This window comes from Salvelinus fontinalis, chromosome 30 (genome assembly GCF_029448725.1).
Source record: "Salvelinus fontinalis isolate EN_2023a chromosome 30, ASM2944872v1, whole genome shotgun sequence".
NCBI classification, from domain to species: Eukaryota; Metazoa; Chordata; class Actinopteri; order Salmoniformes; family Salmonidae; genus Salvelinus; species Salvelinus fontinalis.
Genome location: NC_074694.1, coordinates 10420769 through 10564947, shown reverse-complemented (window position 1 = coordinate 10564947; position 144179 = coordinate 10420769). Strand labels below are relative to the sequence as shown.

Genomic DNA, 144179 nt, shown 5'->3' with positions numbered 1-144179 from the left:
GCTTTCGGACCATGCGGACGCCTCCAAGCTGTCAGGTAGGAGGTTTGGAATGTTTATCTGACCGGACAAAAAAAAATATATAGATACAATTCAAGTTATATGAGATCAAATCCAGACAGGAACTATTATTTTAGCAGCTGACTTAAATTATACATTTAAATTATACATATAAATTATACATTTAAATTATACATATAAATTATACATTTATATATTATACATTTAAATGATACATTTATGAATTATACATTTAAATGATACATTTATAAATGATACATATAAATTATACATTTATAAATGATACATTCATGAATTATACATTTATAAATTATACATTTAAACTATACATTCAATAAGGTTGACAGATGTAGTATATAAAAAAGGCAATTTTAGGAAGCCTATAAAGAGGCTGAAAAAACCTCCACAAATGATTTACAGGACACTTGGAGGAAATTATTCCTAAATGCAAAAGACTATTCCATTTTTTTCTCAAAGTAAGAAAAGCTATTTAAGCATTGACTACATTTTAGTTTCCCAAAATGCACTCAACAATTTACTGGATAAAAAAAAAAAGAATGATATAGTGATATCGGATCATTCTCCGGTGTCATGTTTAATTTCACCAATAGAAAATACACTTAAGTGACAACATTTGGAGAATCAAAAGAACTCATCTTCTGGATCCGTAATGTCTTAAATAAATAAACGAAAAAATGAAAACCTTTACCATTACAAACGTAGACGTAGACAGAGAAAAGCCGACTTGGGACGCCTTTAAGGCATACGTTAGGGGGGGTGATAATCTCATACTTGGCAAACGTTTCATCTGATTTAGAAATTAAAATGAAAGAAAAAGACAAGGAAATCCCTATCTTAGAAAAAGGCCATCAAAAAAATATTTACAAGATAAAGAATAAAATAAAATTGATGGCTTTCTTTTGAAGAGAGCCAACAACTACAGCATGCTAATTAATGGTAAATAAACCTGGGAAATATCTCACAGCCGTCACAAAACGAATACACACTGAACCAGTTATAATCTTCAAAGATAAAGATAGAAAAGTGGTCATTCAGAAACAACGCGACTAATTACCATTTCAAAAAGCTTCTGTGAAAATGTTTATCAATCAGAATGAAACGACAATTGGACGGATCCTACAGCCTTCTTAGACTCAACAACTCTGAAGCAACTATCAGCAGACAGAAAATGATCACTAAAAACAGAGATCACCCAAGAAGAAATATTAGATCCTGTTAAAACATTTGCATGGAGAAAAACCCAAGGAATGGATGGCTTGCCCATAGAATACATACCTCACTCAATTCAGTAGTTCCTAGTTCCATGCATCAAACGGGTATTTCACTTATATTAAAACCAGAAAAATCTGGAAGGTCCCCTGCTGAATATAGACCCATAAGTTTAATAAATTGTGACATTAAATAAAAACAAAGCTTATAAGCAATAGAATGGCAAGAGTCCTACCAGACTTGACACATATCAATCAAACCGGATTTATTACAAATAGACACAAACAAATATAAGAACATGTTTCAGTTTAATACAATACGCAAAAAAAAAATAAGATATTGATTTATCAATAATGGCTGTTGATGCCGAAAATTCTTTTGACTGTCTTGAATGGCCTTTTCTATTCAACACTTTGGAAGCGTTCAACTTTCCAGCTGAGTTAATACATTATATAGACATGTTGCATGAATGTCCTAAAGCAAAAATATACACAAATAATACATTATCTGATGAAATTGCTTTAGACAGGTGCACAAGACAGGAATGTGCCCTTTCCCCCTTCTGTTTGCACTGGCAATTGAACCGCTTGCAGAAAGAATTAGACAGGACCCAAACGTAACAGCTATCAGTATTGGTAAACATTAATTTAAACTACACATATTTGCAGATGATATCCGGATATACCTGACCAATATTGAAAACTCAATGCCCCCTTCGCTAAAAATATTTTTTTAGAATATAAAAAAAATCTCAGGATATAAAATGTACGTGGAAATAATAAACCAAATAATGGCAATAGGGGAAGAAAATGTGTTTTACTAATTCTCTACAGCAATCCTTTAAGTCGACCACAGAAAATACTAAATACTTAGGATGCTTAATAAGTGACAACAAACAACAAATATATAACGATAACTTTATTCTATTACTCCACCATATGAAAGCAGAACTAATTACATTTTATAATCTACCTCATAAATCTTACAGGTAGAATAAAACTCTTTAGAAGGGCATGGCTGCCAAAGTTTTTGTATTTATTTTCGGGGATACCAATCACCCCACTGAAGAATATTTCCAGTTATAGCAAACTTTATGGGGGCATATTAAAATGCATATAATAAAAAGGAAAGTTTTACATCAACCTACTGTAAGTCTGAGGTTGGTTTTAACCTTCCAGGCTTGGAACTGTATCAACTTGCCACCCAGGACTTTTACTTGCCAGATATAGTTAAATACACTAAAGAGGAACAATGGGTACATACAGTGCTTTCGGGAAAGTATTCAGACCCCTTAACTTTTTCCACATTTTGTTACGTTACAGCATTGTTCTAAAATTGATCTTATACATTTTTTCCCCTCACCAATCTACACACAATACCCCATAATGACAAAGTGAAAACAGGTTTTTAGCCATTTTTGCAAATGTATTCCAAATAAAAACAGAAATACCTTATTTACATAAGTATTCAGTCCCTTTGCTATGAGACTCAGAGAAATTGAGCTCAGGTGAATCCTGTTTCCATTGATCATCCTTGAGATGTTTCTACAACTTGATTGGAGTCCACCTGTGGTAAATTCAATTGATTGGACATGATTTAGAAAGGCCCACACCTGTCTATATAAGGTCCCACAGTTGACAGTGCATGTCAGAGCAAAAACCAAGCCAGGAGGTCGAATAAGTTATCTGTAGAGCTCAGACAGGATTGTGTCACAGATCTGGGGAAGGGTACCAAAACATTTCTGAAGCATTGAAGGTCCCCAAGAACACAGTGGCCTCCATAATTCTTAAATGGAAGAAGTTTGGAACCACCAAGACCCTTCTAGAGCTGGCTGCCCGGCCAAACTGAGCAATCGGGGGAGAAGGGCCTTGGTCAAGGAGGTAACCAAGAACCCGATGTTCACTCTGAAAGAGCTCCAGAGTTCCTCTGTGGAGATGGGAGAACCTTCCAGAAGAACAACCAACTCTGCAGCACTCCACCAATCAGGCCTTTATGGTAGAGTGGCCAGACAAAAGCCACTCCTCAGTAAAAGGCACATGAAGGCCTGTGGGGATGTTTTTCAGAGGCAGGCACTGGGAGATTAGTTTGGATCGAAGGAAAGATTAACAGAGCAAAATACAGAGAGATCCTTGATAAAAACCTGCCCCAGAGTCCCCAGGAACTCAGACTGGGGCGAAGTTTAAAAAACAAAATGGAAGAAAATGAAAAGTATTCTACAAGAACCAATATCACTTCCTAAAAACACAACCCTATGGAACAATCCTTGGTTAACTTTTCAGAAATCCCCCATAAATGTATCCACATGGAAAACTAAAGGCATAGAAACTATAAATGACTTGTTAACAGGAAATAAATGTATTTCCATGACATAATTAACAAGTAAATTGGACTGACCAATGTAGATAGTTTCAAATACATGCAACTTAAAAGTTACATATCACGAAATGTTGATTTGAAATCTTTTTTGACATCAGAGCAACCTGGAGGGAATCTTACTTGAGTTAGAAAATGATGTTCATATGATAGGTAAGATGTACAAAACCTCGCAGAGAGCCTATCCAACTGACAATCTCTTAGAAAATAATATAAACTATTGGAACCAAGACTTTAAAAGAACTGATGTTGGCACAAGATGGGAGTGAAAGCTGGAGCATAACTAACAAAAATTACAGTTAACAAAAATGTATGCAGTACAAACTAATGTATAGAATGTATAATGTATAAAAAGAGACACATTTCACAAATTCTACAGCACAATGGCAGAGTCAAAATGAATAATGACTCAATCCATGCTTCCTGGGAATGCTATAAAGTCCGGAAGTTCTGGGCGGAGCTAGAAAATTGGCTGTGAGAAGTATTATACTGTGATCTTACTTTTAATCCATCTGTCTGCATATTTCAAGACATGGTGTATGGGGGTATAGTGAGATACCCAATGGGTTGAATGTTTCTCTACTCTCATCTAGAAAAAACGTATACTGAAAACATGGAAATCAATCAATCCGCCATTATTAACACAATGGAAAAATGGAATGATTTAGTATTTAAATAATGAAAATGCTTGGGCTACAAAGAGAAACAAAATGGTGCAGTTTCAGGCCATGTGTGTCACGGATCCCTGCAGAACTTTCATTACACACACCTGGCCCCCGATTCCCAGTCATTAGGACTTGTATAAGTGAGCCCTTGGTTTACCATTGTCCTGTTGATTATTGTTACAATGTCCGTTGGTGCGTGTGAGTACCTGTGCTGTGTGTTTTGGGCTTTCGTGCCATTGTGGATTGCGCAGATGATTACGGGTCTCGTCCCGTGTGTTAATCATTGTGCCCTTGTGTTATTTATTCGAGGTTCTCCTCGCTCTTTTGGTTGGGTTTCAACCCTGTGTTTTGTATCGTGTTTGTTTGGTTTTCGTCCCGTGCAGCACGCTGTAATTTGGGTCAAACAAACAACAACTATTACATATTCCTGCACCTCTCTCCCGACCCATTTATACCAACGTGACAATGTGGCGGAGGGTGATGGGGTGTGTGCTAGTGGGCCTGGGCAGGTGTGATGTAGTTGTTTGAATGTCTATGCTTTTGTATTGTTTATATAAATATATATATTTTTTTTTAAAACATCTAATGTTATATATATTGTCTGTCATCCCAGAATAAAAGACTTGCATGAGCTCCAGTAGCATCATATCCAACCCTGCTGATTGGTTGCCTTGGTTAGGAGTCAGAACTAGAATGGTACACCTGCACTCATTTCCATCATCCGTCCATAAATGCTTTACAGTGATTGAATGCAGGTTGGGTCGTTGTAATTCAATAGGGACAATCAATTCAATGAGGGTGGCTTCTATATTGTGACAGATTGTAGTTAGTCATTCTATCAGATATCTATGAGACGTCTCTAATGGCACCCTGTTCCCATAGGGCTCTCGTCAAAACGAGTGCCCTACATAGGGAATAGGATAGCATGTGGGACACAACTCTAAACTAAAACTTCTGTTTCTGGTTGACCTCTGACCCCCCCTTGCCATGTCAGTGGTCCTGATGCTGTTTGCCGCCTTCAGTCTCCTGATGCATCTCTTCAAGATGGGTTACTATGTCATGATGAAGGAGTGTAAGCCGGTTGCTAAAGTCCTTGCCCCCTTCATCGAGGCTCCCTTTCTTGGCCTACAGGTAGTCATCAATCATTGGCTTTTGTTTGGACTATTTTCAATGCATTTTCATTTGATTGAACCTTTATTTAAAGCAGGTTAGTCATATCTCTTTGGTAATAGAGACCTGTATTGAACCTATATTCTAAACTGGTATTGACTTGGACAATGTAATTTCCTTAACATTTGAATGAATGTCTTTTCGTAGACCTATTTGCTCTGGGCTCACTCCAAAGACTGTATTCACAAGCACAAGATCATTACCAGGTGCATGCCTCTCAATTTCATTTACAAAAACATTTACCATCATCTTGTTGTTATTGGAGAGAACTATGGTATTTGCATTGACTAAAGGAACCAATAGGGACCTATACATTACAAAGCAAACAGGTAATAATGGGATTGCTGGTGTTTGTGAATGCTTGAACCCCTTTGTTGCTTATTGTGTGATTTTATGTGTTTATTTGTAGCTTATTGTTATGCAATTTTATGTGTTTATTTCAGAGTGAATCATCCATACATCTCATTTCATATTGTTATGTAATACATTTGAACTGTGATATGTGTGTGTGTTTCTGCTGCCACGCCAGGTCTGGGCTGATGGTTACTCTGAGCGCAGATCTGTTGCTGTGGCTGAACGCGGTGACAGAAGACACCGTTCATCTGGAGATAGAGATGGAGAAGGAGGACGGCCGCGCCACATATCGCAGCGCAGATAGCTCTGACTCAGGTATATACCGTAGTACATCCTTACACAACTAAAACACATTTATGTACGTTTTATCACAATGAAAGTAGGTAAACTGTGCTTGCCCACTAGTCAGACAATTTGGATGACCTACAACTGAATTATAAAGATGTTAACAATATCGAATGTTATTACTACTGTATACTATGAAGAAATGATTCATCAACCTGTCTGATTTCCTTTCAGCAGGGCTGAGAAATGCAACGTTATGCAAGTGCAGTGCAGACACAGTGTGCCTGTTCTTCAGGAAGGGTTATGAAGTCCTGTATCCCTTCAACATGGAGTACTACTTGATGGCAGGCTGCATGCTTTATGTGATGTGGAAGAATGTGGGCAGGCGTATGAGCCCTGGGTCAATACCCCACCATGCCCAGAAGATTACCCTACGCATCGTCCACGAAGGTGGGATCCTATTCGGGCCGTTGTTCGGGGGTCTGGTCCTTATAGCTGGGGTGGTTGTGTTCATCCTGTATCAAGTTTGGGTGAACCGAGGCCAGCACCGACACACTGCGTTTCTGATATTCTACGGCTACCATCTAGCTGTGATGCCCATCATGTCCCTCTGCTCCCTGGCTGGCCTGTTGGTCCATAAGCTGGAGAGGAGGGCAGATGAGAGGGGAAATAACCCCACGCGTAGCCTGGATGTGGCCCTCCTGGTTGGGGCAGCCCTGGGCCAGCTTGCCCTGTCCTATTTCTCGCTGGTGGCTGCTCTGGCTGTGGGGCCTAGCGGACCACTGGGAAGCCTGGACCTTTCCTACTCCCTCCTCAGCCTGTTGGAGCTCCTGCTGCAGAATGTCTTCATCATCAATGGCCTCCACCGACACCCCAACCTGGCCCTCACCAAGGGGGAAGGAAAGGAGCGGAGCAGCATACTCATGGCAAGTCACTCTTCTTCTTCTTCTTCAATTTCATGGTTCAAGTAATGTTGACGACTCCAATTCCCTCTGGCCAAGGCTGATTTTCCTACTAAATTGCTTTAATTAAAATATGAGAACAACAAATATGTATTCATCCAGCCATCTTTACTTCATAACTTTCAGTGCCCTGAGATAGCACCACACTGTATCATTACAATCTGAAGTATAGTCACACTTTTATCTATAGTAATACATTGACAATGTGACCCCTCTCATGTGCCAAAGCAGAAGAGGAAGAACATGGAGAATACAAATGACAGGAATAAAGTAGAAGGAGCGATGTCTCTATTGGAGAGGGGAAAGGCAGTGACAGCACCACCTGGTGGCCAAGTCAAGGAAGGACAACAGACCTGGTACAAAAGAGTCACACAGGAGATCTGTGCCTTCCTCATTCTCTCCAATATCATGGTGAGTGACGCCAAGGCTATTACGTCTGTGATCTTGTAATATCATGTTACACAGTATTTACCTAGCCTGGTGGCAGATCTGTTGGTGCTTGCTCTTATGCTTTGTCCTTGGAGCACATACAGATCTGGGATCAGGCTAGTATTCACACCCTATCCCTTTTCCAATGTAATGTCATTTAATTTGTCCCCCTATCTTTTCTCTCTCCCTTCTCCTCAGCTGTGGATGATCCCAGCGTTTGGAGCCCACCCCCAGTTTGAGAACGGCCTGGGGAAGCAGTTCTTTGGCTTCTCTGCCTGGTTTGTCCTTGTCAACCTGGTTCAGCCTCTGGGAGTCTTCTACAGGATGCACTCTGTGGGGGCCCTGATGGAGCTCCTCATCACTGGCTGAGCTCCTATCCTCTCCCCCACCCCCCTCCCCCGTTCTCTTCTCTGCCTGGTTTATCTTGGTCAACCTGGTTCAGCCTCTGGGAGTCTTCTACAGGGGGGCCCTGATGGAGCCCCTCATCACTGCCTGAGGGATAGGAACCACAACACTGACAAACTGCTCCCCTCTGGGACATAAGGCCACAATGAGCTCCCTCCACCTTTTCATATCCTTGGGTGAAATGTTGTGCCGACTGACTACTAGTGACTAGCTAAATATCACATTTCTGTAAAGATGAGACATGTAAACATTTCTCTGTTGACATTAAAAACATGTGTACTTTGATTCGTAATACATTATTTATTACATGTGATATGTTTCCGGTACTTTGAAAATATTGACATAATGAAATCAGACACAGAATACAACAGCATTTGCCTGCAGTTCAAAAGCCAATACATACATTCCAGAGATATCACTTCTTGTCTCAGTTAGTCAGTTCACGGAGGTCCCGGTCAGTCCCCAGGTCTGTCAGTCAGTTCACGGAGGTCCCGGTCAGTCCCCAGGTCTGTCAGTCAGTTCACGGAGGACCCGGTCAGTCCCCAGGTCTCAGTCAGTCAGTTCACGGAGGTCCCGGTCAGTCCCCAGGTCTCAGTCAGTCAGTTCACGGAGGTCCCGGTCAGTCCCCAGGTCAGTTAGTCAGTTCACGGAGGTCCCGGTCAGTCCCCAGGTCTCAGTCAGTTCAGAGTTCCCGGTCAGTCCCCAAGTCTCAGTCAGTCAGTTCAGAGGTCTCAGTCAGTTCACGGAGGTCCCGGTCAGTCCCCAGGTCTCTGTCAGTCAGTTCACGGAGGTCCCGGTCAGTCCCCAGGTCTCAGTCAGTTCAGAGTTCCCGGTCAGTCCCCAGGTCTCAGTCAGTCAGTTCACAGAGGTCCCGGTTAGTCCCCAGGTCTCAGTCAGTCAGTCCCCAGGTCTCAGTCAGTCAGTTCACGGAGGTCCCGGTCAGTCCCCAGGTCTCAGTCAGTCAGTCCCCAGGTCTCAGTCAGTCAGTTCAGAGGTCCCGGTCAGTCCCCAGGTCTCAGTCAGTCAGTTCACGGAGGTCCCGGTCAGTCCCCAGGTCTCAGTCAGTCAGTCCCCAGGTCTCAGTCAGTCAGTTCAGAGGTCCCGGTCAGTCCCCAGGTCTCAGTCAGTCAGTTCACGGAGGTCCCGGTCAGTCCCCAGGTCTCAGTCAGTCAGTCCCCAGGTCTCAGTCAGTCAGTTCAGAGGTCCCGGTCAGTCCCCAGGTCTCAGTCAGTCAGTTCAGAGGTCCCGGTCAGTCCCCAGGTCTCAGTCAGTCAGTCAGTTCAGAGGTCCCGGTCAGTCCCCAGGTCTCAGTCAGTCAGTCCCCAGGTCTCAGTCAGTCAGTTCAGAGGTCCCGGTCAGTCCCCAGGTCTCTCTCTAGTCTCTCTCAGTCAATCTCTATTTCACACTCTTCCAAAATGAAAAGGAACTTTACTGTGATAAAAAGGGATACCAAAAAAATTTAACTTTCCGTAAAAACATTTCAAGAATAGAAACTGAAAATAATAAGTACAATAAATCTTAATCTAAAACAAACATTTAAACAATCTTAAGTAACATATACACTATCGTTCAAAAGTTTGGGGACACGTAGAAATGTCCTTGTTTTTAAGAGAAAAGCACATTCTTTGTCCATTTAAATAAGATCAGTTTGATCAGAAATATAGTGTAGACATTGTTAATGTTGTAAATGACTATTGAAATTGGAAACGGCTGATTTTGAATGGAATATTTACATAGGCGTACAGAGGTCCATTATCAGCAACCATCACTCCTGTGTTCCAATGGAACTTTGTGTTAGTTTATCATTTTTAAAAAGGCTAATTGATCATTAGAAAACCCTTTTGCAATTATGTTAGCACAGCTGAAATCTGTTGTCCTGATTAAAAAAGCAATAAATAAAACTGACCTTTAGACTAGTTGAGTATCTGGAGCATCAGCATTTGTGGGTTCGATTACAGGCTCAAAATGGCCAGAAACAAAGAACTTTCTTCTGAAACTCGTCAGTCTATTCCTGTTCTGAGAAATTAAGGCTATTCCATGCGAGAAATTGCCAAGAAACTGAAGATCTCGTACAACGCAGTGTACTACTCCCTTCACAGAACAGAGCAAACTGGCTCTGTTCTCTGGCTCTGCTGCTCTTTTAAACGGTATTGTTGGATAGGGGCCTGTAAGTAAGCATTTCACTGTAAGGTCTACACCTGTTATATTCGATGCATGTAACTAATACCATTTGATGCTCCAGATACTCCCAATACTTAGTCTAACGAACGACAGTTTTATTGCTTTTTTAAATCAGACCAACCGTTTTCAGCTGTGCTAACATAATTGCAAAATGGTTTTCTAATGATCAATTAGCCTTTTTAAAAATGATAAACTTGGATTAGCTAACACAACGTGCCATTGGAACACAGGATTGATGGTTGCTGATAATGGGCCTCTGTACGCCTATGTAGATATTCCATTAAAAAAATCAGCCGTTTCCAGCTACAATAGTCATTTACAACATTAACAATGTCTACACTGTATTTCTGATCAATCTGATGTTATTTTAAATGGACAAAAAAAAGAGGTTATTTTTATTTTTTAAACAAGGACATTTCTAAGTGACCCCAAACTTATGTACGGAGGTGTACATACAGTAGTGTCTACATGTATTTGTTTGGCAAAAAAATAAAAAATACACATCAAGTTAAATGAAGGAATATACCCTTGGAAAGCTGCCAATACATGACTAGAAGAGGGTTAATATGGCAGATCTTCTGGCAGTTGTAGTAGCAGACAGCTTGTAGGAAAAGTGGTTTAGTGACAGTGGTTTGTTACATGTTCTACGTGTTGGCACTTCGCAATAAACAAAATAGAGAAAACAAACAGTGTAAATTCCTGTTTTCTAGAACAGGTGTGTCTGGTGAAAATCCTCAACCTCCTCTTCCACACTTCTGTTCAGGTTTGAAAATGGCAGTTGGTGATAGAGCGGTTGGTGGTTCCGAGGGCGAACCAGCCAGTCCAGAGAGACGTTTTCTGCTTCCCAAATGGCGTTCTACCCCCTATGTAGTGCACTACTTTTTACAGGGGCCCATAGGGCTCGTCAAAAGTAGTGCACTATGAACAGGATAGGGTGCCATTTGGGTCGCAATCGTAGAGACCTGTTCACCAGCTCCACTTAGATCCTCTGAATCTCAAACAGTCTGACGTCAGTGTCATACCAGATCGGGGGATCCACATTACTACGGTAACAACAAGAGTCATTGTTAATAAAGATAAGATTTGAGTGACCATGACAACCACCACCTGTACTTCATGGAATAAGTGACTCTGTCAGTTGGTGTGGCTGACCAACAGCTGGGGGCCCGTTTCCTAGACCTGGCTGGGGGCCCGGTTCCTAGACCTGGCTGGGGGCCCGGTTCCTAGACCTGGCTGGGGGCCTGTTCCAGAAAGCTGGATCAATAAGTTAGCCAGATGACTAAAATTGCTTGAAATATCTTTATATTTCTCAAAATGGAGTTAATGTACACTGCTCAAAAAAATAAAGGGAACACTTAAACAACACAATGTAACTCCAAGTCAATCACACTTCTGTGAAATCAAACTGTCCACTTAGGAAGCAACACTGATTGACAATAAATTTCACATGCTGTTGTGCAAATGGAATAGACAGAAAGTGGAAATTATAGGCAATTAGCAAGACACCCCCAAAAAAAGAGTGTTTCAGCAGGTGGTGACCACAGACCACTTCTCAGTTCCTATGCTTCCTGGCTGATGTTTTGGTCACTTTTGAATGCTGGCGGTGCTCTCACTCTAGTGGTAGCATGAGACAAAGTCTACAACCCATACAAGTGGCTCAGGTAGTGCAGTTCATCCAGGATGGCACATCAATGCGAGCTGTGGCAAAAAGGTTTGCTGTGTCTGTCAGCGTAGTGTCCAGAGCATGGAGGCGCTACCAGGAGACAGGCCAGTACATCAGGAGACGTGGAGGAGGCCGTAGGAGGGCAACAACCCAGCAGCAGGATCGCTACCTCCGCCTTTGTGCAAGGAGGTGCACTGCCAGCGCCCTGCAAAATGACCTCCAGCAGGCCACAAATGTGCATGTGTCAGCATATGGTCTCACAAGGGGTCTGAGGATCTCATCTCGGTACCTATTGGCAGTCAGGCTACCTCTGGCGAGCACATGGAGGGCTGTGCGGCCCCACAAAGAAATGCCACCCCACACCATGACTGACCCATCGCCAAACCGGTCATGCTGGAGGATGTTGCAGGCAGCAGAACGTTCTCCACGGCGTCTCCAGACTCTGTCACGTCTGTCACATGTGCTCATGTGCTCAGTGTGAACCTGCTTTCATCTGTGAAGAGCACAGGGCGCCAGTGGCGAATTTGCCAATCTTGGTGTTCTCTGGCAAATGCCAAACGTCCTGCACGGTGTTGGGCTGTAAGCACAACCCCCACCTGTGGACGTCGGGCCCTCATACCACCCTCATGGAGTCTGTTTCTGACCGTTTGAGCAGACACATGCACATTTGTGGCCTGCTGGAGGTCATTTTGCAGGGCGCTGGCAGTGCACCTCCTTGCACAAAGGCGGAGGTAGCGGTCCTGCTGCTGGGTTGTTGCCCTCCTACGGCCTCCTCCACGTCTACTGATGTACTGGCCTGTCTCCTGGTAGCACCTCCATGCTCTGGACACTACGCTGACAGACACAGCAAACCTTTTTGCCACAGCTCGCATTGATGTGCCATCCTGGATGAACTGCACTACCTGAGCCACTTGTGTGGGTTGTAGACTCCGTCTCATGCTACCACTAGAGTGAGAGCACCGCCAGCATTCAAAAGTGACCAAAACATCAGCCAGGAAGCATAGGAACTGAGAAGTGGTCTGTGGTCACCACCTGCTGAATCACTCTTTTTTGGGGGGTGTCTTGCTAATTGCCTATAATTTCCACCTTTTGTCTATTCCATTTGCACAACAGCATGTGAAATTTATTGTCAATCAGTGTTGCTTCCTAAGAGGACAGTTTGATTTCACAGAAGTGTGACTGACTTGGAGTTACATTGTGTTGTTTAAGTGTTCCCTTTATTTTTTTGAGCAGTGTATAACAACCAATACAACGCTAGCTTTCTTACATTAACCAGCATATCAAGTTATATTTATCAAAATCAGCTGACCAATTTAATAATCCTGCTTTCAAGAATACCCCACTCCTCTAATGTAATTACTCCTAAATATGTGTTAACTCAGTCTGAACTCTATAGTGGCTTGTCTTATTTATTTTGTATACGGATTAGGCCTTTTCAGTGGTGTAAAGTTTTTAAGTAAAAATGCTTGAAAGTACTACTTAAGTAGTTTTTTGGGGGGTATCTGTACTCTACTATTTATATTTTTGACTACTTTTACTTCACTACATTCCTAAAGAAAATAAATGTCCTTTCTACTCCATACATTTTCCCTGTGAATGCTTAGCAGGACAGGAAAATGGTCCAATTCACACACTTATCAAGAGAACACAAGAGAACACATGGTCATCCCTTCTGCCTCTGATCTGGAGGACTCACGAAACACAAATGCATCGTTTGTAAATGATGTCGGAGTGTTGGCTATCCATACATTTTTTAAAACAAGAAAATGGTGCCACCTGCTTTGCTTAATAGAAGGATTTTTTTTAAACTTTTGATAGTTAAGTATACTTGAGCAATTACATGTACTTTTGATACTTAAGTATATTTAGAACCAAATACTTTGACGTTTACTCAAGTAGTATTTTACTGGGTGACTTTCACTTTTACCTAAGTAGCTTTCTATTAAGGTATCTATACTTTTACTCAAGTATGCCAATTGGGTACTTTGCGACTATTGACATTATCACCATCATTAACCATTGTAAATATCTTAATGTTTCCCTTTTCATTTGGCCCATGTTGCTTACCGTAGGTAGATTACTCCCCACATGTATGTGCGGAACCACATGGCGGTGCCCGCGTTGGCCTGGTACTTCCTGATTAAGATGGGGTGAGGTACAGGCAGCAGGCCCACCAGGGTCCCATGCTGCAGGAACTTCAGGATCTCTGACTCGTCGGTCAGACCCCTGGAGGAGATAAACATGTCACTTAACTTACTTTAGTACATTTAGTTTTACAGGGACGGTGCGCATTAAAATCAACATTAATGTAAAAGGTGCCAGTTTTAGCCAGCCGGCTAATTTTCCTTGGGCAGGTAATATCCATAAATGTAGTCTCTCTCATCTATGCTAATCTAATTCTAGTGAATTCTATTGATCACTGTGTTCTGATCACTTCTGGGTTCCACAATCAAGAAAGATCACAATCCTATTGATACTGTCAGTCATAGACACATCTATTTCTAAGCTCTCAGTTTTCGGGAACACTTAGGGTTCCACAACCAAAATCACGAAATATAACCTCTCCATTTCCCTTAGGATCCTCGTCTCTTACTTGTCTATGCAGATCTTCTCCACCTGAGGAACCAGAACTTGTAGCAGCCTCATGATAGTCTGGAGAGGAAGCTTACTCTTCCAGGATTGGACCTAGTAGAGAACAGTACAGAGAAGGGAGACGAGGTCATGACCTATTAGGAGGGAGGGATCTTACCAATGATGTACATACCACAGCTGTGAATGTACTGTATTATTGAGGGGGAGGGAGGGAGACATGGCTGGATGGAGGGAGGGATGGAGACATGGCTGGATAGAGGGAGGGAGGGAGGGATGGAGACATGGCTGGATAGAGGGAGACATGGCTGGATGGAGGGAGGGATGGAGACATGGCTGGATAGAGGGAGGGAGGGATGGATGGATGGAGACATGGCTGGATAGAGGGAGACATGGCTGGATGGAGGGAGGGATGGAGACATGGCTGGATAGAGGGAGACATGGCTGGATGGAGGGAGGGAGGGAGGGATGGATGGAGACATGGCTGGATAGAGGGAGACATGGCTGGATGGAGGGAGGGATGGAGACATGGCTGGATAGAGGGAGGGAGGGATGGCTGGATGGAAACATGGCTGGATAGAGGGAGACATGGCTGGATGGAGGGAGGGATGGAGACATGGCTGGATAGAGGGACGGAGGGATGGATGGAGACATGGCTGGATAGAGGGAGACATGGCTGGATGGAGGGAGGGATGGAGACATGGCTGGATGGAGGGAGGGAGGGAGGGATGGAGACATGGCTGGATAGAGGGAGACATGGCTGGATGGAGGGAGGGATGGAGACATGGCTGGATAGAGGGAGGGAGGGATGGAGACATGGCTGGATAGAGGGAGACATGGCTGGATGGAGGGAGGGAGACATGGCTGAATGATGGAGGGAGGGAGGGCTCTTACCCAGTCTGGAGTGGGGTTCCAGTTCATAGCTGATGATGATACACTGGACAAACGACTTCTGGCCAGCTCTGACTCTGGTTGAAAGGCCTCCTTGATAGGAAGAAAAGGAACCATTAGTCACTAGGCTCAATCTTAATGTCACTGAGCAGTAACATACTGTATATCTCTCTGACAAGTTATTTTGTCCTGTATATAACTTCACTCTAAATGATTCCCACAAGACTTGCTTTCCAGTGAGCTGCGTTCATATGTCTCCACATTCAGAGCTCTTACCTCGTTATCTCTCCCCGAGTTGGACTCTGTGTCGCTGGCTCCAGCTATACCACTGGTGTCAGCGGCAGAGGACTGCGGAGAGTGGGTGTGTTGGGGAGAGTGGGTGTGTTGGGGAGAGTGGGCGTGTTGGGGAGAGTGGGCGTTTTGGTCAGTGGTCATGTGCTGAAGACAGACCATGGTGCCATCCTCAGAGACCTGAGCCTTCTCTGTCAGCTTGTCAATAGCTACAGGGACAAAACATCAACAAAGACCCTTAGGGAACGGTTCAATGGTTTCTAACAATGAAAGAAAACGAATTATTTTGGTACGGCTTAAAAGAAACTAATTGCTGTTTTTCTTATAAAAGGGGTGAGAGAATTGCAGAAGTTATGTGACGAAACAGAGCAGTAGGTTATAAGTTAGTGATAGCTGAGTGGAAACCCGGCAAGCCCAGTTAATAGAATTGAATAGAATTAAATATAAAAACCTTAACATACCATAGGGAAATGTGCTTTGCAAAATACAGGCATGCATGGAGAGCTCCAGAAGAAGAGGGGTACCTGGTATGGCCACGAGACTGGCTTTGAGTGTCCCTGGCTCAGCTGGGACGGCCGGTCGGGACCCCTCCATGGAGACGGTCTCCTGGGAGTTGATACGGGAGATAACGGCTGTGGTAGTCTTCTTCCTCTTCTTCATCTGCAGGGCCTTGTTGGAAGAATGGAAAATACGATTATTCAGCAAAGCAACTGAACCAAGTGATTACTGACCCACTTTACATGTTTTGTGACCAACTGTTTTCTCAAGTCAGATTTATTTAAATTTTATTTTATTTTATTTCACTCACAACACACTACATCAACTTTTTGTTTTTAACTGGGGGAAAATATTATGGGGGAAAATATTGACCGTTGGCTTAAAGCCTCCTTTTACTGTTTTCTGCAAGAGGATAGAGTTCTACGTTGGTACGGCAACTGCATTGCCCACAACCGCAGGGCTCTCCAGAGGGCGGTCTGCACAAAGCATCACCGGGGGCACACTACCTGCCCTCCAGGAGTCCTACAGCACCCGATGTCACAGGAAGGCCAAAAAGATTATCAAGCGCTACAACCACCTGAGCCACTGCCTGTTTACCCCGTTATCATCCAGAAGGCGAGGTCAGTACAGGTGCATCAAAGCGGGGACCGAGAGACTGAAAAACAGCTTCTATCTCAAGGCCATCAGACTGTTAAATAGCCATCATTAGTACAGAAAGGCTGCTGCCTACATGCAGACTTGAAATCATTGGCCACTTTAATAAAAATGGAACACTAGTCACTTTAATAATGTTTACACATCTTGCATTACGTTACCCATATCATAAGTAAATACTGTATTTTATACTATATCTTAGTCTATGCCGCTCTGACATTGCACGTCCATATATTTATATATTCTTAATTCCATTCCTTTACTTAGATTTGTGTATATTGGGTATATGTTGTGAAATTGTTAGATATTACTGCACTGTTGAAACTAGAAGCACAAGCATTTCGCTACACCCGCAATAACATCTGCTACCCACGTGTATGTGACCAATAACATCTGCTACCCACGTGTATGTGACCAATAATATCTGCTACCCATGTGTATGTGACCAATAACATCTTCTGAACACGTGTATGTAACCAATAACATCTTCTGAAAACGTGTATGTGACCAATAACATCTGCTAAACACGTGTATGTGACCAATAACATCTGCTAAACACGTGTACGTGACCAATAACATCTGCTAACCACGTGTACGTGACCAATAACATCTGCTACCCACGTGTATGTAACCAATAACATCTGCTAAACACGTGTATGTGACCAATAACATCTGCTAACCGTGTGTATGTGACCAATAACATCTGCTAACCGTGTGTATGTGACCAATAACATCTGTTAAACAGGTGTATGTGACCAATAAAATGTGATTGGATTTGATTTAGAAAGCACCTCTCTGTACCTTGTGGATGGTGGCTGGGTCAGAGGACAGATTGGCCAGCTGGTGGAAGATGTTACGCTTACGGATAATGGCGTACACCAGGTTACAGTTACCTGCGTGGAGAAGGACAGTTACTGGGCAGGTTTATCGTGTCAAAGTTTAAAAAGAGAGATACTCCCGAAAGAAGTAGGGAAAATGAGCTTTTAAATAGTGTCAGTCTGGCAGGTTGTGTTCTGGTCATTTCGCTGCAGTCATGTTGATGCAATCCCATTGTCCACCAAGAGAGGGCACCGTTCCCATACTGCCCAGTCAATGCTAGGTCTAATGTCTTTGGAGGAGTCGGAGCCAGCCTCTCGACCACAACCATTCTAGATTTGCTTTACTACTGTGTGATGTCTGACAACATGAGACTAGAGCCTGGGTCCCAGATCACTTTGTGCCATCTTGACGACTCCTTGTCACTTATTGTCATGTCTGACAAGAAAGCACAATCAGATCTGGGACCTGAGCTAACTAGAGCCAGGTTTTACCATCAAACTGATACTGGATGAGGTTGTTGAAGACCTCCAGCAGGAAGAAGACAAGATGGTGGTTCTGGGAGGCAGAGAAGAGGAACCAGTTGGTGGAGAAGGCTTCCAGGAGGTGGAGCAGCTTGTTAGCTGCCACCATGGACAGACTCTTCAGGTAAGGAGACACTGTGGAGGAGAAACAGAAGTTAGTTGGTTAACTGCCACCATGGACAGACTCTTCAGGTAAGGGAGACACTGTGGAGGATGGTGGTGTACTGGTGTCAATAACCTGCAATATCCAGATGCAGCCAACAGGTGGCGACCATTTCAATGACAGTTAGACACTCACCCAGAGATTGAAATAGAATAGTAGTATTATATTGTATCTCTGAGCACTCACCGTTCACTACGATAGTGAGCAGGCAGTCAAAGAGGGGCTGCAGGCGTTGATGTCCACTAGTGATGATCTTGTGGAAGATCTAGACAATCACATATGAAGACTGCCATGAGGCAGATGATCCACCAGCGTACAGACAGTTATGTTCATACTGTATATCATACTATGATCAGTTTGTTTCTGCACGCCGGTAAACAACGACCTTCATCAGAGCATGCTACTGTATCCTCCCATCCTCCCTCCCTCCCTCCTTCCCTCCCATCCATCTATCCTCACTCCCTCCCTCCCTCCCTGCCATAATTGTTTTGTGCCTCTGCCGTTGGTAACCAACGATCTTCATCAGAGCATGCTACTGTATCTTCCCCTCCCCTACCCTCCTTCCCTCCCATCCATCTATCCTCCCTCCCATCCATCCATCTATCCTCCCTCCCATCCATCCATCCATCCATCCATCCATCCTCCCTCCCATCCATCCATCCATCCATCCTCCCTCCCTCCCATCCATCCATCCATCCATCCATCCATCCTCCCTCCCTCCCATCCATCCATCCTCCCTCCCTCCCTCCCTCCCTCCCTCCCTCCCTCCCTCCCTCCCTCCCTCCCTCCCTCCCTCCCTCCCATCCCTCGGCATCCAGGGAAGCATTGAGACGTGGCTCAGACAGCTCTACTCACCACTATGAGCAGATCAGCATGTGTTCCAGTGAACACAGGGATGTCCATGGGGACTCGTACAGAGTAGGGCTTATTCAGACGCACACCAAAGTTCCTCTCTCCACTCAGCAGCAGCACGATAAACACACCGATGTGTACCAGGCCCACACGAGCTGCACACAGAGTACATATAAGAAGAAGAAACACACACACACAGAGTACATATAAGAAGAAGAAACACACACACACACACAGAGTACATATAAGAAGAAGAAACACACACAGAGTACATATAAGAAGAAGAAACACACACACAGAGTACATATAAGAAGAAGAAACACACACACAGAGTACATATAAGAAGAAGAAACACACACACACACACAGAGTACATATAAGAAGAAGAAACACACACACACACACAGAGTACATATAAGAAGAAGAAACACACACACACACAGAGTACATATAAGAAGAAGAAACACACACACACACACAGAGTACATATAAGAAGAAGAAACACACACACACACACACACTGCTCTGTGTGACTCACACTGGTCAGCCCGTGCATCATTCAGGTAAAACAGGATGGGCACCAGGACATCCAGAACATCACTGCTCTTCAACACGAAGAACAGGAACTTCTGAAACACATAAATAGCAAGTTTGTAGGATAAACGAGATCAACAAAAAGGCACTGACATAGTGACCTTCAATATTATATGAATATTCTCGCTTGTACTTTGTGGAAACAGTTAGGAACATCAATACTGTACTTAAAAATGTCAGACCCCCAGAGGTCAGACACAGACAATAGACAATACTTGTCAAAGTTTAAAAAAAAGACCATTATCACAATCTTTTTAAAAACGTGTTCTCTAGAGAAGCTGCAAATGTCACTCAGGTGATGAAAACATAAAATCTGTATTTGGGAGGTAAATCATTAAAACATAAAATCTGTATTTGGGAGGTAAATCATTAAAACATAAAATCTGTATTTGGGAGGTAAACACTCATAGGCATCTCCTCAGTGCATTCCCCATCAGAGAGAGAGGAGGATGTAATCAATGTGCGACGCGTCGGGGCGTGTACGAAGCACACAGATGAACAGATGGCACAGTGCTGAGGGCAGAAGGGTAGAGCAATGTGATGCAGGAAGTGTTGAGGTGGATAGGTGTGATATGCCACATTATTCTACAGACGAGCCTCTCAGCGTTCTACGGACGAGCCTCTCAGCGTTCTACGGACGAGCCTCTCAGCGTTCTACGGACGAGCCTCTCAGCGTTCTACGGACGAGCCTCTCAGCGTTCTACGGACGAGCCTCTCAGCGTTCTACGGACGAGCCTCTCAGCGTTCTACGGACGAGCCTCTCAGCGTTCTACGGACGAGCCTCTCAGCGTTCTACGGACGAGCCTCTCAGCGTTCTACGGACGAGCCTCTCAGCGTTCTACGGACGAGCCTCTCAGCGTTCTACGGACGAGCCTCTCAGCGTTCTACGGACGACCCTCTCAGCGTTCTACGGACGACCCTCTCAGCGTTCTACGGACGACCCTCTCAGCGTTCTACGGACGACCCTCTCAGCGTTCTACAGACGAGCCTCTCAGCGTTCTACAGACGAGCCTCTCAGCGTTCTACAGACGAGCCTCTCAGCGTTCTACAGACGAGCCTCTCAGCGTTCTATGTGAGCTCGATTGTATACACCTGTCAGCAACGGGTGTGGCTGAAATAGCTGAATCCGCTAATTTCAAGGGGTGTCCACATACTTTTGTATATATTGTGTATGTAAAATTTGTTTAGATTTAGAATGGCCCATTATCAAATGGGCAAGAACGGGGGAGGGGGGAAAAAAGAATTTTTCTCTGTTTGACTGGAATAGCGAATGTAGGCCGTTGTCATGACGTTGCCCTGTTGGTGAGGTTTATGACCCCCATAAATACCTTTTCCCCCTTTTCTCGCTCTACTCTACATAATGGACTCTTGGAAACCCCTTTGTTAACATAGAGCGAGTGTGGTAACCTCAAAAGGTTGGGAACGGAATAATATTTCGGTAATCCAACCAGTTGAAAGTATCCGTTGGTACTTTATTAAAGAATATGATGTCAGCTCAGTTGTTGTCTGGGACATATCTGATGACATGACAAACTGTATCTTGGAAAGTATACACATTCTAGTCATCGGATTCACATGGAATTGTAGTGCAATTGAAATGCTTAAATATGAAACTATTTGTGAAAAGATGAAATTAAATTTAGGTTTAAAATGAGAATTGTTTTCATAAGTAAAATATGCTCACTCAGTGGTCACGCCCAAGTGAACCAATTCACGGCGGACTAAGCCAACCTCAGCGTGAGCTCTGGTTGCGAATGGTTGAACGACTACAACCTAACGAAATTGACATTGTGTTCCCTAGGACGTGAGGACTGATGTCCATACGTTTAAAAGGGCGAATTTCAACATAGAGGTGACGATCGCCACGCTGGAAGGATGAATTTCGACGATACCAGCGAGAATATAGCAAGAGCTTATAGTATGGCAACTTGGTATGAACTTTGAACTCTTATTCACTAAAGAAGTGATACATCCTAGACGTTGAGTTATCAGCAGCAGCTGTAAACGTGCGTGGCCTAGGAAAGGACGGACAATCTCTTCAGAACGACAGGGTACTACAACGTATCCGTTCTACCACATGACGACAGACTACAACGTATCCGCCCAGAAATATTCTTCAAAGGACAAGGGAGATCTCTGCTGGGCAACCCAGCCTTCCATCTTCGACAAATCTATCAAAGCGCAGCTCAGAGTAAATATATTTCTTGCATTTTCCTTTTCCCGAATGGGCGGTTATTTAGAATGCATAAGATTCTGTATTTACGATAACGTAGCTTCATAAGGTCCGATAGAGACCCAATCCTTTAGTCCCTCAGTCTTCTCGCTCTTTCATTCAAACCCAACCCCCTTTCTTTGTGTAACCAGCCATCATATCGGTTTCGTCCACTAGGGACTTTTTCTTTTATGACATAATTAGTCATCAATGTATGATCCATCCTGTGTATATGTCATTCTGTGTGATTATTTAGTTATTTAGTAAATAAATAATTAAACAATTTTGTATTGCTGATTCAACTTGTTAGTCAGGGTTCGTGAAGATAACCAAGAATTTTACGATGTTCAGATGAGACTGAATAAGGTGACGATTAATAATTGACTGCTATTGATATAAAAGGTTACCAGGTCTTTAAGAGTTTATTCGGAAGACAACCGCTCTATAAACATTCTTCCGTGGTGCCGACTTCCTAGTTAATTACATTTCCCTAATTAGTTTAAATCAGGTAATATTAATTACAGAGAATAGATTTGATAAAATAGCATGTCATATCATTTAATCCATAGTAAAGACACAACACCGCTTTCCTGTTGGTTCATTTTTTCAAATCATGCCAGGTAAGCTACTCCGGTTATTTCACTCCAAGCATCCATCAACCACTGTTTGAGGAGCATGCAGCCTCTTCCTACTCGACAGGTGATATTCCACCCAAACTCTGGCCATGGCCCTCCAACCTTGTTCCTGCAGCTAACTAGTGGTTCATTTGGGGAAATGAAGTGAAATCTGTTTGGGAACATTGATAGTTTTCACAACAAAACATATTCAATTAAACCGGTGACAGCCCATCTCTCTGTGTGCTCGAGAAAGGAATGAAGGAGAGAGAGGAGGAGATGGAAACTCACTGTAGTGAGATATTCTGTAGCTAAAGGTAATGTGCCAGCCTATATGAAAATAGAAGCTATTAAAGGCTATTCAAAATCAAATACAAATTCATAATTGTAGGCAAACTCTGTAAGCTACAATGCACAATCAATGAACAAAAAGCATGGCCTAAGGCTATATGTTCTCTCCCAGACTCAGGGATATACATTTTGGAGTGCATCATAACGTAACCAGTCTATCCAGTATACTTAGTAATACAGTCTACACTCAAGGGCGATTACTAGAATTAGTTACATTTTGGAGTACAGCCTCGAAGAATCACATACCAAAGACATCTTAAAATCAGACATCTTTAACCTGTTGAGGCTGGGGGCGCTGTTGTCACTATTTATGCTAATCGTGTAATTTTTGAAACGGCTTCCCACAAAATTCTTGATCGTACAATATGCATATTATTATTATTATTGGATAGAAAACAGTCTATAGTTTCTATAGGAGTTGAAATTTTGTCTCTAAGTGGAACAGAACCCATTCTACAGCAATTTCCCTGACATGGAGTCAGATTTCAGAAATGTTGGACCCTGATCTGGAGTCAGTTAAAAGGCCACAGTTATTGCTATGAGTATACGGACACTGCTTACGTCTTCCCCTGGATGCCTTTACGTGATGACGATTTGAATGGGGTCGATTGCGCGTTCACAGGCACTACAAATTAAAAAACCCTGTAGCTAGTCACTCTTTTCTTGCTGCGTCATGCGCCTGGAGGACATCGACCTGCTATTTTTCCAAGCGTTAGTTTAGCCTGTTATATTTCTCTGGTCATGTTTTTACTCGTTATAGGAGTTAAAAACATCATAAGGTAGTTAATTTAAAGCGTTTTATAGCAATTTATATCCGTTTAGTGCGATTTTGGGACATTTATTTCTGAAACGCTGTGAATCGCTGGGCACGTTTCCAGTTCATCCCGAACGCAGTTGGCATTTCCACATGGCAAGAGGACAGCTTTCCACCAAAAGACGATTAGACCCAAGAAAGGATCCTTTGCCCAAGATACTGATGGAAGAACAGCTCAAAGTAGGACATTTTTATTATGATAAATCGTGTTTCTGTCGAAAAATGTTAGTGGCTTAGGACGCCATGTTTTTTGACGTAGCTTCGCTTGGCGCAAACTGTATTGAAAAGTAAGGATAATTTAAAAAAATGTAATTCCGCGATTGTATTAAGAATTAAATTGTCTATCAATCGATGTCCACCCTATATTTTTTAGTCACGTTTATGAGTATTTATGTATAAGAGTAGATCACTGTCTAATATGGCGCACAGACATTTTCTCACCAGCTGGGCTACATTTCACATTGTCTAACCATGATTTTGGTGGCTAAATATGCACATTTTCGAACAAACTGTATATGTATGTTGTAATGTGATGTTACAGGGGTGTCATCTGAAGAATTCTGAGAAGGTTAGTGAAAAAAATAATATATTTTGGCGATGTTGACGTTATCGCTCTCTTTGGCTAGAATCAATGCTGGGCTGCTATGTGCTATGTGCTATGCTAATATAACGATTTATTGTGTTTTCGCTGTAAGACACTTAGAAAATCTGAAATATTGTCTGTATTCACAGGATCTGTGTCTTTCGATTAGTGTATGCTGTGTATTTTTACGAAATGTTTGATGATTAGTAAGTAGGTAAACACGTTGCTCTATGTAGTTATTCTAGTCCATTTGTGACGGTGGGTGCAATTGTAACCTATGCCATCTACCTGAAATATGCACATTTTTCTAACAAAACCTATCCCATACCATAAATATGTTATCAGACTGTCATCTGATGAGTTTTTTTCTTGGTTAGGGGCTATAAATATCTTAGTTTAGCCGAATTGGTGATAGCTACTGGTGTTGGTGGACAAATAAAAGATGGTGGATTATGCTAATGTGTTTTTAGGTAATAGATTTACATCTTTACATATTGTGTCTTCCCTGTAAAACATTTTAAAAATCGGACATGTTGGCTGGATTCACAAGATCTGTGTCTTTCATTAGCTGTATTGGACTTTAATGTGTGAAAGTTAAATATTTTAAAAATAGATATTTTTTGAATTTCGCAGCTCTGCCTTTTCAGTGGGGGTGGGGGGGAGTGCCGCTAGCGGCACCCTCAGCCTAGACAGGTTAACCAAAGACATCTTTAACCAAAGATGTGTTTGATGTGATTTCCGATTGCATTCATGTCCGAGTGGTTAGAGGGACAATAGAGCCCTGAGTAGCAGGCCATTAGGACCTGATGGAGGGACAATAGAGCCCTGAGTACAAGGCTATTAGAACCTGATGGAGGGACAATAGAGCCCTGAGTAGCAGGTCATTAGGACCTGATGGAGGGACAATAGAGCCCTGAGTACCAGGTCATTAGGACCTGATGGAGGGACAATAGAGCCCTGAGTACCAGGTCATTAGGACCTGATGGAGGGACAATAGAGCCCTGAGTACCAGGTCATTAGGACCTGATGGAGGGACAATAGAGCCCTGAGTACCAGGTCATTAGGACCTGATGGAGGGACAATAGAGCCCTGAGTACCAGGCCATTAGAAACATGGTCATCAGTGAGTTGGGTACTACCAACATGAGTGCATAAGAGGAGATTACCGTTAGTGGAATTTTACTTCAGTCATGAAACATGACTGCCGGCGCGGAGGTAATACGGTCACCGTGACTGCCGGCGCGGAGGTAATACGGTCACCGTGACTGCCGGCAGGGAGGTAATACGGTCGCCGTGACTGCCGGTACGGAGGTAATACGGTCGCCGTGACTGCCGGTACGGAGGTAATACGGTCGCCGTGACTGCCGGTACGGAGGTAATACGGTCGCCGTGACTGCCGGTACGGAGGTAATACGGTCACCGTGACTGCCGGTACGGAGGTAATACGGTCACCGTGACTGCCGGTACGGAGGTAATACGGTCACCGTGACTGCCGGTACGGAGGTAATACGGTCACCGTGACTGCCGGTACGGAGGTAATACGGTCACCGTGACTGCCGGTACGGAGGTAATACGGTCACCGTGACTGCCGGTACGGAGGTAATACGGTCACCGTGACTGCCGGTACGGAGGTAATACGGTCACCGTGACTGCCGGTACGGAGGTAATACGGTCACCGTGACTGCCGGTACGGAGGTAATACGGTCACCGTGACTGCCGGTACGGAGGTAATGTTGGTCACCGTGACTGCCGGCGCGGAGGTAATACGGTCACCGGGACATTACAACGGAACGACTTGATTAGTGTAGTGTTAGCTGGCTACACAGTTGTCTTTGCTTTCTTTGATTTGTTTGATCTTAGCTAGCTACTTAGCTGGCTACATAGCCGTCTTTGTATCAAAGATAATTGTGTAGTTATCGAGGTTCGCTGAGGTTCGCTAGCCAGGTATTCTCGTCCTAACGTAACGTAACGTAACGTAGTCAACCCTGCTAGCTAGCCAGCTAGCCACCGATTAGCAGCACTGTAGAAACGATTACATTACGACGGAACGACTTGATTTGTGTAGTGTTAGCTAGCTACATAGTTTTCTTTGCTATCTTTGTATCTAAGATAATTGTGTAGCTTTGAGTAATTATCGGTTAGCTAGCCAGCTATTTTCGCCTGCCGCGCTGCCGTCCTCCTACCTAGCCAACACTGCTAGCTAACACTGCTAGCTAGCCAACTTCTACCGAATAGCAGCACTGTAGAAACTTACATTACAACGGAACGACTTGATTAGCGTAGTGTTAGCTAGTTGTCTTTGCTGTCCTTGTATCCATGATAATTGTGTAGTTTAGAGAAATTTTGAGAAATTGTCGAGGTTACCTAGCCAGCTTCACTTTCAACAACGCAGCCACCGCTAGCCAGGCTACTTCACCAGCCAGCAGTACTATATCATTTTAGTCAATAAGATCTTTTATTTAATTTTTTTTTGCAACGTAAGCTTAACTTTCTGAACATTCGAGACGTGTAGTCCACTTGTCATTCTAATCTCCTTTGCATTAGCGTAGCCTCTTCTGTAGCCTGTCAACTATGTGTCTGTCTATCCCTGTTCTCTCCTCTCTGCACAGACCATACAAACGCTTCACACCGCGTGGCCGCGCCCACCCTAACCTGGTGGTCCCAGCCCGCACGACCCACGTGGAGTTCCAGGTCTCCGGTAGCCTCTGGAACTGCCGATCTGCGGCCAACAAGGCAGAGCTCATCTCAGCCCATGCGTCCCTCCAGTCCCTCGACTTCTTGGCACTGACGGAAACATGGCTCACCACAGATAACACTGCTACTCCTACTGCTCTCTCTTCGTCTGCCCACGTGTTCTCGCACACCCCGAGAGCTTCTGGTCAGCGGGGTGGTGGCACCGGGATCCTCATCTCTCCCAAGTGGTCATTCTCTCTTTCTCCCCTTACACATCTGTCTATCGCCTCCTTTGAATTCCATGCTGTCACAGTTACCAGCCCTTTCAAGCTTAACATCCTTATCATTTATCGCCCTCCAGGTTCCCTTGGAGAGTTTATCAATGAGCTTGATGCCTTGATAAGCTCCTTTCCTGAGGACGGCTCACCTCTCACAGTTCTGGGTGACTTTAACCTCCCCATGTCTACCTTTGACTCATTCCTCTCTGCCTCCTTTCCACTCCTCTCCTCTTTTGACCTCACCCTCTCACCTTCCCCCCCTACTCACAAGGCAGGCAATACGCTTGACCTCATCTTTACTAGATGCTGTTCTTCCACTAACCTCATTGCAACTCCCCTCCAAGTCTCCGACCACTACCTTGTATCCTTTTCCCTCTCGCTCTCATCCAACACTTCCCACACTGCCCCTACTCGGATGGTATCGCGCCGTCCCAACCTTCGCTCTCTCTCCCCCGCTACTCTCTCCTCTTCCATCCTATCATCTCTTCCCTCTGCCCAAACCTTCTCCAACCTATCTCCTGATTCTGCCTCCTCAACCCTCCTCTCCTCCCTTTCTGCATCCTTTGACTCTCTATGTCCCCTATCCTCCAGGCCGGCTCGGTCCTCCCCTCCCGCTCCGTGGCTCGACGACTCATTGCGAGCTCACAGAACAGGGCTCCGGGCAGCCGAGCGGAAATGGAGGAAAACTCGCCTCCCTGCGGACCTGGCATCCTTTCACTCCCTCCTCTCTACATTTTCCTCTTCTGTCTCTGCTGCTAAAGCCACTTTCTACCACTCTAAATTCCAAGCATCTGCCTCTAACCCTAGGAAGCTCTTTGCCACCTTCTCCTCCCTCCTGAATCCTCCTCCCCCCCCCCCCCCCTCCTCCCTCTCTGCAGACGACTTCGTCAACCATTTCGAAAAGAAGGTCGACGACATCCGATCCTCGTTTGCTAAGTCAAACGACACCGCTGGTTCTGCTCACACTGCCCTACCCTGTGCTCTGACCTCTTTCTCCCCTCTCTCTCCAGATGAAATCTCGCGTCTTGTGACGGCCGGCCGCCCAACAACCTGCCCGCTTGACCCTATCCCCTCCTCTCTTCTCCAGACCATTTCCGGAGACCTTCTCCCTTACCTCACCTCGCTCATCAACTCATCCTTGACCGCTGGCTACGTCCCTTCCGTCTTCAAGAGAGCGAGAGTTGCACCCCTTCTGAAAAAACCTACACTCGATCCCTCCGATGTCAACAACTACAGACCAGTATCCCTTCTTTCTTTTCTCTCCAAAACTCTTGAACGTGCCGTCCTTGGCCAGCTCTCCTGCTATCTCTCTCAGAATGACCTTCTTGATCCAAATCAGTCAGGTTTCAAGACTAGTCACTCAACTGAGACTGCTCTTCTCTGTATCACGGAGGCGCTCCGCACTGCTAAAGCTAACTCTCTCTCCTCTGCTCTCATCCTTCTAGACCTATCGGCTGCCTTCGATACTGTGAACCATCAGATCCTCCTCTCCACCCTCTCCGAGTTGGGCATCTCCGGCGCGGCCCACGCTTGGATTGCGTCCTACCTGACAGGTCGCTCCTACCAGGTGGCGTGGCGAGAATCTGTCTCCTCACCACGCGCTCTCACCACTGGTGTCCCCCAGGGCTCTGTTCTAGGCCCTCTCCTATTCTCGCTATACACCAAGTCACTTGGCTCTGTCATAACCTCACATGGTCTCTCCTATCATTGCTATGCAGACGACACACAATTAATCTTCTCCTTTCCCCCTTCTGATGACCAGTGTGGATGACGGATCACCACCTCAAGCTGAACCTCGGCAAGACGGAGCTGCTCTTCCTCCCGGGGAAGGACTGCCCGTTCCATGATCTCGCCATCACGGTTGACAACTGCATTGTGTCCTCCTCCCAGAGCGCTAAGAACCTTGGCGTGATCCTGGACAACACCCTGTCGTTCTCAACTAACATCAAGGCAGTGGCCCGTTCCTGTAGGTTCATGCTCTACAACATCCGCAGAGTACGACCCTGCCTCACACAGGAAGCGGCGCAGGTCCTAATCCAGGCACTTGTCATCTTCCGTCTGGATTACTGCAACTCGCTGTTGGCTGGGCTCCCTGCCTGTGCCATTAAACCCCTACAACTCATCCAGAACGCCGCAGCCCGTCTGGTGTTCAACCTTCCCAAGTTCTCTCACGTCACCCCGCTCCTCCGCTCTCTCCACTGGCTTCCAGTTGAAGCTCGCATCCGCTACAAGACCATGGTGCTTGCCTACGGAGCTGTGAGGGGAACGGCACCTCAGTACCTTCAGGCTCTGATCAGGCCCTACACCCAAACAAGGGCACTGCGTTCATCCACCTCTGGCCTGCTCGCCTCCCTACCACTGAGGAAGTACAGTTCCCGCTCAGCCCAGTCAAAACTGTTCGCTGCTCTGGCACCCCAATGGTGGAACAAACTCCCTCACGACGCCAGGACAGCGGAGTCAATCACCACCTTCCGGAGACACCTGAAACCCCACCTCTTCAAGGAATACCTAGGATAGGATAAAGCAATCCTTCTGCCCCCCCCCCCCCCCCCCCCCCCCCCCCCCTTAAAAGATTTAGATGCACTATTGTAAAGTGGCTGTTCCACTGGATGTCATAAGGTGAATGCACCAATTTGTAAGTCGCTCTGGATAAGAGCGTCTGCTAAATGACTTAAATGTAAATGTAAATGACTGCCGGCACGGAGGTAATACGGTCACCGGGACTGCCGGCACGGAGGTAATACGGTCACCGGGACTGCCGGCACGGAGGTAATACGGTCACCGGGACTGCCGGCGCGGAGGTAATACGGTCACCGTGACTGCCGGCGCGGAGGTAATACGGTCACCGTGACTGCCGGCACGGAGGTAATACGGTCACCGTGACTGCCGGTACGGAGGTAATACGGTCACCGTGACTGCCGTGGCGGAGGTAATACGGTCACCGTGACTCCCGGCGCGGAGGTAATACGGTCACCGTGACTGCCGGCGCGGAGGTAATACGGTCACCGTGACTGCCGGCGCGGAGGTAATACGGTCACCGGGACTGCCGGCGCGGAGGTAATACGGTCACCGTGACTGCCGGCGCGGAGGTAATACGGTCACCGTGACTGCCGGCGCGGAGGTAATACGGTCACCGTGACTGCCGGCGCGGAGGTAATACGGTCACCGTGACTGCCGGCGCGGAGGTAATACGGTCACCGTGACTGCCGGCGCGGAGGTAATACGGTCACCGTGACTGCCGGCGCGGAGGTAATACGGTCACCGTGACTGCCGGCGCGGAGGTAATACGGTCACCGTGACTGCCGGCGCGGAGGTAATACGGTCACCGTGACTGCCGGCGCGGAGGTAATACGGTCACCGTGACTGCCGGCGCGGAGGTAATACGGTCACCGTGACTGCCGGCGCGGAGGTAATACGGTCACCGTGACTGCCGGCGCGGAGGTAATACGGTCACCGTGACTGCCGGCGCGGAGGTAATACGGTCACCGTGACTGCCGGCGCGGAGGTAATAGGGTCACCGTGACTGCCGGGCGGAGGTAATACGGTCACCGTGACTGCCGTGGCGGAGGTAATACGGTCACCGTGACTGCCGGCGCGGAGGTAATACGGTCACGTGACTGCCGGCGCGGAGGTAATACGGTCACCGTGACTGCCGGCGCGGAGGTAATACGGTCACCGTGACTGCCGGCGCGGAGGTAATACGGTCACCGTGACTGCCGGCGCGGAGGTAATACGGTCACCGTGACTGCCGGCGCGGAGGTAATACGGTCACGTGACTGCCGGGGCGGAGGTAATACGGTCACGTGACTGCCGGGGCGGAGGTAATACGGTCACCGTGACTGCCGGGGCGGAGGTAATACGGTCACGTGACTGCCGGGGCGGAGGTAATACGGTCACCGTGACTGCCGGCGCGGAGGTAATACGGTCACCGTGACTGCAGGGGCGGAGGTAATACGGTCACCGTGACTGCCGGCGCGGAGGTAATACGGTCCTAGTAAAGGCTAATACAGCACTGTTGTATCCTTCAATGTAGGAATGATGGGATGCAGGTACTAGTGCTCCAGTCCCAACCTTGTTGAAGTCACAGAGCTTCCAGAAGAGCACCAGTAGCTCCTGGTGGAAGTGAATCTTCTTGGCTGAGTTGGGCAGGTAGGTCTGGATCAGAGGGTTGGTCATCAGTCTGGCCAGACCCTTCAGAATGAAGCTGAAGTCCTAGAGAAAGACAACAACAAACTCTCCTTTCAAAATGTGCTGCGACTTGAAGGGTTTAAAAAAAGGATATGTGATTGACCCAGAGTCATATGGTTCTGGATTTACCGTTTGAACAGTGTACGTTAGTGTCTTACCTCCTCCCTATGGATCCTGGAGAGGTAGTTTACAAACAGGTTGTCTGGTCCCACAGGCTGAGAACACAAGGAAGAGAAACATTATGATAACAGATACAACAACCAACAATTCCACATGACCAGAGGCAAGATGGAACTACCACCATGTTGCTTAGGAACCCAGTTCTCCCAGATCTCCCACAAGAAGGGGACTTGAGAATGAGGCTCTCTCTCTTTTACCTCTAGGTCCTCCATGACGGAGGCGGAGTTCGCCAGGCTGTGTTGGGCTGCGGCTGGCCCGGCCTCGTGCTCCAGAGTCACTATGAGGATCTGGACAGCATGCTCCACCAACACCTCTCTGTAGTCAGAGAACATCAAGTGATTGTAGGGGATACCGTAACCCACTGCGTCATAGGCACACACCACGTTGAGGAGAGACGTGAAGAGAGGCAGGGCATGTCTGGGAGGAGGAGAAAGAGGTTAGGATTAGTGTAACACACTCTTCAGACCAAATCTCAATCTTCAGTCATAAAGTGTGTGTGTGAGTGAGAGAGTGTATATGTGTGAGTGAGTAAGTGTGTGTGTGTTACCTGTTGTCTGTAGCGCAGAAGAAGGTAACCCAGGGGTTGAGGATGTTGTTGTCAGCAGAGGGGGGCAGGTACATGGTCTCAGAGAAACAGGTCAGCAGCAGCTTCAGCAGCTCCGTCCTGACCAGGACAGTGGAGAGGAAAATATGAAATAGAATCTCTGAAATCAACTCCGAGTCCCCTCTAGGCACTTGTGTAGATTTGAGAGGGCTGGATAGGTGTACGTAACATGGTGAGAGTTTCATCTTGCCCCCGATGAACCAAGTGGAATTGTCGCCATATTGATTATACCTATCCTACACAAGTAGATCTAGTAATTCCGGGATGCCCACCTCTCCATCTTCCCTGGGTCTCACCTGTTGAGGTCGTGGGTGTAGTTGAGTGGGGGGGACTGAGCGAACCCCACCCCTGCCTCCCAGATGTACTCACAGCTGTCTATGGACTGCATGTCTTCCGCTGTGTCCTGGGGAAAAGAACACCGAGGTGACCTTCAAGGCTAGTCTAGCAGCAATTCCATTTTAATGTTACACTCCATAAAACGGAGAACAATTATTGTTTGGTTAACTAAACATGGTACAAACCATAGTTCACTGCACAATGGGTCATGTGAAGAATTCATGATTGTCAAAATGGGACAGTGCTGAGGTCACAAAGGAGACAGTGGGCCATGGTTTATTCATATCAGCAGAGGGTAGAGGGCTGTGACGGGGAGGGCTGTGACGGAGAGGGCTGTGACGGAGAGGGCTGTGACGGAGAGGGCTGTGACGGAGAGGGCTGTGACGGAGAGGGCTGTGACGGAGAGGGCTGAATCATGAAGTAAAACGCATCGGGGCCCGTCGGTCATGAACGGGTGACTGATATAAATGGAGCATGGTACTACAGTAGTGGTTTAACAGAGACAAACAGCTTGATGGGCCAGCCAGGGGGATGGATGCAGGGTGAACCTGTGAGCCTATATTAGTCTATCTAAATGAATTGAAAAGTTAACGATCCAATGCTGAAACTACTCCTCTTCATTCAGACTGTGAATCAAAACCTAAACATTATTTTTTAAGGCAAACTTGCAATGTATTGGAGGCTTAGAAGCTAAATCTCAGCATAGAGTTCATTGTTTAAAAAATAATAATTCTCTCTTTCAATGGTGGAATCAGTTAGCAATAGCATCTACTGTTGCTTGCTAAGGTCTGTGCATGTTCTATGAATCAATTTAGCCTACCTTGTATTATTTATAAATCATGTTTTATGTTGGAAGTGCACTCACAATCTAATTGTTATTTGTCCAATGATTAATTCTTTCTTTCAGTCATTTTTTTAAGGAGTGGCTCAGTCCCACTCCTACTGTAGTTAATTTTTCATGAAGCTTTTATTGAAAAGAGAGAACAGTGCTGGAAAGACGAATATAGGGGGAGGGTGGGATTCTAACCCAACTCTGGCACGTGTGTACCGGGGTCAGCGGTTGTAAGCGACAGACACTGAGGCCACCAATAATGTATTTTTCCTATTGGTTGCCTTGGACAATTACATTTCCCCTGACAAAACATGCATCTACCTCCCTCAAATATGTCCATATATTATAATCCACATAATCCCAAGAGACGCGCAGTAGCCTGTACGTAGCCTACATAGGTTACTTGAACTGTCTCAGGTCAAATGTAGGTATGGTACTGCATTGTATACAAACACTGCTTCCAGCTGCCTCCGATTCCAAATATTTTCTTCAGACATTAAAATCCTCCTGCTGCGGGATTATTTCCCTCCTGTGACAAAACAGGTCAAATTAAGATCCTACATCTGTATATAGTGCACTAAATTTTGATCAGGGCCCATAGGGCTTTGGTTAAAAGTAGAGCACTATATAGCGAATAGGGTGAAATTTGGGACGTAACTTTTGTTCACACTTCCTTCCACCGGAGTGGAGCACTCACCTGACTTGACCAATCTACAACACCAGAGAGAGAGAGATAACTGTGGCAGCCAGGCAGACATTTGAATACATTGTACTAGAACCTAGCTGTCAGCAGCAGCCTCATTGTTAATCTTCATAGATTACTATATTAAGAGAGAGTTCAGTGCACAGTGTTGTGTAGTCAGTCCCAGGGTAGGATTCACTCTCAATAGTTGCCTCTAACCATGGAAGTGAGAGACGTTCTGTGTGTGTGTGTGTGTGTCTGTGAGTGAGTGATCAACTGGGGGATTAGGAGGGTCTTTATTTCACAGCCTTGCCTAACACCATTGGGCCCTGTCCAGCCAACAACATCATATAGGTGTTTGCTCAGTGGATAAGGAGTGTCTAACACCCTCCTCCTTTCTCAGCCCAGTTGACAAACATGGCCGAGGGCCACACCTCACCTCACACGGCTCCCGCTGTGCACTGGAGTCACTCATTAACCCTGAACCACTGCCTGCACAGAGGAGACATTCTGGGACATTGTGTTCACTTACGGGCCAATCCTAGCTTGGGTTCTGTGCAAATATCCGCAAAAATGTCCTTTATGTGCACAGATCTTGAATTACAATTTGGCCCCTCAAAAAAAATACATAACGATAAACTACTTGACCAGTTTGTATTATGTGTTTCCTCCTCCCACGAGAGGAACGCTGGTCAAGACAAATTTCTCTCAAGAGTGTTTGTCTGAAGTGGAGGGGGTTACTCACCGAGCCTGTCCTCTTGTGGCTCTGGACGGTGAAGTCTGGACAGAAAAACAGGTCAGATACAGCCAGGAGGAGAGACTCAGCCAGGGGCCTCGCTCCATCATCATCATCACCTTCATCCTGCTGGAAGACATCATCATCATCATCATCCTTCTCCTAAGACACAATCCAATTCTTCTCCTCCTCACCACCACCTTCATCATCGGTCCGTGCTTCCCATGGCACTGTGAGTTCACCTAGGCAGAGAGCTTTTTAAATATTCTCTAGATCTGTGGGGGGGGGGGGGGGGTTGATCACTTACATCATGTGGTCTTGACTCTACGAACTTGACCTTTTTCAGATGAACTCGTGGATCCAATTTTTTTTGTCTCTGCGTGCAGTTTGAAGTAAGTTGCTAACTAGCGTTAGCGCAGATACTGAGTCTATGGGTACCTGCTAGCATGCAAAAACTGGGGCTCCCGAGTGGCGCAGCGGTCTAAGGCACTGCATCTCAGTGTAAGAGGTGTCACTACAGTACCTGGTTTGAATCCAGGCTTCATCACATCCGGCCGTGATTGGGAGTCCCATAGGGTGGCGCGCAATTGGTCCGGTTTTGGCCGGGGTAGGCCGTCATTATAAAACAAGATTTTGTTCTTAATTGACTAGCTTAGTTAAATAAATAAATATAATTCCAGTCATTGTGCTAACACTAGTTAGCATTGGCTCGTGAAACTACCTTTAACTTACTTCTTCCGAGACATAAAAAAAGGTTTCCACGAGTTCATCTGCCTCTGGGGAAGTAGATAACAAGGATTCATTGCCAAAATCCCAAAGTATCCCCTTTAACAATGTGTTGTTTGTTTTGCTCCATGTACTTTAGGAACCACAATGGAAATACTGTAAGTCTGACAGTGTGTTATCCCCGTCATATTCCATTTTTTTTTATGTGTTTTCTTTAACTGGCAAATAAAACAATCAATCAATAAATCCTGCTAGGAGACAGAGAAAGAGCTCAGTCACAGGAAACATGTCATTGAGACACTAATAGTACATTTCTATATTATTACTGTAGTATATGATGGGCTCAGTAGAACTGCATAAAGAATGTGACAGAAAAATATCAAGACTATTTTATAACCATAGTATCCCAAACAGTCCAAAATCAGAGTGTAGTAGAGAATGCCTCCTCATTGATTGCTACAGCCATTCGGCATTCACACCCATTCCCATAATAGTTCACCATTCACCCATCCAGCCTCTCACTTTAATTAAAAGGTTATCCAATACCTCTTCAATTCAACCATTGTCCAGGAGGGATGCATGGGAGGCAAGAGGGAAGGGGGGCACAATATGAGCACTGTTCAGGCAGGCTGAGGTGCTCTTCAGGCCAGGTAACAGGAGACCCAGCTGGCTCAACAATTAGCAGACATTAAGGGAGAAGGAAATCCCCCACTCAAAGAGCTCTCTCAACCTCAGGATAGTGTTCATTAGGCATGAAAACAGACTGAAATGGGGAGGCACAACATAATCTGGTCCAAAAATAAACAAACATTTTTTTGTTGTTGTTGTGTGTTATCAAGATGTTTGAAAAAGTGTGTGTAAGGTGTGCCCTAATGAACACAACCCTGCTTGGTCAGATCTTACAACACTGGCAGGTCAGAGCTTTGAAAACCTGAAAAGACACAGTTCCCACCAGACAACACAGCAGTAGCTGCAGTAGTGGGGTCCAGACAGTCCCACAGTGGGGAACTCACAGATCCAAGTAGAAGATCTGATCTATACAAAGCTGAAAAGGGTGATGAAAGATCAAACACAGAGCTGGGAAAGAATAGTATTTCTGTGTCTGTCTGCTCTCCAACCCACTACACAGTGAATCTTGGGTGCTAATTTCCCAGCATGCTTTGCACCATGAGAAAAACAATCCTCTATCCAATGATCTGTAAACAAGTACATCTATCTGTACATAAAGTAATTCAACCAGAAATTAAATTATTTGTTCAGTCAGTGACAGTGCTGGCTAAGGACTATGGTGAAGCAGTCATGAACTCACTAGTCTGATCCAATCACGTCTCTCTCTCTCTCTGTAGAGACATAGCAGGCATGCTGATGTAAGTTCATAGGGAGAAGCGAACACACACTGATTCTGAGAGACTGAGTTCATTTAATGGATTGCGTAACAGGCAATCTTTTCAACTCAAGCTGCCAGAAAGCTTGAGAAAGAGGCTAGCAAGGGGAGACAGAGGCTAGCATCCTTGGCAGTGTGCATCCCTCTTAATTTGCCAAGTGGAAACAGAGGCTAGCATCCTTGGCAGTGTGCATCCCTCTTAATTTGCCAAGTGGAAACAGAGGCTAGCATCCTTGGCAGTGTGCATCCCTCTTAATTTGCCAAGTGGAAACAGAGGCTAGCATCCTTGGCAGTGTACATCCCTCTTAATTTGCCAAGTGGAAACAGAGGCTAGCATCCTTGGCAGTGTGCATCCCTCTTAATTTGCCAAGTGGAAACAGAGGCTAGCATCCTTGGCAGTGTGCATCCCTCTTAATTTGCCAAGTGGAAACAGAGGCTAGCATCCTTGGCAGTGTGCATCCCTCTTAATTTGCCAAGGGGAGACAAAAATGAAGGGAACAGACAAGTGAGTCTCAATCAAACTAACAGTAATTAATATGACCTCTGATAAAACGATACACAAATTGCATATATGATGAAATCACAACTTCAAAAGGGCTCAATGTCCAATGGGCTAAGGTAGCACAGAACACATCTGCACAGCATTTCTTATCTCTATTGGAATGGTGCCGTTCTGGTCCGTTTAACCTCAGCCAAGATGAGGAGATCAGTACACTTACCCCAGCTCTCCCAGCACCAGGCACGGTGGACCAGAAGAAGCCTCTCCAGTCTGCGTCCTCAAAGATGTACGGTAGGATACGTGTGAGCAGACGGATGCAACTCAGGACGATCTGTCTCTCCTTCTCTGAGGGACAACCAGAGTCAGCCCCCTGGACTAGCTTCTCCACTGCCTGGAATGGACACATTAACATGTATAGTGAGTACAACACAACACAAACGGGCTTCATTTCTTGCTTATACGAGTGTTTCCATTTGAGGTATTATACAGTAGACCCTTGAGGCTCGACACAGGCATACAATTCTACTTACAATAGTTCTGTCCATCTGCTGCAGTAATAAAGCCTTTACAGTCACCTTAACTGTGAACAGTAAACACTAGCATTCCTTTCAGACCAACTGTATCCAAGGTAACCAATGGACTCCAAGGTAACCACATACAGAAAAGGGTCAAACACACACATGCTCAGTCCCTCTTTCTATTGAAAACCCACAAGAGACATATTAGAAGCAAACCCAGATGGAACACCTGACCGGTACAGCACCACTAAACACACTCAGAATACCCCTGTTACAGTACAGGACCACTAAATACACTCAGAATACCCCTGTTACAGTACAGGACCACTAAACACACTCATAATATGCCTGTTACAGTACAGGACCACTAAATACACTCAGAATACCCCTGTTACAGTACAGCACCACTAAACACACTCAGAATACCCCTGTTACAGTACAGCACCACTAAACCCACTCAGAATACGCCTGTTACAGTACAGGACCACTAAATACACTCAGAATACCCCTGTTACAGTACAGCACCACTAAATACACTCAGAATACACCTGTTACAGTACAGCACCACTAAACACACTCAGAATACCCCTGTTACAGTACAGCACCACTAAATACACTCAGAATACACCTGTTACAGTACAGGACCACTAAATACACTCAGAATACCCCTGTTACAGTACAGGACCACTAAACACACTCAGAATACCCCTGTTACAGTACAGCACCACTAAACACACTCAGAATACCCCTGTTACAGTACAGCACCACTAAACACACTCAGAATACCCCTGTTACAGTACAGGACCACTAAACACACTCAGAATACCCCTGTTACAGTACAGCACCACTAAACACACTCAGAATACCCCCACTGTAATGTTACTGTACTACTTGCATTGTGTTACTTCCTCAACTGTATCCAAGGTAGACAAGAACAAAAAGGTTAACCCCTTACATCTCCTGGGAATTACCCTATATGGTTAAGGCTACATTGAAAGTTTTTTTTACTTTATTAATTTACTTTTTCTCCCCAATTTTGTGGTATTGAATTGGTAGTTTCAGTCTTGACCCATCGCTGCTACTCCCGTACGGACTCGGGAGAGGCGAAGGTCGAGAGCCGTGCGTCCTTTGAAACACAACCCAGCCAAGCCGCACTACTTCTTGATACAATGCCAACTTCCCCCTGGAAGCCAGCCGCACCAATGTGTCGGAGGAAACACCGTACGCCAGGCAACCGTGTCAGCGTGCATTGCCCCCGGCCCGCCACAGGAGTCGCTAGAGCGCGATGGGGCAAGAACATCCCTGCCGGCCGAACCCTCCCTTAACCCGGACGACACTGGGCCAATTGTGTGCCGCCCCATGGGTCTCCCGGTCGCGGCCGGTTGTGACAGAGCCTGGGCTCGAACCCAGAGTCTCTAGTGGCACAGCAAGCACTGCAATGCCTTAGACCACTGCCCCACTCGGGAGGCCTGAAATGTTTCTTACAGAAGAAATATGGACCGCATATGTATAACCATGGTAACAATCAAAAGGAAAGATTATGGGGAAAAGTATTAGACTAAAGTTGAGGACACAACAGGTCACCTGACACAAGACTGAATCCAAACATTACACTAATGATTTTATATTTACTGTACATTTTTGCTGCATTTGTTGATAACGAAATCTGAAAATACTCAAAGAATATTCTTGGGAAATGTGGGGTAGTTGCAACAAGACGAAAACAATGACGAGGGTTTGAGTAGAGGACTAACTGGTGTTTCCAAGTAGCCACACACACACACACACACACACACACACCTCTCCAAAGTGTCCACAGTTCCTAAGTAATTTCAATGCACTTATGACTCATAAAAGAGTCTCCAACTATAAGGTTCTTTTGTTGAGCTCTCCTAGCTGTGCTGTTGAGGAACTAGAGCGAGGACACTTGTAGCTGTTAGGTTTGGAACACAACCCTGCACGCCCGCTGTTGTTTACGCAACCCAAAAACGGTCCATTATAAACCTAAATGTGGGTATCATTTGAAAGCTTGTTCTATTACAACATGACTTGCTAAATGATAAAAATACGATCTTACAGTGTTAGGCTTTCAGTAGAGGATTCAGAGAAGCAGATCGTACTTTTGGTCCACATAGAATGGAGTCATTTGTGCAGTCAGATGCATGGCCCGTGGCAAATGTTCTTCACAATAGGACAAACCTCATTATGTTCAGGACAACCCAGGGTATAACGCCATGTCATCATGTAACTGTACATCAAAACACAGAGATCATAAACGTTGACTCTGTACATTACATGAGTTTTATGATAAGGAAATGTGAAGTGCACGTTTGGACTCACAGGTGTTTTTGCTTACTTGTATGACATCAGAGATATTTCTTAGAATCTTCAACGTCTCATCTTTCAAAATACATTCAGAAGATCTAATCAAATCCTCTTAATTTACAGTATTTCCCTCACTCAGACAACCAAAAAGGTGCAAGAGTTGTCCAATTAGAGGGAGGGATCGGTCAACTTGTCACCCGAGGTGCTCCAGTTCAGAACGTCTGTCAGTCAAAACCCAGACAGAGCTGTGAAGCGGAGACCCTGAGCTCTGACGTCATGTATGTTACTGTACAGCCACTGAGCTCTGACGTCATGTGTGTTACTGTACAGCCACTGAGCTCTGACGTCATGTATGTTACTGTACAGCCACTGAGCTCTGACGTCATGTATGTTACTGTACAGCCACTGAGCTCTGACGTCATGTATGTTACTGTACAGCCACTGAGCTCTGACGTCATGTGTAGCGTGTTACTGTACAGCCACTGAGCTCTGACGTCATGTATGTTACTGTACAGCCACTGAGCTCTGACGTCATGTATGTTACTGTACAGCCACTGAGCTCTGACGTCATGTATAGCATGTTACTGTACAGCCACTGAGCTCTGACGTCATGTATGTTACTGTACAGCCACTGAGCTCTGACGTCAGGTATGTTACTGTACAGCCACTGAGCTCTGACGTCATGTATAGCATGTTACTGTACAGCCACTGAGCTCTGACGTCATGTATGTTACTGTACAGCCACTGAGCTCTGACGTCATGTATGTTACTGTACAGCCACTGAGCTCTGACGTCATGTATAGCATGTTACTGTACAGCCACTGAGCTCTGACGTCATGTATGTTACTGTACAGCCACTGAGCTCTGACGTCATGTATAGCATGTTACTGTACAGCCACTGAGCTCTGACGTCATGTATAGCGTGTTACTGTACAGCCACTGAGCTCTGACGTCATGTGTAGCGTGTTACTGTACAGCCACTGAGCTCTGACGTCATGTATAGCATGTTACTGTACAGCCACTGAGCTCTGACGTCATGTATGTTACTGTACAGCCACTGAGCTCTGACATCATGTATGTTACTGTACAGCCACTGCGTTTATATTTAGGCGCTTGTCAATGTCCAAATCTGCCATTTTCAACCCGTATATGGGTGCGAGTGTTAAGGGCCACACACACACACAATTCAATCCCATTCAAAATCCTATTTTCCCTAACCCCAGAACCTATACTAGCTTCTAGTCCAAAACTAAATTATAACCCTAACACTAATTCTAACCTTAACCCTAAACCCCCTAGAAATAGCATTTGACCTTGTGGGGACTAACAAAACGGCCCCAGTTGGTCAAATATTTGTTTGTTTAGTATTCTTGTGCGATCTTATGGTCCCCACAAGTATAATTAAAACACATCCACACACACAGGCACACACACACAGGCACACAGCCTACATTACCTTGTAACAGAGGGTTGCCAGATTGGAGGGAGATTCTTCTCTGACAGCTCGTATCTCCGCTGCCGGCACCAGAGCAAACACATCCTGGACAGTAGTGGCAGTATCCGTCCAGAACTGGTCCCAGAAGGCATGGTCCGTAGCCTCCACGGGCTGGGGGAGATGAGGCAACAGACAAGGATCAGATACATCCGCCTACAGGAGAGAGAGAGCTGCTTGGCTGTCGCCTACAGGAGAGAGAGAGCTGCTTGGCTGTCGCCTACAGGAGAGAGAGAGCTGCTTGGCTGTCGCCTACAGGAGAGAGAGAGCTGCTTGGCTGTCGCCTACAGGAGAGAGAGAGCTGCTTGGCTGTCGCCTACAGGAGAGAGAGAGCTGCTTGGCTGTCGCCTACAGGAGAGAGAGAGCTGCTTGGCTGTCGCCTACAGGAGAGAGAGAGCTGCTTGGCTGTCGCCTACAGGAGAGAGAGAGCTGCTTGGCTGTCGCCTACAGGAGAGAGAGAGCTGCTTGGCTGTCGCCTACAGGAGAGAGAGAGCTGCTTGGCTGTCGCCTACAGGAGAGAGAGAGCTGCTTGGCTGTCGCCTACAGGAGAGAGAGAGCTGCTTGGCTGTCGCCTACAGGAGAGAGAGAGCTGCTTGGCTGTCGCCTACAGGAGAGAGAGAGCTGCTTGGCTGTCGCCTACAGGAGAGAGAGAGCTGCTTGGCTGTCGCCTACAGGAGAGAGAGAGCTGCTTGGCTGTCGCCTACAGGAGAGAGAGAGCTGCTTGGCTGTCGCCTACAGGAGAGAGAGAGCTGCTTGGCTGTCGCCTACAGGAGAGAGAGAGCTGCTTGGCTGTCGCCTACAGGAGGAGAGAGAGACCTGCTTGGCTGTAGCCTACAGGAGGAGAGAGAGACCTGCTTGGCTGTAGCCTACAGGAGGAGAGAGAGACCTGCTTGGCTGTAGCCTACAGGAGGAGAGAGAGACCTGCTTGGCTGTAGCCTACAGGAGGATAGAGACCTGCTTGACTGTAGCCTACAGGAGGATAGAGACCTGCTTGACTGTAGCCTACCGGAGGATAGAGACCTGCCTGACTGTAGCCTACAGGAGGATAGAGACATGCTTGGCTGTAGCCTACAGGAGGATAGAGACATGCTTGGCTGTAGCCTACAGGAGGAGAGAGAGACCTGCTTGACTGTAGCCTACAGGATAGAGACCTGCTTGACTGTAGCCTACAGGAGGAAAGAGAGCTGTTCGACTGTCGACTACAGGAGGAAAGAGAGCTGTTTGACTGTCGACTACAGGAGGACAGAGACCTGCTTGGCTATAGCCTACAGGAGTACAGAGACCTGCTTGGCTATAGCCTACAGGAGGAGAAAAACAGTTAAATATAGACAGAAATAAACGTCAGGGGCCGGTTACCCGGATACATAATACTTAATCACTTTAAGTGAGATTTTGGTGAGATTCTTTATTGCTTTTTAGTCCAGGATGGGTGGGTGGGTGGTCAGGTTGGGTGTCCGGGAAACCGGCCAAAGAAGTAGACATGTGATGGAGCTACTGGCCTACTTCACATGTTCTTGATTTGCATTTTCTATTATAATACCAGTTGTTCTCAGATCTTTCCAGAACGTCCTTGATGACAGAGTAAATATAACCCCAACACTGTAGTTTAGACTGATGCTTATTTGCCTAACTTTAAATGTCTTGCAGCCCACATAAAAAAATCAGCCACATTGTCTGAATGTTATGATTCATTCAACAACCACATCATCAGAAATGTAGCTGGTAATGTTATCTAGACTAACCCTTTTTTTTTTGTCTTTTTCAAACAGCTGAATTGTCGGGTAAACAGTGCAACTGATCAATTCATGTGTCGGGCCACAACAGCAGGCACTAAATGGACTGTATCCTGACCTGCATCTCATTATAGCTCTGCATCAGATCCGACTCAGCCTCTTGGTGGGGTTTATATTATAAACTACAGAAGTACGATTACAATGTTGCCTTTGATTACAAAATAGAAACAGTGTTGCCAAGTTATGAGTCTACAATTCTATAGCACAAATGTGCAGTATTTATAAATTAATCAAATTGTCAGTTCATATATATATATCCCCTATGTCTACATTTGAATTAAAAGTTTACATTTAGACAAACAGATGGTAACCCTTACCATATTTATCCACCCTCTCATCCATGTGTCAACTACAACTTGTAGGCTACCATCTGTCACACTGGAATTTCTATTTGTATCTTGAAAAACAGAACTGTTCATAAATATTTAAACTCTGCCATAGCTACCCTAAAGAGAGTTATTATTTCAACAAACCTGTGTTTTGGTTGTCAGTTGTATCACAGCTTTTCTGAAGTTTAGTTTGGAGTCAACGTTGCCCATTTTCTACTAGCCAGCAACCTGTTCGCTCCGTCTGAATCGCCTGTGTACGGTAACCACCGGTAGGTTGCTCTTGCGTAGTCGTGGATAATCTCACTCATCTGCCACTTCCTTCTCCAGCTACCCTTGCGACGCAGAGTCAGAAGGATTTGAGCTAAACAGGATTCAGGCAAAGCGACTTCCGGGATCGAAATGTACATATTTGTTTAATTTACGTCTTAATGGAAATTTACTGATGCAATTCCTTGACTATTTACCTGAACACCTGTTTAATCAGTTCAACTAAAACTTGCTATTTGCAACCTGTAACTGTAACAACATGTACTAGGCCTACTAATAATAATCTTCATCATCATCCCCATTTTAATTATAAGACAAGAAAATAGTGGGAAATGTCCATCAATGTCCAGCCATGAATGTTTTACATTATGAAATATCTCGTTTATTTTGTAGTAGTAAAAAAAAAAAATGTGTTTACCTTTCCCTATAAAACTGCACAATGTAGAATAAATATTTAGCAATACATGTTGATGGACTGATGCTTCAAATACAACATCATATTTAATATGATGCAGTAGCCTCCGTTGTCTGATGCCTTTATCATTATCCTTTGGCTATTAGTAGTACAACAGTGCCTCTCAGCGTCACACACTGGTACAGTTGTAACAGGGTGGTGCTGCCCCTCTATTCGGTGAATTATGGTAGCCATGTTATTATGAAGCAGAGGCACACAGTCTAAATCGACCCTGTCCTATTCTAGAACCTGTGCACGCTATTTGGGGACAATCTCAATTGCGTTGCCTTGATTTCTCGTCCTCTCTCCTCGCCTCCTTCTCAAAAGTTACCCAGACTATTTGTTTTGCCACTCCCATTACTAACTACCCAACGTTTATTGACTTGATTATTCCTGTCATTCTTAGCTAAATGGTATAGTCGTTGTGCGTTCTCAATGGACATCCGGGTGCTTTCGTAAATTAGCTCCAATTTCAGAGCGCTCTCGTCTGAGTGTACCAGAGCGGAGAATAATGCATTTAATAGTGTTTAACACCCGTTGAATATGGCCAGTGTCAGTAATCGGCAAAAAAAACGTAAATAAATTGTTGCCAGCAGCACAGTTACAGTCATCAACGCTCTGGATAACAGGAACACTGCCTAACCGGCTCTGCTAGGGCAAGTAAAATGGTCAGAATGGTCTAATTTGTGTCTGGAAGTAGCTAGCAAGCTAGCCAACGTTAGTTTGGGTGCTTGACTGCAATTTTAAGGAGCCGAATGCTAAAATCAACCCTACTCCTCGGCCGAGCGTCCAGTGTGTGCCCAGAGAGCGAAACGCTCTGAATTTACAGAGCACTCTGGCTCTGAAAGGATACTGTTTGTTTACAGTATACTAAAATTAACTTATAGTATGTAGTATATACTCATTAAGTATGTAGTATACAGTATGTTAGTATGGGTATTCGAACACAGATTCTGTTTATTATCTATGCATAGTCACTTTAACTCCACCTACATGTATAAATCATTTCAATTACCTTGACTAACCGGTGCCCCCACACATTGACTTTGTACCAGTCCCCCCCTGTATATAGCCTCAATATTGTTATTTTACTGCTGCTGTTTAATTATTTGTAACTTTTATGAAAAAAAAATGTTTTACTTATCTATTTCTGAACACGTATTTTTCTTAAAACTGCGCTGTTGGTTAAGGGCTTGATAGTGAGCATTTCACTGTAAGGTCTACACCTGTTGTATTCGGCGCATATGACAAATACAATTTGATTTGATTTGATTTGAAAAGCCAACAAGGGAGTTTGATTAAGCAGAACCGTAGTGCACCGGGTTATGGCCCGTGAACAAGATGGTGCCGACAGACACGTTCGCCCTTTTTCTAGCTCCTAGCCAACTTTGCAGCAACATAAACGCAGACGCAGGAGAAGAGGAAGAAGAAGTGGTCACTTCCGAATATACTATTCACTAATGCTCAGTCCCTGGGCATAAAGTAGACAAGCTCAGGGCAAGGATCTCCTTCTAGAGAGACATCAGGAACTGTAACATACTCTGTTTCAAGGAATCGTGGCTCTCTCCGGATATATTGTCCCCGTCCATTTAGCCAGCGTGGTTCTCCGTTCATCGCGCGAACAGGAAAGAATTACTCTCCGGGAAAAAGAAAGGTGAAGGGGTTAACAACTCATGGTGTGATTGTCCCAAACAATCACATTACAGGAACTAAAGTCCTTTTGTTCTCCTGATCTGGAATACCTCACCATCAAATGCCGACCGCATTTCCTCCCAAGAGAATATTCTTGTGTCATTGTCACTGCTGTGTACATTCACACCTAAGCCGACACTGCAACGGCTCTCAAGGAACTACACTGGACCTTAATAAAGATACTTTAATAAAGGGAATCTTAGGAAACCGCTACCAAAATGATGTCTACACATCTCATGTGCTACACACGACATCGAACACTCTTGATCATTGTTAATATCCCTTCCAGGATGGCTACAAGGCCTTCCCCCGCCCTCCCTTTAGCAAATCAGATCACACCTCCATTCTGCTCCTCCCCACCTATAGACAGAAACTTAAACAGGAAGCACCCGTGGTAAGGACTGTGCAACATTGGTACGATCGATTGGAATCTATGTGTCAAGATTCCTTATTTTTTCTAATTTTGATCAAGCGACAGGGAAATGTGCAGTAACACTTTACTTCTGTCGTCATGAGTGGCTAGATCAAGGACCGTCACGAACTGCACAATCGAGAGCATTCTGTCGGGCTGCAGCCCCTTCTGCCTTTATACAAAAAAACATGATTTCACATAATATTTTCACAAATCATGTGTTTTTGGAACACTTCACATGTGGATTTTCATGTGATTACATAACTTTTCACATGGGGATTCAAATGTTCACATTTCATTTCACAGGTGATTCCCTGCAAACAAAAATGAGTTGATACACACACAACTCTTTTAATATGCAGATTTCAACTTAAATATTTGACACACGACTACATTGTGTATGTTTATTTATAGTAATTATTAATATACTGGGATTTGAACTCACAACCTCTTGGTTCACAGCATTATGGTCTTCCTGCTATGCCATATCTGTGTCAGTTACTGGCATCACCTGCATTCTTACAATTTGGACTTCAAAGTAAATCTCAGCTTTGTTTAAAAAATACTCAATAAAAACTATTATATTTATCATAGTGATTCAGGGAGTAACATTAAACCAGAATAATATTCCTCATCAACATTAGACAACTATACAGAAAATCCTCAAATTGCTGAAATAATTTAATTAAATCAATGATGAGAGAATAGTCAGAGGTCAGCATGTGGGAGCTCATGGGTGATAGACACGTTTCCCACTAGTAATTACCAGTTGGATGGCTGTTCGCATGGATTTTTTCCAGTCGTATGTGGTAAATTCCCAATTCCCACTTGGTTACGAATGCAGCATTAGGTGCCACATTCTGTCTCCTATCAAAACTTTTCGTGCTAGCAAGAATTACATAAGAAAGTAGTCAAGACAACTAGGAAAATGTCATTTAAGGGATCGGCCCCTTTTTTCAATTTTTGCCTAAAATGACATACCCAAATCTAACTGCCTGTAGCTCATGCCCTGAAGCAAGGATATGCATATTCTTGATACCGTTTGAAAGGAAACACTTTGAAGTTTGTGGAAATGTGAAAGTAATGCAGGGTAATATAACACATTAGAGCTGGTAAAAGATAATACAATTTTTTTTGTACCATCTTTGAAACGCAAGAGAAAGACCATAATGTATTATTCCAACCCAGCTAGATTTCGGCCACTAGATGGCAGCAGTGTATGTGAAAAGTTTCAGACTAATCCAATGAACTATTGCATTTCTGTTCAAAATGTTGTATCAAGACTGCCCAAATGTGCCTAATTTGTTTATTAATAACTTTTCATGTTCAAAACTGTGCACTCTCCTCAAACAATAGCATGGTATTATTTCACTGTAATAGCTACTGTAAATTGGACAGTGCAGTTAGATTAACAAGAATTTAAGATTTCTTCCAATATCAGATATGTCTGTCCTGGGAAATGTTGTTGTTACTTTAAACCTCAGGCTAATCGCATTAACCTACATTAGCTCAACCATCCCACAGGGCACCCACCAATCCTGGATAAGTTTTAAGTTACTGGAAAATGCCCAATAACCTCTTCACAGTGTAGCTCATTACTGACACATTCTCTTACAAATATTTGCAAAACAGACCGTGTCAACTTGGCTTGGCATAACCATCAAACACATAAACTGCTACAACACTTCCACTGACGGATGACGGGTAAACACATATATTTGACAATGCCCCATAATATGCAAATGAGCCTCACCAGTACATTGCACCCACCTATCAAAGTGCAGTGATGATCGTACCTTATATTCAAAATATTTGGAAGAAAAAGTTCCCATTATAGCTACAAGGTACCAAAAGGTACCATGCGAGTTCATATGTGTACCCCTCTTGAAGTGTACCTTTGACCTTTGTGCACCCCAGGGAACAACACTGTAGTCTACCCTAACCAAACCCTTATTATTTGAGAGTGTGTTAATATATGTTCCAAGCAATTAGTATGAGCCTGGTGACGCTGCATAAAAATGTATTCACCCCCCTCCCCCATCAAGAGGTTCAAAGAATTTATGTTATACTCTACGTCAAGTGCCCTTGAGCACTGCTAGTTTTACATTGGTGGTGATAATTGGACAATTATTTGCTTGATTCACGGCAGCTTTTAACAAAGTGCAGAAATGCATTCTTGACAATAAATGTGTGGCCATATCTCTTTATTGCTCACAGATCTGGTGGTCTAACTCCCGTTTAAGGCTGAGTCCCATTTGTGGTCACAGTAAAATATTTTTACAGTAATTTAAATCAGAATACAGCAGCATACTGTCATTTTATAGAAATAACACCTTCAAGTTGTTAAATATATTTACTTTATCTTTACTGCAACTTTAGGCAAAGTGCAGAAATCTATTCTTGACAATTTCACAAATGTCCACAGACCTGGTGGTGCAGCAGGAACTTCAGGTAGCTTAGCAACCAAGAGGTTGTGAGTTCAAATCTCAAGGGGAGGTTGAATCCCAAAATAATCAATATACAACTGCATATCATCCATTAACACCTGAATTTAGCTGTAAAAATACAGTAACTATTTGTAAATGTAGCTTATTCTTACCACAACAAGAGAAACACCTCCAGGAGACCAAGACACAACTTTCTAATAATGTCCCTGGAACAAACCGGGAACTATACAAATTACTGTTTAAATTGAAGTAATGTTCAAAGTAAAATATTCTAAATTACATTTGAGACGGGGTTTCATGTGCTCATATGTTGTCACGTGTGGTATCATATGTTGAAACTTCTCGCATCCCCATGTTGTCATATTTATTTCACATTTGATCAAATTAGATCACACGAGATCACGTGTTCACATTTGAAATTCATGTGTTTTTTTCCGTAAGGGTGGTACAAGAAATGCACCGTCTGCATCAGCAGGTCTCTACCATGGGTGGTGCGGTTAACCCAATGCATCACCGGGGGCACACTGCCTGCCCATCCAGGACATCTACAGTACCTGGTGTCACAGGAAGGCCCAGAAAATCATCAAGGACCTCAGACACCCGAGCTGCTGCCTGTTCACCCCGCTACCATTTAGAAGGTGGAGACAGTACAGGTGCATCAAAGCTGGGACAGAGAAACTGATAAACAGCTTCTATCTCCAGGCCATCAGACTGTTAAACAGTCATCACAAGCCGGCCTCCACCCAGTACCCTGCCCTGAACTTAGTCACTGTTCTAGCCGGCTACCTGCTGGTATTCTACCCTGCACCTTAGAGACTACTGCCCTATGGACATCGAGTCATTGAACACTGGTCACTTTAATAATGTTTACATACTGTTTTACACACTTTGTGTTTTGATGTTTTGGCTCTATACTTCATCACTTTGGATTTGAAATTATACTATTAGGTTAAAGTGCAGACTGCCAGCTTTAATGTACTATTAGGTTAAAGTGCAGACTGCCAGCTTTAATGTACTATTAGGTTAAAGTGCAGACTGCCAGCATTAATGTTCTATTAGGTTAAAGTGCAGACTGCCAGCTTTAATGTACTATTAGGTTAAAGTGCAGACTGACAGCTTTAACTTACTATTAGGTTAAAGTGCAGACTGCCAGCTTTAATGTACTATTAGGTTAAAGTGCAGACTGCCAGCTTTAACTTACTATTAGGTTAAAGTGCAGACTGACAGCTTTAATTTGAGGGTATTTTAATTTGAGGGTATTTTAATTTGAGGGTATTTTCTCTACACGGTGTCGAAACCATTCCACAGGGATTCTGGCCCATGTTGACTCCAATACTTCCCACTGTTGTGTCAAGTTGGCTGGATGTCCTTTGGGTGGTGGATCATTCTTGATGCACACGGGAAATTGTTGAGCATGAAAAACCCAGTAGCGTTGCAGTTCTTGACACACTCAAACAGGTGCATCTGGCACCTACTACCGTACCCTGATCAAAGGCACTTAAATCACCCTCTGAATGGCACAAATAAACAATCCATGTCTCAACTATCTCAAGGCTTAAAAATCCTCCTTTAACCCGTCTCCTCCCCTTCATCTAGACTGATTGAAGTGGATTTAACAGGTAACATCAACAAAGGATCATAGCTTTCACCTGGATTCACCTGGTCAGTCTATGTCATAGAAAGAGCAGGTGTCCTTAATGTTTTGTCCACTCAGTGTACGTTACCCATCATTTCAGAAAACTCTAATAGGTATGCAAGATATGCAGTGATCACATCTGCAACAAATAATAAAGTTGGGTTGAATAAATCTTTCAATATGGTTAATTAAAAAATGACTCCTTTTAGATGTTGGAGTGGATTGTTTTGACATTCTGTGGCCTATGGAAATATGTCTACAGTCATGCAGCAACCTCATAAACAACACTAAAGAGTCTAATTTCCTGTGTTTGAATGTCTGCTTTCCACCAGTTTACATATTCTAAAAAATGATTTTTCTTTTGTTGAGGTTAGCCAGCCTGGATTCAAACAGAATTTTCCCCATTTTGATGTCGTGGAGTGGAACAAAACAAATGCTCAACATCATTTTTGCTGTGGGCATTGCCAAACTGCCAGTTGCCAAACTGGTATCGGTTAGGTGGTTGTCATGGTTTCACTGGTGTGACTGGTTCTACAGTCAGCGGATGGGAAAACCAAACAGAGGTTTGTTTTTCGAAAGGAACCAGACTGAAAAACAGACTGATAAGGGATATGTCATTATTCTACTTAATATGATCTTCAGATATTCAGTCCATAATGCAAAAACAGTCATATTCAGTGAACTTATTTGCATCTGTACGTAGTCATCAACATGTGTTTTGGCATGTTTCCTGACAGTTGTCGAGTGCTGCTCTTTCTGTAGAATCAAACGTGAATCATCAATAAGGATTGTGTCTTCCTGTGATAATCCCACAGTGTTCCTTCACACGGTTTAGACATGCCCAACCTGTCAACGAGCTTCCTTCTAACCAATCACATCTGTTCCTCACTCTATATAAGCAGCAGAGAAACATTTTGCCCCTCCGTGAGATCCGAGGACTACTACTGAGAAACACTGCAAGTCCTAACCACACGATTTCTCCAAACTCTTTGTGCAAGAAGTACAATAGATACTTTACTCAACAGAGACAGAATGGGAAGGAGTATTTTGCTGCTGATTTTGACAACCACCCTGGCAGGGGTGTCACAGAGTGAGACGGTAAGGAGTGTTAAACTGTAGTTGTGTTTTACACTGCAGCACATTTTTGCCATGTCTATTAGTATTTTAAGATTCATTATCAAAGTTTCCGGAATGCTTCCTGTATTTGTCAGAGGGATGTAAAACATGACCAGCGGTGGAAAAATAACTCAATTGTCATACTTGAGTAAAGGTAAATATAGTTTAATAGAAAATGACTAAAGTAAAAGTGAAAGTCATCCAGTAAAATACTACTTGAGTAAAAGTCTAAAAGTATTTGGTTTTAAATATACTTAAGTATCAAAAGTAAAAGTATAAATCGTTTAAAAATCCTTATATTAAGGAAACCAGACAGCACCATTTTCTTGTTATTTTAATGTAGGGATAGCCAGGGGCACATTCCAACACTCAGACATAATTTACAAAGGAAGCATGTGTTTAGTGAGTCCGCCAGATCAGAGGCTGTAGGATGACCAGGGATATTATCTTGATACGTGTGTGAATCAGACTATTTTCCTGTCCTGCTAAGCATTCAAAATGTAACGAGTACTTTTGGGTGTCAGGGGAAATGTATGGAGTAAAAAATACATTTATTTTCTTTAGGAATGTAGTAAAGTAAAAGTTGTCAAAAAATATAAATAGTAAAGTACAGATACCCCAAAAAACGACTTAAGTAGTACATTCAAGTATTTTACTCAAGTACTTTACACCACTGAACATAACCATGTGTCTGATGTCATGGCATCCATAACAATACTGCATCCGTGTCGAGCCAATGCTGTATCATACCACAATGCTTTTTCATAACGGATTTCTGTTCTTCACAGGGCTTGCTGAGACAGAAAAGACAGATTTCTAATTTCCCCTACCGAAGATCAGGTACATCTAGCTCAATCAAGCTCTACGTCACCAAATATACAACAATCAAATATATCTTTACCACATGTACACAAGCTTCTCACTCTTAAAAAAAAAAGAAAAAAATGTATTCACCTGTTACTGTTTCTAGGTGGCCTCTGTCGTCATGGTGGCACCTCTGTCCCTGCCCTGTCCGGAGAACACATGTTCTGCTTATGCACAGTTGGTTACGGTGGCAAACACTGTGAGTTAGGTAAGAAACACTCTTTTACATTTGGACACTTAACAACTACTGTACCTCTGACACTTTGAATTGATGGGGGGAAGAAAATCTTTCTTGTTAAAATTCTATGTGACTTGTGTGTGTGTGCGTGTGCGTGCGTGTACATATCGAACTTGTTGAGCTGTGGAAATAATTTCCTCACGAAGGACAGTGAAGTACAACATAATCAATGAGTCAATCGATCAATATGTTTCATTATTTTTTTTGTATTTTCCTTCAGATACAGCAGCCACCTGCTACACGGGAACTGGGATGTACTACAGAGGTAAAGTGTCTCAGTCAGAGAGTGGGAGCAGGTGTTTGGGGTGGGACCTGGACACCAGAAAACGCCTGATGGTGTCTGACGTCTACTCCGGGAGGCACAACTACTGCAGGTAGGGGCCTTTATCCGACTCTCAAATGGCACCCTATTCCCTATATAGTGCACTACTTTTGACCAGGGCCCCCTATATAGTGCACTACTTTCGACCAGGGAACAATATAGGGAATAGGGTGCCATTTGGGATTGGACTGTTCAGATGTTTCACTCAACAGTTATTTGTAAATTCAAATGTGCAGTGTGTAATGAGGAAATCCATTTTTTGACTTCAGGAATCTGGAGTACAAACGTCGTCCGTGGTGTTATGTCATGAAGGGTGTTGAGCAGGTACAGGAATACTGTGATATCCCTCGCTGTGGCGTACCTGTGGAGACAGGTACATTTAACTTATTTTCATTCTCTCTCCCCTTAACGGTTGTTTTGATTATTTCATCATTTGTTTGGCTTTGATTGTGAGTAACATGTAACCATACTATTACCATACTATTACCATACTATTACCATACTATTACCATACTATTGCCATACTATTGCCATACTATTGCCATACTATTACCATACTATTACCATACTATTACCATACTATTACCATACTATTACCATACTATTACCATACTATTACCATGTTATTACAACGCTATTACATCGTTATTACAACGTTATTACCACGTTATTCTGTGCTGTAATGTACAGTGGTATCAACTTCAACATCTTGCAGGTCCACTTGATTATCTGCCCACTGAGCCCACTGTACCAGACACAGGTGAGATGAATTTGCTTGGTCTTGCTACCGTACAAAATTAATATAATTCTAAATATAATACGTAACTATCCTTCTTCCATGCTCATTCAGTTAAATTCATATAGCAATTTGAATATACATTAAAGCAACTTAACATTTTCCCCATGCTCTTTCAGTCTTGTTTTCATTGCAATTGGTTTGGTTTCCACTATCACAGCGTCCAGTCTGACAGAGTCCACGTGTGGCCAGCGTACCAGGAAGCAGATGAAGATCGTAGGAGGGACAGTTGCCGCAGTGGAATCCCACCCGTGGATGGCTGCCATATTCTGGACGAGCCGTCAGTCTAAAGAGAACTCGTTCCGCTGTGGCGGTAGTCTGATCTCTCCCTGCTGGGTTCTGTCTGCTGCCCATTGCTTCCCTGACAGGTACTGTAAGAGGCAGCGCTGACATTTCTCAACGGTAACAAGCCAGTGAGGGTGTACAGTACCAGTGTCCTTTATGATAGGACCCGGCCCCCTTCTTGAGATGTTGTTCCTGGCTGACTTGTTTTGTTATATTTCCATTTTCTGTGATGTGTGTGTGTATATAAAGTGTAATATTGGGATGCAAACTCAACATTAATACATTTCAACTCTATATCTCTATATCTTATAGATATATATCTCTACATCTTTATACATGGTAAAGATGTCTTCTTTTTTAAGCCCATAACCATGTTTGTGAGGCGTGTACATTTTGTTTCAAGGTAGATTTGTTTAAGACTACCAAGAAACCCTGACTTAGCCCAGAGCAGTAAATAGTTAATCCCCTAAAGGGGACATGTGATTGCACCAGCCAATACATTCAACACCAAAGTGCAGGGGTACAGGTTAGTCGAGGTAAATCTCTATATGTAGGTAGGGGTAAAGTGACTATGCATAGATAATAAACAGCGAGAAGCAGCAGTGTAAAAACAAATGTTGGGGTTTCCACACACAGCTCTCCAACTAAAGCCGGCAGCCTCTTCGTCACTCTGGGGAAGAGTGCCATCAATGAGACTGACGACACCAAAGAACAGACGTTTCAGGTGGAAGAGATCATCATGCACGCAGAGTTCGAAAACAGTGAAGGCAACTTCAACAATGACATCGGTACGAATGAACACTGCTTTTATGTCCCAAATCTGTTTGCGCTGTCTGTGCCAAATCCTCTCACGCCAATGACCAGAAGAGTTGGCACAGACATCACAAAAATAAACACAAACAGGTCTGGTACCAGGGCGATTGAATTCAAATCTCACTGTGGTATTGATTTTTGAGTTTGTATGTTCTGCGAATGTAAAGTATGAAACTTCAGTACATGTGTCATGGTATTTGAGACTGTCATGATAATAACACAGAGTGGTTGATGTGTTTGCTCATACAGCTCTACTGAAGTTAAAGGCTGTAGATGGTCAGTGTGCAGTGGAGAGCAGCTCTGTGAGGACTGTCTGCCTGCCCCCGGCACGCCAGGCCCTCGGCGCCGGATCCTCCTGTGAGATAGCTGGCTACGGAAGACAGAAGGAGGGTAAGGAGGATCATCTACAACATACCAGGGCCCGTATTCATAAAGCATCTCACAGTAGGAGAAGATGTGCCATATTTGTTTATTAACTTACAGAGAATAGAAATGTGAGTTTATCTCACAACCCAACCCCCTGAGACACACATACACCCCCTGAAGTGCTGGAAGCAATGGGTCGGGCACATTGCAGCGCCCCTGGAGCAATTATAGGTGGTTCAGTGCCTTGCTCAAGAGCACAATGGCAGGCAATGGTATATTGTCTGTGCTGGGATTTGAACCAGCAAACCTAGTTTCTCTGTTTGTTGGCCCGCTTCTCTGAGCGCTCAGCTACCTGCCACCCCGGAGTAGGAGTGCTAGTCTAGGATCAGGTCCATATAATATTCATTATAATGTAATACGGAGCTCTGAGTCTGAGAACTTTTTCAATACTATCCTAGACCTCTTATTTTAAATGTATCAATCACTTGATATGATCCATTCCCATTTCCTTTCCCATGATATATTTACTTGTTTTCATGCCTACGTAACATAGATTTTTATTTACCTGTTGAGTGCTTTCTTATGTTGTGTCCTTTTTCTTCATTCAGGTTTATGGTACAATTCACAGTACCTGAGGGAGGCAACGGTGAACCTTTTGGCCCATGACGTCTGCTCAGATAAGGCGTACTACGGAAACCTGATCACAGAAAACATGTTCTGTGCTGGGAGACCGGACTGGAGTCAAGATGCATGCAAGGTATGATATGCAGAAGTGACTTCAGATTAAAATTTATCCTCAGCGGTTAATATCTATTTGGAAAATAATCATGTCATTCAAAGTAAAAACAGAACGACATGTAAGAACAATATAAGGATATTCTTTCTCCATGAGAAATATTCTGTATTTAGAGTATAACTTTGCATAATTTTTTTTTATTATGAATTACTTGTGAATAATGATGCGTGAGAAAGTTAGAGTCATCGATATCATAACCCCCCAAAAAATGCTAACCTCCCCTGTTATTGTAATGGTGAGAGGTTAGCATGTCTTGGGGGTATGATATAATATGCTAACCTCCCTTGTTATTGGTAATGGTAACCTCCCCTGTTATTGGTAATGGTGAGAAGGTTAGCATGTCTTGGCGGTATGATATAAAATGCTAACCTCCCCTGTTATTGGTAATGGTGAGAAGGTTAGCATGTCTTGGCGGTATGATATAAAATGCTAACCTCCCCTGTTATTGTAATGGTGAGAGGTTAGCATGTCTTGGGGGTATGATATAAAATGCTAACCTCCCCTGTTATTGGTAATGGTGAGAGGTTAGCATGTCTTGGGGGTATGATATAAAAGGCTAACCTCCCCTGAGGTTAGCATGTCTTGGGGGTATGATATAATATGCTAACCTCCCTTGTTATTGGTAATGGTGAGAGGTTAGCATGTCTTGGGGGTATGATATAATATGCTAACCTCCCCTGTTATTGGTCATGGTGAGAAGGTTAGCATGTCTTGGCGGTATGATATAAAATGCTAACCTCCCCTGTTATTGTAATGGTCAGAGGTTAGCATGTCTTGGCGGTATGATATAAAATGCTAACCTCCCCTGTTATTGTAATGGTGAGAGGTTAGCATGTCTTGGGGGTATGATATAAAAGACTAACCTCCCCTGTTATTGTAATGGTGAGAGGTTAGCATGTCTTTGGGGGTATGATATAAAATGCTAACCTCCCCTGTTATTGGTAATGGTGAGAGGCTAGCATGTCTTGGGGGTATGATATAAAATGCTAACCTCCCCTGTTATTGTAATGGCGAGAGGTTAGCATGTCTTGGGGTATGATATAAAATGCTAACCTCCCCTGTTATTGGTAATGGTGAGAGGTTAGCATGTCTTAGGGGTATGATATTTGTGCCTTTGTAACTTTCTCACTCATCATCCTTCACGATGTATTAATGATTATCTGTAATCATTGTAGCATAGCATCCACATTAATGTAGAAGTCTTTAGAAGCGTTTTCTATTCTTATTTACAAGAAAGTGACTCCAAAATGACACAATACATTATTTACCATTTTGGGCACAAAATAATCTGAAACACAATCAAAACAAACTGCAAATGCATCCAACACATTTGTAGAGTCACACACTTCATGTACTGCAGCCATTGATGCTAGGAATATGGGACAAAATACTTCACTTTTGACTACTTTACTACACATATAAGTAAATTCGTCCAAATACCTTTGGTTACCTAAAATGGGAACTATGTACAAAAAAGCGCTGTAATTTCTAAATGAAAATAACCTCAAATTAAAGCTGGAGAGTCATTGTCATTGTACCACTTCAAATCCAAAGTGCTCGGGGTACAGAGCAAAAACAATGAAAAAATATGTCTTGTCGTATATTATACAGTATTCCTCTGTCTTTCCCAGGGTGATTCCGGAGGGCCCATGGTGTGTGAGGTGGATAATCGAATGTTCCTTTTTGGAATCGTCAGTTGGGGCGAGGGCTGTTCTAGAGCCTTACGACCAGGCGTGTACACAGCAGTGACCAACTACAACAAGTGGATCGAAGAAAAAACTGGCTTATCCTCCATCGCCTCAGGGTCTATGTACCCACAGAAATAACCTCCCCGGGGTCTATGTACCTACATAAATAACCTCCTCAGGGTCTATGTACCCACAGAAATAACCTCCTCAGGGTCTATGTACCTACAGAAATAAACTCCGTAGGGTCGGTTATAGACACTATATCATGTTGTATAATTGTACATATAGGAATATAAGTATTTTAACGACTGAAATGTAAACATATTTTTGTACTTCTGTCTTTTCAAAAGGGGCAACAATAAAGCATTTTTATATTACTCACAAATCTAATGGTATTACAAAACGGTTTCAACTTCTAACCTTGAACGTCTACTGTAGCAAATGTGGGAGGATCTCCTTCCAGTGACTCACCAGTGACAGCTTGTAATATGGTTATCATACTACCTAATAACATACACCACCTTAATCCACCCACAACACCCACACAATCCTCACCACCCAGGAGCCTTGACCTAGTCATGAATCTGGAATCTGTATGGACCAGTGGTCAACCTTGAACCACAAGGTTTGAGATCTTTTACCCGATGGCCATTTAAATGTAATTAAGGCTAGAGTTTTGCCTTCTATTTGTCACCTGGATGAAAGGAATGCTTCATATCTCCAATTACAGGTCTTGTTAATAACAGATTTGTGTGATTTTGTAGGGGTCAGTCAGTTGCCAGTCTTGTCCACCTGCCAGTTCTCTTTCTGTTGAACCAATGCTTCTAATGTATGTGGTAACAATTAGCCTGGGGCAAAGTTAGTCAGTTAATGGTAAAACATTTAGCCTATGTTTCTGGAATTCTTCAGTGTTATTAGTGCCTGATGAGAGGCCTATAGTGTTGAACCTGAGTTTCCCAACTCATTCCATTCAACCCATAAAAGGAGACTTCTTGTTGTTGAATTGCAGCTGTCGAAAGACAAATTCCATCTCTATTGGCAAGAAATATTATCTGCTTGTAACTCAGAATCTTTATTTTAATTTTGTCATGGTTTTTCACACAATGAATTACATTAGCGTTACTATTGTTTTGGGTAATTTAGCTAAAACTCTTTTACATATTTATTTCATACCTAGTCCATGACTATATTCTAATACTTACTAGGCACAATGATCTCTCTCTCTCTCTCTTCCACTTTGTCTCTCCAGACCATTTAAAGGTCTGAGTGGTGAGTTACAGAGTGGGGAGAAGAGGGGGGCTTACCTTGTCTTCAGCCTGGCAGGGAAGTCATGACAACTGTTGTGAGACTAGACACGCAGCGCTCTGTGTGTGTGTCTGTGCTGGAGAACTTGACACGCAGTGCAGGGATTTAGTGGAAGCCCTCCTCACAGGAAGCCACTAGCAGCACCACGGCAGCTGTCCCTGACCCACTGTGTTATTTTTGTTTTAACGCTTTGGGAATTTGTTATCGAGGGGAAAGTGTGGGAAAGGAGGGGTGTGGAAAACGCATCAGCCATGGCAGGAATTACATACTCAGAGCTGGGGTCCCCACGGTTACAGTAACCTACGGTGACATCATCCGGTTCCGGGTTTCACCAGAGAACTTGAGACGGGATGAGTAACAAACATGAACCAAATCCAATTTTTAAAGTCATGCAGTGATACCTACAGAGATATATATCACGCTACCTCTGTACAGTACCAAGTATACATAGGTGATAGAGTTTAGTGAAGATGGGGTGGCTAGCTGAGTTAAAACGACACAACGGTTTAACTTAAGAAGCTTGTAAGATTTACATTTGATACAAAACAACATTTTGAAAGTCCTCCCGTAGTCATTTTCCAGTATAATAATGTAGTACAGGTTCTAATTGGTGCATGATAGTGAGAATCGAATTTCCTCAATTATTTCAACCTATTGTATTTAGTACATTTCACCACCAGATGGTGTCAGGTGTTTACTATCCATGGAATTGCAAGGCCTTTGTACAGACAGAGTAGTGTTGTTGAGGCTTCAAAAGAGCCTTTCTCAAAACATATTTTATTATTTATTTTTATTTATTTTTATTTCACCTTTATTTATCCAGGTAGACCAGTTGAGAACAAGTTCTCATTTACAACTGTGACCTGTCCAAGATTAAGCAAAAGCAGTGCGACAAACAACAACACAGAGTTACACGTGGAATAAACAAACGTACAGTCAATAACACTATAGAAAAGTCTGTATATGGGAGGTAAGGTAATAAATAGGCCATAGTGGCGAAATAATTACAATTGAGCAATTAAACACTGCATTCTAAAGAATGCTTTCAGCAATATCAGGACAATTCCTAATACAGCAAATGATAGCACGGCATCATAGGGCACAGTATGCATCTGTTTACTTCACAATAGTTATAACAATGAAATGTGTAAACACTTAACACTTACTCATGCCACCAGAAATGTTTGAGTAGGAACTAAATACAAACTATCAACAGTTCTATATCAGGTCTGTGTGGAAGAAGGAGGCCAGGGGCTATGTCTCAAATCCCTGAGCTGACATGGTTGTCATCTGTTGTTCTGCCCCTGAACAAGGCAGTTAACCCACCGTTCCTAGGCTGTTATTGTAAATAAGAATTTGTTCTTAACTTGCCTAGTTACATTTTTAAAAGTAGTGCCCTACATAGGGAATAGGGTGCCATTTGGGACACAGCCACCCATCTTGACCAGCTGCCAAACCCACATGCATTCCAGACTATTAACAGGGGAGTGTCCTGGGAGCAACCCCACACCTCAGAGAACTACAACCCCACACCTCAGAGAACTACAACCCCACACCTCAGAGAACTACAACCCCATACCTCAGAGAACTACAACCCCACACCTCAGAGAACTACAACCCCACACCTCAGAGAACTACAACCCCACACCTCAGAGAACTACAACCCCACACCTCAGAGAACTACAACCCCATACCTCAGAGAACTACAACCCCACACCTCAGAGAACTACAACCCCACACCTCAGAGAACTACAACCCCACACCTCAGAGAACTACAACCCCACACCTCAGAGAACTACAACCCCATACCTCAGAGAACTACAACCCCACACCTCAGAGAACTACAACCCCACACCTCAGAGAACTACAACCCCATACCTCAGAGAACTACAACCCCACACCTCAGAGAACTACAACCCCACATCTCAGAGAACTACAACCCCACACCTCAGAGAACTACAACCCCACACCTCAGAGAACTACAACCCCATACCTCAGAGAACTACAACCCCATACCTCAGAGAAGTACAACCCCACACCTCAGAGAACTACAGCCTGCTGCCTTCACAGGGGAGGGTCCTTGGAGCAAACCCAGACTTCAGAGAACTACAACCCCAGACTACAGAGAACTACAGCCTGCTGCCTTCACAGGGGAGGGTCCTTGGAGCAAACCCAGACTTCAGAGAACTACAACCCCAGACTTCAGAGAACTACAACCCAAGACTTCAGAGAACTACAACCTGCTGCTTTCCTTTGATTTTTATATCTAGAATGGACTCTTCTTCTCTTTGGTTATCTTACCTGCAGGCGTGCCTTTCTAGAGAGAGATGGGCCTCCTTGTGTACTGTCATCTAGGCCTTTTCTATAGCGTCTCCATTCTCTATGGGCCTCCTTGTGTACTGTCATCTAGACCTTTTCTATAGCGTCTCCATTCTCTATGGGCCTCCTTGTGTACTGTCATCTAGGCCTTTTCTATAGCGTCTCCATTCTCTATGGGCCTCCTTGTGTACTGTCATCTAGGCCTTTTCTATAGCGTCTCCATTCTCTATGGGCCTCCTTGTGTACTGTCATCTAGGCCTTTTCTATAGCGTCTCCATTCTCTATGGGCCTCCTTGTGTACTGTCATCTAGGCCTTTTCTATAGCGTCTCCATTCTCTATGGGCCTCCTTGTGTACTGTCATCTAGGCCTTTTCTATAGCGTCTCCATTCTCTATGGGCCTCCTTGTGTACTGTCATCTAGGCCTTTTCTATAGCGTCTCCATTCTCTATGGGCCTCCTTGTGTACTGTCATCTAGGCCTTTTCTATAGCGTCTCCATTCTCTATGGGCCTCCTTGTGTACTGTCATCTAGGCCTTTTCTATAGCGTCTCCATTCTCTATGGGCCTCCTTGTGTACTGTCATCTAGGCCTTTTCTATAGCGTCTCCATTCTCTATGAGCCTTTTGGATGATCACATTATTATGGATCCATCTAAGTAAGAGTGGTATCATGGAAAGATACTGCAAAGAAATAGTGATTTGCAGTTGCTTGCACATCAAATAGCTAGTATTTGACAAAACAGTTCAAGTATATCATCAGCTTTTCAAGCATTCTGAAATAAGGGAAGTACTCGAAGGCTACAGAGTCTAAACCTGATTTCTCATATTTACAAACTCTATTCTGCTTCCTTAAAAATTGACTGATTTGGGTCGGTTATATGGCAGTAATCCCGGAGAGGAACTGAAATGGCTGCATTTAGCTATATGGCAGTAATCCTGGAGAGGAACTGAAATGGCTGCATTTAGCTATACGGCAGTAATCCTGGAGAGGAACTGAAATGGCTGCATTTAGTTATACGGCAGTAATCCTGGAGAGGACCTGAAATGGCTGCATTTAGCTATATGGCAGTAATCCTGTAGTGAGTAGTGATTATATGGTGTTAGTGCAGTGTTCTAGGGATGCAGTGTACTCTTCAACTCCATATATTTTACCCTACATGGAATTAACTACTGAATGCTGTCTGTGTACTTCACAGACATGTCAGACATCCATGCCTAAATGAGAGATTAACTAAATATCGAAGATGATTATATTAAAACTTCTGAAACAAGGTTTAAATTTGAAATTTAAATCTTGTATATTTGAGGATCTTTGATTTAATTATCTTTGCTTATAGACGATAAAACACGAGCAAGATAGAATGTTTACATGAGGTCTGAAACAGAACAACTTCCTTGATTCTTTCTTTTTAAGACTTCCTTTTTAGGAAGTAGGATGCTGCCTTGCAGTCTCCCGGGAATCTGAGGGAATTCCTTCACTGGTTTGGTTGTATGTTTTTTATTTTTTTTTATACAGCAGTATTGTTATTTCAGGTTGTAAAGGGAGGAGATGGAATTTGAGAAATGTGTTATGCTACACACAAGTAGACCAGAACTAGAATACATCGTTTTGACCAGAGTTAGTACACAAATGTGCCCATGCTTGATTTCTGTTACACTGTGTTTTAATAAAAATATTTTTTCTCCAGTCTAGGCGGTTTGAGTGTGTTGCCCTACTAAAGTATGAAAGTGAAAACGACATGATAAATATGTCTGAGGCTGATCTCGATGCCACTGGATACAGAACTTTAAACACTCACAGGATCAACTGTGAATCGGTGGATGTACAGTGTGGTCAATTGCCACTGGGCTGGCAGTGGGTAGACTCCATAAGTCTTGAACTCTTGAACTTAGGCTCATAAAATCACACCAGTTTCAGTCTTCAAACAAACATGTAAACCCTCTGTATACAGTGTCTATCCTACCAATCCCTGACTTCGGCATAAAGATTACATTTAGTTGTAGGCTTCTGGTCCGGTATACTTTGAAGAATTACTTGAGCGCTGTAGTTTGTAATATGATGTATCATAACTGTAGTAAAAAATGTATATAATGGAATATATATTAAATCAATATCTGTGGATTCTATCAATTTTTAAATAATTTCTTCCAAGCCAAAAACATTTCCCTATTCTATTCTATTCCATTCTATTCTATTATATCATTGTTTATCCTACCGTTATAAATAATATGGACAGAGGTATAGCCTATACCCAAAAGCAACTAGGCTATATTTCAGTCCCTTCTGCCAGCATCTTTTCAAACCTGATGCGTCACTACAGTTTACACCGTCTGTCCTTGCTGGTTGGAATTCGCTCCTCTCAACAGAGTCATATTTCCCTTTTTAGGGCATGAGAATGTTTACGTAATTTGGGGAGAACTCGCATCTCTAGCAAACTCGACTATGTGGAACAGGCGGAGCCTATCGGGAAAGAGTGACATCAGCTTGTGCCAATCGCGTTAGCGGTAACATATATGCCATTTCTCTTATTGGTCAGGTGGCGGACATAGCATTTTGTCGGGTAGGTTGCTCACTCTTCGAGAGCTGCGGTTGGGGATTCTCACATTGATGGTTGCAAGGGGAGTAGTTAGTGTTCCCAGAGAGCGAAACTGTGCTGGGCAAGGAAAGTGTTGGATTAACCTTAGACTTTACAGGGGCACAAACAAGAGAGGGAACTTTTGAAACAGCCAAACGGGGCCAGACTTTTTTTTCTCTTGGATAGGAGAGCGGACTCAAGTTTTCATCATGCCGGTTTTTCACACAAAGACGATAGAAAGTATCCTAGAGCCGGTGGCTCAGCAGATATCCCATCTGGTGATAATGCACGAAGAAGGTGAGGTGGACGGGAAAGCTATCCCGGATCTCACGGCTCCCGTGGCTGCCGTGCAGGCAGCAGTCAGCAACCTGGTTCGGGTAAGTGAAACGTCCCAACCGAATATCCCTGACTTCGGGCAGGTTACCTGTCGCACGTTGTCTGTGTAGTGGCTACATTGTGCAGCCCGCCACGATTCCTTGTCATTTTCTCTAAGAAGTTACCGCTGTGGTTACTTTGTTATTTTCCCTGCTCTGTAGGTTGGCAACATTCTGCTTTTAGAACGCGAGCGATGTAACTACAATGTATCAAGTTTTGTTGAAGTTTTCCACTTGGGCCATAGGGCAGTGACGCCCTTTTCCCCTTGAAAATATGCCCTGCCCCCTGGAGCCGAGGGTTGACTGCCATATCTCGACGTATAGGCCTATAATATTCTCATGCCGGAGTATTTCAAACAAATATACTTTGTATCTAACTAACAATTGAAACGACACTTGTATATGCATCATCAATTCAAGTGTCCTCTAGCAATTCATGATCACTTCAGCTGTTTTCGTGAATGCCGGTTCTGGCCGGTTCTGACTTAGAATATGGACAATTACAAATACCTAGGTGTCTGGTTAGACTGTAGACTATTACATCTAGAATTGGCTTCCTATTTCGCAACAAAACATCCTTAACTCATGCTGCCAAACATACTCTCGTAAAACTGACTATCCTACCGATCCTTGACTTTGGCGATGTCGTTTACAAAATAGCCTCTAACACCACTCAACAAATTGGATGTAGTCTTCCACAGTGCCATATACTAACCACCACTGCGACCTGTATGCTCTCGTTGGCTGGCCCTCGCTTCATATCCGTCACCAAACCCACTGGCTCCAGCTCTATAAGTTTCTGCTAGGTAAAGCCCCGCCTTCTCTCAGCTCACTGGTCACTATAGCAGCCCCCACCCGTAGCACGCGCTCCAGCAGGTATATTTCACTGGTCACTATAGCAGCACTCACCCGTAGCACGCGCTCCAGCAGGTATATTTCACTGGTCACTATAGCAGCACTCACCCGTAGCACGCGCTCCAGCAGGTATATTTCACTGGTCACTATAGCAGCACTCACCCGTAGCACGCGCTCCAGCAGGTATATCTCACTGGTCACTATAGCAGCCCCCACCCGTAGCACGCGCTCCAGCAGGTATATTTCACTGGTCACTATAGCAGCCCCCACCCGTAGCACGCGCTCCAGCAGGTATATTTCACTGGTCACTATAGCAGCCCCCACCCGTAGCACGCGCTCCAGCAGGTATATTTCACTGGTCACTATAGCAGCACTCACCCGTAGCACGCGCTCCAGCAGGTATATTTCACTGGTCACTATAGCAGCACCCACCCGTAGCACGCGCTCCAGCAGGTATATCTCACTGGTCACTATAGCAGCCCCCACCCGTAGCACGCGCTCCAGCAGGTATATTTCACTGGTCACTATAGCAGCCCCCACCCGTAGCACGCGCTCCAGCAGGTATATTTCACTGGTCACTATAGCAGCCCCCACCCGTAGCACGCGCTCCAGCAGGTATATCTCACTGGTCACTATAGCAGCCCCCACCCGTAGCACGCGCTCCAGCAGGTATATTTCACTGGTCACTATAGCAGCACTCACCCGTAGCACGCGCTCCAGCAGGTATATTTCACTGGTCACTATAGCAGCACCCACCCGTAGCACGCGCTCCAGCAGGTATATTTCACTGGTCACCCCCAAAGCCAACTCCTGCTTTGGCTGCCTTTCCTTCCAGTTCTCTGCTGCCAATGACTGGAACGAATTGCAAAAATCACTGAAGCTGGAGACTCATATCTCCCTCACTAACTTTAAGCACCAACTGTCAGAGCAGCTCACAGATCATTGCACCTGTACATAGCCCATCTATAAATAACCCACCCAACTACCTCATCCACATATTGTTATTTTTTTTTTTTCTTTGCTCCTTTGCACCCCAGTATCTCTACTTGCACACTCATCTTCTGCACATCTATCACTCCAGTGTTTAATTGCTATATTGTAATTACTTCACCACTACGGCCTATTTATTGCCTTACCTCCCTAATCTTATCTCACTTGCACACACTGTATATATATTTTTTCCTATTGTGTTATTGACTGTACGTTTGTTTATTCCATGTGTAACTCTGTGTTGTTGTTTGTGTCGCACTGCTTTGCTTTATCTTGGCCAGGTCGCAGTTGTAAATGAGAACTTGTTCTCAACTGGCCTACCTGGTTAAATAAAGGTGAAGTAAAAAATGCCAACATACAATTGCGTGGATCCACATGTTTCCTCCACAAGCTTTTTATTGAGAATTCGTGGAAGACCGATGAGTGGATCAGGACTGAAAAGGACAACCCCATTGTATGACATTGTATTAAGCATGTCATCAAATGGTATTTGTCTCATGCGCCAAATACAACAGGTGTAAACCTGATCATGAAATGCCGAATACAACAGGTGTAGACCTGATCATGAAATGCTGAATACAACAGGTGTAGACCTGACCTTGAAATGCTGAATACAACAGGTGTAGTAGACCTGACCTTGAAATGCTGAATACAACAGGTGTAGTAGACCTTACAGTGAAATGCTGAATACAACAGGTGTAGACCTGGCCTTGAAATGCTGAATACAACAGGTGTAGTAGACCTTAGAGAAATGCTGAATACAACAGGTGTAGTAGACCTTACAGTGAAATGCTGAATACAACAGGTGTAGACCTGATCATGAAATGCTGAATACAACAGGTGTAGACCTGACCGTTAAATGCTGAATACAACACGTGTAGACCTGACCGTGAAATGCTGAATACAACAGGTGTAGACTTGACCGTGAAATGCTGAATACAAAAGGTGTAGACCTGATCGTGAAATGCTGAATGCAACAGGTGTAGACCTGATCGTGAAAAGCTGAATACAACAGGTGTAGACCTGACCGTGAAATGCTGAATACAACAGGTGTAGACCTGACCGTGAAATGCTGAATACAACAGGTGTAGACTTGACCGTGAAATGCTGAATACAACAGGTGTAGACCTGACCGTGAAATGCTGAATACAACAGGTGTAGACCTGACCGTGAAATGCTGAATACAACAGGTGTAGACCTGATCGTGAAATGCTGAATACAACAGGTGTAGACCTGACCATGAAATCAATCAATCAAGTTTATTTTATATAGCCCTTCGTACATCAGCTAATATCTCGAAGTGCTGTACAGAAACCCAGCCTAAAACCCCAAACAGCAAGCAATGCAGGTGTAGAAGCACGGTGGCTAGGAAAAACTCCCTAGAAAGGCCAAAACCTAGGAAGAAACCTAGAGAGGAACCAGGCTATGAGGGGCGGCCAGTCCTCTTCTGGCTGTGCCGGGTGGAGATTATAACAGAACATGGCCAAGATGTTCAAAATGTTCATAAATGACAAGCATGGTCAAATAATAATCAGGAATAAATGTCAGTTGGCTTTTCATAGCCAAAATGCTGAATACAACAGGTGTAGACTTGACCGTGAAATGCTGAATACAACAGGTGTAGACCTGACCGTGAAATGCTGAATACAACAGGTGTAGACCTGACCGTGAAATGCTGAATACAACAGGTGTAGACCTGATCGTGAAATGCTGAATACAACAGGTGTAGACCTGACCATGAAATCAATCAATCAAGTTTATTTTATATAGCCCTTCGTACATCAGCTAATATCTCGAAGTGCTGTACAGAAACCCAGCCTAAAACCCCAAACAGCAAGCAATGCAGGTGTAGAAGCACGGTGGCTAGGAAAAACTCCCTAGAAAGGCCAAAACCTAGGAAGAAACCTAGAGAGGAACCAGGCTATGAGGGGCGGCCAGTCCTCTTCTGGCTGTGCCGGGTGGAGATTATAACAGAACATGGCCAAGATGTTCAAAATGTTCATAAATGACAAGCATGGTCAAATAATAATCAGGAATAAATGTCAGTTGGCTTTTCATAGCCAAAATGCTGAACACAACAGGTGGAGACCTGACCGTGAAATGCTGAACACAACAGGTGTAGACCTGACCGCGAAATGCTTACTTACAAGCACTTAACCAACAATGAAGTCCTGAAAGAAAGAAAGAAATCCTGATCTGTCGGCTAATGACAGACAGATCATTTATATTTTCTGAATACAGTCCATGTAGCTTATGCAGGACAATACAATCTTTGTTGTATAGCCTACAGTAAGGGGCGGCAGGTAGGCTAGTGGTTAGAGCGTTGGGCCGAGCTGACAAGGTATAAATATGTCCTTCTTCCCCTGAACAAGGCAGTTAACCCACTGTTCCTAGGCCGTCATTGTAAATAAGAATTTGACTTGCCGAGTTAAAAAAAGAAATCTCTCTGTGTGTGTGGTGCTCCTCTACATAAAGGAGATGACTGACAACTCCACGGAAACCTAGTCTACAGTCAGATATGTAGGCCTGCAGTCGGATATGTAGGCCTGCAGTCGGATATGTAGGCCTGCAGTCGGATATGTAGGCCTGCAGTCGGATACAGAAACGACATACTCTTTATCATTTAGTATAAATTAAGTCTTCATTGTGACAGTTTTTTTCTTCTCCCCGAACAGTTTTGACTTGAATGAACCCCATCTGGAGCCGTCTGAAAGGTGGCCTGGTTAGAGGAGAGTGTAAATAGAATCAAAGGTAGTGAAAACCTCAGTGGTGCCCCACAAAACCTCTTCATAAAGGAGATGACTGACTGAACCCCATGGCAACCAGCAACCGAGGCATACAGTCTAGGCATGTACTTGTAAAAATGGCAGATTAGTACAGAATCCAAAAGCAATTTCTTCCCTAATATCAATTTTATGAAGTATTAGTGTTTTCGTCTGCAGTCTAAACGTGACGTGACCATACTACACTGGAAAAGTACCAATGAACAAATTACCATTTTCATTTCCTTTTTCTTGTTTACTAAGATCATAGCTGAGATGAGGATTTCCTAAGTGAAGAAGCGAAAAATGTCTCTTTATCGGTGCCTTTGCAGAACTTGTGGTTTACAAAAAAAGGAAATTAAATTAAAAAAAACCTCTTCCAAACAGTGCAGCAGCTCAGGCGATAAGAAGGATGTTCCAGGCCATGCAGGGACACTGCCACTTCACTATTCAGTACAAGATGTTATAGTAGAGTGCTACACAACCAGAAATCGCCAGGAGTCCCTGGTAGCTGTCTGGAGGATAGATTTAGACAATTGAACTGGCTTTTCTGATCCTCTCCTCACAGCTAATGTTTACTCATTGTAGCAGCATTTTTGTTTACGTGTTGGCACTGGCCTGGCTAGTTGGGCCTGGCCTGGCTAGTTGGCCTGGCTGGGTGGCCTGGCTGGCTGTCCATCTGGTGTAGACCCATGGGCTAAACAAGCCCATGGGCCCATACATACATACATACAGAGTCACTTCTGTAACCATTCCTTTCTTTTACTGGGAGTCATTTATTGTAAATCTTCCACCAAATATATAACAATAGGGAGAAAATATCAGTACAACAAACAAAAGCATCCGTTTTCTCATGACTTTGTTGGTCCTCGTCAGAATCTCCATTTTAATAACTGCTGAAAACACGTGGTTCTCATTGGCCTTTACACTGTTCACCTGTCCTCTGTGAATTGTGATAAAAGGTATGTTTGCAGAAAGGCAGTGAGATCTATGGCCTTCCTGATAAAGTCATATTATTAAGAAGCACTGTGAAAGGACCAGACGTTTTACAGTCTAAAAGGGACTAAGCAATCATAAACATGAAAGTGACTCTTTCTTACACATCTATTTCTTCTTCTGACGCTCTATAAACGGACACTGGGATGCATGTTCACACAGTTGTATTCAAGTTGATTGGTCGTGTATACAGTTGAGCAGATGTTCTAGCAGGTGCTGAGAAATGCTATGTAACAAGCTATTATTATTATTACCCTTATTGAATTGGTTTCAGTAGTTCAGACCAGCACTTCCGTTTTGGTCAGGCCCTTCGTGGTTGTAATGTAAGTAGCCAAAGCTTGTTTCTGTGGAGAGATGTCATGTAGGGATCACCACCAGGCTTCTCTGTGGTTAGTACGAGCAGGCAGACGAGGCGAGTGATCATATTCACGTTAGCCTTCTCCTTTGGGGGGTGAAATCAGTGAAAATCAATTCCCCAGCTGTGCTATCTGAACAGTGATCACATATTTCCAACTGTGGCACGACGATGAAGGCGTAACTCACACTGTAATAATTTCCTGTTTCCCTAGAAACGGTATCAACACTGTCACTGTTATGATGTTATTGAAATGCTCCGGCATCGACTTGTGTGAGTGTGTTTTGCAGTGCACTTCGTGGTTTAAAAAAAAAAAAGGCCTCTTGTTGTATCTGAGTTGGAGGCGTCTAGATCGTAAAGCCTGTTCTGTCTACTGAATTAGTGCTCTTCTAGAACCATCCACTGCAGCAGACCTGGGTTCAGATACTATTTGACATCTTTCAAATACTTTCAGCGTTTGCTCTAGCCTGGTTAGAGTGCCAGATGGGCGGGGTTTATAGTTTTTGGACTACTCTGTTGGGACATTTTTAAGTCAGGCAAGCTCAATCAAGCACAGATAAAATATTTGAAATAGTAGTTGAACCCAGGTCTGAAACCAAACCAAGGGCTGGGTCTCAGCCTCTTTCAGACAGGGTGCTGTAACTCATGTGGCCTCGGCCACTCAATGAAACCAATGACTTTACCTCAGACATTCCCAGGGAGAGGCTGGGCCAAAGAAAGCCATTCACTTTGTCTCGGCTACCCACAAAACAACACATTGCACAGACTTGTAGACCCCTGGCTAATGGCTAGGCTACACCTCAGAGTTTACAATTAAATCTAACGTTCACATCCCACCATGCAATCCTTACTAAACTGCAAAACCAGCCAATTATTGGATTCGGCTACATTAATTCCTCGATTTGTTGAATTGTGTTTACAATATCTGCCGTGGGTTGTTGTTGATCTCCTGGGATAGCCAGGGAATGTGTTTTCAGCTGTTTGAATGAAGACCTCCTGTATCTGTCTGACTGCTGCTGGGGCCTTCAGTCTTTTAATGATCAGTCATCTTGTGAATGTTTAAAAAGGATGGAAATCCCATTATCCCAGATACATGGAGATGAAAAGGTCTTTCTTTATCATGAGCCAAGATGTTTTCCTCAGCATTAACTCAGCCAGAGGACAGACTTTATCAGCCATTAGTGTCTATGGTTTATTCAGCTGACGGACTGTAAATCAGACCATATATAATCTCTATGGTGTCAGTTTGATGTCTCTGGTTGTGTTCATCTATTCAATGCCAATCTAAGTAGATTGAAAAGGGACCAACCTTGATGTTTGTGTAGAAGGAATCAGCCTTGATGGCTGTAATCCATCCCTTAGCCTTGGCTCCCACTATAACAAGTGTTATTCAGTCAGGCATACTATTTAACAGGCGTAGTTCTGAGATGACTAAAAGAGAGCTTATGAAATGAGGCCTACTGTACTTTGTCAATTCTGCAGTTCATTTTTATTGTCTTTAAAATGGGGAGAAAGCATGTCGACGGCAGACGTAGGACCTTGGCATAGACTGGGAACTGAATATTTGGAGACTGCAATATCATTGAGTCTTGTGCAAAAGGAAGGATGCACTGCTCCTACTTGTCTTTTTTTTTTAGGAGTCCTGCAAAGACACTAAGACAGGCCTATTACTCAGATCAGCTTCTCTCGTTTCCCTCCATCTTTATTTCAGGCCTACACGTAAGCAGCTAGCAGAAGTGTTTATGAACCATTATTCAAGTGAAGTGATAAGGAAAGACATGGAACACAATGGCTTTCGAGTGGCGCAGCGGTCTAAGGCACTGCATCTCAGTGCTAGGTGCGTCACTACAGACCCTGGTTCGATCCCGGGCTGTATCACAACCGGCCGTGATCGGCAGTCCCAAAGGGGCGGCGCACAATTTGCCCAGCATCATCTGGGGAGGGTTTGGCCAGGGGGCAGGTCGTCATTGTAAAGTAAGAATGTGTTCTTAACTGTCTAGTTAAATAAATGAGAAAAAAAAACACACAAGGGGAAGTTCATAGTCAACTTGTTTGTTGATGACAGTTGACAATATTGTAATTTCACAACAAACCTCAGTTTAACACATGAATGTAGGCAGAAGTGCCTCCTCACTTCACTATATTTCAGTATGGAAAATTGCATCAATATCAAGTAACTGGTCTCAATAAATGATTTTATTTTCTTACTACATCAATTAATTCAAATGTACTTCTTTAATGTGTGATTATGGGGGAATATATATGTCTAAGTCAAGTGGTTTAAGGCCTTCCAAAATAAACTGCGTCCTGTTATCTGCTTCTCCAGTTTCCTGTCATTTGTCCAAGGAAGGGGGGTGGGGGGGGGGGGGGGCAGGGAGAGGATGGATGTAGGGAGAGAGGAAAGGAGGGGGTGAAAGAGGTTGGTGGGTGGGTGGGGTGCAGTTAGTCAAGTCAGGAAGGATAATGGCTATGGATCTGAATCCTCCAGCAGCAGTCCAATGCTCCAGCAGCTGTTCGTTAGTCTCGGTCCCTCCGACCAGTGTACTAACTTAACTAAAACTCTGCTGGGTGGTGATGAGCCCTCCCTCTGTCCTCAGCGGTGATACATCTGATGGCCCTAGACCACAACAGCCAGGAGAAATGGTGTGTAGTCAGATGTCAGGAAACCACGCGAATATTTGTGTTCCATCGAGTCACCTCAGTTAAGTTGTGTAAGCGCGTCTCAAATGGTACCCTATTCCCTATATAGTGCACTGCTTTTGATCAGGGCCCATAAGACGCTGGCCAAAAGTAGTGTACTATGTAGGGAATAGGGTGCCATTTGGCATATTTAGTTGTGGTGTATGGTGAAGCTCTAAACTCTGTCAAAAGATTACTCTCAAGACTCTGAGCAAATTCAGGTTGGTCCCTCCCCATTTCCTTCCATTTTAAGAGACGTTTTGCAACAGAATCGCCGTAATGCATAGGCCCCCAGGCGAGCCGGCACGAGGGAGGGAGAGAGAGAGAGAGAGAGGAGGGGGGGGGGGGGGGCAGAAAAAAATGTGGTGCGCATATGTCTTGGTAATCAGTCTTGCATGCCTCGCTAATTCACGTCTTCCTCTCTGGGTTGATTTAAATTACACAGATTTCTCCAGGCCTTTATAGCCTATCGTCTAGTTAGGCTACAGCACAGCAAATACGTTTTAGTGGGGTAAAAAAACATTGCTTTTCGGTTTGTGATTTTTCTTAGCTTTCACACCCCTAATCTATGTATACTCAGCTAGCTAGCTGACCATCACTCATCATTACTCCTCTGATGTCATTTGATACCACCTGATCTAGTCCTGTTTTACCACCTCTTAACACAACTACACAGTGAGGCCGTGTTGGAGGGGTTAGCCATAACTATGTCTTCTATGTGTTCTCTGGAGAGGTCTGCAGATTTGGGATGATCTGACAGGACTTTGTGATGGAAAAATGTTATGTTTGTGCTTTTCTAATAACCAATTTCATGCATGTGACTGAAATACTCTTCTCTGTCAGTATTTGCAATTTGGCAGTATGCCCAGACCTTTGTTTTGAGAACGAAATATATCTGTTTTCAGCTTAGAGAGAAGAAGCCTTGTGAGGTATTGGTCTTTCACGTGCATAAACCAGTATTGGTATGTAACATGAATGAAGCAAACGTTAATGATGAATTAATTATGAATGAAGAATAAGCTAAATCATGCACATATAACTTCTCTGCGATATTTAAGAGAACTAACGGGACTGTCCCGGCAGAGCTTCTGACAGACGTTCACTATGGTGCATCAAGTTGGTTGGAACCTCTCCAGTGCGCTGTTAATAAACAATGATTCATTTAAGATTGAGAGTTATGGGCACATACTTTCTTTCCGTAACGCTTTCAGAGCAGACGATTTTTGATGGCGGTGTGGACACTTGGGTCTAATAGAATGTAACCATAGAAAGGACTAGCTCCACAAACTAGGTCCACATCTGAAAGAACTAGCTCCACAAACTAGCTCCACTTCTGAAAGAACTAGCTCCACTTCTGAAAGAACTAGCTCCACATCTGAAAGAACTAGCTCCACATCTGAAAGAACTAGCTCCACATCTGAAAGAACTAGCTCCACATCTGAAAGAACTAGCTCCACATCTGAAAGAACTAGCTCCACATCTGAAAGAACTAGCTCTACATCTGAAAGAACTAGCTCTACATCTGAAAGAACTAGCTCTACATCTGAAAGAACTAGCTCTACATCTGAAAGAACTAGCTCTACATCTGAAAGAACTAGCTCCACATCTGAAAGAACTAGCTCCACAAACTAGCTCCACATCTGAAAGATCTAGCGCCACAAACTAGCTCCACTTCTGAAAGAACTAGCTCCACTTCTGAAAGAACTAGCTCCACTTCTGAAAGAACTAGCTCCACATCTGAAAGAACTAGCTCCACAAACTAGCTCCGCATCTGAAAGAACTAGCTCCGCATCTGAAAGAACTAGCTCCGCATCTGAAAGAACTAGCTCCGCATCTGAAAGAACTAGCGCCGCATCTGAAAGAACTAGCGCCGCATCTGAAAGAACTAGCGCCGCATCTGAAAGAACTAGCTCTACATCTGAAAGAACTAGCTCTACATCTGAAAGAACTAGCTCTACATCTGAAAGAACTAGCTCTACATCTGAAAGAACTAGCTCCACATCTGAAAGAACTAGCTCCACAAACTAGCTCCACATCTGAAAGATCTAGCGCCACAAACTAGCTCCACTTCTGAAAGAACTAGCTCCACTTCTGAAAGAACTAGCTCCACTTCTGAAAGAACTAGCTCCACATCTGAAAGAACTAGCTCCACAAACTAGCTCCGCATCTGAAAGAACTAGCTCCGCATCTGAAAGAACTAGCTCCGCATCTGAAAGAACTAGCTCCGCATCTGAAAGAACTAGCGCCGCATCTGAAAGAACTAGCGCCGCATCTGAAAGAACTAGCGCCGCATCTGAAAGAACTAGCTCCACATCTGAAAGAACTAGCTCCACATCTGAAAGAACTAGCTCCACATCTGAAAGGACTAGCTCCACATCTGAAAGAACTAGCTCCACATCTGAAAGGACTAGCTCCACATCTGAAAGGACTAGCTCCACATCTGAAAGGACTAGCTCCACATCTGAAAGGACTAGCTCCACATCTGAAAGGACTAGCTCCACATCTGAAAGGACTAGCTCCACATCTGAAAGGACTAGCTCCACATCTGAAAGGACTAGCTCCACATCTGAAAGGACTAGCTCCACATCTGAAAGGACTAGCTCCACATCTGAAAGGACTAGCTCCACATCTGAAAGAACTAGCTCCACATCTGAAAGGACTAGCTCCACATCTGAAAGGACTAGCTCCACATCTGAAAGGACTAGCTCCACATCTGAAAGGACTAGCTCCACATCTGAAAGAACTAGCTCCACATCTGAAAGGACTAGCTCCACATCTGAAAGGACTAGCTCCACAAACTAGCTCCACATCTGAAAGAACTAGCTCCACATCTGAAAGGACTAGCTCCACATCTGAAAGGACTAGCTCCACATCTGAAAGGACTAGCTCCACATCTGAAAGGACTAGCTCCACATCTGAAAGGACTAGCTCCACATCTGAAAGGACTAGCTCCACATCTGAAAGGACTAGCTCCACATCTGAAAGGACTAGCTCCACATCTGAAAGAACTAGCTCCACATCTGAAAGGACTAGCTCCACATCTGAAAGGACTAGCTCCACATCTGAAAGGACTAGCTCCACATCTGAAAGGACTAGCTCCACATCTGAAAGGACTAGCTCCACATCTGAAAGAACTAGCTCCACATCTGAAAGAACTAGCTCTACATCTGAAAGAACTAGCTCTACATCTGAAAGAACTAGCTCTACATCTGAAAGAACTAGCTCTACATCTGAAAGAACTAGCTCTACATCTGAAAGAACTAGCTCCACATCTGAAAGAACTAGCTCCACAAACTAGCTCCACATCTGAAAGATCTAGCGCCACAAACTAGCTCCACTTCTGAAAGAACTAGCTCCACTTCTGAAAGAACTAGCTCCACTTCTGAAAGAACTAGCTCCACATCTGAAAGAACTAGCTCCACAAACTAGCTCCGCATCTGAAAGAACTAGCTCCGCATCTGAAAGAACTAGCTCCGCATCTGAAAGAACTAGCTCCGCATCTGAAAGAACTAGCGCCGCATCTGAAAGAACTAGCGCCGCATCTGAAAGAACTAGCGCCACATCTGAAAGAACTAGCTCCACATCTGAAAGGACTAGCTCCACATCTGAAAGAACTAGCTCCACATCTGAAAGGACTAGCTCCACATCTGAAAGGACTAGCTCCACATCTGAAAGGACTAGCTCCACATCTGAAAGGACTAGCTCCACATCTGAAAGGACTAGCTCCACATCTGAAAGGACTAGCTCCACATCTGAAAGGACTAGCTCCACATCTGAAAGGACTAGCTCCACATCTGAAAGGACTAGCTCCACATCTGAAAGGACTAGCTCCACATCTGAAAGGACTAGCTCCACATCTGAAAGAACTAGCTCCACATCTGAAAGGACTAGCTCCACATCTGAAAGGACTAGCTCCACAAACTAGCTCCACATCTGAAAGAACTAGCTCCACATCTGAAAGGACTAGCTCCACATCTGAAAGGACTAGCTCCACATCTGAAAGGACTAGCTCCACATCTGAAAGGACTAGCTCCACATCTGAAAGGACTAGCTCCACATCTGAAAGGACTAGCTCCACATCTGAAAGGACTAGCTCCACATCTGAAAGGACTAGCTCCACATCTGAAAGGACTAGCTCCACATCTGAAAGGACTAGCTCCACATCTGAAAGGACTAGCTCCACATCTGAAAGGACTAGCTCTGCATCTGAAAGCCAGGCTGTCTTTCTCTTTCTCTGTGCCCCAGTCCTCCAGGCTTTGAGAGTCCCTGGGTGCATGTGAACAATGCCTTGCCTCTTCTGCTGGTCTGGGCCACTTTATCTAGCTCCTTCACAACGCTGCACTGGTCTGTGCTGTTCTGTTGGCAGCTGGAAATAGGAGTGTCAGCTTTTCCACCCCAGACCCTGGCTGGCTGAAGGGCCAGCTTGACATCAGGCTGTGTGGTATGTGACAGCATACTGCCACAATGACAGTCTGAGCCAGCAAATGGATAAACAAGTTGACATTAAGAATTACCTAGTCCGAATATAACGTTTTTTTCAGTGTGCAGACAGAATCATCTATTTTTTAAATAAATAATTACCTATCCATTACCTATCCATTACCTATCCGCCTGTGCTCTTGTCCTTTTAGTAAAGTTCTATGAAGAAAATAGACGTCCCCTTCGGCCCTGCATGCCTGTGTTGCCTAGTCAGTCCGTTTCTGGTTGGGGTTAGAGATCAGAATACAGCCGCCACGCCCTTCAGCTGGAATGAGTGCAAATGCATTCTATTTTTATAGAGTTGTTGGGATCACGGCTGTTGTTGATCTACAGAACACATGAAGAGCAGGAAGTGGGAAAGGGGAAATTAGGATAAAGTGGATCATAATATTACTAAGCCATTTTAGCTTAGTGCAAAACCCCCTACTGTCCCCCTACTGTGCCTGAAAGTGAACACCATTCTCAGAGAAAACAACACACTTTTTGTCTTCGGTCTTTTCAAAGACCTCTTTTCAGCTACTGTGTATTTCCTAAGTCTTTGGTGTATTTAGGCAACAATCCCCTTTCTATTCTTTCAGAAGTCTATACTGTGTACATAGAAGTCTTCTTGTCTGAACTTGCCCTCACCCTGAACAGGATATCACTGTAAGGAAATGTCTTAACCTCTAACGAGCCTCTACCCCGGATCCGGGAGCACCCCTCCCCCACACTGATTAGCATCGCTAGCATAGCGTCACAATTAAATAGTAGCATCTAAATATCATTAAATCACAAGTCCAAGACACCTAATGAAGGATACAGATCCTGTGAATAAAGCCACCATTTCAGATTTTTAAAATGTTTTACAGGGAAGACAAAATATGTAAATCTATTAGCTAACCACGTTAGCGAAAGACACCACTTTTCTAACTCCATCAGTTTCTTACTCCATCAGGTGCTATCACCAATTCGGCTAAACTAAGATATTGATAGCCACTAACCAAGAAAAAAACTCATCAGATGACAGTCTGATAACATATTTATGGTATAGGATAGGTTTTGTTAGAAAAATGTGCATATTTCAGGTAGATTTCATAGTTTACAGTTGCACCCACCGTCACAAATGGACTAGAATAAATAAATAGAGCAACGTGTATTACCTAATTACTAATCATCAAACATTTCGTAAAAATACACAGCATACACTAATCGAAAGACACAGATCCTGTGAATACAGACAATATTTCAGATTTTCTAAGTGTCTTACAGCGAAAACACAATAAATCGTTATATTAACATAGCACATGTGCAAACATTACCAGAGCATAGATTCTAGCCAAAGAGAGCGATAACGTCAACATTGCCAAAATATATTAATTTTTTCACTAACCTTCTCAGAATTCTTCCGATGACACTCCTGTAACATCATATTACACAATCCATATAGAGTTTGCTCTAAAATGTGCATATTTAGCGGCACAAATCGTGCTTACACAATGGAAATACTGTCCAACTACTCAAGCAATCTGCCCGGCAGCATCATGATAATACAACTATTTTTATTGAAAACTATTCATAAACTTGACTAAAAAAATACAGGTTGGCCATGAAATGAAAGATGCATTAGTTATTAATGCAACCGCTAAGTTAGATTTTTAAAATTAACGTTACTAGACATACAGTGTGCGTTACAGACAGACTAGTGCCGCAATAACGGCGTCACTATTTACCGTTATTGAGTTTACATTTTTCCACATAAAAATGGAATAACATCATAAATAGCTCTTACTTTTCGACGAGCTTCCATCGGAATCTTGGCCAAGTGGTACTTTTGTCCAAAAGAATCGTTGCTTGGTTGTAAAACGTTGCATTCAACTTCTGATATAGCAGCTAACTATAGCTAACAATTGCTAACATTAGCTAACGTGTCCAAATCCTCATTACGCAATACTGAGGAAATTCCGAAAAATAGCAATATACTCGCATAATCTGATATAACTCGGTTTCAAATAGCTTCGTTGTGATGTTTCTAACACCTATATCAAATTAAATTACAGACTGATATATCTAAAGTTCATTACTGAGCGTTCGAAAATGGCATCCCGAGGTCTCTCTGCGTAAAGTTCAACGTCGAAAAGAAGGCGTACCTCACTCCTTGGTCTTTTATAACCTCTGAGAGCTACGTAGGAAGCCCATTTCACTTCTCATTGGTTACTGACATCCAGGGGAAGGCGGGTGCAGTTCGTGTCGTTCCATAGGATATACACACCCCTTTAAACTGAACTGAGATCAGAGCTTCGCTCTCAGACCTTCGCAAAACCTGTCATGGATTTCGCTGTAGAAAGAGTTCTGTTCCACTCAGAGACATAATTCAAACGGCTATAGAAACTAGATAGTGTTTTCTATCCAATAATAACAATAATATGCATATTGTACGATCAAGAATTGAGTGGGAAGCCGTTTCATCTGTAGAGACAATTATGCTAATTTGAAACAGCACCCCCTATAGTCGCAAGAAGTTAAGAAAACAGTGATTGGATACGAGAGATTAGCAAAATACTCTGATCTCATTTCCTCAACAGGTCAGTCATTACAACAACCATATAGGGCCAGGTAGGGCTGCATGATATGGTATTAATTATTATAATTTTTTTACATTTATTTTAATTTTCTCCCCTTTTCTCCCCAATTTTCGTGGTATCCAATCGCTAGTAATTACTATCTTTTCTCATCGCTACAACTCCCGTACGGGCTCGGGAGAGACGAAGGTCGAAAGCCATGCGTCCTCCGAAGCACAACCCAACCAAGCCGCACTGCTTCTTTAACACAGCGCGCCTCCAACCCGGAAGCCAGTCGCACCAATGTGTCGGAGGAAACACTGTGCACCTGGCCCCCTTGGTTAGCTCGCACTGCGCCCGGCCCGCCACAGGAGTCGCTGGAGCGCGATGAGACAAGGATATCCCTACCGGCCAAACCCTCCCTAACCCGGACGATGCTAGCCCAATTTGGCGTCGCCCCACGGACCTCCCGGTCGCGGCCGGCTGCGACAGAGCCTGGACGCGAACCCAGAGACTCTGTTGGCGCAGCTAGCACTGCGATGCAGTGCCCTAGACCACTGCGCCACCCGGGAGGCCACGATATGGTATTTTTATAGCAAATATTCAGTGGTGGATAAAGTATCCAATTGTCATACTTGAGTCAAGTATCTGTACTGATGGCACAAAAGCCACGATAGTAGAGTGGTAACGCGCGTGCAAGAAATTTCTCCCAATGCCACTTGGTTACACTGCAGCATCCACCAAGAGGCTCTTGCTGCCAAGCTGCCCCTGAACTCTCGTGTATTTTCTGCACTGTGCAATGATATGGGGATTGGCCATCTAACGCTTTTACAGCATACAGAAGTGTGCTGGTTATCAAGTGGCAAAGTATTGACAAGGTTTTTTGAATTGTGAGATGAGCTTAAAGTTGAATTTATTGACCATAATTTTCACTTGTCTGACCACTTGCACGATGACAAGTTTCTCACACGACTGGCCTATCTGGGTGATGTTTTTTTCCTGCCTGAATGATCTAAATCTAGGATTACAGAGAGTCTCTGCAACTATATTCAATATGCGGGACAAAACTGAGGCTATGATTAGGAAGTTGGAGCTCTTCTCTGTCTGCATTAACAAGGACAACACACAGGGCTTTCCATCATTGTATGATTTTTTTGTGTGCAAATGAACTCAAGATTACGGACAATGTCAAATGTGATATAGCGACGCACCTGAGTGAGTTGGGTGCGCAATTACGCAGGTACTTTCCCGAAATGGACGACACAAACAACTGAATTCGTTATCCCTTTCATGCCCTGCCACCAGTCCACTTACCGATATCTGAACAAGAGAGCCTCATTGAAATTGCAAGTGGTTCTGTGAAAATTGAATTTAATCAGAAGCCACTGCCAGATTTCTGGATTGGGCTGCACTTAGAGGATCCTACCCTTGGAAAATTGCGCTGTTAAGACACTGATGCTCTTTGCAACCAGGTACCTATGTGAGAGTGGATTCTCGGCCCTCACTTGCATGAAAACTAAATACAGTCAGACTGTGTGGAAAATGATTTAAGACTGAGACTGTCCAATACAACCCAACATTGCAGTTATGTACATCCTTTCAAGCACACCCTTCTCATTAACCTGTGGTGAGTTATTCACCATTTTCGATGAACAAATAAGGTTTTATATGTAAGATGGCTAAATAAAGAGCAAAATTATTGATTATTATATTATTATTTGTGCCCTGGTCCTATAAGAGCTCTTTGTCACTTCTCACGAGCCGGGTTATGACAAACTCACTCTCATTCTTATGTTTAATAAATGTATTGTGTGTGTGTGTGACAGCCTTACAATGAGGGTAAAAAAACAACATTTGAGAGTGCGCTGACCCTGGTGCTAGAGGGGGTACGCAGCTGGAGGTTAAATGTTTGAAGGGGTACGGGACTATAAAATGTTTGGGAACCACTGGTCTAAATCATTTGATGATGAGACAGGGTGAAATCCAGAGCTGTACTATATACACTGACTATACCAAACATTAAGAACACCTGCCTGATATTGAGTTGCACTCCTGCCTTTTACCCTCAGAGCTTTACTCTCAGTTCGTCGGGCCATGGACTCTACAGGGTGTCTAAAGCGTTCCACATGGATGCTGGCCCGTGTTGACTCCAATGCTTCCCACAGTTGTGTCAAGTTGGGTGGTGGACCATTCTTGATATATGTGGGAAACTGTTGAGCGTGAAAACCCAGCAGCGTTGCAGTTCTTGACACAAACCGGTGCGTCTGGCACAATCTACCATACCCCGTTCAAAGGGACTTAAATACTTAGTCTTGCTCGTTCACCCTCTGAATGGCACACAAACACAATCCATGTCTCAATTGTCCACCAAATAATAATTCTCTAGTTGGTGATTTTCAAAAGTGGGGTGGGAAAAAAAACGGGGGAAACTTGTAACTGGTAGTGGGGTGGTAGATGCCCACTTTCCCCTTTAACTGGTAGTGGGATGGTAGATTCCCAGTTTCCCCTCTAACTGGTAGTGGGGTGGTAGATGCCCAGTTTCCCCTTTAACTGGTAGTGGGGTGGTAGATGCCCAGTTTCCCCTTTAACTGGTAGTGGGGTGGTAGATGCCCAGTTTCCCCTTTAACTGGTAGTGGGGTGGTAGATGCCCAGTTTCCCCTTTAACTGGTAGTGGGGTGGTAGATGCCCAGTTTCCCCTTTAACTGGTAGTGGGGTGGTAGATGCCCAGTTTCCCCTCTAACTGGTAGTGGGGTGGTAGATGCCCAGTTTCCCCTCTAACTGGTAGTGGGGTGGTAGATGCCCAGTTTCCCCTTTAACTGGTAGTGGGGTGGTAGATGCCCAGTTTCCTGTCTTTCCGGCCCTTTAGTTGAAGTCCAGTCGGTTGTGTTTGTGTGTCCTACATCTAAAAAGAACTCTCCTGCTCCCCTAACCTTTAGTTGAACAGCTCTCGAACTACCCTGGAACGCTGGACAGTTAATTATGGCTTTTGTTCAGAGCCTCTCAAGGCAGGAATGCCAGGTTGGCACATGTTAGCTCCCACCTCACTCCGAGAGCGCTTGGCAGTGGCTCCAATTTTAGCCTGGCATCAACCTTTTTTTTGTTTAATTTACAAACTCTCACTAACTCCCACTGGACCAATGAAATGCGGCAGGACCTGTGCTTGTGTAGTACGACAGCTTTCTGGATTGGCTGTGCCATTTCCAGTTTAGTCATCCTTGAGCTGACACCTCGACGGTAGTCTCCACATTCCCATTAACTCAGTTAGGAAGTTTGTTTTTAACTTCATGCTGTGGCCCAGTCTTTCATCCTCACTCCACTTTTAGTTCTACTTACACCTTTTTGTGTTGAATTGACGAACGGTGTAGGTGGACGCTCTACTCCCACTTTCACGCTGGACCAATGAGAAGACAGTAATGGGGCCAGGGGGTATGATTCTGACTCTGCCCCACTCCGACTCCATGACGTCAGCCTTCTGGAATGGACGACTGTGTTACTCACTGTAATGAGCTGGTGGAACAGTTGGTTATCCTTGAACTTTAACCTCACCACTAATGGCACATTCCTAATAACTAGCTTCAGGAGTTCTTAGTCATAGTCCTCCTATAGGCTGGCCGGCATTAGTTGGTGAGGTGGCCGTATGAAGAAACTGAACTGTAATTATACATTTTTGAAAGGTTTTGACTATCTTTAAAAAATATATTTAGTACTCTTAAATAATACCCCAAATGCCTTAAAAATAATATTGTACATCCTTTTTTTATTTTATACACAGCAGAAGAAGCTGATCAAGTTGGAGTCGTGTAGTTGTGGGCGTGTTCACACTAGTTGAATATAATTGTGTGGGTGAAGAGCTGTGAAAAACTGTGTGTGTGCGCGCATGCAGAGGTGTGTGTGTGTGCATGCAGAGGTGTGTGTGTGTGTGTGTGTGTGTATGAGTGAAGCGGTGTATAACAGGGGTTAGGTCAGTGATCAGTCAGCCAACAAGCTCCATATGATTCAGACCTTTAACTAGCCTCACTCGCAGTCAGTCTCGGAGCTCAAATGTCTGTCGGCCCAGGGAGAGACTAACTGACAGAGACAGACCTGTTTCCTCCCTGGGTTTCACATGATGAACATTACCATTAGGAAAGTCTAGAAGCTGTGTGCTTCAGTGATCTACACTACAGCTGTTGTTGTGTCATTGACATTTCTGTTGATATGAATGAGAAGTCTGGATAGTTTTGTTTTCTCACAGCTTCCTGTTGTGAAGGATGTGTCTGAGGTCACACTGGGGGATATGAGTCATGGTAGCTGTGAGTGTGTGAGATCTGATCTTTTACACGTGTGTGTGTGTGTGTTAGAGGTCGACCGATTTTATGATTTTTCAAGCCGATACCGATTTATTGGAGGACCAAAAAAAGCCGATACCGATTAATCGGACGGTTTTTATTTATTTGTAATGACAATTACAACAATACTGAATGAACACTTATTTTACCTTAATATAATACATCAATAAAATCATTTTAGACTCAAATAAATAATTAAACATGTTCAATTTGGTTTAAATAATGCAAAAACAAAGTGTTGAAGAAAGTAAAAGTGCAATATGTGCCATGTAAGAAAGCTAACGTTTAAGTTCCTTGCTCAGAACATGACAACATATGAAAGCTGGTGGTTCCTTTTAACATGAGTCTTCAATATTCCCAGGTAAGAAGTTTTAGGTTGTAGTTATTATATAACTATTTCTCTCTCTACCATTTGTATTTCATATACCTTTGACTATTGGACGTTCTAATAGGTACTTTAGTATTGCCAGTGTAACAGTATAGCTTCCATCCCTCTCCTCGCTCCTCCCTGGGCTCGAACGAGGAACACATCGACAACAGCCACCCTCGAAGCAGTGACTAGCTAGCCATTTCACATTGGTTACACCAGCCTAATCTCGGGAGTTGATAGGCTTGAAGTCATAAACAGCTCAATGCTTGAAGCATTGCGAAGAGCTGCTGTCAAAACGCACGAAAGTGCTGTTTGAATGAATGCTTACGAGCCTGCTGGTGCCTACCATCGCTCAGTCAGACTGCTCTATCAAATCATAGACTTAATTATAACATAATAACACACAGAAATACGAGCCTTAGTTTCCAGATTTTACCATATTAATGACCTATCATCTTGAAAACAAAACGTTTATTCTTTCAGTGAAATAATGAAACGTTCCGTATTTTATCTAAGGGGTGGCATCCATCAGTCGAAATATTCCTGTTACATTGCACAACCTTCAATGTTATGTCATAACATAACACATAATTACGTACAATTCTGGCAAATTAGTTCACAATGATCCAGGCGGCCCAAACTGTTGCATATACACTGACTCTGCGTGCAATGAATGCAAGAGAAGTGACACAATTTCACCTGGTTAATATTGCCTGCTAACCTGGATTTCTTTTAGCTAAATATGCAGGTTTAAAAATATATACTTCTGTGTGTTGATTTTAAGAAAGGCATTGATGTTTATGGTTAGGTACACGTTGGAGCAACGACAGTCCTTTTTCACGAATGCGCACTGCATCGATTATATGCAACGCAGGACACGCTAGATAAACTAGTAATATCATCAACCGTGTGTAGTTAAAACTAGTGATTATGATTGCTAGATTTTTTTATAAGATAAGTTTAATGCTAGCTAGCAACTTACCTTGGCTTCTTACTGCATTCGCGTAACAGGCGGTCTCCTCGTGAGGCAGGTGGATAGAGCGTTGGACTAGTTAACCGTAAGGTTGCAAGATTGAATCCCTGAGCTGACAAGGTAAAAATCTGTTGTTCTGCCCCTGAACAAGGCAGTTAACCCACCATTCCTAGGCCGTCATTGAAAATAAGAATGTGTTCTTAACTGACTTGCCTGGTTATATAAAGGTGTGGTTAAAACAAACCGGCGTAATCGGCATCCAAAAATACCGATTTCCGGTTGTTATGAAAACTTGAAATCAGCCCTAATTAACCTCTAACGCCTCACAACCCGGATCCTAGAGCACCCCCATCAAAAAAAGCTGACTAGCATAGCCTAGCCTAAAGCCACAGGGATATCATATAATAAAATGTTCATGAAATCACAAGTCCAAGACACCAAATGAAAGATACAGATCTTGTGAATAAAGCCATCATTTCTGATTTTTAAAATGTTTTACAGGGAAGACAAAATATGTAAATCTATTAGCTAACCACGTTAGCAAAAGACACCACTCTCATACTCCACCATTTTCTTACTGCATCAGTAGCTATCACAAATTCGACCAAATAAAGATATAAATAGCCACTAACCAAGAAACAACCTCATCAGATGACAGTCTGATAACATATTTATTGTATAGCATAGGTTTTGTTAGAAAAATGTGCATATTTCAGGTATAAATCATAGTTTACGATTGCAGCCCCCATCACAACTCTCACTAAAATGACTAGAATAACTACAGAGACCATCGTGTATTAGCTAATTGCTCATCATAAAACATTTCTTAAAAATACACAGCGTGCAGCAGATGAAAGACACAGATCTTGTGAATCAAGACAATATTTCAGATTTTCTAAGTGTCTTACAGCGAAAACACAATATATCGTTATATTAGCTTACCACAATAGCAAACCAGACAACAGCATTGATTCCAGCCAAACATAGCGATAACGTATTCACCACCAAAATAAAATAATTTTCCACTAACCTTCTCAGAATTCTTCAGATGACAGTCCTGTAACATCATATTACACAATCCATATAGGTTTTGTTTGAAAATGTGCATATTTAGCAGCACAAACCGTGGTTATACAATGTGATCAGTAGCAACAGGGCATGCATTCTGGCCGGCGCCATCTTGGAAAGGCACATAGTCTAATCAATAAATAATCGTAAACTTGACTAAAAAATACAGGTTGGACATCAAATGAAAGATGCATTAGTTATTAATGCAACCGCTGAGTTAGATTTTTAAAATTAACGTTACTAGACATACAGTGTGCGTTACAGCCAGACTAGTGCCGCAATAATGGCGGACAAATACGTTTACATTTTTCCACATAAATACGGAATAACATAATAAATAGCTCTTACTTTTGGACGAGCTTCCATCAGAATCTTCGGAAGTAGCAGCTAACATTAGCAATGAGGCCACAGCATGCCCAAATCTTCAAACTCAATACTAAGGAAATTCCGAAAATAGCAATTTACTCGCATAAACTGATATAACTCGGTTTCAAATAACTTCGTTATGATGTTTCTAACACCTATAACGAATTAAATTACAGACGGATATATCTAAGGTCGATAACTGAGCGTTTCAAAATGCCATCCTGAGGTCTTGCTTTGCGTAATGGCGAGCGTTGAAAAGAGAGGACCCCTCGCTCCTTGGCCTTTTATAAACTCTGAGAACTACGTAGAAAGTCCATTCCACTTCTCATTGGTTACTGACATCTAGGGGAAGGCGGGTGCAGTTCATGTCGACCCATAGGATACATACAGAGCTTTAAACTGATCTGAGAGCAGAGCCTAGTTTTCAGACCTTCGCAGTTCCTGTCATGGATTTCGCTGCAGGAAGAGTTCTGTTTCACCCACAGACATAATTCAAACGGTTTTAGAAACTAGAGTGTTTTCTATCCAATAGTAAGAATAATATGCATATTGTACGAGCAAGAATTGAGTACGAGGCCGTTTAAATTGGGTACGATTTTGTGCTATGTCGAAATGGCGCCCCCCTAGTGGCAAGAAGTTAATGGGCTATTCTGATTAATCGGCCGACCTCTAGTGTGTGTGTTGCCCTCCTCCAGTGACCTTGTGTGTTGAGGCAATGGTTTATATCATCCTTTAAAGGTTAAATAAAACTATTTAAAATTATTAACAATATGTAGCAATACGTGTACGTTATTAAAGAATAAAGGTTAAACACATTTACATATTTCATGTGCCGGTTTCTCAGAACCAAATGCTCAATGGAGAATCTCCATTAGCTAATATAAAAGTGATGACTTCATCTGAGTAGGATACGTTTGTGTCCAGGAACCTGGCTCTACTGTGTGAGTTAATATGCCCTTCCTGTTTTCCTGTTGTGTTCTAGGTGGGGAAAGACACTGTCCAGACCACAGAAGACCACATAATGAAGAGAGACATGCCTCCAGCTTTCATCAAGTATGTAGATGAAAGATATCTGTCTTCTCCTTAACTCTCAGCCCACAAACTTTATTACCTTGACAGTCTAACAGTGTTATCCAATTTAGACATGTACAGTGCAACGATGTCTGAACCTCGTGTTGTGTTCTCTCTCTCTCTCTCTGTCCTGTTCTCTCCCTCTCCCTCTAGTGTCTCTCTCTCCCTCTCCCTCTGTCCTGTTCTCTCCCTCTCCCTCTAGTGTCTCTCTCTCTCTCTCTGTCCTGTTCTCTCCCTCTAGTGTCTCTCTCTCTGTCCTGTTCTCTCCCTCTAGTGTCTCTCTCTCTGTCCTGTTCTCTCTCTCTCTCCCTCTAGTGTCTCTCTCTCTCTCTCTGTCCTCTCTCTCTCTCTCTCCCTCTAGTGTCTCTCTCTCTCTCTCTGTCCTGTTCTCTCTCTCTCTCCCTCTAGTGTCTCTCTCTCTCTCTCTGTCCTGTTCTCTCTCTCTCTCCCTCTAGTGTCTCTCTCTCTCTCTCTGTCCTGTTCTCTCTCTCTCTCCCTCTAGTGTCTCTCTCTCTCTCTCTCTGTCCTGTTCTCTCTCTCTCCCTCTAGTGTCTCTCTCTCTCTCTCTGTCCTGTTCTCTCTCTCTCTCCCTCTAGTGTCTCTCTCTCTCTCTCTCTCTGTCCTGTTCTCTCTCTCTCTCCCTCTAGTGTCTCTCTCTCTCTCTCTCTCTCTGTCCTGTTCTCTCTCTCTCTCCCTCTAGTGTCTCTCTCTCTCTCTCTCTGTCCTGTTCTCTCTCTCTCTCCCTCTAGTGTCTCTCTCTCTCTCTCTCTCTGTCCTGTTCTCTCTCTCTCTCCCTCTACTGTCTCTCTCTCTCTCTCTCTCTGTCCTGTTCTCTCTCTCTCTCCCTCTAGTGTCTCTCTCTCTCTCTCTCTCTCTGTCCTGTTCTCTCTCTCTCTCCCTCTAGTGTCTCTCTCTCTCTCTCTCTCTGTCCTGTTCTCTCCCTCTCCCTCTAGTGTCTCTCTCTCTCTCTCTCTCTATCTGTCCTGTTCTCTCCCTCTCCCTCTAGTGTCTCTCTCTCTCTCTCTCTCTGTCCTGTTCTCTCTCTCTCTCCCTCTAGTGTCTCTCTCTCTCTCTCTGTCCTGTTCTCTCTCTCTCTCCCTCTAGTGTCTCTCTCTCTCTCTCTGTCCTGTTCTCTCCCTCTCCCTCTAGTCTCTCTCTCTCTCTCTCTCTCTCTCTCTCTGTCCTGTTCTCTCCCTCTCCCTCTAGTGTCTCTCTCTCTCTCTCTCTCTCTGTCCTGTTCTCTCCCTCTCCCTCTAGTGTCTCTCTCTCTCTCTCTGTCCTGTTCTCTCTCTCTCCCTCTAGTGTCTCTCTCTCTCTCTCTGTCCTGTTCTCTCTCTCTCTCCCTCTAGTGTCTCTCTCTCTCTCTCTGTCCTGTTCTCTCTCTCTCTCCCTCTAGTGTCTCTCTCTCTCTCTCTGTCCTGTTCTCTCTCTCTCTCCCTCTAGTGTCTCTCTCTCTCTCTCTGTCCTGTTCTCTCTCTCTCTCCCTCTAGTGTCTCTCTCTCTCTCTCTGTCCTGTTCTCTCTCTATCTCCCTCTAGTGTCTCTCTCTCTCTCCCTCTGTCCTGTTCTCTCTCTCTCTCCCTCTAGTGTCTCTCTCTCTCTCTCTCTGTCCTGTTCTCTCTCTCTCTCCCTCTAGTGTCTCTCTCTCTCTCTCTCTGTCCTGTTCTCTCTCTCTCTCCCTCTAGTGTCTCTCTCTCTCTCTCTCTCTCTCTCTGTCCTGTTCTCTCTCTCTCTCCCTCTAGTGTCTCTCTCTCTCTCTCTCTCTGTCCTGTTCTCTCTCTCTCTCCCTCTAGTGTCTCTCTCTCTCTCTCTCTCTGTCCTGTTCTCTCTCTCTCTCCCTCTAGTGTCTCTCTCTCTCTCTCTCTGTCCTGTTCTCTCTCTCTCTCCCTCTAGTGTCTCTCTCTCTCTCTCTCTCTCTGTCCTGTTCTCTCTCTCTCTCCCTCTAGTGTCTCTCTCTCTCTCTCCCTCTAGTGTCTCTCTCTCTCTCCCTCTGTCCTGTTCTCTCTCTCTCTCCCTCTAGTGTCTCTCTCTCTCTCTCTCTGTCCTGTTCTCTCTCTCTCTCCCTCTAGTGTCTCTCTCTCTCTCTCTGTCCTGTTCTCTCTCTCTCTCCCTCTAGTGTCTCTCTCTCTCTCTCTCTCTGTCCTGTTCTCTCTCTCTCTCCCTCTAGTGTCTCTCTCTCTCTCTCTCTGTCCTGTTCTCTCTCTCTCTCCCTCTAGTGTCTCTCTCTCTCTCTCTCTCTAGTGTCTCTCTCTCTCTCTCTCTCTGTCCTGTTCTCTCTCTCTCCCTCTAGTGTCTCTCTCTCTCTCTCTCTCTGTCCTGTTCTCTCTCTCTCTCCCTCTAGTGTCTCTCTCTCTCTCTCTCTCTGTCCTGTTCTCTCTCTCTCTCCCTCTAGTGTCTCTCTCTCTCTCTCTGTCCTGTTCTCTCTCTCTCTCCCTCTAGTGTCTCTCTCTCTCTCTCTCTCTCTCTCTGTCCTGTTCTCTCTCTCTCTCCCTCTAGTGTCTCTCTCTCTCTCTCTCTCTGTCCTGTTCTCTCTCTCTCTCCCTCTAGTGTCTCTCTCTCTCTCTCTCTCTGTCCTGTTCTCTCTCTCTCTCCCTCTACTGTCTCTCTCTCTCTCTCTCTCTCTCTGTCCTGTTCTCTCTCTCTCTCCCTCTAGTGTCTCTCTCTCTCTCTCTCTCTCTGTCCTGTTCTCTCTCTCTCTCCCTCTAGTGTCTCTCTCTCTCTCTCTCTCTGTCCTGTTCTCTCCCTCTCCCTCTAGTGTCTCTCTCTCTCTCTCTCTGTCCTGTTCTCTCCCTCTCCCTCTAGTGTCTCTCTCTCTCTCTCTATCTGTCCTGTTCTCTCCCTCTCCCTCTAGTGTCTCTCTCTCTCTCTCTCTCTGTCCTGTTCTCTCTCTCTCTCCCTCTAGTGTCTCTCTCTCTCTCTCTCTCTGTCCTGTTCTCTCTCTCTCTCCCTCTAGTGTCTCTCTCTCTCTCTCTGTCCTGTTCTCTCCCTCTCCCTCTAGTGTCTCTCTCTCTCTCTCTCTCTCTCTCTCTGTCCTGTTCTCTCCCTCTCCCTCTAGTGTCTCTCTCTCTCTCTCTCTGTCCTGTTCTCTCCCTCTCCCTCTAGTGTCTCTCTCTCTCTGTCCTGTTCTCTCTCTCTCTCCCTCTAGTGTCTCTCTCTCTCTCTCTGTCCTGTTCTCTCTCTCTCTCCCTCTAGTGTCTCTCTCTCTCTCTCTGTCCTGTTCTCTCTCTCTCTCCCTCTAGTGTCTCTCTCTCTCTCTCTGTCCTGTTCTCTCTCTCTCTCCCTCTAGTGTCTCTCTCTCTCTCTCTGTCCTGTTCTCTCTCTCTCTCCCTCTAGTGTCTCTCTCTCTCTCCCTCTGTCCTGTTCTCTCTCTCTCTCCCTCTAGTGTCTCTCTCTCTCTCTCTCTGTCCTGTTCTCTCTCTCTCTCCCTCTAGTGTCTCTCTCTCTCTCTCTCTGTCCTGTTCTCTCTCTCTCTCCCTCTAGTGTCTCTCTCTCTCTCTCTCTCTCTGTCCTGTTCTCTCTCTCTCTCCCTCTAGTGTCTCTCTCTCTCTCTCTCTCTGTCCTGTTCTCTCTCTCTCTCCCTCTAGTGTCTCTCTCTCTCTCTCTCTCTGTCCTGTTCTCTCTCTCTCTCCCTCTGTCCTGTTCTCTCTCTCTCTCCCTCTAGTGTCTCTCTCTCTCTCTCTCTCTGTCCTGTTCTCTCTCTCTCTCCCTCTAGTGTCTCTCTCTCTCTCTCTCTGTCCTGTTCTCTCTCTCTCTCCCTCTAGTGTCTCTCTCTCTCTCTCTGTCCTGTTCTCTCTCTCTCTCTCTCTGTCCTGTTCTCTCTCTCTCTCCCTCTAGTGTCTCTCTCTCTCTCTCTCTCTGTCCTGTTCTCTCTCTCTCTCTCCCTCTAGTGTCTCTCTCTCTCTCTCTCTGTCCTGTTCTCTCTCTCTCTCCCTCTAGTGTCTCTCTCTCTCTCTCTCTAGTGTCTCTCTCTCTCTCTCTCTCTGTCCTGTTCTCTCTCTCTCCCTCTAGTGTCTCTCTCTCTCTCTCTCTCTGTCCTGTTCTCTCTCTCTCTCCCTCTAGTGTCTCTCTCTCTCTCTCTGTCCTGTTCTCTCTCTCTCTCCCTCTAGTGTCTCTCTCTCTCTCTCTGTCCTGTTCTCTCTCTCTCTCCCTCTAGTGTCTCTCTCTCTCTCTCTCTCTCTCTGTCCTGTTCTCTCTCTCTCTCCCTCTAGTGTCTCTCTCTCTCTCTCTCTCTCTCTGTCCTGTTCTCTCTCTCTCTCCCTCTAGTGTCTCTCTCTCTCTCTCTCTCTGTCCTGTTCTCTCTCTCTCTCCCTCTAGTGTCTCTCTCTCTCTCTCTCTCTGTCCTGTTCTCTCTCTCTCTCCCTCTAGTGTCTCTCTCTCTCTCTCTCTCTGTCCTGTTCTCTCTCTCTCTCCCTCTAGTGTCTCTCTCTCTCTCTCTCTCTGTCCTGTTCTCTCTCTCTCTCTCTCTCTCTCTGTCCTGTTCTCTCTCTTAGTGTCTCTCTCTCTCTCTCTCTCTCCCTCTAGTGTCTCTCTCTCTCTCTCTCTCTGTCCTGTTCTCTCTCTCTCTCCCTCTAGTGTCTCTCTCTCTCTCTCTCTCTGTCCTGTTCTCTCTCTCTCTCTCCCTCTAGTGTCTCTCTCTCTCTCTCTCTGTCCTGTTCTCTCTCTCTCTCTCCCTCTAGTGTCTCTCTCTCTCTCTCTCTCTGTCCTGTTCTCTCTCTCTCTCTCCCTCTAGTGTCTCTCTCTCTCTCTCTGTCCTGTTCTCTCTCTCTCTCTCCCTCTAGTGTCTCTCTCTCTCTCTCTCTCTCTGTCCTGTTCTCTCTCTCTCTCTCCCTCTAGTGTCTCTCTCTCTCTCTCTCTGTCCTGTTCTCTCTCTCTCTCTCCCTCTAGTGTCTCTCTCTCTCTCTCTCTCTGTCCTGTTCTCTCTCTCTCTCTCCCTCTAGTGTCTCTCTCTCTCTCTCTCTCTGTCCTGTTCTCTCTCTCTCTCTCCCTCTAGTGTCTCTCTCTCTCTCTCTCTCTCTGTCCTGTTCTCTCTCTCTCTCTCCCTCTAGTGTCTCTCTCTCTCTCTCTCTGTCCTGTTCTCTCTCTCTCTCTCTCTCTCTGTCCTGTTCTCTCTCTCTCTCCCTCTAGTGTCTCTCTCTCTCTCTCTCTCTGTCCTGTTCTCTCTCTCTCTCCCTCTAGAGTCTCTCTCTCTCTCTCTCTCTGTCCTGTTCTCTCTCTCTCTCCCTCTAGTGTCTCTCTCTCTCTCTCTCTCTGTCCTGTTCTCTCTCTCTCTCCCTCTAGTGTCTCTCTCTCTCTCTCTCTCTGTCCTGTTCTCTCTCTCTCTCCCTCTAGTGTCTCTCTCTCTCTCTCTCTCTCTGTCCTGTTCTCTCTCTCTCTCCCTCTAGTGGCTCTCTCTCTCTCTCTCTCTCTGTCCTGTTCTCTCTCTCTCTCCCTCTAGTGGCTCTCTCTCTCTCTCTCTCTCTGTCCTGTTCTCTCTCTCTCTCCCTCTAGTGGCTCTCTCTCTCTCTCTCTGTCCTGTTCTCTCTCTCTCTCCCTTTAGTGTGTCTCTCTCTCTCTCTCTGTCCTGTTCTCTCTCTCTCTCTCTCTCTGTCCTGTTCTCTCTCCCTCTAGTCAATTCTACTTCAACTCAAGGGCTTTATTGGCATGGGAAACATATGTTACTATTGCCAAAGCAAGGGAAGTAGATCATATACAAAAGTGAAATAAACAATAAAAATTAACAGTAAACATTACACTCACAAAAGTTCCAAAAGAATAAAGACATTTCAAATGTCATATGTGCAAATGGTTAAAGTACAAAAGGGAAAATAAATAAACATAAATATGGGTTGTATTTACAATGGTGTTTGTTCTTCACTGGTTGCCCTTTTCTTGTGGCAACAGGTCACAAATCTTGCTGCTGTGATGTCACACTGTGGTATTTCACCCAGTAGATATGGGGGTTTATCAAGATTGGGTTTGTTTTCAAATTCTTTGTGCATCTGTGTAATCTGAGGGAAATATGTGTCTCTAATATGGTCATACATTGGGCAGGAGGTTAGGAAGTGCAGCTCAGTTTCCACCTCATTTTGTGGGCAGTGAGCACATAGCCTGTCTTCTCTTGAGAGCCATGTCTGCCTACATCGGCCTTTCTCAATAGCAAGGCTATGCTCACTGAGTCTGTACATAGTCAAAGCTTTCCTTAAGTTTGGGTCAGTCACAGTGGTCAGGTATTTTGCCACTGTGTACTCCCTCTTTAGGGCCAAATAGCATTCTAGTTTGCTCAGTTTTTTTTGTTAATTCTTTCTGTGTCAAGTAATTATCTTTTTGTTTTCTCATGATTTGGTTGGGTCTAATTGCTCTGTGGGCTCTGTTTGTGTTTTGAACAGAGCCCCAGGACCAGCTTGCTTAGGGGACTCTTCTTCCGGTTCATTTCTCTGTCGGTGATGGCTTTGTTATGGAAGGTTTGGGAATCGCTTCCTTTTAGGTGGTTGTAGAATGTAATGGCTCTTTTCAGGATTTTGATCATTAGCGGGTATCGGCCTAATTCTGCTCTGCATTCATTATTTAGTGTTTTACGTTGTACACAAAGGATATTTTTGCAGAATTCTGCATGCGAAGTCTCAATTTGGTGTTTGCCCCATTTTGTGAGTTCTTGGTTGGTGAGCGGACCCCAGACCTCATAAAAGGCAATGTGTTCTATAACTGATTCAAGTAGTTTTTGCCAGATCCTAATTGGTATGGATGTTCCTTCTGATGGCATAGAAGGCCCTTCTTGCCTTGTCTCTCAGATCATTCACAGCTTTATGGACGTTACCTGTGGCACTGATGTTTAGGCTGAGGTATGTATAGTTTTGTGTGCTTTAGGGAATCGGTGTCTAGATGGAATTTGTATTTGTGGTCCTGGCAACTGGACCTTATTTTGGAACACTTATTTTGGTCTTACTGAGATTTATTGTCAGGGCCCAGGTCTGACAGAATCTGTGCAGAAGCTCTAGGTGCTGTGGTAGACCCTCCTTGGTTGGTGACAGAAACATCAGCAAACAGTAGACATTTGACTTCAGATTCTAGTAGGTTGAGTCCGGGTGCTGCAAACTGTTCTAGTGCCCTAGCCAATTCATTTATACATATGTTCAAGAGGGGGGGGGGGGGGGCTTTAGTTGCATCATTGTCTCAACCCATGGCCCTGTGGAAATAAATATATTATTTTTGTTGCCAATTTTAACTGCACACTTGTTGTTTGTGTACATGGATTTTATAATGGTGTATGTTTTACCCCCAACACCACTTTCCATCAATTTGTATAGCAGACCCTCATGCCAAAATGAGTGAAGGCTTTTTTGAAATCAATAAAGCATGAGTAGACTTTGCCTTTTGTTTTGGTTTGTTTGTTTGTCAATTAGTGTGCAGGGTGAATATGTGGTCTTTCGTAAGGTAATTTGGTAAAAAGCCAATTTGACATTTGCTCAGGTACATTTCCTTAGTGAAAACAATGTAGAGTCTGCTGTTAGGAAAATCCTTAGCATTATCATTAAGGTTGCTGTTGTCTCATATCCCACGGTAGTTTTTGGGGTCAAATTTGTCTCCACTTTTGTGGATTGGGGTGATCAGTCCTTCCAAATATTGGGGAAGATGCCAGAGCTGAGGATGATGTTTAAGTATAGCCAATTGCAATTTGTTTTCTGTATATTTGATCATTTCATTGAGGATACCATCAACATCACAGGTCTTTTTGGGTTGGAGGGTTTTGTATTTTGTTCTGTAGTTCATTAGATGTAATTGGAGAATCCAGTGGGTTCTGGTAGTCTTTAATTGTTGATTCTAAGACTTGTATTTGATCATGTTTATGTTTTTTATGTTTGTTCTTTGTTATAGGGACAAACAGATTGGAGAAGTGGTTTATCCATACATCTCTGTTTTGGATAGATAACTCTTTGTTGTCTGTTTTAGAGTTTTCCAAGTTTCCCAGAAGTGGTTAGATTCTATGGATTCTTCAATTACATTGAGCTGATTTCTGATGTGCTGTTCCTTCTTTTTCTGTAGTGTATTTCTATATTGTTTTAGTGATTCACCATAGTGAAGGTTTAGGCTCAGCTTTTCTGGGTCTTTGTTTTTGGTTACATAGGTTTCTCCATTTTTTTTCTTAGATTTTTGCATTCATTATCAAACTATTTGTCATTGTTGTTAATTTTCTTAGGTTGTCAGCTTGAAACGTTTATTTGATAACGATGCTGAGGTCAAATATACTGTTAAGATTTTCTACTGCCAAGTTTACACCTTCACTATTACAGTGAAACATTTTGTCCCGGAAATTGTCTAGAAGGGATTGAATTTGTTGTAGCCTCAGTATTTTGGCAACTTTCCACACTACTTTCCTTCCATCTATAGCATTTCTTAATAGTATTCAGTTCCTTCAGCTTTGATGCCTCATGGTTGAGTATTGCTCTGTTCAAGTAGACTGTGATTTTGCTGTGATCTGATAGGGGTGTCAGTGGGCTGACTGTGAACGCTCTGAGATACTCTGGGTTGAGGTCAGTGATAAAGTAGTCTACAGTACCAATGCCAAGAGATGAGTTACAGGTGTACCTACTGCAGGAGTCCCCTCAAAGCCTACCATTGACTATGTACTGTACATACCCAGCGTGCGACATAGCTGCAGGAGTTGTGACCCATTTTTGTTGGTTATGTTGTCATAGTTGTGCCTAGGGGGGCATATGGGGGAGGGAATGCTGTCATCTCCAGGCAGGTGTTTGTCCCCCTGTGTGCTGAGGGTGTCAGGTTCCTGTTCGGTTCTGGCATTTAGGTCGCCACAGACTAGTACATGTCCCTGGGCCTGGAAATGGTTGATTTTCCCCCTCCAGGATGGAGAAGCTGTCTTCATTAAAGTATGGGGATTCTATTGGGGTATATAGGTAGCAGACAGGACATTTTTCTCTGAGATAATTTCCTCATTATTTCTAGCCAGATATAACATTGGCATTGGTCTGATATGTGGGGGCTTATATAGGGTGTGGCCAGGGTTTGTTTGGGTTGGTCATAGCTGGTTGCGGTGTGGCTGGTGATGCTGTGGTCTGGATGATGCTATGGTCTGGGTGTGGCTGGTGATGCTGTGGTCTGGGTGATGCTGGGGTGTGGCTGGTGATGCTGGGTGTGGCTGGTGATGCTGGGGTCGGTGATGCTGAGTGTGGCTGGTGATGCTGGGTGTGGCTGGTGATGCTGGGTGTGGCTGGTGATGCTGGGTGTGGCTGGTGATGCTGGGTGTGGCTGGGTGTGGCTGGTGATGCTGGGTGTGGGTCTTCTTGGCGTGGGTTGTCTCATTGCAGGTCCTTCAGGAGGGGTTCTTGCAGGTCTGGGAGGGTGTCTCGCTGGTCTGGGCGGGGGGTCTGTTGCTCCTGTGTGAGGTGCCGGGGCTGCGGTTCAGGGTGACGTTCTTCAGGGTCCTGGTAAAAGTTGAGAATGCTGACTTGTATAGGTGGACCTGGTCGTAAAGGCTGTTCAAGTACAGGGTGGAATGGTGGGCCAGGAAAACATTTGATTTTGAGGCACAGTCTTGCTAAATGCTTACATTCACCCGCTCTATGGTGGGTGAATGTAATCATTTCTTGCTGGGCCCTCAGGTCATTTGTCTCTCCCTCTAGTCTCTCTGCCTCTAGTCTCTCTCCTCTCTCTGTCCTGTTCTCTCTCGTCTCTCTCTCTTCTCCCTCTAGTCACTCTGTCTAGAGAGAGAGACTAGTCTCTCTCTCTCTCTCTCTCTCTCTCTCTCTAGTCTGTCTCTCTCTCTCTAGTCTGTCTCTCTCTCTCTCTCTCTCTAGTCTGTCTCTCTCTCTCTCTAGTCTCTGTCTCTCTAGTCTCTCTCTCTCTCTCTCTTGGCTGTGTCTCTCTCTCTAGTCTGTCTCTTGTCTGTCTCTCTCTCGCTCTCTGTGTGTGTGTGTTGGGGCGCTGGCTGCTGCTGTGGGAGGCTCGCTGCCTGCTAGGCTTTTATTTGTCCAGGGAGGGACTCCTCAGTAAAGGAGGAAGCAGGAAGGAACAGTGGTAGGTTTCTATTTGTCCAGTGACGGACTCCTCACTAAAGGAGGAAGCAGGAAGGAACAGTGGTAGGTTTCTATTTGTCCAGGGAGGGACTCCTCACTAAAGGAGGAAGCAGGATGGAACAGTGGTAGGTCTCTATTTGGTCTTCTTCGTAGACAGCTGCTCTTGGTTAACCTCAACCCCCAAGAGAGAAGTATGAGAGAAGTATTTAAATTGTATTTCCAGTCATTTTCTTTGGACATATGGATTCAATCTATATCACATGTTCTCATCACTAACAGTAGTTACAATAAGTCACTCCCTGAATGAATGAATCAAGAGGGCCATTTTATTTTCTCTTCCTACTCCACTGGAGCTATGAATAATCTCCACCCAGCCGCTTGGCTGAGACTCTGCCATCCATTCTTAGCTGATACACACTCAACCTTGTCAGCTCCGCTCAGTAGAACCCAGTAATGCAGTCGGGGGTCACGAGACACCCAACAAGGTCATGGTTGTAAAGCCATTGGCAGGCGTAGGTCACAGAGGTCACAGAGGTCACAGAGGTCACAGAGGCGACCTGAACGCATTTGGCGCCTGGAAGTCACGTTGTCTTCATCCATCAGATACACATGCTGGAATGTGTCTTCTTTAACTATATATATAATAGTGTGTGTGTGCTTCACTATAATTAGAGTGTGCATAGGTCCTGTAATATATCATGACTGTGTAGTCTGCTGTACTGCACGCTGCTAAAGGACACTGCTGGCTGCACTAACATGTATATAATATTATACATGACATAATACATGACATAATACATGACATTCAGCAGATGCTTTTATTCAAAGTGACTTACAGTTGAGTGCATATATTATGTGACCCCAGTGGGAATTGAACACACAACGCTGGCGTTGCTAACAGCACTACAAACCTGTTTAATATGCACATACATTACCAGTTACCAGAGGCTTCAAGAGACCAGCGACCGTTCTGCCTTAGCCATCGTGGAAAGTCAAACTGAGCTTGTCTGGCCCTGCCTGCACACCCAGAGCCTCGTCTTCCAGCACCGTGGACAAAAACTGATTCTACCAGTTCCCTCTTTTAAACAGAGAAGAGTGTTTGTCCCGCAGGCTTTAGTAGGAAGTCAGGATTCTGTGGGAATTGGAACATGTGTCGTATCTTTGGCTTGTTGCCTGTTTCTGTGTAATGTGCTGGAGGTTTGATTTTATTTACACAGCAGGCACGCCCTACACAGCAGACACGCCCTGCACAGCAGACACGCCCTGCACAGCAGGCACGCCCTGCACAGCAGACACGCCCTGCACAGCAGACACGCCCTGCACAGCAGACACGCCCTGCACAGCAGACACGCCCTGCACAGCAGACACGCCCTGCACAGCAGACACGCCCTGCACAGCAGACACGCCCTGCACAGCAGACACGCCCTGCACAGCAGACACGCCCTGCACAGCACACACGCCCTGCACAGCACACACGCCCTGCACAGCAGACACGCCCTACACAGCAGACACGCCCTGCACAGCACACACGCCCTACACTGCATGTATTAGGATTGAACTATGATATCGAGGCTGCCTGTGTTTCGCTGACTAGTAGGTTTCTTAAATTCACAATCTTCAGGTTTCTTATCTTCTCTTCAGTAGAAGTACACCACTGAGGCCATTTTCATCAAACCTGCTCAGAGATGTTATAGCATAGATATAGTGAGAGATGATACACACGATGATATACAACACAAAAACATCCTATGGTGTTCTGCATTAGCATCGAACAGCCCCTGTGATATGCCACTTTTCAGGGAAGTTAGAAACCAATATAAACAGGCAGTTAGAAAAGCCAAGGCTAGCTTTTTCAAGCAGAAAATTGCTTCCTGCAAGACAAACTCAAAAAAGTTTTGGGACACTAAAGTCCATGGAGAATAAGAGCACCTCCTCCCAGCTGCCCACTGCACTGAGGATAGGAAACACTGTCACCACCGATAAATCCACTATAATTGAGAATTTCAATAAGCATTTTTCTACGGCTGGCCATGCTTTCCACCTGGCTACCCCTACCCCGGTCAACAGCACTGCACCCCCCACAGCAACTCGCCCAAGCCCCCACCATTTCTCCTTCTCCCAAATCCAGTCAGCTGATGTTCTGAAAGAGCTGCAAAATCTGGACCCCTACAAATCAGCTGGGCTAGACAATCTGGACCCTTTCTTTCTAAAACGATCTGCAGAAATTGTTGCAACTCCTATATACTAGCCTGTTCAACCTCTCTTTCGTGTTGTCTGAGATTCCCAAAGATTGGAAAGCAGCTGCGGTCATCCCCCTCTTCAAAGGGGGGGGACACTCTTGACCCAAACTGCTACAGACCTATATCTATCCTACCCTGCCTTTCTAAGGTCTTCGAAAGCCAAGTCAACAAACAGATTACCGACCATTTCAAATCCCACCTCACCTTCTCCGCTATGCAATCTGGTTTCAGAGCTGGTCATGGGTGCACCTCAGCCACGCTCAAGGTCCTAAACAATATCTTAACCGCCATCGATAAGAAACAATACTGTGCAGCCGTATTCATTGACCTGGCCAAGGCTTTCGACTCTGTCAATCACCACATCCTCATCGGCAGACTCGATAGCCTTGGTTTCTCAAATGATTGCCTCGCCTGGTTCACCAACTACTTCTCTGATAGAGTTCAGTGTGTCAAATCGGACGGCATTTTGTCCGGGCATCTGGCAGTCTCTATGGGGGTGCCACAGGGTTCAATTCTTGGGCCGACTCTCTTCTCTGTATTTTTCAATGATGTCACTCTTGCTGCTGGTGAGTCTCTGATCCACCTCTACGCAGACGACACCATTCTGTATGCTTCTGGCCCTTCTTTGGACACTAACAACCCTCCAGGCGAGCTTCAATGCCATACAACTCAACTCTCTTCCGTGGCCTCCAATTGCTATTAAATACAAGTAAAACTAAATGCATGCTCTTCAACCGATCGCTGCCTGCACCTGCCCTCCCGTCCAGCATCACTACTCTGGACGGTTCTGACTTAGAATATGTGGACAACTACAAATACCTAGGTGTCTGGTTAGACTGTAAACTCTCCTTCCAGACTCACATCAAACATCTCCAATCCAAAGTTAAATCTAGAATCGGCTTCCTATTTCGCAACGAAGCATCCTTCACTCATGCTGCCAAACACCCTCGTAAAACTGACCATCCTACCAATCCTCAACTTCGGCGATGTCATTTACAAAATAGCCTCCAATACTCTACTCAATAAATTGGATGCAGTCTATCACAGTGCCATTTGTTTTGTCACCAAAGCCCCATATACTACCCACCACTGTGACCTGTACGCTCTCGTTGGCTGGCCCTCGCTTCAAACTCGTCGCCAAACCCACAGGCCCCCGGTCATCTATAAGACCCTGCTAGGTAAAGTCCCCCCTTATCTCAGCTCGCTGGTCACCATAGCAGCACCCACCTGTAGCACGCGCTCCAGCAGGTATATCTCTCTGGTCACCCCTCAAAACCAATTCTTCCTTTGGCCGCCTCTCCTTCCAGTTCTCTGCTGCCAATGACAGGAACGAACTACAAAAATCTCTGAAACTGGAAACACTTATCTCCCTCACTAGCTTTAAGCACCAGCTGTCAGAGCAGCTCACAGATCACTGCACCTGTACATAGCCCATCCATAATTTAGCCCAATTAACTACCTCTTCCCATACTGTATTTATTTATTTATTTTGCTCATTTGCACCCCATTATTTCTACTTTGCACATTCTTCCATTGCAAATCTACCATTCCAGTGTTTTACTTGCTATATTGTATTTACCTCGCCACCATGGCCTTTATTTGCCTTCACCTCCCTTATCTCACTTCACTTGCTCATATTGTATATCGACTTATTTTTCTACTGCATTATTGACTGTATGTTTGTTTTACTCCACGTGTAACTCTGTGTTGTTGTATGTGTCAAACTGCTTTGCTTTATCTTGACCAGGTTGCAATTGCAAACGAGAACTTGTTCTCAACATGCCTACCTGGTTAAATAAAGGTGACATAAATAAAATGTGCAGGGATGTTGTATTATGATCAGAGATGTTGTTTTCTAGATATAGTGAGAGATGATCAGAGATGTTTTATTCTAGATTTAGTGAGAGATCAGAGATGTTGTATTCTAGATATAGTGAGAGATGATCAGGGATGTTGTATTCTAGATATAGTGAGAGATGATCAGAGATGTTGTATTCTAGATATAGTGAGAGATGATCAGAGATGTTGTATTATAGATATAGTGAGCGATGATCAGGGATGTTGTATTATAGATATAGTGAGAGATGATCAGGGATGTTGTATTATAGATATAGTGAGAGATGATCAGATGTTGTATTATGATCAGAGATGTTGTATTCTAGATATAGTGAGATAATCAGAGATGTTGTATTCTAGATATAGTGTGAGATAATCAGGGATGTTGTTATATTGTAGATATAGTGAGAGATGATCAGGGATGTTGTATTATAATCAGAGATGTTGTATTCTAGATATAGTGAGATAATCAGGGATGTTGTTATATTGTAGATATAGTGAGAGATGATCAGGGATGTTGTATTATAGATATAGTGAGAGATGATCAGGGATGTTGTATTATAGATATAGTGAAAGATGATCAGATATAATGTTGTATTATAGATATAGTGAGAGATAATCAGAGATAATGTTGTATTATAGATATAGTGAGAGATGATCAGGGATGTTGTATTATAGATATAGTGAGAGATAATCAGAGATGTTGTATTATAGATATAGTGAGAGATGATCAGAGATAATGTTGTATTATAGATATAGTGAGAGATAATCAGAGATAATGTTATATTCTAGATATAGTGAGATAATCAGAGATGTTGTTGTATTGTAGTTATAGTGAGAGATGATCAGAGATGTTGTATTATAGATATAGTGAGAGATGATCAGAGATGTTGTATTATAGATATAGTGAGAGATAATCAGAGATAATGTTGTATTATAGATATAGTGAGAGATGATCAGGGATGATGTTGTATTCTAGATATAGTGAGAGATGATCAGATATATTGTATTATAGATATAGTGAGAGATGATCAGAGATGTTGTATTATAGATATAGTGAGAGATGATCAGAGATAATGTTGTATTATAGATATAGTGAGAGATGATCAGAGATGATGTTGTATTATAGATATAGTGAGAGATGATCAGGGATGTTGTATTATAGATATAGTGAGAGATGATCAGATATATTGTATTATAGATATAGTGAGAGATAATCAGAGATGATGTTGTATTATAGATATAGTGAGAGATGATCAGGGATGATGTTGTATTATAGATATAGTGAGAGATGATCAGGGATGATGTTGTATTCTAGATATAGTGAGAGATGATCAGATATATTGTATTATAGATATAGTGAGAGATGATCAGAGATAATGTTGTATTATAGATATAGTGAGAGATGATCAGAGATGATGTTGTATTATAGATATAGTGAGAGATGATCAGGGATGTTGTATTATAGATATAGTGAGAGATGATCAGATATATTGTATTATAGATATAGTGAGAGATAATCAGAGATGATGTTGTATTATAGATATAGTGAGAGATGATCAGGGATGATGTTGTATTATAGATATAGTGAGAGATGATCAGGGATGTTGTATTATAGATATAGTGAGAGATGATCAGATATATTGTATTATAGATTGTATTATAGATGTTTTCTTTGTTAGGTGGGCAGTAGTTTTCCATCTCGCCACACTGCATATGTACAATATAGCCACTTATATCCATGATCACGTTCAACAGAGATGATCAGATATATTGTATTATAGATATAGTGAGAGATGATCAGATATATTGTATTATCGATGGTGAGAGATGATCATGGATGTAATAGATGGTGAGAGAATAATACACGCCCCTCTTATTGGCCATGGGCTTCATCTGCTTGCCTTGCAGTATATGATGGCAGGCAGTATAGTGATTTACAACGGGAGAAAGTCAATTTTTGCTGTGTGTTTCAAACATGAAATAAAGGGATGTTTTCTTTGTTAGGTGGGCAGTAGTTTTCCATCTCGCCACACTGCATATGTACAATATAGCCACTTATATCCATGATCACGTTCAACAACAGTAAATGAGCTGAAACCAGGCTTGATGCCCAACTGGCTCTAAGAGACCTGATCATTAGCATCAGTTAGCTAACGCCTTTTTAATTTTTTACATTTTATTTAACCTTTATTTAATTAGGCAAGTCAGTTAAGAACAAATTCTTATTTACAATGACGGCCTTCACCGGCCAGACACTGGGCCGATTGTGCGCCGCTCTATGGGAACTCCCTGCCGGTTGTAATACAGCCTTAATGAGCCATGTAACGGTATTGTTTTCCATTGTTCCTCTTTCCCTCTCTCAGGGTGGAGACTGCATGCACCAAGCTGGTGCAGGCTGCGTCCATGTTGAAAGCAGACCCTTACTCCGTCCCTGCTCGAGATTACCTCATCGACGGCTCCCGTGGAATCCTCTCTGGCACCTCTGACCTGCTGCTCACCTTCGACGAGGCTGAGGTACCGTGGAGTACCGGAGAGTACAGTAGTGTAAAGTGGAGTAGTGTAAAGTGGAGTAACGTACTGTACAGTAGACTGGAGAGAACAGTAGTGGAGTACCGTACAGTAGACTGGAGAGTACATTACAGTATTGGAGAGTACAGTAGACTGGAGAGAAGATTACAGTAGAGTGGAGAGTACAGTAGACTGGAGAGAAGATTACAGTAGAGTGGAGAGTACAGTAGACTGGAGAGTACATTACAGTAGACTGGAGAGTACAGTAGACTGGAGAGAACATTACAGGAGAGTACAGTAGACTGGAGAGAACATTACAGTAGAGTGGAGAGTACAGTAGACTGGAGAGTACATTACAGTAGACTGGACAGTACAGTAGAGTGGAGAGTACAGTACAGTAGAGTGGAGAGTACAGTACAGTAGAGTGGAGAGTACATTACAGTAGAGTGGAGAGTACATTACAGTAGAGTGGAGAGTACATTACAGTAGAGTGGAGAGTACATTACAGTAGAGTGGAGAGTACATTACAGTAGAGTGGAGAGTACATTACAGTAGAGTGGAGAGTACATTACAGTAGAGTGGAGAGTACATTACAGTAGAGTGGAGAGTACATTACAGTAGACTGGAGAGTACAGTAGACTGGAGAGTACAGTAGTGGAGTACCGTACAGTAGACTGGAGAGTACATTACAGTAGACTGGAGAGTACATTACAGTATTGGAGAGTACAGTAGACTGGAGAGAACATTACAGTAGAGTGGAGAGTACAGTAGACTGGAGAGTACATTAAAGTAGACTGGAGAGAACATTACAGTAGAGTGGAGAGTACATTACAGTATTGGAGAGTACAGTAGACTGGAGAGAACATTACAGTAGAGTGGAGAGTACAGTAGACTGGAGAGAAGATTACAGTAGAGTGGAGAGTACAGTAGACTGGAGAGTACATTACAGTAGACTGGAGAGTACAGTAGACTGGAGAGTACAGTAGACTGGAGAGTACAGTAGACTGGAGAGTACAGTAGACTGGAGAGTACAGTAGACTGGAGAGTACAGTAGACTGGAGAGTACAGTAGACTGGAGAGTACAGTAGACTGGAGAGTACAGTAGACTGGAGAGTACAGTAGACTGGAGAGTACAGTAGACTGGAGAGTACAGTAGACTGGAGAGTACAGTAGACTGGAGAGTACAGTAGACTGGAGAGTACAGTAGACTGGAGAGTACAGTAGACTGGAGAGTACAGTAGACTGGAGAGTACAGTAGACTGGAGAGTACAGTAGACTGGAGAGTACAGTAGACTGGAGAGTACAGTAGACTGGAGAGTACAGTAGACTGGAGAGTACAGTAGACTGGAGAGTACAGTAGACTGGAGAGTACAGTAGACTGGAGAGTACAGTAGACTGGAGAGTACAGTAGACTGGAGAGTACAGTAGACTGGAGAGTACAGTAGACTGGAGAGGAGAGTAGACTGGAGTGGAGAGTAGACTGGAGTGGAGAGTAGACTGGAGTGGAGAGTAGACTGGAGTGGAGAGTAGACTGGAGTGGAGAGTAGACTGGAGTGGAGAGTAGACTGGAGTGGAGAGTAGACTGGAGTGGAGAGTAGACTGGAGTGGAGAGTAGACTGGAGTGGAGAGTAGATTACAGTGGAGTGGAGAGTAGATTACAGTGGAGTGGAGAGTACATTACAGTGGAGTGGAGAGTACATTACAGTGGAGTGGAGAGTACATTACAGTGGAGTGGAGAGTACATTACAGTGGAGTGGAGAGTACATTACAGTGGAGTGGAGAGTACATTACAGTGGAGTGGAGAGTACATTACAGTAGAGTGGAGAGTACATTACAGTAGAGTGGAGAGTACATTACAGTAGAGTGGAGAGTACATTACAGTAGAGTGGAGAGTACATTACAGTAGAGTGGAGAGTACATTACAGTAGAGTACATTACAGTAGAGTACATTACAGTAGAGTACATTACAGTAGAGTACATTACAGTAGAGTACATTACAGTAGAGTACATTACAGTAGAGTACATTACAGTAGAGTACATTACAGTAGAGTACATTACAGTAGAGTACATTACAGTAGAGTACATTACAGTAGAGTACATTACAGTAGAGTACATTACAGTAGAGTACATTACAGTAGAGTACATTACAGTAGAGTACATTACAGTAGAGTACATTACAGTAGAGTACATTACAGTAGAGTACATTACAGTAGAGTACATTACAGTAGAGTACATTACAGTAGAGTACATTACAGTAGAGTACATTACAGTAGAGTACATTACAGTAGAGTACATTACAGTAGAGTACATTACAGTAGAGTACATTACAGTAGAGTACATTACAGTAGAGTACATTACAGTAGAGTACATTACAGTAGAGTACATTACAGTAGAGTACATTACAGTAGAGTACATTACAGTAGAGTACATTACAGTAGAGTACATTACAGTAGAGTACATTACAGTAGAGTACATTACAGTAGAGTACATTACAGTAGAGTACATTACAGTAGAGTACATTACAGTAGAGTACATTACAGTAGAGTACATTACAGTAGAGTACATTACAGTAGAGTACATTACAGTAGAGTACATTACAGTAGAGTACGTTACAGTAGAGTACGTTACAGTAGAGTACGTTACAGTAGAGTACGTTACAGTAGAGTACGTTACAGTAGAGTACGTTACAGTAGAGTACGTTACAGTAGAGTACGTTACAGTAGAGTACGTTACAGTAGAGAACGTTACAGTAGAGAACGTTACAGTAGAGAACGTTACAGTAGAGAACGTTACAGTAGAGAACGTTACAGTAGAGAACGTTACAGTAGAGAACGTTACAGTAGAGAACCGTTACAGTAGAGAACCGTTACAGTAGAGAACCGTTACAGTAGAGAACCGTTACAGTAGAGAACCGTTACAGTAGAGAACGTTACAGTAGAGAACGTTACAGTAGAGTGGAGAGAACGTTACAGTAGAGTGGAGAGAACGTTACAGTAGAGTGGAGAGAACGTTACAGTAGACTGGAGAGTACAGTAGACTGGAGAGTACAGTAGACTGGAGAGTACAGTAGAGTGGAGAGAACATTACAGTAGAGTGGAGAGAACATTACAGTAGAGTGGAGAGAACATTACAGTAGAGTGGAGAGTACAGTAGAGAACCGTACGTTACAGTAGAGTGGAGAGAACGTTACAGTAGAGTGGAGAGAACGTTACAGTAGAGTGGAGAGTACGTTACAGTAGACTGGAGAGTACAGTAGACTGGAGAGTACAGTAGACTGGAGAGTACAGTAGACTGGAGAGTACAGTAGAGTGGAGAGTACAGAACAGGAGAGTGGAGTGGAGAGTACAGAACAGGAGAGTGGAGTGGAGAGTACAGAACAGGAGAGTGGAGAGTACAGAACAGGAGAGTGGAGAGTACAGAACAGGAGAGTGGAGAGTACAGAACAGGAGAGTGGAGTGGAGAGAACAGGAGAGTGGAGTGGAGAGAACAGGAGAGTGGAGTGGAGAGAACTGGAGAGTGGAGTGGAGAGAACTGGAGAGTGGAGTGGAGAGGACTGGAGAGTGGAGTGGAGAGGACTGGAGAGTGGAGTGGAGAGGACTGGAGAGTGGAGTGGAGAGGACTGGAGAGTAGAGTGGAGAGGACTGGAGAGTAGAGTGGAGAGGACTGGAGAGTAGAGTGGAGAGGACTGGAGAGTAGAGTGGAGAGGACTGGAGAGTAGAGTGGAGAGGACTGGAGAGTAGAGTGGAGAGGACTGGAGAGTAGAGTGGAGAGGACTGGAGAGTAGAGTGGAGAGGACTGGAGAGTAGAGTGGAGAGGACTGGAGAGTAGAGTGGAGAGGACTGGAGAGTAGAGTGGAGAGGACTGGAGAGTAGAGTGGAGAGGACTGGAGAGTAGAGTGGAGAGGACTGGAGAGTAGAGTGGAGAGGACTGGAGAGTAGAGTGGAGAGGACTGGAGAGTAGAGTGGAGAGGACTGGAGAGTAGAGTGGAGAGGACTGGAGAGTAGAGTGGAGAGGACTGGAGAGTAGAGTGGAGAGGACTGGAGAGTAGAGTGGAGAGGACTGGAGAGTAGAGTGGAGAGGACTGGAGAGTAGAGTGGAGAGGACTGGAGAGTAGAGTGGAGAGGACTGGAGAGTAGAGTGGAGAGGACTGGAGAGTAGAGTGGAGAGGACTGGAGAGTAGAGTGGAGAGGACTGGAGAGTAGAGTGGAGAGGACTGGAGAGTAGAGTGGAGAGGACTGGAGAGTAGAGTGGAGAGGACTGGAGAGTAGAGTGGAGAGGACTGGAGAGTAGAGTGGAGAGGACTGGAGAGTAGAGTGGAGAGGACTGGAGAGTAGAGTGGAGAGGACTGGAGAGTAGAGTGGAGAGGACTGGAGAGTAGAGTGGAGAGGACTGGAGAGTAGAGTGGAGAGGACTGGAGAGTAGAGTGGAGAGGACTGGAGAGTAGAGTGGAGAGGACTGGAGAGTAGAGTGGAGAGGACTGGAGAGTAGAGTGGAGAGGACTGGAGAGTAGAGTGGAGAGGACTGGAGAGTAGAGTGGAGAGGACTGGAGAGTAGAGTGGAGAGGACTGGAGAGTAGAGTGGAGAGGACTGGAGAGTAGAGTGGAGAGGACTGGAGAGTAGAGTGGAGAGGACTGGAGAGTAGAGTGGAGAGGACTGGAGAGTAGAGTGGAGAGGACTGGAGAGTAGAGTGGAGAGGACTGGAGAGTAGAGTGGAGAGGACTGGAGAGTAGAGTGGAGAGGACTGGAGAGTAGAGTGGAGAGGACTGGAGAGTAGAGTGGAGAGGACTGGAGAGTAGAGTGGAGAGGACTGGAGAGTAGAGTGGAGAGGACTGGAGAGTAGAGTGGAGAGGACTGGAGAGTAGAGTGGAGAGGACTGGAGAGTAGAGTGGAGAGGACTGGAGAGTAGAGTGGAGAGGACTGGAGAGTAGAGTGGAGAGGACTGGAGAGTAGAGTGGAGAGGACTGGAGAGTAGAGTGGAGAGGACTGGAGAGTAGAGTGGAGAGGACTGGAGAGTAGAGTGGAGAGGACTGGAGAGTAGAGTGGAGAGGACTGGAGAGTAGAGTGGAGAGGACTGGAGAGTAGAGTGGAGAGGACTGGAGAGTAGAGTGGAGAGGACTGGAGAGTAGAGTGGAGAGGACTGGAGAGTAGAGTGGAGAGGACTGGAGAGTAGAGTGGAGAGGACTGGAGAGTAGAGTGGAGAGGACTGGAGAGTAGAGTGGAGAGGACTGGAGAGTAGAGTGGAGAGGACTGGAGAGTAGAGTGGAGAGGACTGGAGAGTAGAGTGGAGAGGACTGGAGAGTAGAGTGGAGAGGACTGGAGAGTAGAGTGGAGAGGACTGGAGAGTAGAGTGGAGAGGACTGGAGAGTAGAGTGGAGAGGACTGGAGAGTAGAGTGGAGAGGACTGGAGAGTAGAGTGGAGAGGACTGGAGAGTAGAGTGGAGAGGACTGGAGAGTAGAGTGGAGAGGACTGGAGAGTAGAGTGGAGAGGACTGGAGAGTAGAGTGGAGAGGACTGGAGAGTAGAGTGGAGAGGACTGGAGAGTAGAGTGGAGAGGACTGGAGAGTAGAGTGGAGAGGACTGGAGAGTAGAGTGGAGAGGACTGGAGAGTGGAGAGTAGAGTGGAGAGTAGAGTGGAGAGTAGAGTGGAGAGTAGAGTGGAGAGTAGAGTGGAGAGTAGAGTGGAGAGTAGAGTGGAGAGTGGAGAGTAGAGTGGAGAGTAGAGTGGAGAGTAGAGAGTAGAGTGGAGAGTAGAGTGGAGAGTAGAGTGGAGAGTAGAGAGTACAGTAGAGTGGAGAGTAGAGTAGCGTGGAGAGAACTGGAGAGTAGAGCACAGCAACATAGTTTCTTGAAGGAGTTTCATCTCACCCTTCAACTGAACGTCTTGTAAACGACATTAGTTACACACAGGCATAACCCTCCTCCCTCAAAACAAATGTGTGTTACAACACCGCACATCTCCGCAGGCTAGAGGTAGTTCCTTAAACCAGGCAGCCGTACCATCACCCCCCATCAATCAGCCTCCATACATCACCCGGCTCAGGGAAACAGCACACAGTTTAGAGACAGGCGGCCAGGGGCTTCGTCCCAAATGGTGACTTTTTCCCTATTTAGTGCACTGTATAGGGAATAGGGTGCCAATCGGGATACAACCAGGGAAATTGTTTACACGGCAGCACTGGGATTGGGAGAGGAGCACAGTAACAACAACACACACGGACACACGGACACACGGACACAACACATGCAGCTGGTCAGGAGCTGACAGAGCAGGACTGTCAGTGGCACAGCATTATTATCAGGCCTCATTAACTAGACAAGCTACAGTACCGATGGTGGAGGTTATTCATCCTTTTATTTGTCTCCTCCAGTTGAGCTCAGATGACCTCTTTTTACAAGGGAAGCCTTGTTATTTCCTTATGGTGTTTATGTAATATCACATTAGCATAATCACTACAAAATAATCACCTTCAGCGATAATTCAGACCTCAAACTGGAAAATGTTTTTACTGAACAATTACATGTAACATGGATTAGGGTATAATGGATGTATTTCAACTGACTGAGTCCCTTTTATATGAAATGTAACTCGGTAAAGTCATTGAAATCGTTGCGTGTTGATTTCTTTTGGTTTTGTTCGGTATAGATTGGGGCAAAAGGTATCGCAACAAAACGCTGAAAGATACAGATATCACTAAGAAGCCAGAGCAATATATCTATCAATATAGATTATTGATCCTGTTTCCTGTTCTTTTGATCAATTGCAGGTTCGTAAAATCATCCGTGTGTGTAAAGGTATCCTGGAGTACCTGACCGTGGCAGAGGTGGTGGAATCCATGGAGGATCTGATCACGTACACAAAGAACCTGGGACCTGGTCAGACCCTTTAAACTTCATTTAACACCTCAGTCTTTTAGCAGACGCTCTTATCTAGAGCCACTTCCATTAGTGCATTCATCATAAGGTAGACAGGTGAGACGACCACATATATCACAGTCATAACCACGTAGTTACCTTGGCTACTGAGATGACTTGAATAATACAATGCATATAAACTGTGTGGTTCCAGCCCTGAATGTTGATTGGCTGACAGCCGTGGTATATCATACCGTATACCACGGGTATGACAAAACATTTATTTTCACTGTTCTAATTACGTTGGTAACCAGTTTATAATAGCAATAAGGCACCTCGGGGGTTTGTGATATAAGGCCAATATACCACGGTTAAGGACTGTATCCATGCGATGCGTCGTGCCTAAGAACAGCCCTTAGCCGTGGTATATTGTCCATATACCACACCCCCTCATGCCTTATTGCTTAAATAACCAGTAATATTTGACATTTACCTGACACTTTTATCCGAAACGATTACAATGAATGCATGCATGTGTCTAATGGTAGCCCCAGTGCCAAATGCTGTGTTGACGTCACGATTTGATGAAATATTTAATGTTCTCTTCATGGATGGCCTGTCGTCAGGAAGTGGAAATGACTTGAGAGAAACGTCTTGCGTAACTGGTCCTTTGTGTGGTTGTTCCTGTCCAGGGATGACGAAGATGGCCAAGATGATTGACGAGAGGCAGCAGGAGCTGACCCATCAAGAACACCGTGTGATGCTAGTCAAGTCTATGAACACGGTCAAAGAGTTGCTACCTGTTCTAATCTCAGGTGACTACTTCTTTCTCCTCTTCTGTTCTCTTCTCTCTAAGGATCATTCTTATTTCTATTATTTCTGACTGTAGAGGGGTAGATGGACAGGAAAGGTTGAGATGGGACTAGAACCCCCGGTGTCAGTCCAGAGTCAGCACCTTTGCCACTAGTCAGATTCTGACACAGGACCGTTTCTCTAACAGAATAATACTGGATCTTCACAGTTATCTATACATCTAACAAGTCTGTAAAAAAACAAATCGCTTTTTTACTGGTGATCACTGTTGTTCTTACTCCAGGAATCAAGATCTTTGTGACGACCAAGACTTCCGGCAGCCAGGGAGTAGAGGAGTCTCTGAAGAACAGGAACTTCACCTTCGAGAAGATGAGCGCTGAGATCAACGAGATCATCAGGGTGCTGCAGCTCACTTCCTGGGACGAAGACGCCTGGGCCAATAAGGTACGGAGCTAGCTAGAACCACACCCCCCCCCCCTCAGGGTTGTCTTTGGCCGGTGTAGGGAGAGGCTTCCCCTAGATGCCGATCTTGGGTCAGTTTTGTAACATTAACGGTTAATGTTAGGATTGGGGGGGGGAAGATGCTGATCTTGGATCTGTACCTGGGTAGCTTGTCTTTGCCCCTCTCTCTCACGCTCACACACCTCGACCCTCGAGAGCTGCTCGTCACAGACAAGGAGGAGGGTAAATGTTTTGACCAATCACTGCTCATTAGACCACTACTTCTACAGCTGAAGAAAGCTGTTTTTGGGGGGTTTCTGGATCTGTAATGCGAGTCACAGCCCATGGCTTGGTCTGCTGAACACCCACGTGCGCTCACATACACATAAACACTCCCAGAATGCTGCGGGAGAAGAGCGCACAACAGCCTGTCACCCCTCTGTCCCCCGTCACCCCTCTGTCCCCCGTCACCCCTCTGTCCCCCGTCACCCCTCTGTCCCCCGTCACCCCGCTGTCCCCCGTCACCCCGCTGTCCCCCGTCACCCCTCTGTCCCCCGTCACCCCGCTGTCCCCCGTCACCCCACTCTCCTCTGTCCCCCATCACCCCCCCGTCACCCCTCTGTCACCCGTCACCCCACTCTCCTCTGATGTACTTCTTCTTTACTAGGCTTCTTACTTCTGTTTCCTCTTATTTTTCCGTTGGTATGTCTGGTTAAACTTTTCTACATGCTTTGTTCTTCCTTTCTTTTGACCCCCCCCTCCCCCCCTGTAGAAGGTAAGCCTACATCTTTCGACCCCTACCTACCTTGCTGTGTGGTTGTGCATTCAGCAGCAGCATGTCTGGTAGCTCTCTGTCTGTGTTGATGATGATGATGACAGTCTTGTTCCATGTGTGTTTTTGTGTAGTAGATCACTGCTGTAGTAACTCTAGAAATGCTACTATATTAGATGCGCTAGCTAGGTGAGTGATATTAACATAATGGAATTACATATTTGGGGAAAATGTGCAGCAAGTTCTGAAAATGTATTTATTTGACTGTAAAAATAAATGTTTTTCTTTTAATATTTAGTTCTTTCAAGTTTGACATAACATACCATAAACAGCTGATCTGAGTGGTGTTCTCCTGTATTGTAGATGTTGGTAATAGGATGTTCTTCTCCTGTATTTATAGATGCCGGTAATAGGATGTTCTTCTCCTGTATTGTAGATGCTGGTAATAGGATGTTCTTCTCCTGTACTATAGATGCCGGTAATAGGATGTTCTTCTCCTGTATTTATAGATGCCGGTAATAGGATGTTCTTCTCCTGTATTGTAGATGCCGGTAATAGGATGTTCTTCTCCTGTATTGTAGATGTTGGTAATAGGATGTTCTTCTCCTGTATTATAGATGCTGGTAATAGGATGTTCTTCTCCTGTATTATAGATGCTGGTAATAGGATGTTCTTCTCCTGTATTATAGATGCCGGTAATAGGATGTTCTTCTCCTGTATTATAGATGCCGGTAATAGGATGTTCTTCCCCTGTATTATATGTGCTGGTAATAGGATGTTCTTCTCCTGTATTGTAGATGTTGGTAATAGGATGTTCTTCTCCTGTATTATAGATGCTGGTAATAGGATGTTCTTCTCCTGTATTATAGATGCTGGTAATAGGATGTTCTTCTCCTGTATTATAGATGCCGGTAATAGGATGTTCTTCTCCTGTATTGTAGATGCTGGTAATAGGATGTTCTTCTCCTGTATTATAGATGCCGGTAATAGGATGTTCTTCTCCTGTGCTATAGATGCCGGTAATAGGATGTTCTTCTCCTGTATTATAGATGCCGGTAATAGGATGTTCTTCTCCTGTATTATAGATGCTGGTAATAGGATGTTCTTCTCCTGTATTATAGATGCTGGTAATAGGATGTTCTTCTCCTGTGCTATAGATGCCGGTAATAGGATGTTCTTCTCCTGTATTATAGATGCCGGTAATAGGATGTTCTTCTCCTGTATTATAGATGCTGGTAATAGGATGTTCTTCTCCTGTATTATAGATGCCGGTAATAGGATGTTCTTCTCCTGTATTGTAGATGTTGGTAATAGGATGTTCTTCTCCTGTATTATAGATGCCGGTAATAGGATGTTCTTCTCCTGTATTATAGATGCTGGTAATAGGATGTTCTTCTCCTGTGCTATAGATGCCGGTAATAGGATGTTCTTCTCCTGTATTATAGATGCTGGTAATAGGATGTTCTTCTCCTGTATTATAGATGCCGGTAATAGGATGTTCTTCTCCTGTGCTATAGATGTTGGTAATAGGATGTTCTTCTCCTGTATTATAGATGCCGGTAATAGGATGTTCTTCTCCTGTATTATAGATGCTGGTAATAGGATGTTCTTCTCCTGTATTATAGATGCCGGTAATAGGATGTTCTTCTCCTGTATTGTAGATGTTGGTAATAGGATGTTCTTCTCCTGTATTATAGATGCCGGTAATAGGATGTTCTTCTCCTGTATTATAGATGCTGGTAATAGGATGTTCTTCTCCTGTGCTATAGATGCCGGTAATAGGATGTTCTTCTCCTGTATTATAGATGCTGGTAATAGGATGTTCTTCTCCTGTATTATAGATGCCGGTAATAGGATGTTCTTCTCCTGTGCTATAGATGTTGGTAATAGGATGTTCTTCTCCTGTATTATAGATGCCGGTAATAGGATGTTCTTCTCCTGTATTATAGATGCCGGTAATAGGATGTTCTTCTCCTATATTGTAGATGTTGGTAATAGGATGTTCTTCTCCTGTATTGTAGATGTTGGTAATAGGATGTTCTTCTCCTGTATTATAGATGCTGGTAATAGGATGTTCTTCTCCTGTATTATAGATGCTGGTAATAGGATGTTCTTCTCCTGTATTTATAGATGTTGGTAATAGGATGTTCTTCTCCTGTATTATAGATGTTGGTAATAGGATGTTCTTCTCCTGTACTATAGATGCCGGTAATAGGATGTTCTTCTCCTGTATTGTATATGCCGGTAATAGGATGTTCTTCTCCTGTATTGTAGATGCTGGTAATAGGATGTTCTTCTCCTGTACTATAGATGTTGGTAATAGGATGTTCTTCTCCTGTATTGTAGATGCTGGTAATAGGATGTTCTTCCCCTGTGCTATAGATGCCGGTAATAGGATGTTCTTCTCCTGTATTATAGATGTTGGTAATAGGATGTTCTTCTCCTGTATTATAGATGCCGGTAATAGGATGTTCTTCCCCTGTGCTATAGATGCCGGTAATAGGATGTTCTTTAGGTGTTCTATTGATCCAGAGTACTGCTGAGTCAAGTGCTATTGATTTATCTCTCTTCTCTGTCATATTGCTTTCCAGTAAGATCCGGTGGCCAGTTTCCAGAATACAGGTTAAGCCTATTCCTGTACTTAAAAGTACTTTCAAAGGATGTTCTCCATTGAGCATGCTTCTTTTCTTAGTCCAGGCTTTTTCTAGACTTATCCAGTGTCCGGGAAACTGGTCCCAGAGGCAGTGGGAATGAATCATGATCTCTACAGTAGTAGAGCAGTAGCTTTTTATTCATGGGAGAAAGGCACTCAAATTTTTAAGTGGTCAAAGTAATTGACTGATTCCAGTACTGCGATATTGTCGTTGTGCAAAAACAGTGGTGGTTTGCACACAGATCTAACTAGGTTCCATATATACTCTAATGTCGTCTCACCTTACGTGATCCTCAAACCTAATAATCCCCAACGCAAAAGCCCTTCACTGGATAGATGGAGTTTACTGTTAGTGTGTGTCTTCTTGTATTTTTAAAAGCATTGGTTACTCCTTTATGTCCCCACCTATCAAACCACCTGCCCACTTCTCAGCCTGGCTTCATCACTTGATAAAGTAAACCTTGTATGTGTCCCAAACGGCACCCTATTTCCTGTGCATTTCCTGTGCAGTGCACTACTTCTGACTGGGTCCTGTTTGAAAGTAGTGCACTATATAGGGAACAGGGTTCCATTTGGGACTTTACTTCACACTGCTGTTCACTTCCAGGCTGATAGCACCAACACACAGTCATTTCCTAAGTTCAACTTTGATTTTGCTCAATCTTCCGTCTTAATACTGTGGTAAATCCCACCAATAGGCTGGTTATCATTGTCGTCCTTTTCTTTGACAAAAATGTTTTTTCTTGGAGGTATAATAATATTCTTATTGTTACGTAACATGCAAACCAGATATTTTGCAACATGTTGTAACATTTGCATAGTTCTCAAGGCTTCTGGTTGTTTGCTGCTACAGAGTCCTCCCTTTTGTTGAGTTACATTTATTAGTTCAGTGATGTGGACATGCAGAATGGAATAGATCTGTTCTTGTCCCCGAAGGACAAAGGCTATAAACTTACATGACTAGTAGCAGGTAGAACCGTCACTTGTGTATCTGGATTAGATGTCTTTCATGGAGTAAAACGTCATTAACTGCGTGAAGTCATTCAAAGGCTACGGTGTCCTTGTATAGCCTATCATGCAAACTCCTGGAAAACCATCTCCCTGTGTGTCGCACTCTGCCACATGTTGTGTATAACAGCTCTGTCCCAACTCTTGGCTGATGAATAGACTCGTTGTCAAGCCGTCTCTTTTATATTTGTTGTATTTCCATCCCTTCCAGATTGAGACACAATGGGACAGTCACATTAGATGGGCTTTTTATGATGTGAAACAACACCCGTATTGACACATACGGGTTCCAAATGGCACCCTATTCACTATACAGTGCACTACTTCTGACAAGAACCTATAGGGCACTGGTCAAAAGTAGTGCACTATGTAAAGTAGGGAATAGGGTGCCATTTGGAACTCACATAAAAGACTGGGAAGTAATTTGATTTTAAAACAGCATGTGCATTTCTACAGTTGTGTGTTGCTGACTGCCAGAGGTTAATGAATAACAGCAATGCTGTACATCTGAGGTACAGATAATAGCTGGTGTGTGTGTGTGTGATAGCTTTTTGCAGAGTTGTGTGTGTGTGTGCTGTAATGGTTGTGATCGTGGGGGATGTCTTTGCCGTATCTAACGTCATGATCCATGTGTTCATCTGTGTGAATGCTGAGTTCATGTTCATCAGTCATCATCACATTAAGGAATTCCCCAAGCAGGCAAATAATAGCATGAGATTGCTCCAACTCCAAACACATGCTGCAGGATCTGGCTCCTTGACAGACATGCCATTACCTTACTCTGAAGACGTATATTAAACTACAGAAGGGTTACCTTAAAAAGGAATCATCATTAGGCAAATCATTGCCTCAGTTTTAGACACAATTATTTGTATATGACAATCCCTGTATATGCTGTAGTACAAAGTCCAAATGTGCCTAATTTCAGTCTTTTTCAATAATGTTTTTTTTGGGGGGAAGTTCAAGACCAAAAGTTATTAGTTATTCATGCATGTTGTCTCCCCTGACCCTGTTGTTGACCCTAAAGGATACAGAGGCTATGAAGAGAGCTCTGGCGCTCATCGACTCTAAGATGACCCAGGCCAAGAGCTGGCTGAGGGACCCCGACGCCCAACCAGGTAACATGTCCTCCCAATGGCTCAATATACCAGGGTTCATTAGGGCAGTGCTTGCAAACCTCTCCTCAGGGACCCCCCCCCCCCCCCCCCCCCCCCCCCCAGACATTTCACTATTTGTGTGTAGCCCTGAACTAGCTCACCCGATTCAAGTAAAGGGCTTGATGATTAGTTGACTAGCTGAATCAGGTGTGCTATTTCTGGAATAGTTTGAATATAGGAAACAGCTGGGGTTCCCTGAGGAGAGGTTTGTAAATCCCTGCATTTGGGGACACCGTAGAAAAAGACAATCTATGAAAAACAAAACAATGGCAAAAGAATTCAGATATGACGTCTTTGTTTCATCCACTGAGTTTTGAGACTATGGCGCGCGATATGGTTCAATGTGCCAATACATCAGCACAATCTAATTTTTGAAGCTAAAATTCGGATCATATATATTGTGCTAATGACTATATAAAATAATGTAACGGAGCGTAATGTACAATAGGGAGAACAAGGCAAAATTAGGAATTTATGTTAAGTACGTGTAGGGCCGCTTTATACACCTATTGCTATTGTTTTTATTGGAGTCAAAGTAGTCGCTCCGTGTTTTCAGTCCGTTTTCTTCTGTATGGTGCCAATTGAACAGGACCCAGTTGTCCTTTTTTGTCAAGTTGTTTGTAACATTTGTCTTCTGTGCTCAATGTGTCCTGGTGATCAGGGGACGCAGGAGAACAGGCCATCCGCCAGATCCTGGATGAGGCTGGGAAGGTGGGAGAGCTGTGTGCTGGGAGGGAGCGGAGGGATATCCTGGGCACTGCCAAAACCCTGGGGCAGATCACTGACCAGGTGTCTGAGATGAGGGCCAGGTACAGTACATAGAAAATAATAATATATGCCATTTAGCTGACTCTTTTAACCAAAGTGGCTTACAGTCATGCGTGCAAACATTTTATGTATGGGTGGACCTGGGAATCGAACCCACAATGGGTTCGATTCCCGGTAGTGCTTCGGTGGGGGGAAAAAGTCGTGGGGGGGGGGGGGGGGGCTTTGGTGGGGGAATATGCTGTGATTCCTGAAAAACCTTTGAACTTCGGGAAAGTTTTAAGAATTTTACAACCGTCTTATGTTCTGTGTTGTCTTTCTCTCTGTCTATCTCCAGGGGTCAGGGGGCATCTCCTGCAGCCAAGCAGAAGGCCCAGCAGGTCTCCCAGGGCCTGGATGTTCTCGCGGGGAAAGTGGAGAATGCAGGCCGGAAACTGGAGGCCATGACCAACTCCAAACAGGTCATCGCCAAGAGGATTGACGCTGCTCAGGTAGACTCTTGATTGCTAGATTTTTTTTGGGGGGGGGGGGTTAAAAATTGCACAATGGAAAAAGTACAAATCCCAGAGGATAGCACACGAAAGCATTAAGCAACAGGCATTTGTGTTCCATGGTCTTGAGCCTGTTGTGTTCCATGGTCTTGAGCCTGTTGTGTTCCATGGTCTTGGGCCTGTTGTGTTCCATGGTCTTGAGCCTGTTGTGTTCCATGGTCTTGAGCCTGTTGTGTTCCATGGTCTTGAGCCTGTTGTGTTGACCTCTAACCCTGTGCACCTGCAGAACTGGCTGGCAGACCCTAACGGTGGTCCTGAGGGAGAGGAAAACATTAGAGCCCTCCTGTCTGAGGCCAAGAAGATCGCTGACATGTGTGAAGACCCCAAGGAGAGAGATGACGTCCTGAGGTCCATCGGAGAGATGGCTGCTCTAACCGCCAAGCTCTCTGAGCTCCGGAGACAGTAAGTAATCCATTTTATATACCCTAGAAAATACAATTATTTGTCATGTGGTTTGTAAACAACAGGTGTAGACTAACAGTGAAATGCTTACTTACTTTCCAACAATGCAGAGTTACAGGTAAAAAATAGAAAAAGTGACACGTGGAATGAATAGACACTGAATAATGAATAACAAGTAAAAATAACATGGCTATATACAGGGAGTACCAGTACTGAGTCAATGTGCAGGGGTACCAGGTAATAACATGGCTATATACAGGGAGTACCAGTACCGAGTCAATGTGCAGGGGTACCAGGTAATTGAGGTAGCTACACTACATGACCAAAAGTATGTGGACACCTCGTCGAACATCAAAATCATGTGCATTATTTTAGGGTTGGTCCACCCTTTGCTGCTATAACAGCCTCCACTCTTCTGGGAAGTCTTCCCACTAGATGTTGGAACATTGCTGCGGGGACTTGCTTCCATTCAGCCACGAGCATTAGTGAGGTCTGATGTTGGGCGATTAGGCCTGGCTTGCAGTCGGCTTTCCAATTCATCCCAAATGTGTTAAATGGGGTTGAAATCAGGGCTCTGTGCAGGCCAGTCAAGTTTTTCCACACCGATCTCGACAAACCATTTCTGTATGGGACCCTACTTTATGGACAATTTTTGGGGCCTTCCACTCACACTGCCTTGTATTGAGGTCCTGGATGGCAGGGAGCTTGGCCCCGGGGATCGGCCGTACTCGCCACCCTAGCAAAGCATCCAGGGCTTCTATTTCTGTAAATATCTTAAAATATATTTTTGACTCAATTCTCTGATCATTCATCAAGTTTCCCCTACCAGCACCCTGCCCAATATCATGGTAAATAGCCTTAGAAGTTCTTTGAAATTGATAGGCCTGCTGATATAAAATGGTGATTAAATGCATCAATTATGGAGTTTTCTTTTCCTGTAATGCAGCCAGTGTCTGAATTAATTTCTTGTACAGAGGAAGTAGAACCCTTTTAAGAATTTGACAGTTTTCCAGAATTTATCAGGGTTCCCATTACAATCTGAAAGAGCGTTTAAATAGTAATCAGATTTAGCCTTTCTGATTTGTCTCACAATGATTCCTCAGCTGCTTAATAAAAGCTTGCCAGTCCGGGCATAAGCCTAGCCTTGAACCAAGCATCATCTCTTATGAATGACTTCTGATAATTGCGGCGTGTACCAGGTATTAGATCTTACCTTTAACCCTCCATTATATAAAGGGAGCATGACTATCCACAATAGTACAGAAGACATCTACAAAGAGGCTCAAAGCTGAATCGGGTTCAGCGTCAGCTAAAATACAATCAAGGTCACTAAAATAAAGATAATGTAAAAAAAAAACTAAAGAAACATGATCACTGAAGTTAAAGTTCCTCTTTGTGATGTCACAAGGCTTAGATTTGTCTTCTCACATCTCTAATACAAACATCTTGGAAATGGTCACTAATGTCTTAGGAGAAGATAACAGTAGAAACATATCTCTCTGGTGTATTTGTTAGAATGAGATCAATCAGTTGACTTTGAAGGATCTATAGGGTTGGGCCGTGTGGACTTAGTCACCAGCTGGGTTGGGTTTAGATCATTACATCACCATGTATTTTAGATTGTCTGAAGCCTGCATTTCCCAATCATAATTGAAGTCACCCAGGATAATAACTTCTGATTTTGTAAAAGAAGACCACAAACTAGTTAGACCCTTATAACTGTTATGAATACACCCCACCCAGACAAAGGCTTAAAGATTGTAACTGGGAAATGGATTTCAGTTAGGAGAACAATATATAAATATTTCTTTAAAAATGGCCACCCCACCACCTCTACCCTGTCAGTCAGCTCTGAACACATTATAATCCTCAATATTATTAGGGTCCAGAATGTCCCCAGAGATCCAAGTTTCAGTAAATACCAGAATGTCCGGATTCATCTGCATAACCTATGACTTGATGTAAATCAGTTTAGGAAGAAAGTTCCTAATATTCAGATGCATCAATCCAAGTCCTTTACGATTTTTAAAGTCACATAGAAACTTCAACAAGCTATGTTCAATAGGCGGTTGAAGAACCTGTCTGATGGTTGATATTGATGTAGTTAGTATGGCCATAGAACTGCACCATTTGATCTATCCCTATTAGTAAAAGACGAAGGAGTAGAAATGTGAATTACTTTTCCTGTGGCCGCAGCCAATGTCAATATGAGTGACTCTCAGTAACCAATGATGGAATGTTATAAAGTGACTTACATGGGCTTTGGTTGCTATTGTCCAAGGCCCACCGAGCCCTATATGTGATATAAAAACTGAGGGGTATTAAAGTTTATGAAATTCACATTTTAACTAATGGTACTGGTTGAGCCGACCACAGTGGGCTTCTCTTCTGAGCTAACAATAGCAGATCTAAGAGTGGAGTTCAAACTAATGGGTACAAAGATTACAACTGACAATACCCCCTGGCAGTATAGACAACTGTATGACAATACAGCTTTAAAAGGATCGGAGGTATTACCTGAGCGGGGGCTTCGTCTGTCTGAGTCAATATCTTAATGTGTAATGAAGAATGTTGAAAACACTCCAAGGTTAAATATTGAGTTCCGCAGGGTCGTGTCCTTGGGCCAATATTGTGCTTTCTGTCTGCTATCCGTAGGCCATGTAATTCCTTAGCGCACCTTTTCAGCAGGGACCCCCAAATCTAGTGACACAACCTTAAAATCAGTACATTTTAGATTTTTTTTTTTAAAGAAACGAATAAGTACATTTACTCAATAGAATTTTATTTTTCAAATTACCTTTCTCAAAAACGTTTGTATATTGGTTCCATACAATAATCTGTACTCTTATTTTTTTTGTTCCTATTGTTATTATTATTTTGTTAATTTTGCAATTCCCCCTAGTGGGGTCGCGACCCCGACCTTGAATGCCACTGCCTTAGAGGTTAAGTGAATGTTATCACATCGTTTTCTTGCTGACCAGTAGTCCATAAATCTTAATCACCACCTATATGCATCATTCTATTTAATTTAGCTTTCCCTAGAATAACTACCTATCATCCTTAAGAGAGAGACTATGGACATTTCATTTAGCTTTCCCTAGAATAACTACATATCATGCTTTAGAGAGAAACTATGGACTTTTCATTTCCAGTACGTCATTATTGTCTCACATCACAGGGGCAAAGGTGATACTCCGGAGGCCAGGGCATTGGCAAAGCATATAGCCACAGCCCTACAGAACCTGCAGTCCAAGACCAGCAAGGCTGTAGCCAACAGCAGGCCTGCCAAGGCTGCTGTCCACCTGGAGGGGAAGATAGAGCAGGCCCAGAGCTGGATGGAGAACCCCACCATCGATGACGGGGGAGTGGGTGAGTCTGAATGGCCTTGTCTCTTTCTCATTCCTTCTTTTTATCTCTTTCTCTAACTCCCTCCCCCTTGCTTTCTTCCCCTCCATCTCTCTCTCTCTCTCCTTCTCCCACATTCTCTCAGCCCTCCTTCCTGCCTCTCTCTCTCTCCCTTCCTCCCTCTCTTTCTCCCTCTACAGTGAACATCAGTCCAGACTCTGTGTACATGTCTGCTGTGTTGTTTTTCTCTGTGTACTACATTCCTATGCTCTCTCCCAACCTCATCTCCTTGGCTTGTCGGCTCAGAAGCCTGGATATTCTCTCATCTGTTAACACTTAGACTCTGGGCTGTATTACATAGCCTCCTGGAGAATGTTCAGAGTAAACATAATCACAACTATATAGAGTAACATACAACAATTAAGCAATAAGGCCCGAGGGGGTGTGGTATATGGCCAATATACAGCTACGGGTTGTTAGGCATGACATAAGGTGCCCTATTGCTATTATAAACTGGTTACCAAAGTAATTAGAGCAGTAAAAATAAATGTTTTGTCATAGCCGTGGTATACGGTCTGATATACCATGCATTTCAGCCAATCGGCATTCAGGGCTCGAACCACCCAGTTTATGATATAGAATGTCATACAGCGATATAGAATGAAGGATGTGTGGGCGGTCCTACTACTCCTAACCCTCTGGCCCAAATCGGTAGAGACCCACCTATGATCCAAAGCTTTGTTTGCTGTGTGCTGGTGTGTCTACTCTGTGTGTTTCTGAGCCTGCGAGTGTCTGTGTCTCTCCCCAGGCCAGGCAGCTATCCGGGGGCTGGTGGCGGAGGGCCGTCGTCTGGCTAATGCTCTGCCAGGTCCCTACAGACAGGAGCTGGTAGGGAAGTGTGAGCAGGTGGAACAGCTGATGGCCCAGCTAGCCGACCTGGCCGCCAGGGGAGATGGGGAGTCCCCACAGGCGCGTGCCGTTGCTCAACAGCTCCAGGAGGGCCTGAAAGTAAGACTGCTCACATTCACTCACCTACAGTCGCTCCCAAGCCATTATCTACACTAGTCCAGGCTGCATCACATCCGGCCGTGATTGGGAGTCCCATAGGGCGGCGCACAATTGGCCCAGCGTCATCCAGGTTTGGCCGGGGTACTCCGTCAGTGTAAATAAGAATTTGTTCTTATTTAAAGAACGTTTTTTGATGTACCGATTCCATGGTATGATATATAAAACAACGCAAGACTTGATGCTTTTCAGCTAAAATTATTATATAGAATTCTTCCCACCTACAAAATGTTGAATATTTGGGGCATAAAATCATCAAAGCTCTGCAGATTTTGTTGTGAGGATACAGAATCAATAGACCATTTATTTTGGTATTGCCCTCAGGTAGCCTGTTTCTGGTCTCAGGTTCAAGAATGGCTGAAAATGCATAGCATTAATCTAAAACTGACCCTAGAAAATGTACTGTTAGGAGATCTGGAGAGACCGGGTCAGTCAATTACTAATAAACTAATACTCTTAGTAAAAGTATTTATCTTCAACTCGCAATCTGTGGATTCGATTAGTTATATTGAAATTGTACATTAAACATCACAGTATAGTTGAAAGATATGTGTTGTGTAGAAACACGAAGTGGGTGGCCAGCAGAGATGGGATGGGCTGAGGGAAGTTGATGGTTGGTATGTGGAATTGGAGACAAGTGGGAGTGGATTTGCTGTGTGAGATAAAATGGTCAAAGATAAAAGTATATTTTTTTAAAAGTCAAAATAAATCATAATAAAAGTACATTTGAATGACACTAAGTGGCAGTGTTTTTACAACTAATGCCGGTTTGCCTGAGGCTGATGCCGTGCAGGTGTTTGTACACATGCATATACACACACTCTCATTCAAATAAACACATACAAGAACACACACACACATACATGTAATAGTGCCAGACATGCACACAAAGGTATACAGTTGGCATTGCTGTTATGATTTCAGTTGTCCTTTGTTTTAAATGTATTATTATTATTTATTTGCATTGTTTGCTGTTTTCTTCTGTCTTTTCCTCTTTAGTTCTTCTCTTGGTTGTTGGTGCATTGTTTTTTTTTTTTGGGGGGGGGGTGGAATTCATTTATTTTATTTTTTCTTCCTGGGGGGGGACTGTGAGAGGAGTCTCTACTGGTTAAGGGACAGCTATTGGGGAACTGTGGGGGGGATCTTGGAGGGTTCAGGTTAATGTTTTTTGGCCTGATGGTAGATCGGTCAACATGCCCTTGAGCAGGGCATTGACCCTGGATGCTTCTGTGTGTTGCTCTGAATGGGAGTCTGTCGGATGACTGGTATGATGTAGTTGTTGAGCGGCTTCACTGCAAGTATATTGTATGTTTTGAATATTAGATTATAAAAAAATTATTTGTTCTTATTTAAAAAATATATATATATTAACTGACTTGCCTAGTTAAATAAAGGTTAAATAAACATTGTAATAGTCATCCAGACTCTGACTAGCGCTCACTCTGATACAGTCATGGTGACATACTCCCCCTGCTGACTAGAGCTCACTCTGATACAGTCATGGTGACATACTCCCCCTGCTGACTAGAGTTCACTGACAGTCATGGTGAAATACGCCCCCTGCTGACTAGAGCTCACTGACAGTCATGGTGAAATACGCCCCCTGCTGGCTAGAGCTCACTGACAGTCATGGTGAAATACGCCCCCTGCTGGCTAGAGCTCACTGACAGTCATGGTGAAATACGCCCCCTGCTGGCTAGAGCTCACTGACAGTCATGGTGAAATACGCCCCCTGCTGGCTAGAGCTCACTCTGATACAGTCATGGTGACATACTCCCCCTGCTGACTAGAGCTCACTCTGATACAGTCATGGTGACATACTCCCCCTGCTGACTAGAGCTCACTCTGATACAGTCATGGTGACATACTCCCCCTGCTGACTAGAGTTCACTGACAGTCATGGTGAAATACGCCCCCTGCTGGCTAGAGCTCACTGACAGTCATGGTGAAATACTCCCCCTGCTGGCTAGAGCCCACTGACAGTCATGGTGAAATACGTCCCCTGCTGGCTAGAGCTCACTGACAGTCATGGTGAAATACGTCCCCTGCTGGCTAGAGCTCACTCTGATACAGTCATGGTGACATACTCCCCCTGCTGGCTAGAGCTCACTCTGATACAGTCATGGTGACATACTCCCCCTGCTGGCTAGAGCTCACTCTGACACAGTCATGGTGAAATACTCCCTCTGCTGACTAGAGCTCACTCTGATACAGTCATGGTGAAATACGCCCCCTGCTGACTAGAGCTCACTGACAGTCATGGTGGAATACTCCCCTTGCTGGCTAGAAATCACTGACAGTCATGGTGGAATACTCCCCTGCTGGCTAGAGTTCACTCTGATACAGTCATGGTGACATACTCCCCCTGCTGACTAGAGTTCACTCTGATACAGTCATGGTGACATACTCCCCCTGCTGACTAGAGTTCACTGACAGTCATGGTGAAATACGCCCCCTGCTGGCTAGAGCTCACTGACAGTCATGGTGAAATACGTCCCCTGCTGGCTAGAGCTCACTCTGATACAGTCATGGTGACATACTCCCCCTGCTGGCTAGAGCTCACTCTGATACAGTCATGGTGACATACTCCCCCTGCTGGCTAGAGCTCACTCTGACACAGTCATGGTGAAATACTCCCTCTGCTGACTAGAGCTCACTCTGATACAGTCATGGTGAAATACGCCCCCTGCTGACTAGAGCTCACTGACAGTCATGGTGGAATACTCCCCTTGCTGGCTAGAAATCACTGACAGTCATGGTGGAATACTCCCCTGCTGGCTAGAGTTCACTCTGATACAGTCATGGTGACATACTCCCCCTGCTGACTAGAGTTCACTCTGATACAGTCATGGTGACATACTCCCCCTGCTGACTAGAGTTCACTGACAGTCATGGTGACATACTCCCCCTGCTGACTAGAGCTCACTGACAGTCATGGTTAAATACTCCCCCTGCTGAGTAGAGCTCACTGACAGTCATGGTGAAATACTCCCCCTGCTGGCTAGAGCTCACTCTGATAGTCATGGTGAAATACGCCCTCTGCTGGCTGGAGCTCACTGACAGTCATGGTGAAATACTCCCCCTGCTGGCTGGAGCTCACTGACAGTCATGGTGAAATACTCCCCCTGCTGGCTGGAGCTCACTGACAGTCATGGTGAAATACGCCCCCTGCTGGCTGGAGCTCACTGACAGTCATGGTGAAATACTCCCCCTGCTGGCTAGAGCTCACTCTGATACAGTCATGGTGAAATACTCCCCCTGCTGGCTAGAGCTCACTCTGATACAGTCATGGTGAAATACTCCCCCTGCTGACTAGAGCTCACTGACAGTCATGGTGAAATACTCCCCCTGCTGGCTGGAGCTCACTGACAGTCATGGTGAAATACTCCCCCTGCTGGCTGGAGCTCACTGACAGTCATGGTGAAATACGCCCCCTGCTGGCTGGAGCTCACTGACAGTCATGGTGAAATACTCCCCCTGCTGGCTAGAGCTCACTCTGATACAGTCATGGTGAAATACTCCCCCTGCTGGCTAGAGCTCACTCTGATACAGTCATGGTGAAATACTCCCCTTGCTGGCTAGAAATCACTGACAGTCATGGTGGAATACTCCCCCTGCTGGCTAGAGCTCACTGACAGTCATGGTGGAATACTCCCCTTGCTGGCTAGAAATCACTGACAGTCATGGTGACATACTCCCCCTGCTGGCTAGAGCTCACTGACAGTCATGGTGACATACTCCCCCTGCTGGCTAGAGCTCACTGACAGTCATGGTGAAATACTCCCCCTGCTGGCTAGAGCTCACTGACAGTCATGGTGAAATACTCCCCCTGCTGGCTAGAGCTCACTGACAGTCATGGTGAAATACTCCCCCTGCTGACTAGAGCTCACTGACAGTCATGGTGACATACTCCCCCTGCTGGCTAGAGCTCACTGACAGTCATGGTGAAATACTCCCCCTGCTGGCTAGAGCTCACTGACAGTCATGGTGACATACTCCCCCTGCTGGCTAGAGCTCACTGACAGTCATGGTGAAATACTCCCCCTGCTGGCTAGAGCTCACTGACAGTCATGGTGACATACTCCCCCTGCTGTCTAGAGCTCACTGACAGTCATGGTGACATACTCCCCCTGCTGGCTAGAGCTCACTCTGACACGGTCATGGTGACATACTCCCCCTGCTGGCTAGAGCTCACTCTGACACGGTCATGGTGAAATACTCCCCCTGCTGGCTAGAGTTCACTCTGATACAGTCATGGTGAAATACTCCCCCTCCTGGCTGGAGTTCACTCTGATACAGTCATGGTGACATACTCCCCCTGCTGGCTAGAGCTCACTCTGACACGGTCATGGTGAAATACTCCCCCTGCTGGCTAGAGTTCACTCTGATACAGTCATGATGAAATACTCCCCCTGCTGGCTGGAGCTCACTCTGATACGGTCATGGTGAAATACGCCCCCTGCTGACTAGAGCTCACTCTGACACGGTCATGATGAAATACTCCCCCTGCTGACTAGAGTTCACTCTGATACAGTAATGGTGGAATACTCCCCCTGCTGACTGGCGATAACAGCTCCAGTCTAATGCTCTCAATCCACTATAACTATGATACCTTAACGTAGCCCAATAAAATGTGTTCAGGAGTTATTCATGAAGTGAGAAAGCCGCATTAAAATCAATTGTTTAACAATAGCTGTAGAACTGCACCAGTTTCAATCCAATATTTCCATTGATTTGAGATGCAATGTAAGCCACTTGTTAAAAGAGACCATAAGAGTTTATCGTTAACATGTAATATTTCTAAAGCTGTTCTCTTGCTAACTAACTCGTGTGTGTGTGTGTGTGTGTGTGTGATCTTCTCAGAACCTCAAAGGAACGATGCAGGAGGCGATGACACAGGAGGTGTCAGACATCTTTAGTGACACAACCACTCCCATCAAACTGCTGGCTGTGGCCGCCACCGCCCCACCCAACGCCCCCAACAGGGACCAGGTGGGTGATTTCTCCCTCCCGCTCTCACTCTCTCTCTGTCTGTCTCGCTGCCTCCATCATGGCTCATTCGTTAACTTCTACCTATGAGCAGAGAGGTGTATATAGAGCTATATATTCCATAATAGAATGGGATTACATCCTGGGATATATGGTGGCTCTGGATAGGTCTCTGGCTTTGACTATCCTGACTCCTTTGGCAGATTTATATCATCATACACTAAGCAAAAAAATAACATAATTACTCATTGATTTGATTACTCATTGAATAGTTCCAGTCGCTAATAATATTTAGACTATATTTCCTGAGAGAAATGTTACTATAAGTAATCACGTAAGATAAAAAAAATACCACGTTTGGACCATCTACATAATTCGTCTATATTATATTAACGGGATATTTTGGCAATATTTTTGCCATTTATCTACTTCCCCAGAGTCAGAGGATCTTGTGGATACCATTTTTATGTCTCTGTGTCCAGTATGAAGGAAGTTTGAGGTAGTTTCGTTAAATAGCTAAATAGCGTTAGCGCAATGACTTGAAGTCTATAGTATCTACTAGCATGCTACTCTGGGGAAGTAGATAATCCTGAAGTATTCCTTTTTAAGTTTGTATCATTCAGTGATATGTAACTGTTATATTAGGTGTTTGATGAGAGGGCGGCCAACTTTGAGAACCATGCCAACAAGCTGGCTGCCACAGCAGAAAAGGCTGCTGCTGTGGGGACAGCGAACAAGAGCACTGTGGAGGGGATCCAAGCTGCTGTCAAATCTACAAGAGATATCACACCACAGGTGAGTGAGAGGGAGTATCTCAGTGTCAATTGGTCAGGAGGATGATGGAATGATGTCCCCAAACTGATGGGAACTTGCTTTTCTAGGTGGTCTCTGCTGCCCGTATCATGCTGAGAAACCCAGGCAACCAGGCTGCGATGGAGCACTTTGAGACCATGAACAACCAGTGGATTGACAACGTGGAGAAAATGACAGGTAGTGTCAGACCATCTATCATTTTATTATTTATCACAATAAAGTGGGCGTTGTGTGAAAAATTTAAATGTGTTCACTTCCTTATTAGCACTAAGAATGATGTCTCCTCTGTCTCTAGGTTTGGTGGACGAGGCTATAGACACCAAGTCTCTGTTGGATGCCTCTGAGGAGGCCATTAAGAAAGACCTGGAGAAATGTCGCGCTGCCATGGCTAACCACCAGCCCCAGATGTTAGTGGTAGGGGCCACCAGCATCGCTCGTCGGGCCAACCGTATCCTCCTGGTGGCCAAACGGGAGGTATAGATATGTTTTATTTACGCATACAATCAATCATTTCAATCAATCACATTCGTTTTATAGAGCCCTTTTTACATCAGCAGATGTCACAAAGAGCTTTACAGAAACCCAGTCTAAAACCACAAAGAGCTTTACAGAAACCCAGTCTAAAACCACAAAGAGCTTTACAGAAACCCAGTCTAAAACCACAAAGAGCTTTACAGAAACCCAGTCTAAAACCACAAAGAGCTTTACAGAAACCCAGTCTAAAACCACAAAGAGCTTTACAGAAACCCAGTCTAAAACCACAAAGAGCTTTACAGAAACCCAGTCTAAAACCACAAAGAGCTTTACAGAAACCCAGTCTAAAACCACAAAGAGCTTTACAGAAACCCAGTCTAAAACCACAAAGAGCTTTACAGAAACCCAGTCTAAAACCACAAAGAGCTTTACAGAAACCCAGTCTAAAACCACAAAGAGCTTTACAGAAACCCAGTCTAAAACCACAAAGAGCTTTACAGAAACCCAGTCTAAAACCACAAAGAGCTTTACAGAAACCCAGTCTAAAATCACAAAGAGCTTTACAGAAACCCAGTCTAAAACCACAAAGAGCAAGGAATGCAGAGGCAGAAGCATACAAACACATGTGCCACGATGGTGCATTTTTAGCAGTTTACAATACGGACAACTGAATCACAGAGAACAAAGTACGTGATTTAAAAAGAGAAACATGAATAGTATTGTATCCGTAGGTGGAGAACTCTGAGGATCCTAGATTCAGGGAGATCGTGAAGGCTGCGTCTGATGAGCTGAGCAGGACCATATCTCCCATGGTCATGGACGCCAAGGCTGTGGCTGGGAACATCACCGATCCAAGTACGTTCCCAGGCAGTCCCTACATTCAGGATATGTTTGATCCTTATACTGTATACTCTGCTAGCATGACGTAATACAAAATATGAAACCTCGTTCTGTCAATTTCTGAATCTTTGATAGTCCAAAGTTAAGGTTCAGTCAATGGTGTTATGTTTTAGGGGTCTGAATGTTTTACTGTCGCTACACCAGCAACTTTTGGGGCCTTTAGGTCTAGTCTCCTCTCCTATAAGGCCTAACTTACTATCTGATTCTTCCTCTGTGGTGTCCAGGTCTGTTTATGAGGCCTAACTAACTGATTCTTCCTCTGTGGTGTCCAGGTCTGTTTATGAGGCCTAACTAACTTATTCTTCCTCTGTGGTGTCCAGGTCTGTTTATGAGGCCTAACTAACTGATTCTTCCTCTGTGGTGTCCAGGTCTGTTTATGGGGCCTAACTAACTATCTGATTCTTCCTCTGTGGTGTCCAGGTCTGTTTATGAGGCCTAACTAACTATCTGATTCTTCCTCTGTGGTGTCCAGGTCTGCAGAAGGGCTTCCTGGATTCAGGCCATAGGATCCTGGGGGCCGTTGCCAAGGTGAGAGATGCGTTCCAGCCACAGGAACCAGACTTCCCCCCACCACCTCCTGATCTGGACCAGCTGCACGTAAGTCAATCAATCAAATTCATTTATAAAACTTTTTTCAGCAGTTGTCACATAAAGCTTTACAGTCCTAGGATATATTTAGTAATATATACATATATATTTTTTTAGAACAGAAATGATCTGCCATGTAAAATAGAGAATTAGCACTTCTGTCTGCAACATTCCTAACGCTTCACCGCTCTGAATGCAACATGCCAGGTCAGCGACGAGCCCGCCCCACCAAAACCGCCTCTCCCCGAGGGTGAGGTTCCTCCCCCCAGACCCCCTCCCCCAGAGGAGAAGGACGAGGACTTCCCAGAGCAAGAGGTGGGAGAGATGGTGAGCGAGCCCATGATGATGGCCGCCAGACAGCTCCACGAGGAGGCCCGCAAGTGGTCCAGCAAGGTGAGATACAAGCACATTCACTTACACGTTCAGGTTTGATGTTAAGTTGGAATTTCTCTGCGACCAGAAAGCAACAGTAGAGCAGCTGAGTTTCCATTATTCAGTTGTGCGTACTACTGTGTTGTGCGTACTACTGTGTTGTCAGACGTCCGATTTCATGCTCTGCTTGTTTGTGATCTCTTTCAGGGTAACGACATCATCGGTGCAGCCAAGAGAATGGCCCTGCTCATGGCTGAGATGTCCCGTCTGGTGCGCGGTGCCGGTGGGAACAAGCGTGCCCTCATTCAGTGTGCCAAAGACATCGCAAAAGCCTCAGACGAGGTCACAAAGTTGGCCAAGGAGGTGGCCAAGCAGTGCACAGACAAACGCATCCGGACCAACCTCCTCCAGGTCAGTTGACAGGCTGATCCCTGGTCATGTCTTCTTAAAGAAAATACAACTGATGTCTCCGACGCAATACATGTGCTTTTATCTGGTCCAGTCTTCTGCCAAATTCCTCGTTTCCTCAATTCCTCTCAAAGCTCATTGGAGGAGGTCCAAGGGAGGGACTTAAGGATCTTCTCCTCCAATGCAGTTTGAGAAGAATTGAGCAAGCAAGCAAGGACGGAGGAAGCAAGGATTTGACGACAGCTAGAAACATTTTCAGACTGCTTTCTTCAGGGTTTTCTTGTGCAGCAGCAGCTGCTCTGGCATGTTCAGAGACAACACAAAGGACAACGTTATATACATGTAGGAGTGGTAGGACTAAAGCTAAAATTTAGAATTTCCCTGCATGTCCTCGTGATTTGAATTAGGATGGATCATTTGAATTAAATTACACAGTTTTCTGTGTTTGATCTTCATGTCTCTGACTGATAATGTATCTTGTTGAGACCTGTGTAAAATGCACTTTAAATCAACTTCTCTGTGTTCCAGGTGTGTGAGCGCATCCCTACCATCAGCACACAGCTGAAGATCTTGTCCACAGTCAAGGCCACCATGTTGGGTCGTACCAACATCAGCGAGGACGAGTCCGAGCAGGTCAGTACACTGGACAACACTCATCAACCAAAGTTACCTTTTTTGCTTTGTAATTACATCGTAATGAGGTTGACTGGTTTCTGTTATTATACAAGTGGAATAAGGAACAGTCCCTATTCCACTTGTTTAATAACGGGGGGAAAACTAAATTTGAAAAGCAATTGCTAGAGTAGTAATTAGCAGTAATGTTACTAGTGTAGTCCAGTTTTACACAAGAACAGCTCACTGATCAATTTGACCATTTTTCTCCTCCTCCTCTCCCAGGCCACAGAGATGTTGGTTCACAATGCCCAGAACCTGATGCAGTCTGTGAAGGAGACGGTTAGAGAGGCCGAGGCTGCCTCCATCAAGATCCGGACGGATGCTGGTTTCACCCTGCATTGGATCCGTAAAACCCCCTGGTACCAGTAAGAAGACACTGTTTGTTCAATTGCGGTCCCCAATGACACACTATTCCCTATGTAGTGCAATACTTTTGACCAGGATCCGTACATCTCTGGTTAAAGGTGGTGCGGTATACTTTTATGAGGAATAGGGTGCCATTGGGGACATAATTATTCTGTTACCTCTGCCCAAAGCCCCGGGTGGTCAGAAGAAAACAGACAGACTCTCTGAGCAGTAGATTTGACAAACACATACATACTAATTCCAAGCTACAATGAATGAATACTACCACTTTTAATAAGCCTGCCTGGTTAGGGTAATAACCCGGAGTTAATACTGAATACACTATTTATCAGGCCATGTCAATCCCATACTTGTCTGTAAACAGTGACAGTTTTGTTAAAATATAAAGTAGGGGACTATCCAATGCAACTATAACATGGTTCAGAATGATTCTTACTTGCAATTTTTTTCTTCAAATTTTATGTAAAAAAAATAAAATATATATAAAAAAAGAAATAAAATGTGTTTTAAGATCTTCTGAGAAATCCCAGGTATATATTTTTTGGATTAGAGGTTTCTTTTCATATACAGTAAGGTTAAAGGAGTACCAGTCTCAGTTAAACATACAATGGTGAGAAGAGGACCTCCTAAGTCAACATTTTTTTTTGAATATTATTAAGATTTTTTCTTTGGAAGGCCTTTTTTTATATCTCTATACTGGTTCTTTATTTAACTATCTGCAATGTGTTCACCTTCGCTAGGACAAAGCACATCTGATCTGACTCAATGGGAGTGAGTTCAAGTATATATTATAATATTCGACTCTACACACAAATATAATAGACTATTCAATGGTGTTACACTATGTTATAGAAACTAACAAATAAACACTGTTCCTTGTTCTACATTTTTATTAAATGGTGTGATGTTTTTTGTAGCTAATATTATTATTATTATTTTTTTTAAATTGTCAGTACTGCCAAAGAGTTTATTCTAGCCTGGTCCCAGATCTGTTTGTGGTATTTGCATCTACTTCATTGTGCCATGACAATGAGTCGGTGTGTTAGCACTAAACAGCCTGAAACTCATGCTAAGTTTGTTCCACCATTTAACTTTTTCTGTCTTGGGGTTTATTATATCTGCAATATTGGAAAACATAATGACTAGCTCTTCGGACACATTGGGTAGAGAATTTCTTATTAACTTAGAACTTTCACAAATATCTGTTTAAGATACTGGCTTTCAGCTCTTTTAGTTTCTTGCTTGATTATTTTGTTGTTGCTCACATTGTTGAATTGAGATAACATGTAGGCCTTAGGTCTGGTGCTTTATACTCTGTACTTCTCAGTGAAACCTATAGCAAGCCAGTCTCCATGTTTTAGCCTGACTAGAGGCCAGCTATACTGTAATGTTTAAACTGTGTCTTGACCTAATGTTTTTGAAAGGTTAATGAGTGATACATCAAATGCTTTGAAGATAAAGAGTCTGGGTCTGGGGGACAAAGAGCCTGGGGGACAAAGAGCCTGGGGGACAAAGAGTCTGGGGGATAGAGGTAACAGATTAAAGTCTAGTACTGGACAAAAAAATCTAGTGTTTTTTGGGGGGAGGGGGGTTGTCTCTAGGACTAGGTTTAATCCGGGAGACCACCAATGTGTTTAACTTTAATATGTCACATGAAACTGGTGATGAGATCAGCTTTCTCTTCCTCTCATATCTTCAAGCTACACTAAACCTTACACAGCTGGTACAAACGGTTGAAGTTTTGAAATGTTTTCTTTTGTGTCTGAATAATCCCAGCGCAGTTTGAATGTGTATGAAATTGAATCCCTAACAAAACCATCTGATGTGCCCTGTAATAAAAAGATTGATTGCAATAAATGTTGTTTATTCATTTACAGGAAATTATGTTTTGTAGTAAACTCTACTCAATGCATCATCCTTTTGTTCAGAAACATGTTTGTGATATAAGATGGGTACAGCCTAAAGGGAAGGATCACGCTTCATTCAGTTTCTAATATTTAAAAAATAAAGTTTATTTGACCTTTTTTGTTAACTAGGAAAGTCAGTTAAGAACTAATTGTTATTTTACAATGACGGCCTACCCCGGCCAAACCCTCCCCTAACCCGGATGACGCTGGGCCAATTGTGTGCCGCCCTATGTGACTCCTGATCTCCGCAAGTTGTGATACAGTCCGGGATCGAACCAGGGTCTGTAGTGGCGCCTCTAGCCTTAGACCGCTGCGCCACTCGGGAGCCTTCAAATTATATAAGAATCAAGTCCTGCTTCTTGGTATTGTTCACACCAGTGAGAGGTTTATAACACAGTACTTGTTATAACCCGGTAGTGAAAGGTTTAACACATGGCTCTCTCAACAGTTAATTGACTCTGCACCTGTAGAGGCTTCTGCCCTGTGTACATAGACATGGAATCACTGGTCACTTTAATAATGGAACACTGGTCACTTTAATAATGGAACACTGGTCACTTTATTAATGGAACACTGGTCACTTTAATAATGGAACACTGGTCACTTTAATAATGGAACACTGGTCACTTTAATAATGGAACACTGGTCACTTTAATAATGGAACACTGGTCACTTTAATAATGGAATCGCTAGTCACTTTAATAATGGAATCGCTAGTCACTTTAATAATGTTTACATATAGTTTTACTCATTTCATATGTATATACTGTATTCTATTCTACTCTATTTTAATCAATGCCACTCCGACATTGCTCGTCCTAATATTTCTTAATTCCATTATTTTACGTTTAGATTTGTGTGAATTGTTTGATACTATTGCACTGTTGGAGCTAAGAACACAAGCATTTTACTACACCCGCAAGAACGTGTGCTAAATATGTGTATGCGACAATAACAATTTGATTTGAGAGAACCCAACTATGCCTCCAGTTTGCCAATCATCTCCATGCGCCGAGGTGAAGTTTCCCTTCGGTACAGATGTAGGATCAGATCCCACTCTCCCAATACTAAACTTAACCATTAGTGAGAATAATGCAAAACTGACCCAAGATCAGTGTCTAGGGGCCACGTCACGCTGCTACCATCTGCTCCAGTCTTACAACTTGAACTTCCTACCACTACCAATCAATCATTATAAACTGGGTGGATTGATCCCTGAATTCTGATTGGCTGAAAGCCATGGTATATTAGACCATATACGACGTGTATGACAAAACATTTCGTTTTACTACTTTAATTACGTTGGTAACCAGTTTATAATAGCAATAAGGCACCTCGGGGGTTTGTGGTATATGGACAATATACAACACCCCCTCGTGCCTTATTGTTTAATTATAACTTCTGACGGGGAAAAACGCCATTCACACAAACTCAGGCCTGTCAGAGCAAGAACAGAACGATAATTAAGTTAATCAGACAGCCAACTTCTAACAACCGACACTATCATGCATGTATTCTTTGTTTTTTATTCGTTACGCAATTCAGAGATCAATTGTGTTCTGCCATGTAAATTAATGAAATGATTTTTGAAATTGTAATCTTCAACATCATGAAGTGCTGATGTTCCACATGAGCCAAGTAGAAGCAGGTTAAGAACCATATGCATATTAAATTGAATACCAGTGGGATAAATGTACTGTGGTTTATTGTGACAGGGTAGAAACCCTCGTTTTTGGTCAGTGTTTCCCTTGGGATTTTAAGTGAGGAAAATGTTAATTATTGGTGCACATGTACAAATGTTCAAACGCAACCGTTACACCTGTGCAGGTGAAAGCAGTATTAGCTACCTACATTTGATTGATTATGAATCAAAAATCATAGCTGTCTCACTCTGGAATTGCGAGTAACAAATGTTTTAATTCAGGCAATATCTCAAGCCAGCACGCGTTCTCAATGAGATTTTAGTCCAATAAAACGGTAGTTTGTTTCCTCCTGTCCAGTCTGGAGTCCGTGTGGCTGCAGAGAAGATGAGTTCGGTTGAGGAGCCCGACGTGGAGAAAGGCTGAGTGACAGATTAAAGCACTCGGGTAAGTGTCACAAGCTAACGTTATATCTCGAAAGTCAGTCCTCAGATGTGTATGTAAAACGCTGCTAAATTATGTCTTGGTAATGATGCTTTGTCAAGCTCAGAGATGGGTGGGTAGCTAGCAAGAATGGTAAGAATTTCCATGTGAAACTCTTAACACGTGTCATTAAGTATTGATTAGCGATATATATTGTTCTGAGACGCACTCTTATGGAACATCTATGCGATTACACCCATCATCAATGCTGCTGCATCAGTTATTGTATCAGAGAGCACCATAATGTTTATATGGTGGCCATGATGGTCCAAACTTGGTATCCCTGAACACAAAAAATTGATATATTGCACATCGCCGATTTAATCAGAATTTGCAACAAAGTATCAAGTTAAGGCAAGGCTGAGTCTTTTGATCGATATCTACGAGGTCTCGTGTATTTGTTTATATATGTAAACATGCTAGTAAGGATCCACAATATAGTTGTGTGCAGCCTACCACATACCTTGGAGTAAAGAAAAGTCATTGCCCAGCCCACTGCATTTCGAGCCAATCAGTTTTGGAAACAGTAGTAACGGAGATCCCAGTTTCAAGTGAAAATATATGCAAAAAAAAACAACAAAACATGCTGCTACCACAGTTTATATACTGCTGATTGAAATGGAGTAGGAGCTTAACGACTTTGTCTGGCTACAGCCGGAATCAACCTAAATCGACACGATGACTACTGCAAGATAAGATCATTCAATTACTGTGAAGAAAATACCCGTTATTGTATATTCTGTGGCACGTTTGGCATGTCATTCCAGTGAGAATGGTTAGAACCCAAAGGAAAGTGACTGAAACATCAGTGATAAGCTATTCCCTATGGACATGTTTCTAGGGAATGACTTGGGAAGAGACACTAAAGGACTTGAGGGTCAGTTGTTGTCTTGTCTTGTCACGGGGCGGCATGGTAGCCTAGTGGTTAGGGTGTTGGACTAGTAACCGAAAGGTTGCAAGATCGAACCCCCGAGGTGACAAGGTACAAATCTGTTGTTCTGCCCCTGAACAAGGCAGTTAACCCACTGTTCCCCGGTAGGCCGTCATTGAAAATAAGAATTTGTTCTTAACTGTCCTGCCTAGTTAAATAAATAAGACCGGACCATAACCAGCTATGAAACATCAAAGATAACACAATCTTTCAAAGTGTGTGATTGTTTTAAAAAATATGTGTAACGTTCACTCACTGTCCATTATCATACGGTGTTCAACTCTATTATGAAGGTTTCGCTGGCTTGCGTTTCAGGGTTGTTCGTTGTGTGCATGTCTGGATAACATTATGGTGACATATAACGGCCTTCTGCTGTTATAGGTGACAATTGAACTCTACAAGTGCTGCTCAAGGATCAGGTCCTCCCTCTCTATGTAATCTTATTCATTTCTGATCATAAAAGGCACACATTATCCTATATCAGCACTCTTACCCTCTTCTCCTCTTATCTGGAGATCAGACTGTTGACAGTTCACAGAAGATATGGTTTTAGTTTGATAGAATGATTTGAGCGAACGATAATTAAGTTAATCAGACAGCCAACTTCTAACAACCGACACTATCATGCATGTATTCTTTGTTTTTTATTCGTTACGCAATTCAGAGATCAATTGTGTTCTGCCATGTAAATTAATGAAATGATTTTTGAAATTGTAATCTTCAACATCATGAAGTGCTGATGTTCCACATGAGCCAAGTAGAAGCAGGTTAAGAACCATATGCATATTAAATTGAATACCAGTGGGATAAATGTACTGTGGTTTATTGTGACAGGGTAGAAACCCTCGTTTTTGGTCAGTGTTTCCCTTGGGATTTTAAGTGAGGAAAATGTTAATTATTGGTGCACATGTACAAATGTTCAAACGCAACCGTTACACCTGTGCAGGTGAAAGCAGTATTAGCTACCTACATTTGATTGATTATGAATCAAAAATCATAGCTGTCTCACTCTGGAATTGCGAGTAACAAATGTTTTAATTCAGGCAATATCTCAAGCCAGCACGCGTTCTCAATGAGATTTTAGTCCAATAAAACGGTAGTTTGTTTCCTCCTGTCCAGTCTGGAGTCCGTGTGGCTGCAGAGAAGATGAGTTCGGTTGAGGAGCCCGACGTGGAGAAAGGCTGAGTGACAGATTAAAGCACTCGGGTAAGTGTCACAAGCTAACGTTATATCTCGAAAGTCAGTCCTCAGATGTGTATGTAAAACGCTGCTAAATTATGTCTTGGTAATGATGCTTTGTCAAGCTCAGAGATGGGTGGGTAGCTAGCAAGAATGGTAAGAATTTCCATGTGAAACTCTTAACACGTGTCATTAAGTATTGATTAGCGATATATATTGTTCTGAGACGCACTCTTATGGAACATCTATGCGATTACACCCATCATCAATGCTGCTGCATCAGTTATTGTATCAGAGAGCACCATAATGTTTATATGGTGGCCATGATGGTCCAAACTTGGTATCCCTGAACACAAAAAATTGATATATTGCACATCGCCGATTTAATCAGAATTTGCAACAAAGTATCAAGTTAAGGCAAGGCTGAGTCTTTTGATCGATATCTACGAGGTCTCGTGTATTTGTTTATATATGTAAACATGCTAGTAAGGATCCACAATATAGTTGTGTGCAGCCTACCACATACCTTGGAGTAAAGAAAAGTCATTGCCCAGCCCACTGCATTTCGAGCCAATCAGTTTTGGAAACAGTAGTAACGGAGATCCCAGTTTCAAGTGAAAATATATGCAAAAAAAAACAACAAAACATGCTGCTACCACAGTTTATATACTGCTGATTGAAATGGAGTAGGAGCTTAACGACTTTGTCTGGCTACAGCCGGAATCAACCTAAATCGACACGATGACTACTGCAAGATAAGATCATTCAATTACTGTGAAGAAAATACCCGTTATTGTATATTCTGTGGCACGTTTGGCATGTCATTCCAGTGAGAATGGTTAGAACCCAAAGGAAAGTGACTGAAACATCAGTGATAAGCTATTCCCTATGGACATGTTTCTAGGGAATGACTTGGGAAGAGACACTAAAGGACTTGAGGGTCAGTTGTTGTCTTGTCTTGTCACGGGGCGGCATGGTAGCCTAGTGGTTAGGGTGTTGGACTAGTAACCGAAAGGTTGCAAGATCGAACCCCCGAGGTGACAAGGTACAAATCTGTTGTTCTGCCCCTGAACAAGGCAGTTAACCCACTGTTCCCCGGTAGGCCGTCATTGAAAATAAGAATTTGTTCTTAACTGTCCTGCCTAGTTAAATAAATAAGACCGGACCATAACCAGCTATGAAACATCAAAGATAACACAATCTTTCAAAGTGTGTGATTGTTTTAAAAAATATGTGTAACGTTCACTCACTGTCCATTATCATACGGTGTTCAACTCTATTATGAAGGTTTCGCTGGCTTGCGTTTCAGGGTTGTTCGTTGTGTGCATGTCTGGATAACATTATGGTGACATATAACGGCCTTCTGCTGTTATAGGTGACAATTGAACTCTACAAGTGCTGCTCAAGGATCAGGTCCTCCCTCTCTATGTAATCTTATTCATTTCTGATCATAAAAGGCACACATTATCCTATATCAGCACTCTTACCCTCTTCTCCTCTTATCTGGAGATCAGACTGTTGACAGTTCACAGAAGATATGGTTTTAGTTTGATAGAATGATTTGAGCGTGAGATGCATTATTTGGGCCTCTGCCTAGTGTTTACTGTGGACGGATGCCCGGTGTGTCTCACGTTTGTCTCACAGAGAAACGTCTCAGATGACAGACTTGACCCTTTCACTCTGTGAGGGTCATAGGTCAACCACAAGTGATCTCTGCCGGTAACCGAGCCGCCACAGAAACACGGGGACTATTACACTGTCACACTTAACAAATAAAATGCATCATAAACTGGGTGGTTCGAGCCCTGAATGCTGATTGGCTGTCAACCGTGGTATATCATACCGTATACCACGGGTATGACAAAACATTTATTTTTACTGCTCTAATTATGTCAGAGGTTTGTGGTGTATGGCCAATATACCACGGCTAAGGGCTGTATCCAGGCACGACGCAAAGCGGAGTGCCTAAGAACAGCTCTTAGCCGTGGTATATTTTATTTACTATTTTTTCACACACCAGGCATGGGGATGAGGACAACTGGAGTGGGAAGAAAAGGATGTCTGAGCCATGATTTTCTGCTTTTCTCTCCACAGTGAAATGCTCGGTTTGGGATGGGCAACCCCTTGCTCGACATCTCAGCTGATCAACGACTTCCTCCACAAGTCAGTTTGAACATAACCGTTTAGGCTCTGTCCCACATGGCTCCCTGTGTAGTGCATCACTTTAGACCAGGGCCCATTTGGGGTGTGTCGTGGAATTATTCATATCAAAGTAAAGACTTTTACATTTCTTCAAAACAAGTCAACTTTATTATTCAATTACTGCAATAATGACAAATCACAGATGTATGGAATGGTTCACAAGGTTAGGATTCATATGAAAGACACTAATAATTCACAGCAGACAGTATCTGTTGTAAAGACTGTTCTCATTGTATAGATACCAGGGTCTGGCCCCCCAACTCCATACTGGAGCCATCTCCCCCTGGTACCCCAAATCCATACTGGAGCCATCTCCCCCTGGTACCCCAAATCCATACTGGAGCCATCTCCCCCTGGTACCCCAAATCCATACTGGAGCCATCTCCCCCTGGTACCCCAAATCCATACTGGAGCCATCTCCCCCTGGGACCCCAAATCCATACTGGAGCCATCTCCCCCTGGTACCCCAAATCCATACTGGAGCCATCTCCCCCTGGTACCCCAAATCCATACTGGAGCCATCTCCCCCTGGTACCCCAACTCCATACTGGAGCCATCTCCCCCTGGTACCCCAAATCCATACTGGAGCCATCTCCCCCTGGTACCCCAACTCCATACTGGAGCCATCTCCCCCTGGTACCCCAACTCCATACTGGAGCCATCTCCCCCTGGTACCCCAAATCCATACTGGAGCCATCTCCCCCTGGTACCCCAAATCCATACTGGAGCCATCTCCCCCTGGTACCCCAACTCCATACTGGAGCCATCTCCCCCTGGTACCCCAAATCCATACTGGAGCCATCTCCCCCTGGTACCCCAAATCCATACTGGAGCCATCTCCCCCTGGGACCCCAAATCCATACTGGAGCCATCTCCCCCTGGTACCCCAAATCCATACTGGAGCCATCTCCCCCTGGGACCCCAAATCCATACTGGAGCCATCTCCCCCTGGGACCCCAAATCCATACTGGAGACATCTCCCCCTGGTACCCCAACTCCACACTGTATTTAAGTAGGTTTTAAAACTAGGTACTTTTACTCAAGTAGTATTTTACTGGGTGACTTTCACTTGAGTCATTTTTCGATTTAAGGCATCTTTTAGTCAAGTATGACAATTCCGTAGTTTTTCCCACCGCAGACCGTGATGGTCTACACTCTTCAAGGGGGAGAGTTTGTGCTGCAAGCCGACACACTGGGCACAGTGTCCTTCACTCTCATGTTCCGCATTAAGGAGCAGAAAGTAGCGAGGTCGCCGTCACCCAGGCCTGATATTGGGTACACTAAAGCACATTTTATTGTAATAATTTTCACCGAACATGTACGGCATTCACGTTCGTAAAATTTTTGTAAAAAAATTATTACGGATTCTGAACACTGCCAAGTCCCAACTTCAGAAACGTTTCAAATTCTAACTGAAGTTTCTATCCACAAGCATAAACTAGCTTCCTGGAAAGGGCCCATCAGGACGACAGACTAAACCGAATCCG

The 144179-nt window shown here is 44.0% G+C and overlaps 4 protein-coding genes across 6 annotated transcripts in view; 3 read left to right on the top strand and 1 right to left on the bottom strand.

Annotated features, from left to right (window-relative positions):
- Positions 1 to 7855, top strand: part of LOC129828474 (proton channel OTOP3-like) — a 9139-nt gene extending 1284 nt beyond the window's left edge. Inside the window, exons 4-9 of the mRNA XM_055889506.1 lie at positions 5281 to 5417; positions 5604 to 5662; positions 5986 to 6125; positions 6330 to 7021; positions 7289 to 7468; positions 7685 to 7855. Coding sequence (XP_055745481.1) covers positions 5281 to 5417; positions 5604 to 5662; positions 5986 to 6125; positions 6330 to 7021; positions 7289 to 7468; positions 7685 to 7855 — 1379 coding nt within the window. The remainder of the gene's footprint in view (positions 1 to 5280; positions 5418 to 5603; positions 5663 to 5985; positions 6126 to 6329; positions 7022 to 7288; positions 7469 to 7684) is intronic.
- A 2412-nt stretch (positions 7856 to 10267) lies between these two features.
- On the bottom strand, positions 10268 to 44309 carry LOC129828617 (protein HID1-like). Of its 3 annotated transcripts, none has more exons than XM_055889700.1 (20): positions 43900 to 44309; positions 41598 to 41747; positions 37519 to 37689; positions 34699 to 34818; positions 32400 to 32506; positions 32047 to 32163; positions 31697 to 31916; positions 31478 to 31534; positions 31203 to 31343; positions 19552 to 19642; positions 19017 to 19168; positions 18348 to 18426; positions 17969 to 18133; positions 17460 to 17551; positions 16031 to 16175; positions 15492 to 15715; positions 15219 to 15308; positions 14329 to 14420; positions 13803 to 13961; positions 10268 to 11115 (listed from the first exon to the last, which is right to left on the bottom strand). In XM_055889700.1, the coding sequence occupies exons 1-20, from the start codon at positions 43963 to 43965 to the stop codon at positions 11052 to 11054; spliced, it is 2502 nt and encodes an 833-aa protein (XP_055745675.1). In that variant the 5' UTR covers positions 43966 to 44309; the 3' UTR covers positions 10268 to 11051. The 3 variants fall into 3 exon arrangements, with proteins under 3 accessions (XP_055745675.1, XP_055745676.1, XP_055745677.1); XM_055889701.1 differs by having other exon boundaries at positions 34699 to 34815; XM_055889702.1 differs by lacking the exons at positions 41598 to 41747; positions 43900 to 44309 and adding an exon at positions 37829 to 37916.
- Positions 44310 to 51575: 7266 nt separating this feature from the next.
- On the top strand, positions 51576 to 58324 carry plaub (plasminogen activator, urokinase b). Its single transcript, XM_055889699.1, has 11 exons — positions 51576 to 51761; positions 52568 to 52619; positions 52750 to 52851; positions 53102 to 53255; positions 53473 to 53576; positions 53919 to 53963; positions 54160 to 54367; positions 54921 to 55072; positions 55347 to 55487; positions 56072 to 56220; positions 57891 to 58324. Exons 1-11 carry the CDS (start codon positions 51696 to 51698, stop codon positions 58083 to 58085), a joined length of 1368 nt encoding a protein of 455 aa, XP_055745674.1. The 5' UTR covers positions 51576 to 51695; the 3' UTR covers positions 58086 to 58324.
- Positions 58325 to 64133: 5809 nt separating this feature from the next.
- LOC129828615 (vinculin-like) lies at positions 64134 to 136207 on the top strand. Its single transcript, XM_055889697.1, has 22 exons — positions 64134 to 64522; positions 88260 to 88330; positions 104797 to 104947; positions 111706 to 111814; positions 112486 to 112608; positions 112890 to 113050; positions 118508 to 118598; positions 119299 to 119446; positions 119740 to 119893; positions 120180 to 120355; positions 123534 to 123724; positions 124509 to 124708; positions 129629 to 129757; positions 130400 to 130549; positions 130636 to 130744; positions 130863 to 131041; positions 131773 to 131896; positions 132414 to 132538; positions 132737 to 132922; positions 133109 to 133312; positions 133838 to 133942; positions 134207 to 136207. Exons 1-22 carry the CDS (start codon positions 64355 to 64357, stop codon positions 134351 to 134353), a joined length of 3201 nt encoding a protein of 1066 aa, XP_055745672.1. The 5' UTR covers positions 64134 to 64354; the 3' UTR covers positions 134354 to 136207.
- The last annotated feature ends 7972 nt before the right edge of the window (positions 136208 to 144179 follow it).

What these genes read in the sequence shown, in the direction of transcription:
- LOC129828617 (XM_055889700.1), bottom strand. Translation starts at nt 43,965, where the DNA reads ATGGGCAACGTTGACTCCAAACTAAACTTCAGAAAAGCTGTGATACAA. An exon ending in TTCTGCGCTACAGACAACAG is followed by an intron (nt 31,917 to 32,046) that starts GTAACACACACA and finishes TCCTCCTCCCAG; the next exon opens with ACATGCCCTGCCTCTCTTCA. An exon ending in CAGTCTCGTGGCCATACCAG is followed by an intron (nt 15,716 to 16,030) that starts GTACCCCTCTTC and finishes TTGTCCCTGTAG; the next exon opens with CTATTGACAAGCTGACAGAG.
- LOC129828615 (XM_055889697.1), top strand. Translation starts at nt 64,355, where the DNA reads ATGCCGGTTTTTCACACAAAGACGATAGAAAGTATCCTAGAGCCGGTG. An exon ending in GTGTCTGAGATGAGGGCCAG is followed by an intron (nt 119,447 to 119,739) that starts GTACAGTACATA and finishes GTCTATCTCCAG; the next exon opens with GGGTCAGGGGGCATCTCCTG. An exon ending in CCCGCAAGTGGTCCAGCAAG is followed by an intron (nt 132,923 to 133,108) that starts GTGAGATACAAG and finishes GATCTCTTTCAG; the next exon opens with GGTAACGACATCATCGGTGC.
- plaub (XM_055889699.1), top strand. Translation starts at nt 51,696, where the DNA reads ATGGGAAGGAGTATTTTGCTGCTGATTTTGACAACCACCCTGGCAGGG. An exon ending in TGGCAAACACTGTGAGTTAG is followed by an intron (nt 52,852 to 53,101) that starts GTAAGAAACACT and finishes ATTTTCCTTCAG; the next exon opens with ATACAGCAGCCACCTGCTAC. An exon ending in TGGCGTACCTGTGGAGACAG is followed by an intron (nt 53,577 to 53,918) that starts GTACATTTAACT and finishes AACATCTTGCAG; the next exon opens with GTCCACTTGATTATCTGCCC.